Below are 144,179 nucleotides of genomic sequence, written 5' to 3'. Positions count from 1 at the left end.
ATAGTGCGATTGGCATCATCTAAAAAACATACATATACATCGCCAAATACAATAATAAAGTGCTTAGTGCAAAACATATATAAGAGCGTGTGCCGCATAAAACAGTGTTTAAAATACGTGTGTCACTTCTAACATGTATGCATGGTGTGTATAGCTCAAACCCACAAATAGACAGACTAACATACATCTATTCTATCTCATACTTTCCCACTTTAATTTACAGGTATTTATTCACTTTTATTGTTATAAGCAATTGTCTTCTGCACCTTGATAAAAGAGCTGCAATAGCTCAGAAACGTTGGTGACATCGTTGTCTCTGCCTATTTAGTCCGAGTGCCGCCACACCACAACCTGTACATATACTCAGACAGTGCCACTGTCTGCTGTCTGGAGGGCACCGGGTGTTTCATCTGTATCAAGTCGACATTGGAGTGCCGCGTCCACACATCCCTATATATATATATATACTTGTTTGGCGGCCTGGCACTCGCCCAACGGGGTGCAGTTGCCTGGGTGCCTTCCGGACGCAGTGAATAACAAGAAAATGACTCACAACAGCGGCACTCTTCAGGAACTTTTCTATGTGTATTTCAAAAACCAAAAACAAATGTTTCGGGGCCCGTGGTGCCCCTTTGTTACCCACACCTTGACAAAGGAGCACCACGGGCCCCGAATCGTTGGTTTTTGTTTTTTGAAATACACGTTGAAAAGTTCCTGAAGAGTGCCGCTGTTGTGAGTCATTTTCTTGTTTTATATATATATATATATATATATATATATATATATATACACTGCTCAAGAAAATAAAGGGAACACTAACATAACACATTCTAGATCAGAATGAATGAAATATTCTTATTAAATACTTTGTTCTTTACATAGTTGAATGTGCTGACAACATCACACAAAAACTATCAACGAAAATCACATTTATTAACCCATGGAGGCCTGGATTTGGAGTCACACTCAAAATTAAAGTGGAAAAACACACTACAGGCTGATCCAACTTTGATGTTATGTCCTTAAAACAAGTCAAAATGAGGCTCAGTAGTGTATGTGGCCTCCACGTGCCTGTATGACCTCCCTACAATGCCTGCGCATGCTCCTGATGAGGTGGTGGATGGTCTCCTGAGGGATCTCCTTCCAGACCTGGACTAAAGCATCCACCAACTCTTGGACAGTCTGTTGGTGGATGGAGCGAGACATGATGTCCCAGATGTAGTCCATAGCATCAATGCATTCGTCTTGCAAGAACTGCTGACACACTCCAGCCACATGAGGACTAGCATTGTCTTGCATTAGGAGGATCCCAGGGCCAACTGCACCAGCATATGGTCTAACAAGGGATCTGAGGATCTCATCTCGGTACCTAATGGCAGTCAGCTACCTCTGGCAAGCACATGGAGGGCTGTGCTGCCCCCAAAGAAATGCCACCCCACACCATTACTGACCCACTGCCAAACCGGTCATTCTGGAGGATGTTGCAGGTAGCAGAATGCTCTCCTTGACATCTCCAGACTCTGTCACGTCTGTTACGTGTTCAGTGTGAACCTGCTTTCATCTGTGAAGAGCACAGGGCGCCAGTGGCGAATATGCCAATCTTGGTGTTCTCTGGCAAATGCCAAATGTCCTGCACTGTGTTGGGATGTAAGCACAACCCCCAGCTGTGGATGTCAGGCCCTCATACCACCCTCATGGAGTCAGCTTTTACCATTTGAGTAGACACATGCACATTTTGTGGCCTGCTGGTGGTCATTTTGCAGGGCTCTGGCAGTGCTCCTCCTGTTCCTCCTTGCACAAAGGTGGAGGTAGCGTTCCTGATGCTGGGTTATTGCCCTGCTACGTCATCCTCCACATCTCCTGATGTACTGGCCTGTCTCCTGGTAGCACCTCCATGCTCTGGACATTACGCTGACAGACACAGCAAACCTTCTTGCCACAGCTCGCATTGATGCGCCATCCTGGATGAGCTGCACTACCTGAGCCACTTGTGTGGGTTGTAGACTCCGTTTCATGCTACCACTAGAGTGACACCACTGCCATCTTACAAAAGTGACCCAAATATCAGCCAGAAAGCATAGGAGCTGAAAAATGGTCTGTGGTCACCACCTGCAGAACAACTCCTTTATAGGTGGTGTCTTGCTAATTGCCTATAATTTCCACCTGTTGTCTATTCCATTTGCACAACATCATGCAAAATCGATTGCCAATCAGTGTTGCTTCCTACAGTAAGTGGACAGTTTGATTTCACAGAAGTGTGATTGACTTGGAGTTACATTGTGTTGTAAAAGTGTTCCCTTTATTTTTTTGAGCAGTATATATATATATATATATATATATATATATATATATATATATATATATAAGTTAGTGGTACTAGCGCTGTTACTCCTCCCCGTGGTTCGTAATATATATATATATGAGAGTTCAAACTTCCACTATATTTAATTCCATTGTAGACACATAGGAGTCTCTGTAACAGATTGGGGCATAAAGGGCCCATGGGGGGGGGGGGGGATGTGCAGTGGATATATTTATTAAGAAGTGAAAATACTTATTCTGACTATCTCATAAAAATATTTCATGCCAGATCACAATCACAGATGTCTGCTTGTGTCAATAAACTAATTACATATAGTGGAAGAATGAAGGCACCTTTCTTGGGTTTAAATTGGCTTTTGGATTAAGCGGCACAGTACATTGGACATATCATGGACTATATATACTATATATATACTGTATGTGCAGCACTAAATTTACATGGGGCACACACCAATAAAATAAAAAAGGTGATTTTATTATGTCAACATTCATGATCTATGTTTCGGCCTCGAAGGGTCTTTGTCAAGACAATTCAAATTAGTACATCTGTTCAGTAATCAATTGCTTACAATGAGCTACATTTTATTTAGAGTATTAATTAATGCGTTTTATTCCCTCATTATACTGTATAAGTGTGTTGATATTATTTCAGCCAAAACAGACTGCTTTATGTATACAATAGATAAGCACAGTATGAATAATATTGTCTATTGACGCACTATATGCCCAGTGGTGAACATACTGCACCCATTTTTATAGTTAACCTCGGAAGTCCAGCAGCGGCAGCAGTAGCGCTGCCGAAAACAATGAAAAAATGGCCCGGCGACCATTTTTCTGGTGATCTGAGCATGAGCAGTGAAGTCTGAGTGCTCTAGTGCTCAATTTTCAAAAACCCTGATGGCAGCAGCAGTGATACGAAAATTGCCAGAAAAATGGCTGCTGCACCATTTTTATGGAGATTTGAGCATGTGCAGTAGGGTCTGAGTGCTCTAATGCTCACACTACACAGTGTGACTCCCAGCAGAGAGGAGAGGGGGTGGCTGGAGGAGGTTGATATGAAGAATATATTCATAAATATCTATTTGCTTTCTGAACAACCTCCAAAACTTGGAAATACAGTAAAGTGCACATCCCATCAAACGCAAACTAAAGCGGCAGATTAAAGCTTTGCAGAAATACATATGGTATACCCTTGAGAGGGATAAAATGAAACATCACAGAGAAGCTATCTGTTATGATCCAGACAACTGTAAACCCCTTACAGGTCTCTTTGGCAAAGACTACATTTAGTCAAGTACGGTGCCTGTGCTGTGCAATGTTTTTCATTCTCCTGGCAATTGTTTGCAAGTGCATTTGTTCTGATAACAATAAAATATCATAAGAAAAAGTTCAACAAAGTGATGTAGAACATTAAAGTACACCTACACTTAATTATTTTGGTACTTATGTAATATCTGGACTCCCGTTTTTCTTATGAGACCGCGTCCCCTCGCGGGGCTCGCTGCGCTCACCACGCTTCGGGCACGGTGGCTCGCTGCGCTCGCCACACTATATAAAATCAACTCCATGCGTAGTTGGATAGTAGGGGTATGAAAAAATGGGGTGCATTTAACATGGGAGTCCAGATAATACATAAGTACCATTATTTTTTATTAGTATGTTTCTCTAAATGGTTATCATTTTATTCTACTCAAATTGTTTTAGGGCTTTTAAAATATTGAATTATAAATATAAGTAATCATTTGTTACTCTGACATTACTGTATTAATATTTTTTGTATTATTTGTTTTAACTGAGGAAGTGGAGTGCGGTATGTGAAATGTGTCATTTTTAACAACCACAAAGTGAGTTTAATATTATTTCAAATTGTTATTTATTTGATATGTTGTTTATCATTCAATTACTATTTTAATATTACTATATATAAGGTTTTAGTGTATGCTATTTTGATCTTTTGAAACTGATTATTTGTACGACAGGTTGCGTTTCCCTTATTCAGATATCTGTTATGTAAATTATTGCGAAAACCATAGTTTCCAGAATGTACCATTTTTTTTTTGCTAAAAACACTACTGAGGACATCTGTAACTGGCACTACTGAGGACATCTGTAACTGGCACTACTGGAGACATCTGTCACTGGCACTACTGGGGAAATTATACAGTATGTAACTGTCACTAAATATGTGCAAAAAATAATTGCTTAGCATTCAAATTCAGTGCCTGAGATAGTACACAAACTTTTTTTATGTTTTGTAACCTTGGCTTAGATGTATTAAGCAGTAATAAGGGAGAAGTGAGCCAGAAAGAAGTGGCCCATGGCAACCAATCAGCTGCTCTTTATAATTTTATGTTATACAAATTATAGATGTTACTTCAGTGCTGATTGGTTGCCACGAGCCACTTCTCCTCTTGCTCACTTCTCCCTTATCACTGCTTCATACATCTACCCCAAGGTTTCATGCTCAAATAAAACATATTTGTGTGTATTTCATGTGTTTGATTTGTTAATACAACATACATATAAGATACCTCAATGAAATATAAAAATATTCTAAAATACTAAAACATCCAAAATAATTCTGGTCCCGAGCATTTTGGATGAGGGATACTCAACCTGTAACAACTTATAACTGGATTTTAGGAGCACGTTGCTACAGGGTCCATCATGTATATATTTTATGAATTGTTTATTTTAAACATAGTTACATAGTTACATAGTAGGTAAGGTTGAAAAAAGACTTGCGTCCATCAAGTTCAACCTAGGTTTTTTTTTAATAGCTTATCCCTTGCTGTATAGTTGTTACAGACAGTTTATGATTAATAATTGTACCCATGGATGTTATTAACCAATAAATGTTTATCCAACCTTAATTTGAATGTATTTATTGTCTGTGCTGATACCACCTCCCCAGGAAGATCGTTCTAAAGTTTGACTGCTCTGACCGAAAATAATTTTTTTCTACTAAGGGAACAAAATCTTTTTTCTTCTAATCATGCCCTTGTGTCCTAGATCCCTTTCTAGCAGTAAAAAGGGTGTTGACAATTCCTTATATTGTCCCCTGATATATTTGTACATGTTAAGCATGTCCCCCCTTAAACGTCTCTTCTCTAGTGTAACTAGTCCAAAATTTCTCAATCTCTGCTCGTAGCTTAAATTCTCTATTCCCCTAATTAGTTTTGTCGCTCTTCTTTGTATTTTTTCCAATTCTATTATGTCCTTTTTATAGTGTGGGGCCCAGAATTGTACTCCGTATTCAAGGTGAGGTCTAAACAATGCTTTGTACAGTGGCATAATTACTTTTGAGTCTCTAGTTTCCATGCCCCTTTTAATACGTGCCAGAATTCTGTTGCCCTTTTTCCAGTACGTCTGGCTGCTTAGGTTATAACTAGCACACCGGTTATGTCTCCCAAGGTGCATAACCTTGCATTTATCTACATTGAACCTCATCTTCCACATTTTTGCTCACTCAACTAGGGTGTCAAGATCATTTTGAAGCGCAGCGACATACTCGGGTAATTTGATAACTCAATTTTTTTTGTCTGCAAAGATGGATACATTGCTGAGTAACCCCGTCCCAATATCGTTAATAAAAATGTTAAACAAGATGGTCCCAAGGACCGAATCCTGTGGCACCCCACTTAATACTGGGATCATATTTGATTCAGCGCTGTTAACAACCACTCTTTGTTCTCTATTACACAGTCAATTCCCTACCCATCTACATATATTTGCCCCCAATCTTAAGTCCTCCACTTTTTTTATCAACCTCCTGTGTGGTACTGTATCAAAGGCTTTAGAAAAATCTAGGAAGATCACATCTACGGCGTTTCCGTTATCAAGGTTTTTGCTAACGTCCTCATAGAAGCTTAGTAAAATTGTCTGGCATGAGCGGTTTTTCACGAACCCATGTGTCACAACTAAAGGGCTGGATGAAGTCGTGTGGTGTGTAGCAACTGGAGACGGACCAGAGGATGAAGGATTAAATTGTGCAGGTTTAATAATAGAATTCATAAATGGAAACAATACACACTTTAATACTTTCTTAAAGTGGCAGTTAGTGAGAAACAATACTTGAGCCAGCAAAGCACTTTAGAAGAAGAAAGTTCATTTGAATAATGACAGTTCAAATAGCATAGGACGGCAGGCTGGGGTCTTGAAGAATAAGAGGATCCGGAAAGAGAATGTACTTGATGGTAAATGAAGGATCCTTGAAGACTGGAAGAAGATGAATGATGAATGAAGATTGAAGAATTGCTTGGAAGCAGGAGACTTGAAGGGCTAGGCCAGGAAGCTCAGGGATACAGGCAGAGACCAGACTGTGGAGAGAACTGGCAGCGATGGGGTTAAGCAGTAACCTAGACCAACACAGAGCACGAGCAAGGCACCAAGGTCAGGGGAGGGGAGTCAGAGAGCCGGAGTCAGCTGGGAGCTGTGAACGCCTCTGGAGACTCTTTGCACTGACGCTGAACAGCCCTAGGCAGATTCCCTATATCCCAAGAGGGCGGCTGCCATTGGCTGTCAGGTCAGTATGGGAGGAAACCTCAGCCCTGGGCCAATCTGCTATTTTGCCCTTAACCAAGATGGCGGCACCGGCCTCCCGGCACCATTACAGCACATACTGCTACACCTGTCGGCGTCCCACGCTGCCTGCTGCCCACCAGACTGCCGCTGCCCGCTGCCGCTGACCCAGAGACCACTACACGCTAGCCGACGGCGGGCGCGGACGGGTGAGTAATATGCCCGCCGCGTACCGCCGCGGCTGAGTGTGACAGTACCCCCCCTTTTCTGGGTGACCCCAGGGCACCTACGCACCTTATGTGGGTTCCTTTGAAAGAATTGCCTCACCAGACGGGGAGCATGGAGATCTGCAGCATCAACCCAGGAGTTCTCCTCAGGACCGAATCCAAGCCACTCCACCAGATACTGCAGATGGGCATTGCGACAACGTGAGTCGATGATGCGTCTCACTTCGAACTCAGTCTCTCTTTCAGAACCAATCTTGGGCGGTTTGGGCACCTTCTTTTGATATAAGTTCAATCTCAAGGGCTTTAGAAGAGACACATGAAAAGAATTTGAGATCTTCAGGGAAAAAGGAAGCTGTAGTCTGTATGCAACAGGATTAATAACTTGCGTGATTGGGAACGGTCCGATGAATCGGGGAGCCAGCTTCATGGATGGTAACCGAAGGCGTATGTGGCGGGTAGACAGCCACACTCGATCTCCAACCTTCAATTTGGGAGCCGCTCTTCTTTTCCTGTCCGCCATCCTTTTGTATCGAGCGGATGCTTTGAGGAGAGCGGTATGAACATCTGACCAGATTTTCGCAAACCGTTGTAAAGAAGCAGCAGCTGCAGGAACATCGGATGAAGATAAGTCTGAGAAATCTGGAGATCGGGGATGTTTGCCAAAAACAGTAAAAAAGGGAGTGGTGCCGGAGGATGAATGATAAGAATTATTGTGCGCATATTCCGCCCAAGGCAGAAGTTCCACCCAGTCGTCTTGAGAAGAAGAGATGAATAAACGAATGAAGGCTTCCAAGTCTTGGTTGACCCGTTCCGTCTGCCCGTTGGTTTGTGGGTGGAATGCAGTGGAGAACTTGAGTTTGACTTGTACAGCGGAGCAGAGAGCCCTCCAAAACTTTGCAACGAATTGCACTCCACGGTCAGATATAATCTCTTTGGGCAACCCATGAAGTTTGAAGATTGTGGAGATGAAGAGCTGAGCCAGAACTGGAGCGGATGGAAGACCTTTCAATGGGAAGAAGTGCGCCATTTTTGAGAACCGGTCAACCACCACCCAGATTACCGTATGCCCTTTGGAGGGAGGAAGTTCACAGATAAAGTCCATAGACAAGTGGGACCATGGTTCTGTAGGAATGGCTAGAGGTAGAAGAGGACCGGCAGGAGATGTTCTGGAGGACTTATGCTGGGCGCACTTTACACAGGAAGCGACAAAGCTGGTTACATCTTGACGAATGGTGGGCCACCAATATGAACATAACAGGAACATTAGGGTCTTCTGTGCACCAGTATGTCCTGCAAAACGGGAAGCGTGTGCCCAGGACAGCACTCTTTTGCGAAGATTGAGGGGAACAAAGGTTTTGCCCGGAGGAGGTGAAGGTTGGACCGTAACTTGAGCAAAAACCAGAGGGTCGAGGATTGGTCGAGGAGGAGTCTCTAGGTCGGCCGGAGTCTCGAAGGAGCGTGAAAGGGCATCGGCCTTGGCATTCATCGACCCGGGTCTGAATCTGATCTGGAAATCAAATCGTTCGAAGAACATGGCCCAGCGGGCTTGACGAGCAGTAAGACATTGGGCATGCTTGAGAAATGAGAGATTCTTATGGTCAGAGTATACCGTGATCTTATGTCGTGCCCCCTCCAGGAGGTACCGCCACTCCTCCAACGCTAACTTGACTGCTAGTAACTCTTGCTCCCCAATGGGGTAATTTTTCTCCGCTGGAAGAAACTTCTTAGAGTAGAAAGCACAGGGGTGAAGTTCCTGGTCCTCTCCTTTCTGTGACAAGATTGCCCCGACTCCCTCTGAGGATGCGTCCACCTCGATAATGAAGGGTTTGTCGAGGTTCGGCTGAAGAAGAATTGGAGCAGAGACGAATGCATTCTTTAGTTGTTGGAAAGCTAGCGAGGCTACGGGTGGCCACTGACTTGGATCTACTCCCTTGCGTGTTAGAGCTGTAAGGGGTGCAGCAAGGGTGGAGAAGTCCCGGATGAAGCGACGATAATAATTTGAGAAACCCAGGAACCTCTGGATACCTTTGAGCGTGGTAGGCGCTGTCCAGTCTTGGATGGCTCTTACTTTCTCTGGGTCCATCTCTATCCCAGTGCTGGTGAGGATGTGGCCAAGAAATGGAATGGAAGTGACCTCGAAGACACATTTGTCTAGCTTGCAGAACAATTGATTTTGGCGTAGACGGCGCAGGACTTCAGATACAGTTTGAAGATGGAGATGAAGGTTAGGAGAGAATATGAGGATATCATCGAGATACACCACGACGGAATGATACAGTAAGTCCCAAAATATGTCGTTTACAAACTGTTGGAAGACGGCCGGGGCATTGCAAAGGCCAAATGGCATCACCAGGTATTCGTAGTGGCCATCCCGGGTGTTGAAAGCCGTCTTCCACTCGTCACCGGAACGGATTCGGATCAAGTTGTACGCCCCTCTCAGATCCAGTTTGGTAAAAATAGACGCCCCTCTGATCTTATCGAAGAGTTCGGTGATGAGGGGTAATGGGTAGCGGTTCTTGATTGTGATATCGTTGAGACCCCTATAGTCGATACATGGCGGAGAGTCCCATCTTTTTTTTTAACGAAGAAAAACCCCGCTCCAGCTGGCGAGGTGGATGGACGGATGAAGCCTTTATTCAAGTTTTCACGAATGTATTCAGACATAGCCTTGGTCTCGGGTAGAGATAAGGGGTAGATACGACCCCGCGGTGGAAATTTCCCGGGTACCAACTCTATCGGACAGTCCCAAGGACGATGAGGGGGCAGAGAATCGGCACCTCCCTTGCTGAAGACATCAGAAAAAGAATGGTATGGTGTGGGTATAGACAAGGGTGAAGCTGGTGAAGACGGAAGACTGGAACCTCCCTCTTCTTGAGGGTTCATTTGATTGAGTGGAATGATACGAGTCATGCAAGTGGTTAAACAGTTCGTACCCCAGGCCTTGATCTCCATGCTGGTCCAATCAATATGAGGATTGTGTTTAGCGAGCCATGGTAGACCCAGGACCACCTGGTGTGATGACTGAGGAAGAACTAAGAACTCTAGAGTCTCTTGATGTAGAGCACCCACTAGCACTGTCACTGGAGTGGTTTGAAGGGTGATTTGCCCACTACAGATACGACTCCCATCCACTGCAGTGAGAACCAGGGGATGGGTCAAGGGTTGTACTGCCAGGGAGTGTTGAAAGACGAAAGATGAAGAAAGAAAGTTTCCTGCCGCTCCGGAATCCAATAGGGCCTGGACTTTAGTTTCCCCTTGAGGGCACACAATGGTTATTGGAATGGTGGAAACAGTTGAGGAGGGAGATGAAAGCAAGACTCCTAACCGGGCCTCCCTCGGGGAGGTTAGGAGCGGCCGTTTCCCGGACGCAATGGACAGGAGGACAGCAAGTGGGCAGAAGACCCGCAGTACATGCAGAGATTCTCCCGTCGTCTACGGGACTTTTCTTCCAGTGAGAGCCGAGAACGATTGATCTGCATAGGTTCATCAGGTGGTGTAGTTGTGGAAGGACTTGGTCTAGGAACGGTAACAGCATTTGGGGTGAAGCGAGGGTGAAGGCGATCAGAGCGATTTCTCTCTAGTTGGCGTTCCTGCATCCGTAGATCTACTTTGTTGCACAGAGAGATGAGCTCGACCAAGGTAGTCGGGAAGTCACGAGTAGCTAATTCATCCTTGATACGACCTGCCAGCCCATTCCAGAAGGCGGAGAGGAGAGCCTCTTCGTTCCATTTTAATTCTGAGGCCAGGGTCTGGAACTGCACAACATACTGTCCCACCGATCGGCTACCCTGGCGAATCCTCAGGATTTCAGTGGCGGCAGAGGACACTCTGCCAGGGTCATCGAAGATGCGACGAAAAGAGGTAATAAAAGCTTCATAGTCATTGAGCAGGGGGTCAGAGCGTTCCCAGAGAGGGGACACCCATTCCAGAGCTGACCCTGCCAGGAGAGATACAATATAGGCCACCTTTGCCTTGGAGGTTGGGAAGTGAGATGACTGCAAGGTGAAGTGGACATCACATTGGTTTAGGAACCCACGGCATGCCTTTGGCGAACCATCATACTTGCTGGGAGTAGGGAGTTGCATGTGATGAGGAACTACGGATCCTGGTGTGGAAACAGGAACTGGAATCTCTGGTGCTGGAGCCACCGACACTGAGGGAGCCGCCTGGGGCGGGGACAAGGCCTGAAGAAATTGAGCCACTTGGCGTTGGGTAGTTTCCACTTGTTCAAGACGAGCCACGATACCTTGAAAGACGTCCGCCATGGAAGCCTGTACTTCACCCGACTCCATCGGGTCAGTGCAAACTGTCACAACTGAAGGGCTGGATGAAGTCGTGTGGTGTGTAGCAACTGGAGACGGACCAGAGGATGAAGGATTAAATCGTGCAGGTTTAATAATAGAATTCATAAATGGAAACAATACACACTTTAATACTTTCTTAAAGTGGCAGTTAGTGAGAAACAATACTTGAGCCAGCAAGGCACTTTAGAAGAAGAAAGTTCATTTGAATAATGACAGTTCAAATAGCATAGGACGGCAGGCTGGGGTCTTGAAGAATAAGAGGATCCGGAAAGAGAATGTACTTGATGGTAAATGAAGGATCCTTGAAGACTGGAAGAAGATGAATGATGAATGAAGATTGAAGAATTGCTTGGAAGCAGGAGACTTGAAGGGCTAGGCCAGGAAGCTCAGGGATACAGGCAGAGACCAGACTGTGGAGAGAACTGGCAGCGATGGGGTTAAGCAGTAACCTAGACCAACACAGTGCACGAGCAAGGCACCAAGGTCAGGGGAGGTGAGTCAGGGAGCCGGAGTCAGCTGGGAGCTGTGAACGCCTCTGGAGACTCTTTGCACTGACGCTGAACAGCCCTAGGCAGATTCCCTATATCCAAAGAGGGCGGCTGCCATTGGCTGTCAGGTCAGTATGGGAGGAAACCTCAGCCCTGGGCCAATCTGCTATTTTGCCCTTAACCAAGATGGCGGCGCCGGCCTCCCGGCACCATTACAGCACATACTGCTACACCTGTCGGCATCCCACGCTGCCTGCTGCCCACCAGACTGCCGCTGCCCGCTGCCGCTGACCCGGAGACCACTACACGCTAGCCGACGGCGGGCGCGGACGGGTGAGTAATATGCCCGCCGCGCACCGCCGCGGCTGAGTGTGACACCATGCTGGTTAGTGCTGAGCAAACTATGAAGGTCTAAATATTCCAGGATACCATCCTTTAAGAATCCTTCAAATATTTTACCCACTGTTGATGTTGAGCTCACCGGCCTGTAATTTGCTGGGTCGTCCCTTTTTCCTTTTTTGAATATTGGCACTACCTCAGCTATTCTCCAGTCCTTTGGTACCTTTCCTGATGATAGTGAGTTATCAAAAATGTAATATAGAGGGGTCGCTAGTTCCATCCTTAATTCCATTAGTACCCTAGGATGAATCCCATCTGGCCCTGGTGATTTGTTTGTTTTGATTTTGCTGAGCCTCAATATTATCTCCTCAATCGTGAAATCAATATTGAGATCCGGCTTGTTTGTCTCGCTTGAGATACATGTGCGTTCCACTGCCTGCTCTCCCCTAGTAAACACTGATGAGAAGAACCCATATAACAGTTCTGCTTTTCCCTTATCCTCCGTAAAACTTTTACCATTGATATTGGTTAGTGGGCTATGTTCTCTTTTATTATTCGCTTACTATTTATATACTTGAAAAACTTCTTGGGGTTGGTTTTGCTTTCAGTGGCTATACGTTCCCTTTTAGCTGCTTTGATTACCCTTTTTTCATTTTCCCTTTTAGCTGCTTTGATTACCCTTTTACAAATTTTGGTTGAATCTTTGTACTTGTTGAACGCCTCCTCATTTACATTATTTTTTAGAATTTAAATGCTCTTGTTTTTATTGTTGATTGTTGTCCTAACTTTTTTGTCTAACCATGATGGCTTTTTTTTTTTATTGAATTTACCCTTATTAACTTTTGGTATGAATTTGTTAGTTAAAGATTACAGCACATTTTTTAGTGTATCCCACATCAACTCTGCATTTTTTCCCTAAAATCCCTCTTTCCACACAACTTTATTTAGCGCTTCCCTGAATAACTCGAAGTTAACTTTTCTGAAGTTAAGTATTTTAGCCGGTCCTTTATGATGTAGTTTACAGAAGTTGATTTCTAGTGAAACCATGTTGTGGTCACTGTTCCCTAGATGTTCAATTACTTTGGTGTTTGAAACTAAGTCTATGTTATTTGTTAATATTAAATCCAATACTGCCTCGTTGCGAGTTGGAGCTTCTACTGTTTGTGCGAAAAATTGATCTTTGAGCAACCTTAGGAAGCCACTGCTTTTTGCTGTTGCACATGTCTCATTTTTCCAGTCAATATCGGGCAAATTAAAGTCACCCATAATTAATACCTTCCCCTGTTCTGAAGATTGCTTGATTTGTTTTAATAGTAGTAACTCGTCCCTATCGTTCATGTTCGGTGGTCTATAGCATACCCCTATTAGAATTTTATCAGTGGGTTGTTGTTATTGATACCATCTTTCCTTTGTACTGGAGTATTAACATTCCAAATTTAGGATATTAATATATTTATCATTAAAAAAAGTGAACATTTAGTTAGTTCATGACTTGCCATTTATTAAACATTTTAAACAGTGGTATGGTTACTTTGCTACTTGCGTTAATGCCTTATAGTAAACGAATACTCATAACTTTAATTTTGAATAAATTATTCCCATATAGTTTAAGATATTTGGAGTCAATAGAGGTGATTATGAGAGATGCAATTTTGTCAGAGCCGGCCCTAGGCATAGGCAATCCGATCGGGCAGCCCTACATGCAGCATGACTACCTGAGCTGGGTTGGAAGGGGACAGGGTAGAATCTGCCCTGTGTGCGACTTACATCTTTTACATCTTCAGCCACACACTGCATTTCTAGCCTGGTGGCTGGGAGACAGAAGAAGCTGCACGGCCGATCTGCTTGTACTATTAAGAGTGCAGCATTTTTCTCTACACTAGGGTCAGGTTGCAGGGCCAACCCTCCCAAGCAGCAGTGCTTCCCGGCTCCCTGTATTTTTGATCATCAAGTTCCGCTATTCTGGGGTGTGGCTTGTGGGTGCTGGAGGGGTACACTGAGTTATAAACCTATCCTGGTCCTGCAGCACTCCCTCTGCTCTAGCCTCTGCTGTCCAACTCCTCAGATACTAGCCTTAGCACTTTATCTCTTGTGCCCAGTGCCTAGACTGCAGCTATCATGGGCACCTTCGTGGGACTCTGTATCACTAGTAATTCCCTGCATTGTGGCTGCCACTGTGAAAGGTTACTCTATGTCTGGGGTAGCCAACCCTAGACCTCGAGAGCTAACAACAGTGCATGTTTTGCAGGTCTCCTCACAGAATCACAAGTGAGCTAATTAGCTCCATCTGTGTATCTTTTAAAATGTGTCAGTGATTAATGAGTGCAGCTGTGCAGCAGCTAGGTTGTCTTGAAATTGTGAACTGTTGGTAGCTCTCGAGGGCTAGGGGTGGCTACCACTGCTCTATGTGATATATATTTATAGACACAGTCCTCAGCCATAAATATCTGTATACACAGCCCTCACTGCTCCTATATCTTATATATTGTGTCCTACAGTATGTCCTAATTATCTGTATACTGCTTAGGCATATGCAAACCCTTGTGAATGTATAGGGGCATGCATTCCAGCCCCCTATGCCGGCTCGAGAGTGCACAGTGGCAGGACTGGGACAATGCTGGTGACTCTGCTGTGGCTGTTTTACCCCAAGGCCGGATTATAGATAAGGCAGTGGGGGCACCTATGCATGGGTAAGGGTATTACGGCCAGCGGCTTAACTATTGTTGGTGCAGGAAATGCCAGCGCTTGTATCCCAACTAGCAGCCAGAAAAGCTGCTCCAGAATCCTGACATCACTGGTGATACTGACACCGAAATTTCGACTGATGGCATCCTGATAATATGTATGCGGGTTAGCACAGTGGCGTAACTTAGGTACCGCAGCCCTCGCGGTGGCGGGGGGCAGCAGTGACACCGGAATGCAGGGTTACGTTGCTCTCATTGAGGCTGCCAGTCTGTGTGAGGATGCTCAGTGACCCGCCCCCGGGGTTTACAAGGTTACAAGGTAATGAGGTACTACTGTGTGAATAAGGGACACTATCCTCTATTGTAATCAAAATGAGATTGCATTATGTGGCATATCTGATTTAGGTGCACTGTTGTATGACCACACACCTTCCCAGCAAACTCACACCAGTTTTTTGGATCTATTTACAACATGGCAGTAGGGGCACCAGTGCTCTTGATAGTATAGTGCATTAACAGCCCTGTGGATGATATTTGCTATGGGCAAGGGGTAATGGGTGTTGCTGGCTGCTGCTGTGATCCATGCTGCTCGGGATGGTTGCTGTACTGGGAGAGGGCTGCTTGGTTGGAAGTGGAACAAGTGGTGGGGCTAGGGGGCACTTCTTCTTGCACAATCTTGCCTAGGGCATCAAATTGGTTACCGACAGCTCTGATTTTTTTTATGTATTATTGAAAATAAATTGATAACTCAATATCAGCATTATCAATAAATGCATCATTTAAAGTGAGGAAGTAATTTTCAAACTGGATCTTGTCAGTGCAAATGTAATAAATTTAGACTTAAATGAAGTATTTAATATTTTTAAGTACAATAATCTAGCTCATGAGATTAGATAATAGGCTCTAAATCTAGGAGAAAAAGAATGCAAAGAGAATTTTGACGAGATAGAAGACAAAAGGTAGTAAAAATTAAATTTATACAGACTGACCCAATTTTTTTTTGTGGAGTAGCATAAGGATCAATAATGGGCCTATATATACAATTTATGTAGGTAAAATGTTATGCCCCTTGTCCACCTATTGTCAATGTTGACACTCTGACTGCATCCTGTGCCACTGCACTGACCTAAGATTTTTAATATACTAAGGTGAATCTGTTTGTTGACTGTTATCATGATGATACAGTATATTAATATTTGCGTAACAAGCTATTGTATTGTATTGTTTAATAAAAAACGGTATATATTTGTATTTATGGCCATTTTGTGGTCTCGAGTACTCTACCTATGAGATAGGAGTCTAACTTGTGTAAACTTCATACTCTTTATATTTAATCTTCCTGGACCTGCAGATCTACTTGTCTGCACTTGTCAAGCCTGCTTCCATCAAAAATGTCCCTCCCAAAATGGGCAGCACGTCCTCTAGCACAATTTATAACTGTCTGTTGTGAAGTGGTACCCATTCTGGGATGAACATTCTCAACAGGAGCAGGCACAACAGGACCACAGACAAGCAGATCTGTGGGTCAAGGTAGCAGTGCAGCAAGAGAGCCCCCCCCCCCCCCCACCTCAGCACCCACACGTACTCATCACCTTGCTTGCTTTGCCACTGGCTGGGCCCTTTAATTGTTTACAGAATAATAAAAGTGTTTCCTTAGCAATTGTTGCTGAAGCCAAAAAACAAAAGATGTCTGCTTGTAATGCATTAGCATAGAAACAAAAGGGTTAAAAGATGTTTTTTTTTCAGATATTGGGGTATTTTTCTGTTTCACAATTATAGTTGTGAAAGGTTTTATCAGCAATAAGAAAATAATATGTAAATGTACATACAGGTTGAGTATCCTTTATCCAAATATCCATTATCCAAAGTATTCTGAAAACCATACATTCCAGAAAGCGGAAAAAAATAAAAATCTAAAAACCTATTTGGGACATCTGTAACAGCACTACTGGGGACATGATATGTAACTGGCACTACTGGGGACAACTGTAACTGGCACTACTGTGGACATGATATGTAACTGGCACTACTGGGGACATCTGTAACTGGCACTACTGGGGACATGATATGTAACTGGCACTACTGGGGACATCTGTAACTGGCACTACTGAGGACATGATATGTAACTGGCACTACTGGGGACATCTCTAACTGGCACTACTGGGGACATGATATGTAACTGGCACTACTGGGGACATCTGTAACTGGCACTACTGGGGACATGATATGTAACTGCCACTAAATATCTGCAAGAAAATGATTGCTTGGCATTTACATTCAGTATCTCATAGTACACAAACTTTGTTTCATGTGTTTATACAACATACAAGATACCTCAAAATACATCATTGAAATTGAAAATATTCTGAAATACGGAATAATCCATTATTCAAAATTCTTCTGGTCCCGAGCATTTTGGATAAGGGATACTCAACGGGTACTAGAAATTTGATACTAAAAAGTACATTTGGGATGTTCGGTTTAACAGTAACTATAGCAGCTTGATAATAGCAGCAGTATTTAATCCTAAATCATACATAAACATCAAAAAAATACATATAATTAACTTTAGTGTTCATATATTTAATCAAGCTGTAGTGCATAAGACAACAAAAAGGATTTTATAATGTCCAAAATGAAAGGTAAGACAAGATATGGATATTTAATAGCCTATCTGATGCATGCATCATCAGGATTCAGGTGCATCTGCCAGTTTATTTAAAGCAACAATAATTTAATAAGCAAAGTCACCCTGACACTAATGCTGGAGCTCCATTTTATAGAAACATAAAGGGATACATTTTCTAAGATGGGGGTTCTATTGAAGATGGGATGTTTCCCAGAGCAAACAATCAGATTCTATCTATTATCTTCTAGAACATTCTAAATAAAGAAGTATTCTTCCTATCTTCACTAGAACTCCCATTTTAGTAAATAAGCCCCCTAGTCTCTACCACTTCTCTACCTTATAGAAGATAAAAGATAACTATGGGGCAGATTTATTAAGCTTGGAGAAGAGATAAACTGGAGATAAAGCGGAGAAAAGGTAAAAGGAGATAAAGCACCAGCCAATCAGCTCCCAACTGTCTTTTTCAAACACAGCTGATTGGCTGGTGCTTTATCTCCTTTTACCTTTTCTCCGCTTTATCTCCAGTTTATCTCTTCTCCAAGCTTAACCCCTTCCCGACATTTGACGTACATTTACGTCATGGTCGGGAAGTACTTCCCGACACATGGCGTAAATGTACGTCATGGCATTTAACTGTCACCGCGTCTATAGACGCGGTGACAGTTTCAACATGTCTGCTGTCCCTGACAGCAGCCATGTCCGTGCATGCCCAGGGGGGGCTGCGATGCCGCCCCCCCGTCGGCGATCGCTGTGATTGGCTGTTCAGTGTGAACAGCCAATTACAGCGTTTTCCTGTGTCACCGGCGAATAACGTTCGCCGGTGACACGGGATCAGAGGTGATTGGTGCTGTAAAGTACAGCACCAATCACCGCGGGGTGTGAGGGTGACACTGGTGTCACCCCACCGCACCCCGCCCGCCCCCAAAGGCCGTGATTGGTTCGTCGGACCGACGGACCAATCACAGCCAAGGAGGGGGATTTAAACTAACGGTGACTGCACTGCAGACGCCATTCCGGTCTGGAATAGCGTGCAGTGCGGTCACCGTACCTCCCTGCCGCCATACTGACCAGAACCTTGCTCCATAGCTTGCTCCATACTTACCTGATCGCTGCTTCATCACTGCTTCCTGGATCCTGTTACTACTTGTGCCTTCCTGTGAAATTGTGCTGCTGCAGTGTACTAGCTAGATAGATAGAGAGATAGAGAGATAGAGAGAGATAGAGAGAGATAGAGAGAGATAGAGAGAGATAGAGAGAGAGATAGTGTCAGAGAGTGCTGATCGCTGCTTCATCACTGCTTCCTGGATCCTGTTGCTACTTGTGCCTTCCTGTGAAATTGTGCTGCTGCAGTGTACTAGCTAGATAGAGAGATAGATAGAGAGATAGAGAGAGATAGAGAGAGAGAGATAGATAGAGAGGCCTAGTGACAGAGTGCTATATTTTGTGCTGCTGCAGTGTGATAGTTATAGAGAGATAGAGAGAGATAGAGAGAGATAGTGTCAGAGAGTGCTATATTTTGTGCTGCTGCAGTGTGATATAGTTATAGATAGAGAGAGATAGAGAGAGAGAGATAGATAGAGAGGCCTAGTGACAGAGTGCTATATTTTGTGCTGCTGCAGTGTGATAGTTATAGAGAGATAGAGAGAGAGAGATAGAGAGAGATAGTGACAGATTGTGCTATATATTTTTGATATAACTGACTGCTGCCCCCTCCTTTTGTGCTGATCAGTATAAATTAACTGATCAGCAACTTTTTGGGGGCGCAGGTTTTTTTTTATATATAGATATACCTGTCAGTGCTGCTGCTGCAGTGTCATAGAGTGATAGATAGTGAGAGATAGAGAGATAGAGAGAGATAGTGACAGAGAGTGATAGAGAGTGCTAAATTTTTTGTCTGCTGCCCCCGCCTTTTGTGCTGATCACTATATCTGAGGTGATCAGCAACTTTTTTGGGGGTACAGAGGTTTTTTTTTTTTTATATATACCTGTCAGTTGCACCAAAGGTTGTGCACCTGCTGCACCTCACTGGTAATCAGTGTCGCATCACTGATCACCTTTTTTTTTTTTGTGTGTGTGCTGTGGGGTCTTTTTTTAATTTTTTTTTTACACACACTGTGATTTTGTGGGTGTCCTGTGGCCGCTGTGCGCTGATCAGTGACGTACATCACTGATCATCTTTTTCGGTACAGGGTTGATCTATATTTTTTTTTTTTTGATCAAATTCCTGTTGCCTTTGAGCGCTGTTCAGTGACAGACGTTACTGACCAACATCTGTGCTCAATTTTTGGCGCAGGACCTTTTTTTTTTTTTAACCCCTTAAATTTTTTATTTTTAACCCCTTCATTTTTTTTTTTTTTATTGGTATAAAGTATTTTTTTTTTTTCTGCACCACATACACACTACACACTACATACCCCCCGGATTGAAATAAAGTTTGTACCCCCCCCTACACTATACACGTGTTGAAACATTTCACTACCAGTAACACAAAAATAAAAATGGCATCCCAAATGTCCTCCCAAATGTCCTCCCAAATGTCCTCCCAAATGTCCTCCCAGTCATCCAGGAGAATGTATTCAGCGGAGGAGGCATATGCCCTGCTTGCTTCTGACTCTGACACAGCCAGTGATGCAAGCGGGGAATTTGAAGGATTCGCCTTAAGCTCCTCTTCCTCCTCTGGTGATGAGGGACCCCCTCAAAGACGCCCCCGTAGAGCAGCTGAGACCCCCCCCCCCAATAATTGATCTCGTATGGACCCCACCACCAGACAATTTTGAGCCCCAGGTTCCTGAGTTTTTGGCCATGCCAGGAATCCAATTTGATTCCACAGGTCTCAGAGAAATTGACTTTTTCAAATTATTTTTCTCTGATGATTTTATAAATTTAATGGTGGACCAAACTAATTTATATGCCCAGCAGTTTATTGCTCAAAACCCCACGTCATCATTTGCTAGGTGGACCCCTGTAGATGCAGTAGAGATGATGACGTTTTGGGGTCTGGTGTTTCATATGGGCATAGTAAAAAAGCCAGAAATTAGGCAATATTGGAGTACAGATGTTCTGTACAGTACTCCATTTTACCGTATGGCCATGCCCCGGACTCGATTTGAGACAATTCTTAAATTTATACATTACACCGATAATGCACAGTGCCCACCCAGAGATGATCCCACCTTTGACCGGCTATTCAAAGTCAGGCCGGTCATTGATCATTTCAGTGCCAAATTTGAAGAGGTGTACATCCCTGAAAAATTTATTTGTATCGACGAGTCCCTTATACATTTTAAAGGAAGGGTTAAATTCCGCCAGTACCTTCCCAGTAAGAGGGCAAGGTATGGCATAAAAATGTACAAACTGTGTGAAAGCACCTCAGGGTACACCCACAGGTTTAGGGTTTATGAAGGGAAGGATTCAAGAATTGAACCGCCAGAATGCCCCCCCTCCCTCATAGGTGTTAGTGGGAAAATTGTCTGGGATTTAGTGCACCCCTTCCTGGATAAAGGTTATCACCTCTATGTGGATAACTTTTACACCAGCATCCCCCTGTTTAAGGCCCTTGGTTCAAGAGGTACAGCAGCTTGCGGTACTGTGCGCAAGAACCAAAGAGGCCTCCCAAAAACGCACATTGCCCAAGTAATGAGAAGGGGTGAAAGCAGGGGAATATGCACCGAAAATATGTTGTTGGTCAAATATAAGGACAAGAGGGATGTCCTTATACTGACAACAATTCACGGAGACAGTACCACCTCCGTCCCTGTACGAGGTACCAGTACCCACACCTCCAAACCTAATTGTATCCTGGATTACAATAGGTACATGGGCGGAGTGGATCTTTCAGATCAGGTACTGAAGCCGTACAGTGCCCTGCGGAAAACAAAAATCTGGTACAAGAAGGTGGCCGTGTATATCATCCAGATGGCACTGTATAACGCTTACGTGCTATTCCGTTCTACCGGCCAGAGGGGGACATTTATGCACTTTCAAGAGGAAGTCATAAAGGGCCTAATATTTGGGAACCAGCAGGCAGAGGGCCCCAGTACTTCTAGTACTGGCCCCCGTATTGTACCAGGGCAGCATTTTCCTGATGAAATCCCCTCCACTGGAAAAAAGGGCAGGACACAAAAAAGGTGCAAAGTTTGCTATAAAAAGGGAATAATAATAATAATAATAATGATATTTATATAGCACTTTTCTCCCAATAGGACTCAAAGTGCTTCACACATTGTCTTTACAGCTCAAAATACAAAACAAGCTTAACAGTAGATGTCAGTGAAATGCTGAGTAAATAAGTATGTCTTTAGTCTATTTTTAAAGGATTCTATAGTGGGCGCTTCTCGCACTGTGCGAGGAAGAGAGTTCCACAGAGTTGGAGCAGCAAAGTTGAAAGCTCGACCCCCAGATGAATTCAGGGAGATTCTGGGTACTGTTAGTAGTCCTTCTTCAGTGGATCGTAGTAATCGAGTAGGACAGTAAGGGATCAGCAGCTGTTGCAGGTACCTTGGGCCCTGGTCATGTAGGGCCTTGAAAGTGAGTAAGCCAATCTTGAAAACGATTCGCCATTTTACAGGTAGCCAGTGAAGGGCGTAGAGAATGGGAGTTATGTGGCAGGAGCGGGGCTGGTTAGTTAATAGTCTGGCGGCTGCATTTTGTACCAGCTGCAAGCGGTGCAATTCTTTTGCTGGAAGACCCAGGTAGAGAGCATTGCAGTAGTCTAGTCGTGATGATATAAATGCATGTATGACTTTAGGAAGGTCTTCTGGGGGAATTAAATGCTTGATTCTGGCTATGTTTCTCAGATGAAAGAATGAGGATTTGATTGTGGCTGACACCTGATGTTTAAGTGTCAGGCCATTATCCAGGACAACACCAAGATTCCGCACATGATCAGAGTTTTTTAGTGCTGTGCCCCCCAGCTTAAGACCTGTCAGTTGGCTATGCTGCCGTCTTGTCCTGTGATTTATCATCAGGACTTCTGTTTTATCTGGGTTCAGTCTCAGCCAACTGGCACTCATCCACTCCTGGAGCTCAGCTAGGCAGCCATTTAAGGTTGTTATTGTGTTATCGGTGCCTGGAGCAAAGGACAGGTACAGTTGGGTATCATCTGCATAGCAGTGGTAGACCAGGCCGTGACGTCTGATTATGTCACCAAGTGGAAGCATGTATACTGCAAAAAGCATGGGAGATAGTATAGAGCCCTGTGGGGCAAACTATTTTCCAGTGTGACACTTGCCCCGACAAACCCGGCCTATGTATAAAGGAGTGTTTTAAAATATACCACACATCTATGGAATATTAGGTTCATAATTTCACCGTGCTTCGGGGGTCTTGCTAATGCCACATAGCACCCACCATTCATTCCACCAGAATCTGAGCCGCAAAATCCAAAAATCACTCCTTCCCTTCTGAGTCCTGCCATGCACCCAACTGGTATTTTTTGGTCACATGTGAGGCATTGCCGTACTCGGGAGAAATTGGGGCACATATTTTGGGGTGCTTTGTCTCCTTCATTCCTTGTGAAAATGAAAAATTTTGAGCCAGAACTGCATTTTTGTGTAAAAAAATGTAATTTTTCATGTTCACTGCCCACTTGTATCAAAATTGGTGAAACCCCTGGGGGTTTGAAATGTACACTATACCCCTAGATGAATTCCCTGAGGGGTGTAGTTTGCAAAATGGGGTCACTTGTGGGGGGGTTCCACTGTATTGGTGCTTTGGGGGTCTTGCTAATGCGACATAGCACCCACCATCATTCCACCAGAATTTGTGCTGCAAAATCCAAATATCACTCCTTCCCTTCTGAGTCCTGCCACTTTTTGGTCACACATGAGGCATTGCCGTACTCGGGAGAAATTGGGGCACAGATTTTGGGGTGCTTTGTCTCCTTCATTCCTTCTGAAAATGAAAAATTTTGAGCCAGAACTGCATTTTTGTGTAAAAAAATGTAATTTTTCATTTTCACTGCCCACTTGTATCAAAATTGGTGAAACCCCTGGGGGTTTTAAATGTACACTATACCCCTAGATGAATTCCCTGAGGGGTGTAGTTTGCAAAATGGGGTGACTTGTGGGGGGTTCCACTGTATTGGTGCAACATAGCACCCACCATTCATTCCACCAGAATATGTGCTGCAAAATCCAAAAATCACTCCTTCCCTTCTGAGTCCTGCCATGCACCCAACTGGTATTTTTTGGTCACATGTGAGGCATTGCCGTACTCGGGAGAAATTGGGGCACAGATTTTGGGGTGCTTTTTCTCCTTCATACCTTCTGAAAATGAAAAATTTTGAGCCAGAACTGCATTTTTGTGTAAAAAAATGTAATTTTTCATTTTCACTGCCCACTTGTATCAAAATTGGTGAAACCCCTGGGGGTTTGAAATGTACACTATACCCCTAGATGAATTCCCTGAGGGGTGTAGTTTGCAAAATGGGGTCACTTGTGGGGGGGTTCCACTGTATTGGTGCTTGGGGGGTCTTGCTAATGCGACATAGCACCCACCAAAATTCCACCAGAATCTGAGCTGCAAAATCCAAAAATCACTCCTTCCCTTTTGAGTCCTGCCATGCACCCAACTGGTATTTTTTGGTCACATGTGAGGCATTGCCGTACTCGGGAGAAATTGGGGCACATATTTTGGGGTGCTTTTTCTCCTTCATACCTTCTGAAAATGAAAAATTTTGAGCCAGAACTGCATTTTTGTGTAAAAAATGTAATTTTTCATGTTCACTGCCCACTTGTATCAAAATTGGTGAAACCCCTGGGGGTTTGAAATGTACACTATACCCCTAGATGAATTCCCTGAGGGGTGTAGTTTTCAAAATGGGGTGACTTGTGGGGGGGTTCCACTGTATTGGTGCTTGGGGGGTCTTGCTAATGCGACATAGCACCCACCAAAATTCCACCAGAATCTGAGCCGCAAAATCCAAAAATCACTCCTTCCGTTCTGAGTCCTGCCATGCACCCAACTGGTATTTTTTGGTCACATGTGAGGCATTGCCGTACTCGGGAGAAATTGGGGCACATATTTTGGGGTGCTTTTTCTCCTTCATACCTTCTGAAAATGAAAAATTTTGAGCCAGAACTGCATTTTTGTGTAAAAAATGTAATTTTTCATTTTCACTGCCCACTTGTATCAAAATTGGTGAAACCCCTGGGGGTTTGAAATGTACACTATACCCCTAGATGAATTCCCTGAGGGGTGTAGTTTTCAAAATGGGGTGACTTGTGGGGGGGTTCCACTGTATTGGTGCTTGGGGGGTCTTGCTAATGCGACATAGCACCCACCAAAATTCCACCAGAATCTGAGCTGCAAAATCCAAAAATCACTCCTTCCCTTTTGAGTCCTGCCATGCACCCAACTGGTATTTTTTGGTCACATGTGAGGCATTGCCGTACTCGGGAGAAATTGGGGCACAGATTTTGGGGTGCTTTTTCTCCTTCATACCTTCTGAAAATGAAAAATTTTGAGCCAGAACTGCATTTTTGTGTAAAAAATGTAATTTTTCATGTTCACTGCCCACTTGTATCAAAATTGGTGAAACCCCTGGGGGTTTGAAATGTACACTATACCCCTAGATGAATTCCCTGAGGGGTGTAGTTTTCAAAATGGGGTGACTTGTGGGGGGGTTCCACTGTATTGGTGCTTGGGGGGTCTTGCTAATGCGACATAGCACCCACCAAAATTCCACCAGAATCTGAGCCGCAAAATCCAAAAATCACTCCTTCCGTTCTGAGTCCTGCCATGCACCCAACTGGTATTTTTTGGTCACATGTGAGGCATTGCCGTACTCGGGAGAAATTGGGGCACATATTTTGGGGTGCTTTTTCTCCTTCATACCTTCTGAAAATGAAAAATTTTGAGCCAGAACTGCATTTTTGTGTAAAAAAATGTAATTTTTCATTTTCACTGCCCACTTGTATCAAAATTGGTGAAACCCCTGGGGGTTTGAAATGTACACTATACCCCTAGATGAATTCCCTGAGGGGTGTACTTTGCAAAATGGGGTGACTTGTGGGGGGGTTCCACTGTATTGGTGCAACATAGCACCCACCATTCATTCCACCAGAATCTGTGCTGCAAAATCCAAAAATCACTCCTTCCCTTCTGAGTCCTGCCATGCACCCAACTGGTATTTTTTGGTCACATGTGAGGCATTGCCGTACTCGGGAGAAATTGGGGCACAGATTTTGGGGTGCTTTTTCTCCTTCATACCTTCTGAAAATGAAAAATTTTGAGCCAGAACTGCATTTTTGTGTAAAAAAATGTAATTTTTCATTTTCACTGCCCACTTGTATCAAAATTGGTGAAACCCCTGGGGGTTTGAAATGTACACTATACCCCTAGATGAATTCCCTGAGGGGTGTAGTTTTCAAAATGGGGTGACTTGTGGGGGGGTTCCACTGTATTGGTGCTTGGGGGGTCTTGCTAATGCGACATAGCACCCACCAAAATTCCACCAGAATCTGAGCTGCAAAATCCAAAAATCACTCCTTCCCTTCTGAGTCCTGCCATGCACCCAACTGGTATTTTTTGGTCACATGTGAGGCATTGCCGTACTCGGGAGAAATTGGGGCACAGATTTTGGGGTGCTTTGTCTCCTTCATACCTTCTGAAAATGACAAATTTGGAGCCAGAACTGCATTTTTGTGTAAAAAAAATAATTTTTCATTTTCACTGCCCAGTTGTACCACAATTGGTGAAACCCCTGGGGGTTTGAAATGTACACTATACCCCTAGATGAATTCCCTGAGGGGTGTAGTTTGCAAAATGGGGTCACTTGTGGGGGGGTTCCTAACTTTTAGCATCTTATGGTGCCTTGAAACCTACATGGTGCCTAAAAAATAATCTCATAAAAAGGAGGCTCCAAAATCAAGTAGGTGCTCCTTCTATTATGAAGCCTGTGGTTTGGTCACCGTGCACACTAGGGCCACATATAGGATATTTATGAAAACAAAAGAATTGGGGGAATCAATTTTTAGTCACATTTCTCTAGTAAAATGTACTGTGTTCCTTATAAAAATGTATTAAAATTGCAAATCTGCAAAAAAAAAGAAATTTTGAAATTTCACCTGCACTTTGTTTTAATTCCTGTGAAACACCTAAAGGGTTAACAAACTTCCAAAATGCTGTTTTGAATACTGTGAGGGGTGCAGTTTTTGAAATGGCATCATTTATGGGGGTGTCTCACATACAAGTCCCTCAAAGTTACATCAGAACTGAACTGGTCCCTAAAAAAATCAGTGTTTGAAATTTTCTTGAAAATTTGAGAATTTGCTATTCATATTGTAAGCCTCCTAGTGTCCCAAAAAATTAAAAGGAAGTTGAAATAATGATGTCAACATAAAGTAGACATATGGCCTATGTTAGTTATTCACTATTTTGAGTGGTAAGATTATTTGTCTCACAAGCAGAAAATTTAACATTTTGCAAATCGCTAAATTTTCCATTTTTTCACGATATTTTGGTATTTTTCACAAAAAAACACAGACTGTATCGACCCAAATTTACCACTAATTTGAAGTACAATGTGTCACGAGAAAACAATCTCAAAATCACTGGGATAAGTAAAAGCAAAAAAAAGTTATACCCACTTAAGTGAGACATGTCAGATTTGAAAAAAAGGGCTCTGTCAGGAACGCAAAAACTGGCTCTGTCAGGAAGGGGTTAATAAATCTGCCCCATAGGGAGAGATGCACTATAATCCGCCATCCCCCTCCGCCGGCTAACGCAATGATACTAATTGCATATGCTCTAACATATGCAATTAGTATTGCAAAGGGCAGCTCTTGCTATAAGAGCTGCCCTTTGTAAAGCAGTCAGCAGGGTCAACGGGTCCCCTGTGACTTTCCCCCCTCCTCCACTCCAGCAGCCCCCTGCTCAGATGGCTGCAGGGACTGCCAGGCTCCGCCTCCTCCTCCCTGCACCCGGATGAGGTGCAGGGAGGAGGAGGTCACTGGTCCGGGCAGTACAGCAGGAGGCTGCCTGGACACAAGTGAGGGGGTGGGGGGGGGGCAGTGCAGGGAGGTCAAGAAGGCCATAGCTTTCTTTTGGGTATGGCCAGGTTTTTGCTGGCCATACCCCCTGCAGCGGAAATCCAGTGTGTGGGTTTTTCTGCATCCCAAAATACCAATGATTTTTACAGCAAACGTCGCTTTTTTATATACTTTTCCAAATTTGTTCTGTATTAGCGGTTAGAATATATACAGAAATGTAAAAATAAGAATACAGTTAAATGTAAACTGTATCAAGTAAAGCATTTATCATATTAAATTAAAAAATCTATGAATGATAGCTTTGTGCACAACGCTGATGCAGTGCTGGCTTCCTGCTGCTGTATATCACTGTGAATAATGAATGTGCAAATGTGAGAACATCAAACATTTTGACTTCTATCTGGTAAACGAATAAAGATTTTCTTAAGAACAGCACTTGGGGATTTCTTCTGTGAGTGAAACAGACATGAATATCATCATTTTAAGACAAGAAAATAATTCCTATAAATAAATTTGTTGATATTTTTTCAGCTACAATATTTTTCCACATGTATTATCTGAAAATGCAAGGGTCTTTTTTATTTGCACACTAAAAACATAATTAAAAGTTTTATTTCATACATGTTTATTTAAAGTTTTCATGGAGAGAATACAAGAATACATGCATAAGTACACATAATAGTAGCAAACACATGAAAATACACAAAAGCACATAAGGGCAATTTACATATTAAAAATAACCTTGATCACCATGTATTATCATATACTGTGCACTAATCAGTCTCTCTTTGGGCCAGATGTATCAAGCTTCAAAAGGTGAAAAAGTGGAGAGTGAAGCAGCTAATCAGCTCCTACCTGTTATTTTTCAAACCCAGCATGGGACATGGCAGGTAGGAGCTTATTGGCTGGCTGTTTATCACTCTCCATTTTATCACTTTTGAAGCTTGATACATTTTTTGTTAACAAATTTCTGTGTGATGAAGAGATAAACACATCCTCCAGCAAAAGAGTCTCTAAAGAACCAACTAGCCCAGTGGTGGCCAACCTGTGGCTCTTGAGCCTCATGCGGCTCTCCCCCTTGTAAAGTGCGGCTCCTGCTCCCACTGCTGCTCACCGCCCACCATCTGTCCCAGTCCCTCCTGCTGCCGGTTCCCTGAATCCCTTCTCCTTCTGAGGGGAGGAGAGCGCGCATCGCGCATCTCTCCTACCCCTTACTGTGCATCCTTGTGACTGGGCCGTCCGCCAATCAGAGCTCGTGGGCCAGCAGCCAATCAGGAGCCGGCCAGCGAGCTTTGATTGGTGGGCGGCCCAGTCACAGGGAAGTGAGGGGGGAGGAGACGCGCGGTGTGCTGTGCTCTCCTTCCATCGGTGACATGACAGGAGGACTGCAGGGGGACACCAGACTGTCCTCTCCCCGCCTGGCAGCAGCAGCAACAACGGTGAGTGCTGCTGCTGGGAAATTTGCACTGTGGGGGCATAGCAGTTTGTGGCACTGTGGGGGCATAGCAGTTTGTGGCACTGTGGGGGCATAGCAGTTTGTGGCACTGTGGGGGCATACCAGCTTTTTGGCACTGTGGGGGCATACCCGGCACCGTGTGGTGCATACCTGGCACTGTGGGGGGCATATGTGTATCTGGCACTATTGGGGGCATATGTATATATGGCACTGCACTATTGGAGGCATATTTGTATCACACCCACCCAAGGGGTCAAAATAGACTACGCCCCTTTTTTTGGCGCATGCGCCTTTGTCGCGTGCATGATGTCGGCTATTAAGCTTGACTACCGATATTTTTCAGCTCTTTACCTCTGACCGGTTGGCCACCCCTGAACTAGCCAGAAAATACTCTTTTCATTAGTGCCCCCCATCCCCCCATTGGCTGAACATGCAGGTCTATTTTGGTTATATAGCCAATGACCCACATGTTTAGCAGGTCCCAGTGACATCACTGAATTATATTGTTCACCAATATAGTTCAGTGTGTATGCTCAATTAGCTCACCTGCGGCTGTGGCCTATAACGTTAACGATATTGTCTGCAGTTCGGGTCCTCTACTGTATATAGGGCAGAACACCACTGTCTATATTGTACTAATTATTACATTCACCTCAGCAGGAAAAATGATATGGATGCACACGTCTTTGGTCACGAAGAATATCAGAGTTCCTATTGTTTAAACAAAGCATGTCTCTGTAGTTATTATATGTACAAGAGGCACTGTGTGTCTCTATTTATTTTATGTATTTACAGTTTCTTATATAGCGCAGTATATTCCATTGCGCTTTACAATTGGAATCAACAGTGATAAGACAAACTGGGTGATTTCAGATAGACATAGAGGTAGGAGGGCCTTGATCGCAAGCTTACAATCTATAGGGAAATAGGAAGGATTCACAAGGATAGGCACTATCTATAGTATAGCAGTCCCAGCAGATTACCAAGAATAGTTTTGATTGGATGGAATTGGAATGAAAGCTTTTGAAGGTTATGTGGGCGGTACAGGAGTTTGACAGGCATGCCTGAAGAGGTGAGTTTACAGAGAACACTTGAACGTTTGGAGGAGGTACCCCACCAACGCGTTTCAACCTGCTGGTCTTTTTCAAGACTTTTTCACGCGTTGGTGGGGTACCTCCTCTTGTGTTTTTAAAGTTGTTCCTACCCAATGCCTTTGTTCTTGAACTGGTGAGACACCACGGGTTTCCAACATACACTCCCAGAGACAGACAAGGTGCAAAGGAGGACCTCTTTTTTAATTCTTTTTGTAATTGTGGTAGCTGTGTGAAATAAAAAGCCTTTCTGCACCACTGGATGGAAGCTTCTTTTGTCATTTGGGCACCAAGGAAACCATTATGAGAGGATCACCTGTTTTATCCAAGTAAGCATACATGTGAGCACCCTTCAGAGACTTTCCTGTCACATGGGCGTGCATTTACAGTAAAGACACCTTGATAGGTTTATCACACATTTTATTTATGTAAGCTTAATGTAAGTTTATACCTTCTTGGAATGCACGCGGTGAACCCATAAGCTGATACGAAAGGAGCACCGGGCTAAAAAGGAGGAAATCTTAACATCCCTTTTTGACACTTTTTCCAGATATAATACTATATTTGGTTGAATGTGGGACTAATTGTTGTTTATTGTGTATTTTGCTTTTTATGTCAACTGAGCATTGGAGATTCATGGACATTCCACACTACTGGATGGTATGAAGTATAAGATTTAAAATTCATCCCAACATTGAGGCGCTTCACTATCTTTGAACTTACTGTGTTTCCAATTGTGACCTGGTCGGTAATACCAGGTTTTAGTGTCAAGCTGACCAAGTTTTGCGCCTTGACAATATAATCTCTTTTTTTGCAGAGGTAATGAGTTAAATCACCTTTACAGGAGCACTTAAAGCCATGGTGGCGCCCCTTATTCATGTTATGCTAGGAAGTAATTCCCACAATAATAGTGCCCATTACACATAATGCCCACAGTAGCAGTGCCGCTTATAAACATAATGTCCCACAGTAGTATCCTTTCACAAAATACACACATGTGCATAGCAAGAAGAGGCAGCTGCTGGCGTGGGCTTTTCTGTTGGAATTACTGTGCAGGGCCGTGGTAAAGGTGGTACTAGTTCCAACTACCATTACAGGTAGTGTAACTCAGTTCCAACCTGTTCCCCCCCACACACAATTTTTCCCCAAATCCCATTATTGTTCACCTAGCTCATAATTGGGTGGCTGCAAGCAACGGTTAGCTGGATCCGGGGGACTTCCCCAACTGGTTTGTCGGCCTGGACTCCTGTAGTGCCCCACAAATTTCAGGAGCATCCCAGTCATTTTGGAAGAGAAGGCAACTGTGACTTACTGTAAGTGAAATTCTGCTGTTAGTTCTGCTGTAGATTTTCTGGCATATTTCTATAGACAGACATCCAAATATGGGAGTTGATTTTTGCATTGCATAAAAGGTGAATGTTTTAAATCTCAAGCTTAGAATCTAGCTAGGGGAATGAATTTATAATGGGTTTACTTCAAAAGAAATGAGAGTCCCGACAATGTGGAAGGTAACTCAAAGTTAATCCACTAAAGTTGAATTTAATGGTTGCTTTAATTTTTGTCTTGATAGGTATTTAATACACGACTAAGCATGAAGTCTCAGCATCACCTGCAGGCAGATGATACTGTTTCTGGCAGAATACTTTTTCTCATTCATTTAGGTATGTCATTTTAAAGTGTCACACTCTCTTGTCTATAATGATTTGTAGGGATTTTGCAAGCCGATAGAATTAGCAATGCTTCAATGTAATGGGCATCTAATGCCAGATTTTTTCTACTGCACTGCTCACTTCCATTCAGAATTAATGACACCCAATTCTTTTTTTGACATACATGTTCCTCAAGAGGGGATTCAGTTCACATGGGATAACATAAGAATGTTAATGAACATATTTAATTGCAAATAAAGGGTAATAGATGGATTGGAATATTTTATACCATAAACAAAATTATGGAAATGTAAAAACAATTCGGCAGTATTTATTCCTTTGTTGAAGTATACAACATCTTTGAGGGGGTATCCAGTCCCTGGGTCGACAATGTCTAGGTTGACAGTCACTAGGTCGACCACTAATGGTAAACAGTGACTAGGTTGACATCTAAAAATGATGGACATATCAAGTTTTGACAAATTTTTTGGTGTAGACCAACTTGGTTCATACATTATTATACAAGTTGGCATAGAGAGAAAATATAATAGCATGGTGTAGTGAGCGCAGTGAGCTACGTGAGGCGATGCGGTACACTTTTATGACATAGGACAACATAGGGGAGCCGCAGCAGGGGGCCGCAGCGCTGCAACAGGGGTGCCTTGGCCAATGTCCCTTGAGAGGCAGTCTGGCTGCCGCATGTAATTTATTTGTTGCCCACAGTTCGAGCAGGTGGTCAGCGCCGGGAGGGGAAGGTGGGGGGAAAGGAGAAGCGTAGGTGCCTGATGGATGCAGGGCACTGAGGCGCTGGCCAGTAGAGGCGCTCACCCTGCTCTGCGTCCACGCTGCTGTCTGCTCTGCAGGGCCGCCATCAGGGTGGTACTAGGGGTACTATAGTCCTGGGCCCCAGGCTCAGAGAGGGCCCCACAGAGTGCAGAGGCTTCTACCTGCAAAAAGACATGAAGCAGTTTGCTGCTGAAGTAAGTAATGCTGTGGGCTGGGGGAGGCGCAATAATGGTGAGATTCAGCTTCCTGCTGCTGCTGTGTGGGCTGGAGCACATTATTCCCTGCCTAGGGATGGACATCGGAAGCCAACCATCAAATGATGGCAGTACTTCCACCATTGAAACTTTCGATGCGATGGTAATTAACCATCGCATCAAAAGTATTCGATGGTGAAAACTAGTTATATGACTAGCGCATGCGCAAAAGCCTGTATTGCCATTTGTAAGGTAGTAATTGGGTTTGGTGACAGGGCCCAGGCTCTGAGCAACATATTACTTTATCACTGGACATTGTGTGTATAATATACATATATAATATTCACACAATGCCCAATGATGAAGTAGTATATTAATTGTTTATACATTATTAACACTTTAACAGCAAGTAATTAAAATGTAATAAAAATAGATAAATTGTAAACTAACTCGCTTTAGGTTTCACTATTTTTCCAGATAGGAAAATGTCTATTTATTAAGGCAAGTGTAACTACACACACACACAAATAATGGAGATGACGGTACAGTGGTCATCACATCATTAATATGGTGAGATAAATATTGCAAAGAGCAGGGCCAGCTCTACTATTAGGCAGCTGCCTAGGGTGCCAGGATCTGTGGGGGCACCACTAATAATGCTACACACTAGGCGATTCTAGCTTCCATCGTCAGCTATATGGTCGCTCAGTGACCATATTGCCGGTGATACCTAGCGACCTTCACCGTGTGTGCGCTCCCACCGCAGCCCATCGGTCGCTGGTCGCAGGAACTTGCTAGAATCGCTGGTCACCAGTAAAATACTGATAACCAGCAATTCAGTCGCTGAGCGACCAATCGCTAGCGACCAGGTCACGTAATATAAAAAATAGTTCACTATATATAAAAAAAGTTAAGGTGCCCCTACACTGAGGCGATTTGGTCCGATTGTGGCCAATTGCGACCAATCGACCCGTTAAATCGGACCAAATCGCCTCTCACTGACATGCCGTTGGGTCCCGTGCGCATCGGACCCGACCAGGTGGTCGGACCGGCAGGCCGTCCACCCGTTCCTCCTGGCGGTGAGGCGGGCCGGAAGTAGGGACGCATGCATCCATCACAACGGATCGCATGCGTCCGTGCTTCCGAGAAGGTCCTGGCAGCTTGCAGGCTGTCGGGTGTCCGTACACTGCTGCGAGGCCTCGCAGCAGTGTATGGGCACCTTTAGCTTGGTCCATTCCACTGGTACCCCAGGACTGTGTATATTGTTCCTCACTATATTGACAGAAACAGACAATCTCTGACCAACACTTCACTGATGATCATATAGTGGTTGCTGTCTGGTAATACTAATGTAGCTTATTAATGAGTGTTGTATGTGACTGACATTCACAGATATCTGTAGTAGAGATGTGTCGTTCGCGAACGATCCGGTTCTTTTGAACGGATCCATCAAAAGAACGAGCGAGCCGCCGATCCCAAAATGGTGATCCGGATCGGTTTCGCTTAGCATTACATACAATACAATGCACATTGCATTGCTTGAGCTCAGCACTGCCCCCTTTGGCAGCTGAGATATTTTCTTCTAATTGGCTGCTTGTGCTGCTGCTGCTGCTGCTGCTGCTGCTGCTGTGTCACGTGCAGATCTAGATTCTTCTGAATCTGGAAGCCCTGAGGGAGGTCTGGTGACTACACATCAACAGCAGACTAAGCAGAGCAGAGGCATTGGCACTGGCAGGCATTTCAAGATTGCTTCACCTGAGTTCACCAGTAGTATCACAGAAAGGTGTGTAGTAGAAGTATGAACACACAGACACACAGACATAAATTAGGCAGTGCACATGTGTTTTTTTTTTTTTACTAGATCTCTGTTTGCTGGGCTGTGTAGTACATTTAACTTTAATTTGGAGGGGGATGGGGCCTTCTTTTAACTTTCATTTGGGGGGGGGGGGAGGGGGGGCTCGGCAATGAGCAAATTTAGTCTCCCTTGGCAACGAGCAAATTAATACCCCTTTTACACCGCTGCAAAACCCGGGGTCTTCAGCGGGTCAGACCCCTGTCAGCGGCAGTGTAAATGGGACACGCCGTGTCCCTTTACACGGGACTTCTACCCAGGTCCTGGGAACTGGATTGTTCGTCAGACAAGCGTTGGTCAGACAGTCACTAGGTCGACATGCAGAAAGGTCGACATGGGAAAAGGTTGACATGGGAAAAGGTAGACATGGACGTTAGGATGACATGAGGAAGGTCATAAGGTCGACATGGGGTTTTCGCTGTTTTTTGACCCGAATGTCAACACAGTTGACATGGACACAGTTGGAAGTGAGAATCGGACCCTCGCATCGCTCGCAATGCTTTGGGCACAGTGTCTCACTTCGCTCGCCACACTATTATAATCTCACTCCATGCCCTAGTGGAAGGTAGGGCATGAAATACCGCCTGTCGGCACATGTCGGCTCAAAAAACAGTGAAAATCCCCATGTCGACCTTATGACCTGTCGACCTTCCTCATGTTGACCTATAACCATGTCGATCTTGTTCCACGTCGACCTTTCAGCATGTCGATCTAGTGTTGTTGACCTAATGTCGACCTAGATCAGTCGACCAAACGACTATCTATGTTAAGTGCACCACCTAGGTCAGGGTTAGAGAACCTTTGGCCCCAGCTGTTGTTGGACTACACATCCCAGCATTCCCTGCAACAGTGTTATCATGGCCAAATAGCAAATTGTAGCAGGGCATGCTGGGATGTGTAGTCCAACAACAGCTGGAGGGCCAAAGGTTCCCCATCTCTGACCTACGACTTTGCTCTGTTTCTGGACTTCCCTCTTAACGAATGATTGCTATTACCTGTTCTAAACAGGTAAATGGATAAGAAAGGTGTTTCCACACAGGTAATAACAATCAAACATTAAGAGGGAAGTCCAGAAACAGAGCATTGTGTCCCTCCTGGAAAGGGTCATGTTGGGAGGTATGGTACACTAACTCAAACCATAAATAACTGTCTTTTTTACACAAACTGAGTCGCAGAGCCGCCCAAAGGATCTAGATCTTTTCACTGACCGACCCAGGTCGACCCGGGTCCGCGAAAAGATCCGTTTTGCCCATCTCTAATCTGTAGCTAGTTGTATTGTGTACTTATTATTATTGTAGCTTGCCTGAGCTGGTATAACATTCAGTGACGTCTCCTCCTCTGAATCCTCCAGAGCTCAGTGTGTCTGTGAAATTTGCTGCTGTTTGAGTGACTGGTGCTGCAGGGTGAGGTTTGTGCTCTGATTGGCTCTCTGAGTCAGTGAGAGCCAATCAGAACTAGCAGTGGGCCCTGTTGCCTAGCAGCTACAGCAACCATAGAGAGGGAGAGGGAGGGAAGCAGAGAGAAAGTCAGACAGCCTCCAACGAACCTAGGAAGTTTCCCTGACACAGACACAGCAGCCAGGGGAGGCATATCTTTTGGGAATTACAAAAAATATGCCACTATCGGTACACCATCGAATGATTAGCATTCGATGGTGACAAACATCGGAAGGTCACCATTAAATGGCAAAAACACTAACATCGAAAGAAAACCATCGATGTTTCCGAAACATCGACCATCGATGTCCATCCCTATCCCTGCCCCAAGCAGACTGAGCAGAGTGACACACCACTAGGGAGAGCAGCAGGCAGCAGCAGATTAAAGAGGGAGGAGAGAGCACTCCCGGACAATCTCAGCTGCCTCACCCCATTCTTTCTCCATAACGGCAGTGACTGTGTGTGACCCCACCTCCTGCTGCAATGCACTACTGGGAAGGTAAAGCTCTCTGCGTGCCTGCAGGCTGCTTCTTGGTATGTTTACAGCAGGAGGAGCCCCCTCACGGTTTTAGTTATGCCCCTGTTATTACCCTAATCCTAATTCATTCTTGTCCATTTGCATGTGTGAAACTCCCAGGTGAATAAATCTCATATCTGCCCCTCTGTAGTTATAGGGTACACTGATGGCCCAGATCACCCACTGCCCCTGAATGCTGTGATTTTAGGACTATTTTCCTACCATGTGCCCCTAAGTCCAGGCTTTCCTGCCCTGTGCCCTCTAGCCCTGCCTTCCCTACCCTCTACCCTTCTCCCTCTAAGCCAGACTTTCCTGTCCTGTGCCTCCCTAGCCCTGCCTTCCCTAGCATGTGCCCCTTAAGTCCAGGCTTTCCTGCCCTGTGCCCATATCCCCCTCTCATGTAGATTAAAATGGGAAATAATATGTAATAATATGCTTTTCAATGTAAACAGAATTTATTTCTCCATCATTGTTTCCTTACAGGAACACAATGTAAAGCCCCATACACACTAGAAAAAAAAAATGTCTAGTGTGTACACTCAATATAAGTAATGATGCTTGCTTCCGTGCATTGTTAATGACACCCCCCACCCGGCTCAACATGAGGTAAATTTTGGGTATATAGCAAAAGACCTTAATGTTTAGCTAGTCCCGGTGATGTAACTGAATGATATTGTTTACTGCTATTGTTAAGTGTGTATGCTTAATTCATCTACCTGCAGCTAATATTGTTTACTATAACGGCTGCGGTGCAGGTCATCTTGTCTATGCAGGTCATTTTATTGTGCTGGATGGGGAGAAAGGAGGCCCTGCCTATGTCATCTGTCCCGCATGAGTGGCAGCAATGGCAGGGCCTTGATAGAAGGTGGAGCTACTTGGGATGAAGGGTGGCGCTACACTGAAGGAAAAGGGGGGAGCTACACGGGAGCAGGGCTGATGGAAGGAGAAGATGAACTTCCAGACAAAATTGAAGGTAAATAAAGTGTGAGAGTTTTATACTGTCAGCAACTGGTCTGGGTGTTACACAGCACTACTATTGTCAGCAACTGGTCTGGGTGTTATGCAGCGCTACTACTGTCAGCAACTGGTGTGGCCATTATTCAGCACTACTACTGTCGTCAACTTGTGCAGGAGTTATGCAGAGCTACTCCTGTCGGCAACTCGTGCGGGTCTTACGCAGTTCTACTGCTGTCGGCAACTGGTCTGGGCATTACGCAGTGCTGCTCCTGTCGGCAACTTGTGCAGGTGTTATGCAGCGCTACCACTGTTGGCAACTGGAGCAGGCTTTATGCAGCGCTACTACTGTCGGCAACTGGTGTGGGCGTTACACAGCGCTACTCCTGTCGGCAACTTGTGCGGGTGTTATGCCGTGCTACTACTGCAAGCAACTGGTGTAGGCTTTATGCAGTGCAACTACTATCGGCAACTTGTACAGGTATTACGCAGTGTTACTACTGTCAGCAACAGGTGTGGGCGTTAAGCAGCGCTAATACAGTAAGCAAATGGTGTGAGCTTTTCGAATCGCTGCTACTATCGGCAACTAGTGTTGGCTTTACCCAGCGCTGCTACTGTAGGCAACTGGTATGGTCATTACACAGAGCTACTACTGCTGGCATCAGGAATTGGCATTACACAACGCTATTACTTTAAAACCTCTTTTTTTTGTGTGCACTGTCCCTTTGTAAAGTTTGCAGGAGGCGCCGAGCACCCTAGCACCGGCCCTACTGGCAAACAATCTAGCACAAGTGAGGTGCTGTATAATAGGGACCTACAGGGGTATGGGAGGTGACATCCGGATTTTACCTCTGCATTGAATAATAGATGCCAGATGCATTCTGTCAAAATAATTTTGGAATGGATCTGGCATCAATTGAATAAACCCCTTAATATATAACACCATACAAATTCATTTTAAATATGTAGAACGTTGCAGATGAAGCAGCAACACTTTGTATACAGATTCAGAAAAATATAAGAGTTGTCTCTCAGAGAGCGTAATATTAAATATCAAATGGTTTATTACAAATATGAAATAAAACAGCACAATTCATAAAGGACCATAAAAATACACAATTAATATAAAAATAAAAAAGGCCACTAATTTCCACCAAATATTTTGTGCAGGGTATCACCATTGACCTCCTGGACTCACCATTACCTGCCACCCTTTCCACCAGATTGAGGGCCAGATTCTCTAAGCTTCAAAAGTGATAAAATGGAGAGTGATAAACAGCCAGCAAATCAGCTCCTACCTGCTATGTCACAGACTGTGTTTGAAAAATGTCAGACAGGAGCTGATTGGCTGGCTGTTTATCACTCTCCATTTTATCACTTTTGAAGCTTAGAGAATCTGGCACTGAGGCCGATATACCCTGCAGAAAAGATCCACCACCAGGACTCCATTCACGTTCACTCCTAAAGACGCCCAGCGCAGTGGACAATCCACGGGCAGAATATCGGGAACAGACCGCCCGTTCATGCAGCCCTTGAATGATTGACAGACACTAGCAAACCAACTGCGGCTGCAGCGGATTGAGAGCACCGGGTGAATCACAGCTGTGGGTTCTGCACACTATTGACATTGGTGCCGGTGCGCACTTGAGTCCCTCGGGCTGCTGTTCACTGTCCGTGCCCCCCTGATGCCCTGTGGTTTACTCAGAGAGAGACAGCGTCTCACCTACATCAGCGTTTTCAATCAGTACCTGCTTCACTGTGAGTGATCCCTGACTTGAATTGTATTGAACCAATTTGGTGGTTTCTGATGCCCTAATACAATGATGACTTGTTCCCCTCTTTGATTATATTCAGAATGCAATTTTTATTAGGGATGTGCACCTGCCACTTTTCGTGTTTTGGGTTTTGGGTTCTGATTACCTTGAGGTTTTGTTTCTAATGGGTTTTGCCAAAACACCCCCTAAACGTTTTGTGTTTGGATTTTTTCGGTTTTGGGTTCAGATTTTTTTTTAAAAGCATAAAAACTGCTAAAATCACATAATTTGGTGTTTTTGTTTGCTCCTACGCTATATTAACCTCAGTAACATTCATTTCCATTCATTTCCAGTCTATTCTGAACACCTCACAATATTGTTTTTAGGGCAAAAGGTTGCACCGAGATAGCTGGATAACTATGCTAAGCCACACAAGTGTGCGGCACAAACACGTGGCTCATGTAAGAGTGGCACTGCAGCGGAAGATACGGCAGTACTAGGTACCAGACAGGTAGATACGGCAGTACTAGGCACCAGACAGGTAGATAAGACAGTACTAGGCACAAGACAGGTAGATACGTCAGCAATACTAGTATTGTGCACCAACAGAATTTATAAGAATTTATTTTATTATTAGGTACTGCTTGGCAGTGGCACTCAGTGGCACACGTCAGTGCACCAGCAGCATGGAATTATTTTTTACAGTCCCACACAGCACAAGTATTATTTTTTTATTAAATTAGATATAGCAGCCTAGTATGTAGTTGTACTACTAGGTAGGTACACTTAGGCAGTAACACTGCCAGTGGCAACAGTGGACTGAGTAAATAATACTGGCAACCTCTATTCACAGTATTCAGTGCAGGAAGCACCAGTGGACTATATATAATTGAATTAATTAAGTATTAAAAATATAGCAGCCTAGTAGGTAGAGAAAATAAACGGGTTGGGATCATTTGGTCTATTGCATTATGGTAGAAAGTCATTAGGTCGAATCCATTAGGTCGACATGATTCTAGGTCGACATGGGAAAAGGTCGACATGATTCTAGGTCGAAAGGTCATTAGTTCGACATGTCATTAGTTCGACAAGGTCATTAGTTCGACATTGTCTATGTCGACATTCACAAGGTCAACATGGGGTTTTTCACTGTTTTTTTTACCTGAATGTCAACACAGTCGACATGGACACAGTTTAAAGTGCACTGCATCCCCTCGCATCGCTCGCTGCGCTCGCGATGCGTCGGGCACGGTGCCTCGCTACGCTCGGCACACTATTTTATTCTCCCACCACGCCCTAGTGGATGGTAGGGCATGAAATACCGCCTGTCGGCACATGTTGGCTCAAAAAACATTGAAAAACTCCATGTCGACCTTGTGAATGTCGACATAGACAATGTCGAACTAATGACCTTGTCGAACTAACGACCTGTCGAACTAATGACCTTTCGAACTAGAATCATGTCGACCTTTTCCCATGTCGACCTAGAGTCATGTCGACCTTTTAGCATGTCGACCTAATGGATTCGACCTAATGACTTTCTACCATAATGCAGTAGACCAAATGACCGCATCCCAAATAAACTACTAGGTAGGTAGGCAGTAGCACTGCCAGTGGTCAACACAAAAGGTAGTTACACATCACCAGTAGCTTTATGCAATGCACCAGCAGAATTTATAATAATAATTATTTTTATTATTAGGTACTGCTTGGCAGTGGCACTCAGTGGCACACCTCAGTGCACCAGCAGCATGGAATTATTTTTTACAGTCACACGCAGCACAAGTATTATTTTTTAACTACATTAGATATAGCAGCCTAGTATGTACTAGGTAGGTACACTAGGCAGGGCCGGTGCAAGCCCTGTCAGCGCCCCGGCCGAGCAGTTTCAGCAGATTCAGTGCAGGCAGCACCAGTGGACTATATATATATATATATATATATATATATATATATATATATATATATATATATATATATATATATATATATATATATATATATATAATATAATTAATTATTCATATAATATATATTCCAGCACAGCACCAGAGGTAGGTCCCAGCACAGAGAAGACAGTAGTTTGAAGAAACTCAGGGAGCCCGAGGTGTGCTCCCACCACCACCAGTGACGTGACTAAACGCGTGCACAGGGGGCAGCCGTACGAACGTGTGGGCCCTCTCCCAAAGGAGAAAGGCCCCATGGTTCCCCTGACCCCCCTCAACCATAAGGCCGAGGAAGGGAAAAAAGGGATCGGTGGGTCCTCTTCGCCGAAGCTCAGAGGGACCCGCGTTTCCTCCACCCCCGGAAGGGTTTCGGACGGTGGGTCCTCCGCAGCCCGTGCTTTGGAGAGACCCGACTTAGGCTTCCCTCCGCCTTGCGGCTCGGGGTTGCCCTCGAGGGAACCGGGACTCTCCCCAAAAGGTGAAGAGTCCCAGTCACGTTTGGGGAACGGAAGGCCTGTTAGGGACAGCCGCACTACCCAAATGAAAAAACGTGACAAACTAACGAAAAACGTGAAGTGCAAAACGTGCAAATCATAAAAAGAAAAGAATAAGGCCCTAGTAGTACTACAGGTACACAGTTAGACTGTCCTCCTTGCTAGGGAGAGCCCATCCTAAGCATAGAGGAGAACAGAGTACACAGCAGCACTGAGGGAGACAGCCCCAGCGGATAAAATAATTACAGCACAGCACACCAGAGGTAGACCGCACAGAGAAGACAGTAGTACTACAAGTACATAGTTAGACTACACAGCAGCACTGAGAGACAGCCCCAGCGAATAAAAAATATTGCGTTCAAGGTCAAGCTTAAGCTCAAGTTTAAGTTTAAGCACCAGCAGCAGCACCAACACACCCTCTCTCAACCCACTACTAGACTGGAGTGAAGATGGCGGGCGCAGCAGCCGCTTTTAAAGCCTCGCGAAATCCGGCGTCGGGAGATGACGTTCTGACCACGTGGACGGACCCGAGTCAGGCGGGAATCTCCGAGCGCTCCTCGGAACCGGGCTCGGAATGATGACGTCTGTGGGGGCTCGGATCTCTGGAATCCGAGTCTGCACATCTCTAATTTTTATCCCACATTATTATTAAGTGCTGGCCAGCCATTAACCAAAGGGATCTTTAGGCCATTTCTTTAACTTTAAGAGGACTATTGTTCATTTCTGGTGGAAATTAGTGGCCGTATTTATTTTTATTTTTATATTAATTGTGTATTTTTATGATCCTTTATGAATTGTGCTGTTTTATTTCATATTTGTAATAAATCATTTGATATTTAATATTGCGCTCTCTGAGAGACAACTCTTGTATTTTTCCTCTTCTTAAAATCTTTGGTAATAATCCAGATTACCAATGGGAGCTGCACATGTACTTTAATTAATTAGATGGTCAGTATATTTTACATTTTTAAACTGCCTTAATCTTTGTGCCTGATTTGTTTCTATTATTGATTTGCACACAGATGTATTTGCATATATAATTAACCAGTGCCATCTTGTGACGCGGTTTTGTTGCATTGCCACAAGACATATTTAAGTGAAAAGGATGCACAAAATTTGCTGACCAAAAGCCAAGATGCGCAGGAACTGGCAACAGAAAGTGTTTCTAGAGAAAAAGTTGAACTAATTACCAGGTTTTCAAAGAGCAGCTCTGTAATGTAATGTCTGTTCTTGTACTGGCCTCCATGTTCCTTTGTTGGCCAAAGCATTCTTATTTAAGCTTGTTTTTTCTTCAAAAGAAATCTGAATGGAATGTGGACATGGGTATGCAGTCATTAAGTTGAGAGTATCTAGGTCAACAGTCAATAAGTCGACAACTATTGGTTGACACACATTAGGTTGATACATGAAAAAGGTTGATATGCTTTAGGTTGACATTGACAAAAAGTCAACACATGCTAAAAAGTCGACATGGAAAATGTTGACATGAGTTTTTTATGATTTTTTTTTTAAAACCAACTTGCTCATTCTTTACCACCCCCCTGGGCATAGAGTGAGAATATAATAGTGCACTGAGCGCAGTGAGGCACCCTGCCCAAAACATGGCACGCATATAGCGCCATGGTAGACGACGCCATACACTTATACAGTATCCATGTTTACATAGAGACCAAAAACCTAAACAACTTGGGTCGACTTTTTCCCATGTCGACCATTTACATGCCAACCTTTTGCTTTCATTAACCTTTTGTTCTTGTCAAACTAAACCATGTTGACCTTTTGTCTGTCAACCTGTTGACTGTTGAACTAGACACTGTTGAACTAATGACCCATACCCCCTACAATGGACCTACAGTATGTTTTCTAATTTAAATATACATCATTACTCATTTAATGGCTGATGTTTCTTATGGGTCTTTGTATTGAGGCATACATACAGCCTTTAGTACTTAAAATTGCTACTCTAATAAGTGAGAATGTATTACAATTTGCATTATACATTTCATGTAAATAAGAAATGTTCTTATTTGCTACCAGCTCTAAATTACTGTCTGACAGTCACAGATGTCACTCTGTATTTTGTGGAATAAATTACCATATAGCAAAAAAAAAAAAAAGATTTGGAAAAGATTCAAGTATGATACTATGAGATCAATGACAGTAACGACTCAATCTCTTCAAATAACACAGCATCACACTTAGATTAATAAAGGCATAGCTCTGGTCTGATTCACAGTCATTTAACTGTCTCCTAGAGTTTCCAGTGTGCTGTTAGTATCCCCAAAGAGAATAGTCCACTGCAAAAGAAAAGGGAATAAAAACAATTATAAGAACATGATTTTTGACATTTAAAATACTTATTAATGATATTACTAAAATATTTATTCTTGCAATACCTTGCACATCATTTTAGATAAGTTCTTAATTATTTAAGAAAACATTAGTCTGTATATGAACTAAATCAATATCATAAAATGCATATGTAATCTAAGCTGGAAGAATGTGAATGAGTAATCGCAGTTAAAATACTCATGGGCTTGCACATCTTGGTGTATATTAGATACTAGATCCCAGAAGATCCAAACTTCCCACCACAGGCATTTTTTATATTTTCCAAATGAGATCTTTCCTAAATCCACTGCCCAAATGAAATCATTTTAGAAGCCTAACACCCTTCGAAATGATTTGTTACTATTCTCCCCATCGTTGGGACATCATTTCTATCCTATATTCAGTGCTCCTTTCTTTGGATCCAGACTCTGTCTTGCCACATGAAAGTCACTGGGAAAGGGACCTAGGACCCAATTCAGTCCTGCACGCTATGTACGTATATATTTGGTGCCTAGCAAGCTGAATGCACAGCTGCCCTGCGAGCTGGATCCCCTAGCTATGCTGTGAGTGGTTACTCACCATCAAATGATTTTTCCTCTGTTCGCTATAAAAAGCCAGGACTTACTTTTTAGTTGAACGGCGATGGGTGAATTCAAGGAGGTCACTGACATCATGTGATGTCATCCATCAGCCCCCAGAAGGCAGGGACATGCCTACGTTTTCTGGGATCCACCCAGTGTTCCTATCGGCACGCCCACCATTTTTGTGGGCACAGCCATGAAACGCAGAGTGCCCACCCCAAATGCCCCCTGCCTGTCAATCAGGCAGTGAGTGAAGGCACTCACTGCAGGCATTTGCATATGTGCATTATCACCTATGCACATATGGACAGGGACGGATTTGGACCTGTGCGAGCAGGTAGATGAACCTTGGCAGATTATAAGGTGAGACACTGCTCAATCATCTATTTCCTCTCTTATTAAGGAAATTTCAAATAAAATATATACGAAAAGGTATCTGGTACCATCTAAACTTCATAAAATATACCCAAAGTCATCACCTCTGTGTTGGCGTGGTTGTGGTTTCACTGGACATTTCGTTCATATTAAATCTCTTTTTTTACAGAGATTTTTCAGTCCCAGAGTCCATCGACAGCTTTGCTTCGACTCCCGAGAGCAAGATTTAGCTGGTGAGAGCTGGCAAATCCATTGCCAGCCCTCGCAAAGCTGACTGGCGCTACATCTGTAATTAAACAAAAATGTTTTCAATAGGTAAACTTGGATTCTCTATAAATACGCCCCTGTAGCCATCCATGTGACTATTTTGGTGTCTATGGGGGAGATTCTCTAAGCTAAAAATGTGGTAAAAACCCCGTTTATCTGGGTTTTTACCGCATTTTGGGATGCTGTAAGCATCCCCCGCCGGGTTACCGCGGCGGTGGGCATCGCCAGAAAAATCTGGTGATGCCCCAAAGAAGCCTATGGGCTTCTACCGCAACCCTCAGCCGCCTTGCACCGACCCACTTCCGCCCCGAATCGCCCCCCCCCCCCCCCCCTCTCACCTGTGTCCGGGCAGCACAGAGCTGTGCTGCCTGGACCTGTGACCTCCTCCTCCCTGCACTGATCCCCTTCTGGGTGCAGGGAGGAGGAGAGCCTGGCGCAGCAGCAGCGCCAGGTAAGGGAGGGAGGGGAGAGCCGCCGGGTCCCCATGGGACCCGCTGACTCTATCGCAAAGGACAGCTCTTAACGCAAGAGCTGTCCTTTGCCATAATTATCGCATATGTTAGTGCATATGCGATAATTATGAATGCGAAGTGCGGCGATAGGGGGCGGAGCTGGGGTGCGGATGTTAGAGCATCCCACCCTATATACAGTACAGTATGTCTAAAGACCCACAGTCTAATATTACATGTTGATTAATTAAATTGCCATGATAATAAAAACAAATAAATATTTCATGTAAAGGTGTAATTTCAGTTTTACAAGTGTAAGTTAATAAATCATCATATAAAAATAACAGAATTTACAGCAAATAAGAACCACTTTTCCTATCTATTTGACCCTAAATTCTTTGTAAGGATATTCTTATGCCTATGCCAAGCATGTTTAACTTGCTCTAATGTACTAGCCTCTACTTCCTCTGATCGGAGGCTATCCCATTTGTTCACTATCCTTTCTGTGAAGAAAGTGTTCGTCAAATTTTACTATGCAAGTCTCCGAGGGCGCTCACATTGAAGGCCTGCGCAGGCAGAAAACATTGGTACCAGTTGTGACCCTGGGGTACTCCACTGCTGATCCTCCTGTGAAGGCACTCTATTTTCTGCAACATCATTTTGTATCCTACTTCCAAGATGTACCCATGTTAGAATCCAATGTAAAGCTTTTAAGTTTATTTAGCAGTCTGTGATATGTGTTAGTTTAAAAAGCCTCTCTAAAGTGTATATAAGCTACATCAATGCCGGCCACCTTGAAATATTATTTTAGTCGCTTATTCAAAAAAGTAAGTAAGATTTTGGTTGAGATGCCCTTCTCCCAGGTAAACATGGAGATGAAGGCTACACATGAAAGACTTGGTGCCCTACGTTAAATATGTTAAAGTGCAGGTACTTGTTTCCTAGCACGGCCACAATCGCGGGCATCGGGTGTAATTTTTAGTGGTCTGCGACGCGACCAACGCGATGCCCTCGATTTCCCATTGAAATGCATTTAAAAAAGTCTAAATCGCGTCGGTCGCGTCACAGGCGGCTAAAAAAGGCTTAAATGGTCCAGACGCGATGCCCCCGATTTCCCATAGGAAACAATGTTAAATGCCTCAATTTACCCGCAATGCCCCCGATTTCCCATAGGAAACAATGTTAAATGCCTCAATTTACCCAAATCATCATAGGGAACAATGGTAAATGGGCCAGAAACCCCCCAAAACACCCCTGAACAGTGAAATGTCCCCCCAAAAGTAGTTTACGCCACCCCACGAACAACGTGAACCCGAAGCGTGGCGAGCGCAGCGAGCCCGCGAGGGGCGGCGGTACGCGTCCTCCGACCTTTTCATACCCCCACTATCCACGTTGGCGTGGAGTTGAGAATACAATAGTGTGGTGAGCGCAGCGAGCCACCGAGCCCGAAGCGTGGCGAGCGGACGCGGATACCTTCACAGGTAAACGCGTCCCTTCGCGGGCTTCACAGGTATCCGTGTCCGCTCGCCACGCTTCGGGCTCGGTGGCTCGCTGCGCTCGCCACACTATTCCATTCTCAACTCCACGCCGACGTGGATAGTGGGGGTATGAAAAGGTCGGAGGACGCGTACCGCTGCCTTGTTCCCTATGATGATTTGGGTAAATTGAGGCATTTAACATTGTTTCCTATGGGAAATCGGGGGCATCGCGGGTAAATTGAGGCATTTAACATTGTTTCCTATGGGAAATCGCGGGCATCGCGTCGGTACCATCGCACCCGATTTTTACTAACGATGCCCACGATCATGATCGGTGTGGCCGTGCTAGGAAACAAGTACCAAAGTGCATTATGCTGTAATAAGTGTAATAAGTATTGCTGATCAATCCTGCCTAGAAATGAACACAGTGGTTGGCATATGTACTGCTGGACACCACATTTATAGAATGATTAACTTGTTATTTTTGAATCAATGTTCTTGATTTTATTTTTCTAAACATTAGATGTATTTGTTTATTACAGCATAATGCACTTCAACATATTTAACTGTTAATATATTGGCTTTTCTTTGCATAACGATATGCTGTAATGCAGACCTTTCATGTTCCCAGCATAGGGGATGTTTTTCAGCCCAATTCATGTTTAAAATAAACTGCCACAAGTAAAGACAATGAACAGAAGAGTTTTAAATACTGCACCTAAAGAACAGAGTGTAATGCATTTTTACTGAACTTACTGGAGCATTCAGTAAAGAGTTTGTTGGACATTAGAAGACACAAAGGTGCACTTTTCTATTAAGGGCAAACAAAAGGGATTTACTTTGTTTTTTTTCACCAAGTTTCTATTGGTGATCACATCAATTTCAGAGCATCCTCTCCCACAAAAAAAAAAAAAAGAAAACACCATATTCAGAATTGAAACCATTAAAATGGGTTAATTATCAGGGTTTTTTTCACCCGCCAAAGTCAGTCACTTTGCACTAGGACAAGCTCGTACTCTCTTTTACTAAGCTAAAGTATATTAATAAACCACTCTAAGACATCCTAACATAATTTAAACTAGATCGGAGCATCTTCATAGTTTTCGTCTTTTTCACCAAAAAAGTGAAACTTCAGGCCTCTTGCCAGAACAGAAGATGTTGACTCAGATCAAAAAGATTTTGCACGTTTCCTATTCAGGTCAAGTCACAACTGTCCCACACTAGCTGATTTTTAATTTCTCAATTTAGTTTTTTTCACTCCGCCCTAATCCACGTAGCACTAATAGAATACAATAGAAGAATAGAATAGAATCAACTTTATTGGCCATGTGTGCTTGCGCACACTAGGAATTTTTTGTGGATTACAGTGCAGCATCAAGCAGGGATGAAATGGGGGGAGGGGGGAAGACACATTACATGCATTCCATTGAGACATTATACACCTTTTTATTGAGACATTATACACATTACATTGAGAGCATTTAGACATCACTTTCCGGGATCACATGCCCGCCGAGCTGCACAGCGCTTAGGCAGCCATCAGCGGCGCCACTGGTCGTTGCGGCAGCCAGGTAGGTAGTTATATAAGCAGGAACAGTACAGTTATCACACCGGGAACATATACCCGCCGAGCTGCACAGCGCCTAGGCAACCATCAGGGGCACCACTGGTCATTGCAGCAGCCAGGTAGGTAGCAATATAAGCAGGGACAGTACAGTTATCACACAGGAAACATGTACCCGCCGAGCTGCACAACGCCTAGGCAGCCATCAAAGGCGACACTGGTCGTTGCAGCACCGAGGTAGGTAGCAATATAAGCAGGGACAGTACAGTTAAACAGGGACAGTACAGATAAGCAGGGACAGTACAGTTAACACATGATACATATGCACAGTTCCTAGGCAGCCATTTGCGGCGCCATCTTGAATCTTCCTGTGGGAGAGCAGCAGGTGGTGGTGGTGGTGATGGGGGGGGGTGTAGAGTTAGTGAGGCCGGGGGAGAGTCAGTGGAGGGGGCGGAGGATCCAGGTCTCAATTTTCTGGAGGCCACAGTCAGCTCGGTGGGCGAATCGGAGTGCTCGGTGGGTCCCGGGGGGAGGCGGAGGGGTGAGTGGTGCCTGTGAGATGATCACACATCCACCTAGTGAAGATGAACTATGGCGGCCACGCGGTCAGCTTTCTCCCAGCTCTGGCCGCATCATCCTCAGCTTGCGGCGCACGCTTCCTCCCCTTCCACCACTGCCTGCCCGCCTCCTCTGCCTGTCTTCGTCCCCTCCACCGCACGCTGCTCCTGAGGCCGGGATGGGGGACGGAGGATGGAGCTCCACGTGCATGCGACCATCCCCGGCCTCTTCCAGAAGTTGACCACAGAAAGAGTCCACAGAAAGCCTCTATTGTTGGGTTGCATAGTCTGTCACATCCAATATTGCTGCATTTAATCTCTTGATGTGTTGCTAGACAATTAATAAGCATTTAGTTGTATTACTACTAGATATTATTTGTCATCACACACAGTCTCATGCAGAAGATGAAAGTAATGCTAGTTCCCTCACTGCAATTCATTAAATAGTATGATATACATGTTAGTCCAAAAACATTCCATTCATGAGTCATTTCAAGTGCACTTGAAAGCTTTTTAGATTTTCAACATTGTGACAATAATGTTCTAAATCCATTCATCTGGCACAGACTTCTTCATCACAGCCCTTTTTAAGAGATCATGAATAATATATATAGGACTTCTGCTGCTAAATATAAATCTGGAACATAGAACCAGCGGAAGAAAATATTTAGCAAGTTGTATCTGTCCCCCGTAATCCAGACAGCTATAAGACATGAGTTGGAAGTGAGCTGAAATTTTTTATTCCTACATAAAAAGTTTACATTTAATGAACAGTTTAGTTCAGATGCTAAAGAACATTCAAACCCATCTTCACACATGAAACAAAGCAACATAATATTTAATTGCAGTTATGAACCACTTTGCCCATCTGGTCTTCCCATGTACTTACACACTAGGGTTAATATTTTTTGTTGAGAGCTAATTAACCTACCAGTATAATGTATGTTTGCATTGTTGGAGGAAACCAGAGTATCCAAAGAAAACTGTGCAATACAGGGAGAAAATATAAATTTCAATCAGGAAGGTTCATGATGGGAATCGAACCCATGACCTCAGTCCCATGTTCTACCTGTTACAGTTCCTCATAAAAGACACCATAATAAAATCTGTATATTTGGACCATCAATGCTGTTGTGAGAAATCTGCATCCTATTATTATGACTCTTATGACCCCTCCCCCATAAATCATACAATGGGCCTGATTCTGGTTGACTTGGTAAGCTTTGAAGCCCAAAGTGCCCACCCAGCCAAAAGCACATGTGCCCGCAACAGAATAAATCATTCAATGGTCAAAATTTCAATCATTCAATGGTCGAAAAATTTCTCCCGGGCTCACAAATATGTCAGTGCAGACTGAATTATATTTGCCAGCTCTGGGATGAAGACAGGGCAGGCAGCTGACGTCATGTGACATCAGCCACCTGCCCCCAGCACACTGCATCACAGCCGCATTGACATGGGTATGCCCAGCATTTGCATGATGCCCAATAAACGCTGTCCGTTCCCATGTCGGAGCGCCACCACTGCCTCTCATCCACCCCCTGTGTGAGCACCACGCTGAGAGTGCAGGGCAACCAAGGCACCCGCACAGAAGCCCTGCGCATGTGAGAATATGCGCAGGGCAGAATCATCGTCCCCCATGCAAACATGCGGGGGACCGAAGCCACTAGAATCAGGGCCAAACTACTAATCCCTTGATGCTACCCAATTCTCCAACGGGGCGTTGGAGAATTGGGTATACAAACATGTTTAAAAATGACAATCAGTGAATCTGGTCCACAGATCAGATGCTGGCAGGTTTAAAATAAAAGCCTATACAACGGGAACGGTAATTTCATTATTTTGTCCATAATTTCTTATATTACATATTTAAATTTAATTATACAAAATAAACCATAAACAGGAAAGTCCATTTTGTATTAAGAATTGAGCCATGAGTTACAAAGATTACCTATGTAGTTTATCTTCTGGAACAAAAAAGGTTAAGAAGTGATGCAGATGTCCCTTTGTTATTTATTTCTGTATTGATATGATTCCTATATTAGTCATGTTTATGACAGTGTCCCTGACCTTCTGGTTTGTTTCTGATTTATTAACCTTTGTTTGAGTACTTGGCCATATGATTTGTTTATGAGTCATTGGGGCTTGGTGTCTTGATGATATGAAATAGCTATAACTAGAGATATCCAAACTGTTTAAATGAAAATTGTCCTCAATTTAGCAATGTAAAAGACCTACATGATATCATACCGACAGGCCCTGAATTTTTGCTCGAAGATTCCAACCAGTGTTTATAAAAAATCTGCTTTACTTCACCTTAGATATGCAGCCAGAGTGGTTATTTCTATACATTGGAAATCCTCCACTCTCACTGAGTGGTACCATCGACAGGAGAGCCATCAAGAGGTCTGGCGGTACTTGAGTCCCGGGCCCATACAGAAATGGGGGTGAACAAAAAAAGAGGTGAACAACAAATGAGGTGGTGCCGTGCAGCCTCAGAAGAGAGTCCTCCTGGGTGACACCAGCACCCTGGATAATGTGCTAAGTGAAGAAGGGTTTGGAATAGACTCTTCAGGAGGCGCACAAATTCAAAAGATTCAAAAAATTGCAAATCAATTTGATCAAAAACAATTAGTGAGTCGAAATATGTCCTTTCTGGTTAAGGGAGCTCCGTGTTGTGGTGATTTCTCAGTGGTAAGGTGATCAGTGATGCACATAAAGTGAAAAATAAAGAATAAATTGTGTGGGCGTACCCAACTCACTCTGGAGGCGTGTATTTTCAAACCTGTAATGGTTTCTTTGTCCACCTTCGAGAGGACAAAGAAACCATTACAGGTTTGAAAATACACGCCTCCAGAGTGAGTTGGGTACGCCCACCACCTTACCAATTTTTGCACTATTAACTTTATACTTTTACATGGTCATCTAATCACAAATTTATTCTTTATTTTTCACTTTATGTGCATCACTGATCACCTTACCACTGAGAAATCACCACAACATGGAGCTCCCTTAACCAGAAAGGACATATTTCGACTCACTAATTGTTTTTGATCAAATTGATTTTCAATTTTTTTGAATCTTTTGAATTGTGCGCCTCCTGAAGAGTCTCTTCCAAACCCTTCTTCCCATACAGAAATGAGGCCTGGGTGGCAGCATGTCAGAGATGCTGACAGAGCTGGGGCAGACGCTGTGAAACAAGCCCCAGCTCCCTGCTTGTCAGTGAGGAGGAAAACACAGCTGTGCGGCTGTGAAAGGTGGATCCCGGACAGAGCGTGAAGCTGCGCCTTCTGAGTCTGTCTCTCGTCTGCATTCTGCACCGCTAAACGTGCCCGCAGTTCCCAGCCCTCAGTGATCCTCAGCAGGCAGTCTGGTTTGAGAAAAGGAGGGGGCCCAGCAGAGTGTCAGCGATAGTGGCCAATCATAGCTGTGCCCGCCTCCTCTTCAAGTGATTTGTACGTGGTGATTGGTCCCTTCTCCAGGACCAGCCACCTTTGTGCTCCTGCAGAAAAGTGTTCCCATCCTCTTACTGAGCCCTCCACTCCTTGAGCTGAGACATGTTGCTTAATGTAATCTCATATGGAGAGAGGCACTATAATATATTTCTTTTAGTGTGGGGACAGGGTTACATAGTGTAGTTATTTAGTGTAGTGTAGCATATAGGGTTGTGTAGTGTACATCATTAATGTAGTTCAGTGTATAGCATATAGCAGCGTGTTGTGCAGTGATGTAGTGCAGCATATAGGGGTGTGTGGTATAATGATGTAGTGCAGCGCATAAGAGCCATATACAGTAGCATAGTAAAGTAGTGTCATGATGAACTGCAATGTATGTATTTGAGGAGCACAGGGAGCATGTGGGGAGCATGTGGCAGATGCTTAGGGCATTTGGGGTACACAGAGGGATGTTTGAGAATCTGATCTCCGACTTCCGCTGTAGCTCCACCTACATTTCAACAGCTCCGCCTACCTATATGCCCTGCCTTTCCTCTATGGGGGCCCTGTCCATTTTGTCAATCCCGGGCCCCACAATATGTGATGGCAGCCCTGACCGTCGGACCATCTATTACATGCCTATGAAACGTCTTGTTCTTTCTAATGTGGAGAAATTCACTGAATACTGTGCAAGCTGGTTGGGAAGTTTGGAATTTAAGAAGCCAGACTTTTATAAACATCTTGTCATGAACTATTATCCATGTGCTGATGGTCCTTAATTGATGATATTCATTTACTTGAGTATAGTGGTGCATAATGATAATCGCCCTTATTCAGATCTGATTGCAGTACAAATTTGTTCTCAAAATGGGCAAAACCATGTGCACTGTAGGTGGGGCAGATGTAACATGTGCAGAGAGAGTTAAATTTGGGTGGGGTGTGTTGAAACTGAAATCTAAATTGCAGTGTAAAAATAATGCAGCCAGTATTTACCCTGCACAGAAACAAAATAAGTCAACCAAATCTAATGCTCTCTGCACATGTTACATCTGCCCTACCTGCAGTGCACATGGTTTTGCCCATTTTGAGAACAAATCTGTACTGCGATCAGATCTGAATAAGGGCCAATATTTGCTGTCCTTATACACTCTTGTTAGATCTCTCTCCCAGATCACACTACATACCCACTCAATATCCACCCCCTACCCTACTTTCCATTGGTCCCTTTGTACCACAACATTTTAAATATGACTTTGTAGTACATATCATGGGAATCTCTTGCACTTTTGTTTGCCATTATTTTCTTGCTAATGATGTTCTCATAACTTGATGTGTTGTCGTAGCATTTTCCTATTGCATGTCCCTTTCAATCAAATAGTTTACAGTGAAAAAAGTAAAACATTTTTAATTGACCACTTTAATTAAATTAATTCAATATAGTAATAAGAACAGTAACACCTTCAATTACTGTATAAAATAAGCATGTTCCTCATCTTTACAGATAACTTTCCATACTATGAAATGTATTGTATGACCATCTAGGACAGTGATAGAGAACTTTAGCCCTCCAGCTGTTGTTGATCTACACATCCCAGCAAGCCCCGCAACAGTTTTGCTATTTGGCCATGCTAAAACTGCTGTGTATTTGAACAAAAGTTGGAGTGCCAAGGGTCATGGGACAAAGAGATTGGAGAAATGAAGCATCTGGACAGCCGAGTCCTTCCTCATCAAAGCTCCTGCCACCTATACAATCCTATTTACTAACCTATGTTCTGTTTGAACCATTTTTCTGTGGATTCACAGAGTTAACTATACAAGCATTACAATATATGATTAAGTGCCTGTTTCTGAATTTGGAGTTAAGCAAAAACAAGAGCAAGCAACTGTGCACCAGGAGGATCCATGTTGCGAGTACATTTTATTTGGCATACATGACACAATACTAGCCGCTTTTGCTTGTAGCCCACGAATATGGTGCAGTTTATTTTGACACTACAATTTACACAAGTGCCTTCTTATACTATTCCCACTGGATGCAGTGTACCAAGACACTGCTGTGATGCATACCTCCCTCAGTGTTCAGCTTCCCCATTGCAAGCTAAAGTAGTGAGGAACATGCATAGGCACGCTCCTAGAATAGAATAGAATCAACTTTATTGGCCATGTGTGCTTGCGCACACTAGGAATTTTTTGTGGATTACAGTGCAGCATCAAGCAGGGATGAAAAGGGGGGAGACATTACATATATTACATAAAGACATTACAAGCATTTAATTTCTAGCTACGACTATGGTGGTCAGGTCGCCAAGTAGGGACACGTTGTTTGGCTGTTGATATTGGGATTGCATTCGCTTTGATTGGATTGTTCAGGTGATGGACGGCTAACGGAAAGAAGCTTCTTGCGGATCTGGACGTTTTGACGGGTTTGGACCTGAACCGTCTTCTGGATGGTAGGATGTCGAACAGGTTGTGACTAGGATGCAGCTTGTCGTTTGCGATCTTCTCAGCACGTTTCCTTACCGTGCTGAGAAGATCGCAAACGACAAGCTGCATCCTGGTCACAACCTGTTCGATATCCTACCATCTAGAAGACGGTTCAGGTCCATCCCCATCAAAACGTCCAGATCCGCAAGAAGCTTCTTTCCGTTAGCCGTATATCACCTGAACAATCCTGATACTGCAATCAGCTGCAAGATAAAACCTAAGGGGTAGTGTCAACATGGCTTCCCATTACCCCTGCTGGTGATTGTTCCATGGCTCCCTCATGCAATTGTGGGTAGCGGGAGAATTGATCCCTGCTACCTCTCCTGGCTTTCACATGCTGTTCTGTGACATTTCGCCTACAATAATGTAAGCGGACACATCTGAAGATTGGAGTCTCTCTTCACATTTTAAGTTTGTCTGACCTGCAGTGCAACATGGTTTTGACAAAGGTACAAAGTTTCTTGATTGTTTCTGCTTTACTCCCACCTCAGAATCAGGCCAAGTGTCCACATTATCAGCAACAACAGGAAATAATGGGAGGAGAACTTATTAAATTCTAACCACTGCTGCTAGGTCATGATAAATGTGCATATTAGTATGGGCATGACAGTTATATATTTTAAATCTATGTTCTGATACATATTCTGGGCTATTACTTTTTCCTGCTTAGAGTTCTCAATGCACAGACATTGCCACTTTCACAGTCGTATTTATTATCAAGGAACTTGTCAGGTTCTGTAACCTGGAATCTGGTCCCACAGGAATGGCCCTCCCATAATCTTGGTTTGATAAAGCCTAACTTGCTGCAGAAAATTGAACCTCTTTGAGAAGTCCGACTAAATGTGGAGAGGGGAAACATGATTTGAATCCACATCAGTGAGCACCAGCTCCATGTAACTGTGGGTAGTGACAAACCAGGCTGGCCAAATTGAATTCTCTTAACTATAAAGTGTTCCTAACACTGGTCATAATGTGGAACTGATTCAGACTTGTTTGCTCGCCATGAGCAATTGTCAGACGACCGTGCATGTGCACAGTATGCTGTGGGCATGCCCGAGCTGGCCCTACGAAGCCTTCGCTGAGTGCTCACAGAGTGATTGACTCCCTGAAGCCATGTGGGAGCAGTAACCATGCCTTTTCTGGTAGTGCGCCAGGAAAAGCAGACATTTTCCAGCCGTTGGGAGGCATTCCCCACGGCCTTCGCAGCACTAAGTAAGTCTAGACATACTTGGCGTGTGTGAGGGGGGAATCCATCCGATGGTGACTGATTCTGAATGGATTTCCCCCTGTGTGCATTACTGCAAACACGTGGACAGGATTTCACTCAGGCGGGGCAGCATGGGACAGCCTTTACCTGCTCGCTCGGCTCCGAAAGCTCACAGCCCAGCTAGCAGGTTTGAATCAACCACTAATGGGACTATTCTGGTTGACTCACAAGGCTGCGAATTTGCAGCCTTGTGAGTCCACCAAACCCCGCCCGCCGAATGCTTGCCCGCCGCCCCCCATCGCAGTGTGGGTTCACCCGCACTGACTGCGCATGGATGTCTAACATAAACATACTTGCCCATCTCCCTGAAGCAGAGACAGCCAGGGAAATCACTCCCCAGCACTGCGTCGGCGGGGATGCGCGTGTGTGTGAGACGCTTGTGTGTCCCCAGCAGATAGAGCATGTCTCCACCGGCAATCACCATCTAAGGAAATCTGGCGATTCCCAGCGCTGGCAGAGAGATGCTCCATCTGTAATGCGGGTTCATTATCATAGCTAATAGCAAATAGTTTACATAAATCTATGAACTCTATGAAATTTTGATTTGTTGACACTAATGGAATGATTCTTTCTAATCAAGAAATTAGATTAAATTGAATTAATAAATTATATAGGGAATAGGTAATTACTTTCTAGTTTTCTGTAAGTGCTAATATGATTTTCAGATACTATCATGGCTTCTGTCCTAGGGATAGACATGAACAAGCTCTCATCGTTAATCTTAGTTCAAATTAATATTCCAGTTCAGAGGTAATGACTACATATTGTAATCCTACTTTAACCGTACAAACTAGGACTGTAATCGTCTACATAAAAAAACATTCACTGACACTACATTTAACTTACTTTTATATATATTATTTATTTTGAAACCTGATTTCTTCATTTCTTTTACTTGCACAGTAGAAGGTTAATATTCATACACATGCTTTATATGTGCCAACCTCACTGATGTCATCGAATTTAATCAGCCTTCAAAGAGACAGCTCTCTGAAATGTGCAAAACAACACGAATGTTTTTGTGTTAAGAAAAGTAACCCTGAGCCAAATATATTCCAAACATGTCACCCACACAGTAGACATATTAATAATTAGAAGTATGAGTATTATAGAATTATTTTTCAGTTTAAGGGCTAGATGCACTAAGCTTCAAAATGTGATAAAATGAAGAGTGATAAACAACCAACCAATCAGCTCCTGCATGACATTTTTCAAACACAGTCTGTGACATGGCAGGTAGGAGCTGATTGGCTGGCTGTTACTCCTGCATGACTGGCTGTTACTGCTGCATTACATTTTTCAGCTCCTGCATGACATTTTTCAAACACAGTCTGTGACATGGCAGGTAGGAGCTGATTGGCTGGCTGTCACTCTCCATTTTATCACTTTTTAAAGCATAGTACATCTGGCCCTAAATTTTTAATAATTCTTGCAATAGCATTAAAATGAGTGACATGGCCATAGGTGAAAATAAGGGGTGGTCTGGGTGTGCCCCAGACCACCCATTAGTATTGCAGTCACTGCTTTTAAAAAAAAGACCTTCTCCAGTAACGTGTTTGGAGGCAGCATAGAGTAGCAGTTCCCCTTATATTCAGACTACTCAGCGGGCATTTTTCGCTGACCATGCATGCAAGAATGGTGAGTGCTGTGAGGTGATCCTGTGGGTCCCTATGGGTTCCTCTCTCAGCACTATTTACAGATTGTACACTATAGGCTACAATAGCTAATGCCATCTGAAGATGCTGGAGGGCTGAAGGGCCATAGTTTGGACATGCCTGGCATATACAATATATACCTATCTATTGCATTTATGCAATTATATTATATCAGTGACTGCTCCATTGCTAGAATATATATTATCTATTATGGATGTTATTTTTAAAAAAAATTTTATCTTATAATCTTTTATTGTTTTTCGCAGTTACATATATGAAAAGAAACATACAATCATACATACATTCACAAACAGTTAACAGTATGAGCACCTATTACAATGTCACGAACATGGTAAAAAGGGAACACCGTGTATCGCTCCACATTACATACATACAGCAGTGTACATTTCATTCCACATTTTCTGCTTTTTTACTGATCTGTAGCTATGGCGGGGTACCTGACAGTATTGTCTCTTAGCCACGCTGATGACTTTTGACGGTCTAGGTGGGCGGGTCCGTTGTTTTCTGCCTTCCACTTTGGAGGCGTGCTATCTCCTTTATTTCAGCATCGGTATATTTAAGTACTACATCATGCATCACTTGTGTCTTTAATCCTTTATTGGTTACCTAACCTTAATGTGCTATTTTCGTGTTTTTAGTGGTAATATACGTTGTGTCTACTATGTTGTGGTTTTGTGGAACTTTCACTTCTTAAGTTTACGTGTTTTCTATTATTTCAATTATAGCATGCATGGTATAGTTTCAGGGGAAATCTTTAGTGCTGTAATTTAATTCACTTTCACTTTTGAAAATAAGGTTGCCAGAAATCAGTTTAAATCAGCTTACATAGCCCAAACTGATCTGTCAGCCTACAGTTCACAGATCAGTTCATTGTCAAGCCCCCTCTTCACACTAGGCAGTTGAGCCTGAGGCATAGGTAGTACTTGTTTACATTTCAGGATATTTCTTAAAAACTAAAAACAATTGAAAAAATATTTTATTTGTTAAATTATAAGTAAACCGTTAAAAAAAATCCAAACCATTTAATAAATTCCAATTTAAATGAACCAGTTTTCTGATATTACAAGCATAAAACATACAATGTATCTACAGTCTGGAAGAGATTATTCGTCCTATCGAGAAAGGCAATGAAATAGCAAAAAGCCTATTTATGATAAAGATTAACAGACGTGGGTAAATGTCTGGAAAGCTTACATATTTTATACTAAAATGATTATCACTTTGCGCTCTAAACACTTTATGGCTGCTCACTGAAAGGTATTTAGATGACAGGCTTTTTATGTATGACAGATGAAATTGTACTTTATAGCGAAAGATTGTTAACTGACACCTTTGAACGTGAAATGAATTGTTAAAAAAAAAAAGTTTATTTGAATGCACAGCAGTTCCAATCTGCTTTTAGCATTGATATGGTGTGTATAAAGTAAGATACACCTTAAAAGCACAATGCATATTGTAGATGAATTGCTCTCCTACATATAATTCTGTGTTGTAGCAGCCCAAACATTCATTTTTAAGTTGAAAGGTTCAGACTTCTTGTTTGATCCATTTCAAAAGAAGCCCTGGCACTGTGTCTGTTAATGCCATGGAATAAAAAGGAACCTATTTTAGTGATGATATCTGCTGTGCTGCTTTCAATGTTAGGTTGTATAATGGCAATCATTTTGTTATATGTATACAGGCATTTTGAAGCTCAGTATTAATGTTCTTATAAATAAATACTATATTTATAGCATGCTTGTATAAATTTGGGAGCTCCTGTAGATCTACAAACAAAAACACATAGGAAATCCTTCATAATATGTGAAGTAAAGATACTGTACAGTTTGTCTCTCCTATATAAGTGGCATAAATTAGTACAATGGTATACTGGTACTTGTTTCCTAGAACGGCGCCCACGATTCCATCGTACGGCATCGTAGTGAAATCTCATCGCATCGCATCCCCCGCAATATTGCGGAATGTGATACGATGCAATGCGTGGCGAGCGCAGAGAGCCCCGCGAGGGGACGCATAATACGAGCCCGAAGCGTGGCGAGCGGACACGGATTACTTTACATGTATTCTCCCCTCCACTTTGTCATAAAACTAGCAGCTGGGAAAGTCTGCAATACACGGCATGCAGCCATCTTCCATTCATAGCTTTTGTCCCCATGCCAGGTGGACCAGGTATTAAGTTGGTCCTTGTGACTAGTTTCACTTTAAGAGGCTTCTGGGGGATCCTAAGACTTATAATACTGCAGTGATTTCTGACTTCAGGATGCACTTATCCAGCTTACATAATGATTTCATTACAATTAAGGGGACAGTGAAACATAAAGGGCTGAATTGACAATATGAAATGCTGCTGTAGTGGCATGGGAAGGCTGGAGTAACACAATGGGCTGCTTAAATGACACATGAGGTTGGTCTGTGCAGACGCTCCCACCACATCGGCACAGTGGACTCTACTCGTGCCTGGATCTAGCCATCGTCCGGGCACTTCACGTCACCTGGCCAGACAAAGCCACAGTGCGATTGGGGATCGGCGATACCAGCGCTACAAACAGGAGAGACGCTTGCCACACCATCTTCAAATTCAGAGACGTAAGAGACACACAGGGCCTTATTCTAGTTCACTCTTTCTGACAAAATCTTTCCTAGATGGACAAAACCATGTGCACTGCAGGTGGGGCAGATGTTACTTGTGCAGAGAGAATTAGATTTGGGTGGGGTTTTACTTCAAAGTGAGATATATATTGCAGTGTAAAATTAAAGCAGTCAGTATTTTCCTTGCACAGAAACAAAATAACTCACCCAAATCTAATTCTCTCTGCACATTTGACATCTGCCCCCCTGCAGTGCACATGGTTTTGTCCATCTAAGAAGGATTTTGTCAGAAAGAGTGAACTAGAATAAGGCCCACAGTGCGGCTGGAGATTGGTGACACCAGCATCCCCACAGGAAAGTACTATCACCTTTTTTACCTGCTAGCCCTAAAAACTTGTGGAACTGCACGGCTAATATATTGTATGCATCTCAGCATAGGTAACAATGACACTTACTTCCAACTAGGACCCAGACAGGTGCAATACTAATTGTCCATTCAGTGCCATTATCGATCACAGCGCACGGGATTTGTGCACCGGCTGGTGGGAAAACTTATATAGCAGGATCCAGGCTGTTTATAGTTCTTTATCTGCAGGCTATAAATCAATGGGATAATACTGTACATATCCCTACAAAAGGGATCATTGGAAAAATATACAGCTTAATAGACAATATATAATACCAGCAATCTTTCTCTATATATTTTTATTCTATTTTCGGTACTTCTTTACTTTCACGGCGCCAGCATGGCGCAGCGCTACTTCCGGGTTACGCTCGCCACAAACTAAGTAAAATAAACAAAGTTAACGCCATGCCAACATGGATAGTTCATACCTCCACTATCCATGTTGGCATGGAGTTGATTTTAATTAGCGTGGCGAGCGTAGCGAGCCACCGAGCCCGCAGCGTGGGCGAGCGAAGCGAGCCCCGCAAGGGGACTCTGACGCGCGGCGCCATGCTGGCGCCGTGAAAGTAAAGAAGTACCCTATTTTCTCATTTATAAGGTGCAGATTGTTTCTGTAACAAAATGCATGTTTTAATATGTATCAGTAATGTATATATATATATATATATATATATATATATATATATATATGTATACTTGAATTAGAGAATTGTTTTGTTTTAAATAAACAATATAATTACTGTAAATATTTTTATACAGTCCACCTGTTTTGAGTGCAGCACTTCATCTTCTTCTCTTTTGTATTGTTCTCACCATAAGGGACAGCACTCCTTTTCACTTGAAGCTCCAGCCCTCACAAAGTGGACAGTATATGAAAATCTGATGATTCATTTATTTTACTATATACACATTTCAGCTAGTGCCATCACATTTGTTTTTATTTCCTATTGAGTTTATTATGTGAGTCTGCCTTTTTCGATGTGTTTTATGTTGGATTTGGCCTTTTGTCACTTGTGTAGTTTCACGGCGCCAGCATGGCGCCGTGCGTCTGGGGCCCCTTGTGGGGCTCGCTTCACTCGCCCACGCTGCGGGCTAGGTGGCTCGCTACGCTCGCCATGCTATCTAAAAATCAACTCCATGCCAACATGGATAGTGGGGGTATGTGGGGGTATGCTGGCGCGGTGAATCTACACAAGTACCGGCCTTTAAAATGTATATTATACTAGGAACATGAACTAATGAACAAAAAGCCATGCCAAATTTCTGGCACACTAATGATTTTGGCTCTTGAGCATCCTTAAAAATATTTTTTGTCTCTTTGTCTCTGTTTCTTATGGGGAAATTCACCCAAAAAATAATAGCTAGATACAATTACAGTACAGTATATATGTATACAACATCTGGAAGTACTACTGTGTAGTAATAATACCTAAACATCTTAAATATTTGCCCAGTAAGATCTCCTTTAGCATTAATTTCCAATTCCAATATATTGAAGACCCACATACACCTATTTATTTCCACTTACAAAAAAATTATAAATCACTTATGACTCCACCAGGATGACCTAAACTTTCTGGCACTAATTCACTTACCTCCAACCTTTCATTTTATGTGGATTAATTTTTACAGCTCCATGTCTCATTCCTCAGATCTTACATTAAGGATATCACTAATTTCTTCAATTATACACAATATTGAATGGAAGGAGACGTACAGTATGCCTTCCTTACATTAGATGTACAAAGCCTAGACATCAAGATTTCTCATGAATTAGGGGGAGAGACGTCCCTTCCACCATATTACAAAAATTTGAGGACAGTGGAATGGTGCGATGAGCAGCTCTGAAATATTCACAAGTATAAAATGTGACCCCTCACATTTCCACATACAATACAATACCTAAAAAAGAACCTTGGTATATCTCTGAGCGCTGGTTCCTCCACCTCGTCCTCCAATAATGATTCCACAGAGCCCTGAGCAGCAGGTGATTTTTTTAGAGGTTGGCCCCACACGCCCAACTCGACAACCAAGAGAAAGGGACGCAGACCCCACCCGAGGAAAGGCAACTACAGGCTGCAAAGCAAAAACCAGGGGGGAGACCTAGTCTTTAACCTGTCTGACACACCACTGGAACCTGCCATGGTCCGATTGTTGTCCAGGGGACTTTCCTTTGTTCCCACCGTCCCACATGATTCCTTTGACACCTCCGTTGACTTATTCAAGTTTGGCCATAAGATTCGCTTACTCAAACATTTTGGAGATTCCAAAGACCTTGGGGCAATCCCCAAACTGAAAAGACCCTCAACATTCGACCCCACCTCCTCCAATGCCAGTCTGAAGACATTCACACTCGTCTAGTCGAGAGAGACTTAAAAGAGACCAACACCATGCGCAAACATGACAATCTGACACGTGCCGAAAAGGCATCCCTTAAATCTTTACAACACAACACCAATCTGGTGATCAGGCCCACCGATGAGGGTGGAGCCATGGTTGTACAGAATTTGGCAGATTACCACTCTGAGATTGTCAATAAGCTGAGTGATTAGATATCTGTTAGTCCCCAACAACCCCATCCCCTCCTTCAAAAGAAGGGTTGATGAAACAATTCGGATGGCACTCTCTGCGGGTTGGATTGACAAAGACACTCTTGATTATCTCACTGTTGACCACCCTGTCTGCCCCATCTTATGCACTCTCCCTAAAGTCCACAAATCGTGCACTCGCCCACCAAGTAGACCGATCATTTCAGCTAGAAACTTGCTACTACAGCCACTGGCAATATACGTGGACAAACACCTCCAACCACTAGTTACCAAGGGAGGGACACTTTGGACTTTATGGACAAATTATTCACACTGGACATTTCAGGAGTACAAGAAATTATGTTGGCAACAATGGACATCCATTAGCTTTACACGATGATCCCACATGAAGATGGCTTATGGACACTCTCCTCTGCTCTGGACACACGTCAATCACCATCACCTCCAACATCCTTCCTAACCAAACTTGCCCGATTGGTCCTATCTTGAAATCATTTTTTATATCACAACCAGTATTATATACAAACAGCCGGGACTGCAATGGGGTCTAATCTAGCCCCCTCTTATGCTGGCCTGTACATGACAGACTATGAACTATCATACACCCTTCCAAAATACCATCAGCACATCATGTTGTATAAAAGATACATCAACAATGTTTTTCTCCTATGCAAGGGTTCAAAAACCTAGTTTGAGGCAATGGTTCAGGACCTTAATCAGATGGACCATCCAGTCAAATTTACATACCAAGTGTATGCTCAATCCATAAACTTTTTGGACATTAATGTCAGTTTCTCTGACGGGAAGCTACATACATGCCTAAATAATAAGGAAACCGACAGGAACACTCTTCTTCTACACTCCAGCCAATATCCTTCAAAGCTTAAAGAAAATCTCCCTGTGTCCCAGTTCATGCGAGTAATACGCAACAATACCAACCCTGATCTGATGGAAACACAGCTTGAGACAATGGAACAAAAATTCAAACATCGTGGTTACAACAAAGATGTCATCAAACATTGCTTACACAAAGCAAGGGTGAATACTTCTAGAAGAAACACCAGCGGTGACCAACCACCCCGACGGACCACCAAGAAAGATTGCATGATATTCATTAATTCATATGACTACACCTACCATGCGGTACAAAGAAGCTTGAGGAAACACTGGTCAATCTTGGCATCGGTCAATAACCTTAAACTCCAACATCATGGTCCCCCCATGATGGCGTACAAAAGAGGTCCAAACCTGAAGCAGATCCTAATGGGCCCGAACAGACCGACACCTCCTGGTTACACAGTAGGAAACTAGGTTGCTACCACTGCATGGGATGCACGACATGCAACAGCATGATAGCAGGATCCACATTCCCTCATCCCCACACAGGAAAACCCATCAAAATAAAATACAGATTACATTGTCAACTGGACCACGTTATATATACGTTCTCCACTGTCCCTGTGGGCTAGCATATGTGGGTATGACCACAAGGAAGTTCAGGGAGAGGATGGCCAACCACAGATATGCCGTCTGTACCGCCATAGAGACAAAGAAGGCAGAACAACTTTTTACAAGCCGGCCATCAAGCTCCCACACTTAGATGTCGCCTGATAGACTGGATTCCTCAGGGGCAAACGCAGGATTTTCAGAAGGGGGGTTCCAGAGGGGCGGAGCAAAGCCGGGTCAGTTAAAGTATTATAGATAGATCAAATGTATATAAATAATAATAATAATAATAATAATAATAAATATATATAGTGGAGTGGGCTTTTTATTCATAATTTTCTGGGGGGAGGATAGCTTGCTTGACTGCAGATATCTCCAGTTCCCGAAAATAGATTTCTTAGATTTTAATGGAATTAAAAACTAGAGAATCCCACCTACCAAATGGTATTGGGGACTAGGGGATCAGAGTTCAGGAGGCAGAGCAATCTGCCAACGAGAATATAAAACTACATACCAGGTGAGTGGAGCTGGAGCAGTAACCAGCTGCTGGAAGGCCAATATCTCTGGTTCTGGGAACAGTAGAGACAAGCTACTAGTGTCCCTCAAAGGGAGAGAGTCCCAGCTTTTGGAATATACCCTCAGAAAAACTCTATGTTAGACAGAACCTGAAATATCTGACTGGGAAAAGCAATTAACAATCTTGGATGGGGACCACTGCTTTGAAGTCAGATATCTCCGGTTTCCAAGGGCCGATTTTTAAAATTCTTGTACCCATGGAAAGAGGGGACCCTCAGCTTTCAGTCTAGGGCCCTTAGACTCATGGGGGGGTTTCTGGGTACTCAGAAAACCCCCCTGTGTGCGCTACTGTTCCTCCCCGCCCAGAGGAGGCGATCGAGCTCTACAACTGAAGAAATGTGAGAGCAGATGGATTCATCGTCTGGACACCATCTCCCCCAGTGGCATAAACACACATAACCCGTTATCCATTTTATTGAAATTATTGAAATCTGACTGTTATCTGATCTCGATTCAGACCCTAACATTGAGACTTTTTTTGGACACTGTTTCCACCATCTTTTCTTCTGAATATTGTTATTGTTCTAAACATAGTCTTTCACGATTTTTTAAATTTTTTAATTTTTCATTTTTGGACTGTCATAAATTTTTAGTGTCAATAGATATGTGTTTTTTTCCAGTCCCGTTATTACCCACGCTTTCTATAGAAATATATTAACATAAATTGTTCATACCTGCAGATCAACCTTAGCTAGGTGTAACCACATGGTAGTACTCAGTTAACTTCCACGGGTTTGTTCTTTATTCTCCTGGATCAGATGGTGTACTGTGGTTCCCCTTGGCTATGATATCTCTTAAAAACATGCATGCGTCTCCCTATGACGCTTCTGCCGCTTTAAATCACACTAACACCTTCATCTATCTCTTTTTCATGAACCACAATAAACACCATGCTCACAGTAGGTTGCAACACTGACCCAGCAACAGGTTGTACCATGCAAATTGTTCCCGAGCCACATCCCCGCTTCCCTCCTGTCTAACAGAGCTGCTGCCGCATCTCTGTACTGAAGTCCGGTAACCTTGGTTACCGCATGCGTGTCACCGACCAGAAGTCGGGTGGCGCCTTGCGTTCCAGGGACCGGATGTCCCGTTCTTTGTTGAACACCAGCTTCAACACACGCAGTGAGGTCTCAGGGGAGGTTCCTGATGTGGCGCTCACTTTATGGGTATTTAAACCTGGGACTGGGCGGTGAGACATTAGGTCTCTGACTCTTGTAGCAGCTAGACCAATGCAGTGATAAACTATCATAAAAAAATTATATATACATAAAAAATAATAATACACAAAAAATATATACAAAAAAAAAGAAAACATAAAGGGCTGCTCAGACCATCATACTTAATATTCAAAATTAGATAAAGACAGATAAGGAATTATTCTCATTAAGGCCCCTAGGGGCCTCTGTATCCAGCTTATGGATCCACTGCACCTCTTTCCTTAATAGTATTAACCCCCGATCTCCTCTCACCAACGGGGGAACCCAATCGATCATCATACAGCTTAGTGAAGAAATCTACTGCTTAAACTTCAGAAAGTGCACAGCAACAGGTTTATCCGTGGTTTGATGTACATAAGCAAGCCGGATAGATGACTAATGCTGGTTCATCCTTTCTCAAAAGGTACGAACGGTCTTGCCCATGTAGAATAGGCCACAAGGGCACCACAAGAAGTATACTACGTGGTTTAGCATACACGTCAGATGATGCTGAATGACGACCTTCTTGCCTGTGTGCAGGTAATGGAATGAAGGACCACTAGGCTTCGACATGTGGTGCAGCTTGGGCATTTAAAACAGCTAATCTTGGCCACAAGCCACCTCTTATCCGTCGTGGGGCTGGGGTGACATCTCATGTACCTGGGTGCAGAAGAAGCTTGAATTGCCGCGGCTTTTCGGTGGAAGGGGCGGTGCTAAATATGCAAATTGGTATGTTTAGCTCCGCCCCCTTATTGGAGACCCGCATTTTGCGTGATTTGCAAAACTGGGGGCAGGGACTGATGATGTCTCCATCAGGCGCCGCCCCCAGAAGTGATGCTGATAGTCTCCTCTCCGGGGTTCTCCCAGAGAGGAGAATGTAAAAGTCGGCAACCCTGCTTTATTGAACACTGGACACTGGCTCCCAGAATACGCCAGTTGTCCTTCATGGTCCTCTCCATCACTTTAAGGGCCTTATTCTGGTTGGTGCGGCCGGCCCGTACGCGTACGTTCCGGGGTTTTTAATGACCTGCGCATGCGTACCATCTCCAATGCGCAGGCGCGAACACTCCACAACGCTTACGGACGGGTCTCTCCGTGCGAAAAAACCTGTACGCGAGAGTACGGGCATTGGGGGCGGCATAGGGGCGTGATGAGGGGAGCGGCCGAAATAATGAGGGAAAATGGGCGTAAATATGGGCGTACACGGGGGTGTGCACCAAAAATGAACGGTGCTACTACCGCACGATCGGCTAAAGCACCGTTCATTTCGGACACAAAACAGGCGGCCGCCAACCGCCACCTCAGACCACCCCTACAGATACCGCATGCCAGCGTGCGCCTGGGTTTGCTAATTTACGCTGATTACTACTCAAACACATACACCTGAATGTAATAAGCAATGCTGCAGTCTATTAAGTCCAAACCATGATTTCACTACCTGCAAGCCTACACACAGCACTCAAACACATTGGAAGCTTATCTTTCTATACTTCTCGACATTTAAAGGTTTGTTTAATTTAAGGTAAGAATCTTTTTAAGACCTGCTTATATATGCTAAGGTAGGTATTTGTTAAACAGTTATACACATTCACTACGTGCTTTCATAGACTTTACACAGTAGCACACTCAATCTACACAAGTCGACATGTGTCAACTTGTTCACTCTAATACAAACATATGTTTTGTATTTATGATACAATAACATATACCACATCTAACACCTACAAAGGATGTTTCAGCAATGTTTTAAGCCCATGCCCACTATTTTGCACACAATCTTGTATAGTACCCAAAATACAGACCTGTACCACTATCTGATCTGCTATGAATTGGATTTTACTACACTCTGGATGTAAGATGCCACCAATCACATTATTGCACTCACATCTCTCTAACAAAGGATTCCTACATCTGCTTATGACACTGTAAAATCATATATATGTACAAAGTTAAACATGTTTGTCCACAAGCAATTTTATCATGTTTGGCCGATTCACACATCTTTTTTTAGGGAGGACACATATGCATTCCTACACAAATGTCCCTTTTGACCCTTGTTTGTCTACCTCACCCACTCCATGAGGAAAGCATTGTTCTGGACCTGCTTTTACCTACTAATGTAGGAGTTACCTCACCTGCACACAAACTGCTTTCTCACCTATTAAGTTGCTCTGCACATGTGCTGACACAAACTAATTAGCAGGGAAAAGTTGGATAGGAACATGTGAATGGCCATGGAGAGGGTTACACATGGGAAACTTCTACCACACTTCAACAAATGCTCAAAAATACCCTGGTCAGTAAGTACACATAAATGTAGTATTTGTTTCACACAAGAAATTACACATACAACAATTGTGTTTTAATTGGTAAAATAAATTTATTTGCTGTTCAGCATCACAGCTTATTTGACACTTTAATGTCATAAATCAAATCAACAAATAAAATATACACAAAAATAAAAAAACAGCCAGAACAAGAGGTTGCATATCTCCAAACATGTGTTACCCTGCAAATGCAATGGTGAAAGAAATGGGGACACCAGAATACGTACTGCAACAACTTTCCAAATACAATGCATTACTGTGACTTACCATCAAAAGCAGCAGCAAAGACCTCCACCGGGAGCTCACTATCCATATTGGATATCCCCCTGACCTCGGCCACATCAATGACATCCAAGGCATCCTGCTCCAGGGGGGTATATTCCAAGGTGTCTGGCATAGGCCCCCTCCCGGTGGACATGCTGTGGTTGTACCGGTCAGTCATCTTCCTCTTCAGTGTCGTTTTGAAGTCTGTCCACCTACAAGTTTAAAAATACAAATATCACCATGAGATATGTGCACCACTGTGCTAGTGAACATCATGACTACGTTACATTTCCTAGTGTGGGTGATCTTATGTTTTTTAGCCATATGTGTCCCACACACACATTAATGTCTCCATTAGGAGGCATTTCAGTGTCTCATCTCATTCATTAGGCCACTAAATGCACATACATAGATCACTATGCAGAAATGACATCATCCATGGCCAAATTATGCACCTCCACCTGTTGTGAAACTACACATTCCACCATAGCTTGACAGTGTGGTTATTATGGAGTAATTTAACTATGGGATGGCATACTGGGATGTGTAGTTTCTCACCAGCTACATGTGCACAGTTTGGTCATTCTTGTTTCAGTAGCATCATATGGAACATGTTACAACAACTCTTTCAAAAACACACTTTCTCTTGTCCCATCACATACTTCACATGAGCAGAACTGTGCCCATAACCTCACATCACACCAATGGTGCATGTTTCATATATAAATGTGGGTTATTAGACATGGTTGTGTTCACATGTGACATTGAAGTGTAGCACTATCTACAAACACACCTTTCTATTATTCTCAAAACATACATGTAACATATGTACACACATATGACATTATCAGGGGGACAAACACACTTGCCTTTTCTTCACCGCTAGCCAATCTCTGACCACTGGTGACACCTGGTTCACTTCCTCTGTGATCTTGTCCCAAAGGTTTCTCCTTGCACTGGCACCCGGCTTCCTGGTTGGCAATTCTATCCATTCGCGTGCCCTGGGCACTAAAATTCGCAATTCTGCCTCTACAAATGCAGGGTTTCTCTTTTTGGTGGTGGTATCCTGCTCAGTCCTCACCCTAGATGTTGCAGCACGTTTTCTGGTGGCCCCAGTTCTCTCACCATGCACCTGCTGGGTCACACCTGTTTGGAGAGATGCAACCTCTTGTTCTGGCTGGTTGCTTGGCCCTTGTGGAGCTGGTGCAGTTTGAACAGGGCCTGTTAGTGAGGGGCCCGCTTGGTCTTGCAGGCTACTTCTCTCTTGGGCCCTCCTTCTCCGCTCCTGTTCCCTCTTCTGCAAAGCTTCAAGCAGGGATTCTGCTGTAGCTCTCTGTAGAGCGTCCTCAGCTGCGGAATCATCTGAGCTAGACATGTTTGCAGCAATTCTGGCCTGCATCTGACTGAATATTTATATGGTAATCTCCCGCCATGAACAAGGGGGCGTATATTTTTCCCCGCAATGTAGTTGCTAATTTACGCCGATATTTCCCGGCGATAATTCCCGCTTAAATTACGCAGGTCTCAACGCACCTGATCATTCACCTGTATATGCACATACACAGGTTGTGGAGCATTGTGTGCTACATGGTGACATGTGTGCACCTGTCATTCCAATGATGAGTGTTGTCAGCTGGTATCTGTTGGAGTTCGTGTATGCTTTCTGAGTCACATTTCAAAACATCACGTTATAATGCTTTCCATACATATGTAATGAGTATGAAATTGTCATACACCAACATGTTGCATTGTGCCTTTTTTAGCAGCGTATTTATTAGTAGACGGTTGCGTGTATTATTTTCAGCACACTGTATATACAGTACGTCTCTCCATGGAAATCGGTGTATTGTGCCCTTTTAGCAGCGTATTTATTAGTAGACGGTTGCATGTATTATTTTCAGCACACTGTATATACAGTACGTCTCTCCATGGAAATCGGTGTATTGTGCCCTTTTAGCAGCGTATTTATTAGTAGACGGTTGCGTGTATTATTTTCAGCACACTGTATATACAGTACGTCTCTCCATGGAAATCAGTGTATTGTGCCCTTTTAGCAGCGTATTTATTAGTAGACGGTTGCGTGTATTATTTTCAGCACACTGTATATACAGTTCGTCTCTCTATACATTGAAAGCATGCTGTTGGTTATGGTGTGTGTGTATCGGAACGGTCCGCGTAAGTTTCTATTCGCATCCAGTTTGTTAATGTAAGAAGGATTAATAAAGTTAATACTAAACAAACAATTTTTTAGACCAATCAGCAAGCACCAAAAGTGATATATGTACCTGCAATTAATAACTGCGCCATTGCCAATATGACTTCAACCAGGGCTAGCGCGTTTTCTACCCAGGAGCTGGTGGCCTTGGTTGAGGTCATGGACCGGCGGCTGGGGCCCAGGGGCCCATATGTGTCCAACATGGACAAGCGGCGGGCATATAATGCTGCCCGCCGGCTAATATACGCCCGGACCGGCGTACAGAGAAGCCTGGCCCAAGTCGAGCGGCGCTGGTCTGACCTGCGCCGGCGCCAGCCAGTGATGCTGAGTTCCATTCGCCGCCATATTGCCCGATGTAAGTTTTTATTAACTAGTATGTCTGCGTTTTTTTTCAATGATTTCTGTACTTTTTATAAATATGTTCATGAGTATGTGGGTGTATAGGGGGTGTATATGGGGTGTATATGGGGTGTATATGGGTGTATAGGGGGTGTATATGGGGTGTATATGGGTGTATAGGGGGAGTATATGGGGTGTATATGGGTGTATAGGGGGTGTATATGGGTGTATAGGGGGTGTATAGGGGGGGTATAAGTAGTCGCTCTGTTTTTGGGTGTAGCATATCAATTAGTTTGCATGATAAATGTCTGAAATATAACAGCAATGATAATTTGTAAGGTTATGAGCATGACTAATGTGAATTTTTCTTTCCCCCATTTTTATGAAACCCAACCTTCGATTTCTATGCCATCAACATGAACATTTCAGCACGGGCAAGGGCACGCATGGAAGCCTGGGAGGAGGCAGCCCGGGAGCAGGCAGCCCGGGAGCAGGCAGCCCAGGAGGAGGAAGAGGAGGAGGAAGAGGAGGAGGAAGAGGAGGAGACATTGGCACCTGCTGGTGACCACCCCATTTCGACATCCCCTTCCACCAGCCACACCCCTACCCCCACCCCCTCCCCTACCCCCACCCACACCCCTACCCCCACCCACACCCCTACCCCCACCCCCTCCCCTACCCCCACCCACACCCCTACCCCCACCCCCTCCCCTACCCCCACCCCCTCCCCACCCCATTTCCAACCCCCCTACACCTCTCCACCACCCACCCCCAAACCTCTCCAATCCCCACTCCAACCCACTACCTGTATCCCAAGTCCTATCCCATCCCCCTTGCTCCTGACCCCCCCAACCACCGGACACCCAACCAGCGGCGAGCAGGATGGCTCAACTAGCCGTAAGTAAATAATGTGTCTAATGTTTACCTACACATTTCTACACATAAACAATCACAACAACCACATATGTGTATCCAACATCAACATTAGTTGCAACATATCACTGCAGGGCGACCATGAGGTGTGGCCTGTCCTTCTCCAGGAACAAGGGTCCCCTTGGTGGTTTTTTGGAGTGTGGCCATGGCTCACCCCTTGAATAATTGATATAACAGTACATCCAATGAGATATCCGACATTAGTGGTGTTGTAGTTATGTGGGTCCAGGTGTTGGGTAACTCCACTTCCCAGCATGATGTGCAACATTAATTTATAGATTGTTTTGTTCATAGTGTGTGAGGCCATGCGGATGCATGCTTTACAAACATAGCTTTAGGCCTATAATTTGTACAGCAATGTCCTAAATTTACAATAGTAAGGAGTGCTTAAGCCGCAACAATGTCATAACCCTTAAATAGCACAGCCTAATTGTGAGGTTAGAGGTGAGTCCCCCAAAACCAAACTACCAATTGGGATACAGCATACATTCATCCAATAAGGAGTAATTTTTATATTTTTATGTAATATGTACAGTATGTGTGTGTCAAAAGAATAGTATTTTGGACCATGTTTACAGCATACCCATCTTCAATGTAGTGGAAAAATGTATGTGGCCTTCACACTTAACTCACAAATTCATATTATGTTACAATGCAATAAACATTTATGTATATGATATATTAATTATAATGTGTTTTTCCCCTTCACTACAGACACTGAACAGCACCAGGAGGAGGTGGACAACATTTTGCGGGAGATATTCCTGACGTTATTTTATTTGAATATTCTTTTTTTACGTTTGGAGGCCCTCATTTAATTTATTTTTATTCCCCCCCCCCCCCCTTATTATGTTTGTACTAAATAAAAGTTTTTGTTGAGTTAGAAGTTGGCTGTGTTTTTAATCATAAATATGTTATAGGGTTTGTAAGGGTAAGTAAGTAAGTAAGTTTTATTTATATAGCGCACTTTCTCCAACAGGACTCAAGGCGCTTTACAGACAATAAAAATAACAATGCACATACTGCAATACAAAGGGTTATCAGTACAAGGAACAGGCAACAATGGCAGTACAAATGTACATCACACATACAGATATGCACAAGACGCATTCTAATAAGGGACACGGACATGGGGAACATATTTACCGAGCTGTGCAGTACCCAGGCAGCCATTCAGCGGCGCCACATGGTGATTGCACAGCCAGTAACAGTACTGATATATATAAACTAGATGTACTCTAATGAGGAGCACAGACATGGGGACCATATAATTACTGAGCTGTGCAGCACCCAGTCAGCCAATCAGCGGCGCCACATGGTGATTGCACAGCCAGCTAGGTAGCCAGTAACAGTACTGATATATATACTAGATGTACTCTAATGAGGGTCACAGACATGGGGAACATATCATTACTGAGCTGTGCAGCACCCAGGCAGCCAATCAGCGGCGCCACATGGTGATTGCACCAGCCAGTACTGTACATATAGAACACAAAAGAACAGTACAGGGTACACAGAACTAGTCATAACACAATTAAAGCACAATTCTTAGTACACAATACAGCTGAGATATAAGGAAGTGAATGAGAATAGATGCAGGTATAGATTGTAGATGAGTAAGAGAGCTGTAGTTGAAATACAAGAAGAGTGCAGTGAGAACAGGAGGGAGGAGGGTAGGTACATACAGATGTGTAATGTAAGTTATATTTGTAATTTGAGGTGAAGGGTAACGATTGCTGTGTGAATGTGTTTGTTTTTGAGTTAAATAACACATAGTGAAAATGCATGAATGTTCGATTAAAACATCACACATAACATCAGGGTAGGTATACATGTTAAAAATATCAGATCAAACTAATTAGGGACATAATTTAGTACATACACACAAACACCAACATAAATTTATTTACAAGTAAAAGCAATGTGGGGACACATAGATAGTGATTAAAATGCCACATTAGAACATAACAAATATACATGTAATGAGGGTTAAAATGTTGTTTTATTAGGGTCTTTATTAAGGTAGACAATTGAGTTAATAGAAAACAATAATTGAATAACAATTAGAATAATTAATTAATTGTCTGAATTATAGTTGAAAGGCAAGATTTGCAGGTCCATACATGTGAAGGGTATGCCAGCGTACACGGACGTACGCTCACTCTCACGAGCGGTGACATAAGCTGAGTTTTCCATTGAAAACAATAGCGACCCGTCCGTGCAAGCTGGCGTACGCTCAGATTTCCGCAAGAAGTCGGCGGGAAGACAGACGAGAGACGTCCGTAAACGGTGGCGTACGCTCTGTTGTACGCCAGTTGTCGGAGTCTAAGGGCTGATCCGTCCATGTACGTTGGCGTACGCTCAATTGTACGCCACTCCCCTTAGACGTTGTTTCTGGCCGTACGTATGCGGCTGTTTCGTGGGTGGACTTAACCCCAACGGCCGCGTACGGAGAGTGTACGTTAATATGGAACGTACGCACGTTTGGCCGCACCGATCAGAATAACCTCCTTCTGGTATCACATTTCATAACCACTGTCATGCGTTCTATATTGCATTTTTTTGCGGGTATAAGAGACCAGCACACCACCATTTGAAAAAACTTTGTTGTATTAGAAAAAGAAAAATAATATTCAACAAATAATCCCCAAATGCAGAATTAAATAAATCATCATATACTGATGCAACTTATCCCCCTCAAGCCCCATATATATCATTAAAATAGCTGAATGCAATGTTTAACCCCTTACCACCGCAGCCTGTTTTTCCCTTCCTGACAGAGCCCTTTTTTTCAAATCTGACATGTATCACTTAAGTGGGGATAACTTTTTTTGCTTTTACTTATCCCAGTGATTTTGAGATTGTTTTCTCGTGACACATTGTACTTCAAGTTAGTGGTAAATTTTGGTCGTTACAGTCTGTGTTTTTTTGTGAAAAATACCAAAATGTCGTAAAAAAATTGAAAATGTTGCAATTTGTAAAATGTTAAATTTTCTGCTTGTGAGACAAATAATCATACCACTCAAAATAGTTAATAACTAACATAAACCATATGTATACTTTATGTTTCCATCATTATTTCAACCTCCTTTTAATTTTTTTGGACACTAGCAGGCTTAAAATATGAATAGAAAAATTCTCAAATTTTTAAGAAAATTTCAAACACTGATTTTTTTAGGGACCAGTTCAGTTCTGATGTGACTTTGAGGGACTTGTATGTGAGACACCCCCATAAATGATGCTATTTCAAAAACTGAACCCCTCACAGTATTCAAAACAGCATTTTGGAAGTTTGTTAACCCTTTAGGTGTTTCACAGGAATTAAAACAAAGTGTAGGTGAAATTTAAAAATTTCATTTTTTTTGCAGATTTTCAAATTTAATACATTTTTCTAAGGAACACAGTAGATTTTACTAGAGAAATGTGACTAAAAATTGATTCCCCCAATTCTTTTGTTTTCATAAATATCCTATATGTGGCCCTAGTGTGCACGTTGACCAAACCACAGGCTTCATAATAGAAGGAGCACCTACTTGATTTTGGAGCCTCCTTTTTATGAGATTATTTTTTAGGCACCATGTAGGTTTCTAGGCACCATAAGATGCTAAAAGTTAGGAACCCCCCCACAAGTGACCCTATTTTGCAAACTACACCCCTCAGGGAATTCATCTAGGGGTATAGTGTACATTTCAAACCCCCAGGGGTTTCACCAATTTTGGTACAACTGGGCTGTGAAAATGAAAATTACATTTTTTTACACAAAAATGGTGTTCTGGCTCAAAATTTTTCATTTTCACAAGGAATGAAGGAGACAAAGCACCCCAAAATCTGTGCCGCAATTTCTCCCGAGTACGGCAATGCCTCATGTGACCAAAAAATGGCAGGACTCAGAAGGGAAGGAGTGATATTTGGATTTTGCAGCACAGATTCTGGTGGAATGAATGGTGGGTGCTATGTCGCATTAGCAAGACCCCCGAAGCACCAATACAGTGGAACCCCCCCACAAGTGACCCCATTTTGCAAACTACACCCCTCAGGGAATTTATCTAGGGGTATAGTGTACATTTCAAACCCCCAGGGGTTTCACCAATTGTGGTACAACTGGGCTGTGAAAATGAAAAATTACATTTTTTACACAAAAATGCAGTTCTGGCTCAAAATTTTTCATTTTCACAAGGAATGAAGGAGACAAAGCACCCCAAAATCTGTGCCCCAATTTCTCCCGAGTACGGCAATGCCTCATATGTGACCAAAAAATACCATTTGGGTGCATGGCAGGACTCAGAAGGGAAGGAGTGATATTTGGATTTTGCAGCACAGATTCTGGTGGAATGAATGGTGGGTGCTATGTCGCATTAGCAAGACCCCCGAAGCATGGTGAAATGATGAACCTAATAATCCATAGATGTGTGGTATATTTTAAAGCACTCCTTCATACATAGGCCGGGTTTGTCGGGGCAAGTTTCACAGTGGAAAATAGTTTGCTTTCGTATTCACTTTTTATAGCAAACTTTGCACCTTTTTTGTGTCCTGCCCTTTTTTCCAGTGGAGGGGATTTCGTTAGGAAAATGCTGCCCTGATACAATACGGGGGCCAGTACTAGAAGTACTGGGGCCAGTACTAGAAGTACTGGGGCCCTCTGCCTGCTGGTTCCCAAATATTAGGCCCTTTATGACTTCCTCTTGAAAGTGCATAAATGTCCCCGTCTGGCTGGTAGAACGGAATAGTACGTAAGCGTTATACAGTGCCATCTGGATGATATACACGGCCAGCTTCTTATACCATATTTTTGTTTTCCGCAGGGCACTGTACGGCTTCAGTACCTGATCTGAAAGATCCACTCCGCCCATGTACTTATTGTAATCTAGGATACAAATAGGTTTTGAGGTGTGGGTACTGGTACCTCGTACAGGGACGGAGGTGGTACTGTCTCCGTGAATTGTTGTCAGTATAAGGACATCCCTCTTGTCCTTATATTTGACCAACAACATATTTTCGGTGCATATTGCCCTGCTTTCACCCTTTCTCAGTAATTGGGCAACGTGCGTTTTTGGGAGGCCTCTTTGGTTCTTGCGCACAGTACCGCAAGCTGCTGTACCTCTTGAACCAAGGGCCTTAAACAGGGGGATGCTGGTGTAAAAGTTATCCACATAGAGGTGATAACCCTTATCCAGGATGGGGTGCAATAAATCCCAGACAATCTTTCCACTAACACCTACGAGGGAGGGGGGGCATTCTGGCGGTTCAATTCTTGTGTCCTTCCCTTCATATACCCTAAACCTGTGGGTGTACCCTGAGGTACTTTCGCACAGCTTATACATTTTTATGCCATACCTTGCCCTCTTATTGGGAAGGTACTGGCGGAATTTAACCCTTCCTTTAAAATGTATAAGTGACTCGTCTACACAAATTAATTTTTGGGGGATGTGCATCTCAGCAAATTTGGCGCTGAAATGATCAATGACCGGCCTGACTTTGAATAGCCGGTCAAAGGTGGGATCATCTCTGGGTGGGTACTGTGCATTATCGTTGTAATGCAAAAATTTAAGGATCGTCTCAAAACGAGTCCGGGTCATGGCCATACGATGAAGTGGGGTGCTGTACAGAACATCTGTACTCCAATATTGCCTAATTTCTGGCTTTTTAACTATGCCCATATGTAACACCAGACCCCAAAACGTCATCATCTCTACTGCATCTACAGGGGTCCACCTAGCAAATGATGACGTGGGGTTTTGGGCAATAAACTGCTGGGCATATAAATTACTTTGGTCCACCATTAAATTTATAAAATCATCAGAGAAAAGGACTTTGAAAAAGTCAATTTCTTTGAGGCCTGTAGTATCAAATTGGATTCCTGGGTTGGCCAAAAACTCAGGAACCTGGGGCTCAAAATTGTCTGGTGGTGGGGTCCATACGAGATCAATCATTGGGGGGGAGTCTCAGCTGCTCTATCACTAGAGGAGGAAGAGGAGCTTAAGACGAATGCAAATTCATCGCTTACTTCACTGGCTGTGTCAGTGTCAGAGGCAATAAGGGCATATGCCTCCTCCGCTGAAAACAGTCTTTGCGATGATTGGGACATTTTTATTATTTTTAAGTGTAGTGTTTCAACACGTGTATAGTGTAGGGGGGGGGTACAAACTTTATTTCAACACGGGGGGTATGTAGTGTGTATGTAGTGCTTTAACACGTGTAAGTTAAAAGAAAAAAAGCTCCTGCGCCAAAAATTGAGCACAGATGTTGGTCAGTAACGTCCGTCACTGATCAGCGCTCAGCGGGCACAGGACACCCACAAAAGCACCGTGGGTGTAAAAAAAATTAAAAAAAAACCCCCACAGCACCCTCAAAAAAAAAACTGCTGATCAGTGATGCAACACTGATTAGCAGTGAGGGGCAGCAGGCACACAAATTTGGGTGCAACCTGACAGGGTATATATAAAAAAAAAAACCTGCACCCCAAAAAAGTTGCTGATCAGTTAGTTTATACTGATCAGCACAAAAGGGGGGCAGCAGGGGGCAGCAGATACAAAATTATATCACACAATATATATCTCTGACACAATGACGCTGCAGCAGCAGCAGCACAAGCAGCCAGGAAGCAAAAGCAACCACAGCAACCAGGAAGCACCAGCAGCTGTCAGCACGGATGCCACCAACGCTGATCAGGTCAGTATAAGGGCACAGATGGGCACGGAGACCGCTCTGCACGCTGTTCCTGACCGGAATGGCGGCTGCAGGGCTGTCTCCGTTATTTTCTGTGTGGTGTAATGGCTGTGATTGGTCCGTCGGTCCGACGGACCAATCACAGCCTTTGGGGGCAGGTGGGGTGAGGTGGGGTGACCACCAGTGACACCTTTACACCCGGTGGTGATTGGTGCTGTACTTAACAGCACCAATCACCACCGATCCCTGTGTCACCGAGCGACGTTATTCGCCGGTACACAGAAAACGCTGTAATTGGCTGTTCACATTGAACAGCCAATCACAGCGATCGCCGATGGGTGGGGGCATCGCTGCCCCCCCCTGGGCAATGAGGGAAGATGTCTGCTGTCAGGGACAGCAGACATCGTCCCTCTGTCACCGCGTCTATAGACGCGGTGACAGTTTAATGGCATGACGTACATTTATGCCATGTGTCGGGAAGTACATCCCGACCATGACGTAAATGTACGTCAAATGTCGGGAAGGGGTTAATGTCCTTATTAATAATAATAATAATAATAATAATAATAATACCAGTACATATATAACATAAATATAATATTGACATTAAAATGAAATCGATATATTTTAAGTCAAATTATATATATATTTTACCATATTTTTTAAAATTCAGATAACATAATATTAAAACTAGTTTTTTTTTACATTAATTTTAAGATATGACATGATAATCAATGACATATAATAATATACTGTACTCATCTAGGGCTCCATTTATCTCTCTAATAATTAATTCAAACTCTTAATAAGAGAGAATTTAAATAATTCTTTAAAACATCTTGAGCCAGTAATGCAAAGAATATGTTATGTGTTATAAGTTGAAAGTTGAATAAAGTTATATGTTGAATAATTTTGAAAATAAACCTAATGTTTTTAATGCTTTTTATTACCTTTTTTTATCATTAATACAAATAAAATATGTCCATGTCAACCAAAAAAATGACATAATAATTGCAAATAAAATAACAGAATTTCAGTTGTCAAGGGAGCTTTCTTTATTTTTGATGTTCCATAGATAATTAAATCCTACTTAAATGCAATATCTAGGAGAGAAACAGTTGTTGGCAAGGAAATGTTATATATACAGTATATTGCAATCATTCCTTCCTATTGCTAGTTTATTGGAAAAATGAAGGAGTCTACAGCATTAGATGAATTCATATAAAAAAAAAATACATATGCTTAACATAAATTGAATGTTGCAGGCAAATAATTAGCAACAAAATGCACATTAATGTAGACTCATAAAAACACATTCATACAAAATAGTATCTTTAAAATGTTAACAATCAGTGTAACAAAATGTGTAAAAATGTGTAATTTGAAATGGGGTACTATTCTGTAACCATGCCCCTTCCTTGTGAGACCAAACATCATTCTTTCAGTGCGCGCTGTGCCGTTTTAAAGTATGGGAGAGCGCAAATGTATAGTTTGCAGGGGGGTGCTGAACACCCTAGCACTGGGGGGTATGTGGTGTGCAATTAACAGCGGACGGCACAAGGTTGTCACTCCATTGTAAATAAAAAATAGAAAACAAGTGTGTGCCAGCACTGGCTGATAACGGTATACAAGATGGTTCATAAAATTAAAACATATTTACTAACTATAAATAAGTAAAATGGATAAACCGATATAATACTAATAAAAATAATGTTTAAAACCAAACATTAATGAGTGGTATATAAGCACCGGCCCTGGCAGTAGCACTTCTTATACATAACGCCCACACCAGTTGCCGACAGTAGTAATGCTGCTTATACAGTACATAACATCCACACCAGTTGCCAACAGTAGTAGTGCTGCTTATATATAACACCCACACCAGTTGCTGACAGCAGTAATGCTGTTTATACATAATGCCCACACCAGTTCCCGACAGTAGTAGCAATGCTTATACATAATGCCCACACCAGTTACAGACAGTAGTAGCAATGCTTATACATAACGCCCACCCCAGTTGCCAACAGTAGTAGTAATGCTTATACATAACGCCCACACCAGTGGCCGACAGTTGTAAAGTATGGGAGGGCCCAAATTTATAGTAGTAGTGCAGCCTATACTGTACATAACGCCCACATCAGTTGCCGACAGTAGTAATGCTTCTTATACATAACACCCACACCAGTTGACGACAGTAGTAGCGATACTTATACATAACACCCACACCAGTGGCCGACAGTTGTGCATTGTGCCTTTGTAAAGTATGGGAGGGTGCAAATATAGTTTGAGGGGGGGCGCTGAACACCCTAGAACTGGCCCTGGCAGTGTAGATGCAGGAGTGTGATTATTTTATTTCTTATTACCAAAAAGTGAAATGAGACTTTATTTAGAAAAAAATGAAAGCAAATATACAGACTTTCTACACATAAAAGTAGATTGGAGTTTTTACCCTGTACAGTTACAAGCAAACTTTGAACAGACCAAACTAGGAGGTCTGTGTAATAAGTCTTGAACATAGATAAAGTGTACAAATATAAAGTACCAGCTGACCAACTGGCAACATGTAACTGCCATGATCCAAGCTGTGTTTGAAAAATGACAGGAACTGGTTGCCCGGTATATTATATTTCTCCACTTTATCTCTCTACAATTCTTTGTACACAGACCCCTAGGTACAGATTGAATTATGAAAGTGTTCCAGTAAAAATTAGTGTGTGTGCCTTTATAATTGTTGGAGAAGCAAACATAAAGAAGTTCAGGTCTAAATATCATCATTTTGTGTGCGTGGCGAGGCCAGTAAAATATGCTGGCCTGTGTAGTTTTGATGTGTCAGCCATTCTGGGAAACCTGGTGTTACTAAGATGGTCGATATATATTCAGATGATTATATTTCTATTTACACAAAATGCCTCTTGCCTCCTTGTATAATGCTGCACAGCTACTTTGTACCAATCTTGCAAGGTGCTTGGAACTGTGTTAGATAAATGAAAAGTGTAAGCTGATTAGTTGCAATGTACAATCTTCACTTAATGGCCCTGATTCAGAGGTAGAAGCTATTTTCACCAGCAACTGCAGATTATTTAAATGATGTGTTAGTCATTTGTTAAATATAATTTAGTAGTTCAAATATTCACCAATAGATGGTGCGACTGTTATTTATTTGCAAAAATTGTACAAATAAAACCTAATTGGTGTTCCAGCACATGCCAATATTAGTTCATTATCTGAACATCATGCACACTGTACTGCAGGGGTGGGGAACCTCAGGCCCTGGGGCCATATGCGGCCCCCGTAGCCGGTTTGAGTGGCCCTCCCACCCTTTGCCAGGAGTCAAGTACAGGGGAATTCTCGCAAGAAGTTGGTATTTCTTGCGAGATTCCTCTTAATTAACAGCAGCCGGAGACTGTCAGTCCTATTCAGTGGCAGCTGCCAGAACGTGAAACGGCTGCAGCAGGACAATTTGTAAGAGAAATTTTTACATATGGCCCCCGAAGGATTTTTTTCCCCATACAAACGGCCCTTGGCACAAAAAAGGTTCCTCACCCCTGCTGTACTGCAAGAAAAAGCTGGTAAAACATTTCTCCTAAACATAGCGCCACCTTTTGGTGAATTTAAGAATTTTTTAACAAATGACTTGCGCATCATTTGAATTATTTTTAGTTTCAATTTTGTCTCATTCAGAGTAGTAGAATGCACTCCAGAGCCCTCCCAAGTGGGCAACTTATTTCTCACTAACCCTGAACATCATGGAAGGCCTTTGTTGTTGAATTCACATAAAGACATAAGATCAGCTCAGAATCAGACACTATGGGACTTACTCTGGTCCACACGCAATGCTGCAACATTTGCAGCATTGCATGTGGATGAAACACCACCTGCTGCTCACACAACTGCCCCCCCCCTTCTCTTCAAATTCCCCCGCACGCCAAATCATTCAATGGTCGCTAATCATGGAATGATTTGGAAGGTGGATGCAAAACTGATCATGAAACGCTGGGTATTCCCATGGGCGCAGCTGGTCACCGCCTCCCCCTGCCCGCATTGGTAGGTGAACTAGCAGTTGGCCATGCCAGTTTGCACCCAGCATCTGCACATGTGCAGAAATGCACATAATCACACAGAGAACATTGCTCCCCCGTGCAAACACGGGAGTGAGTGAATCATAATAAGGTCCTATATGTGCCGGTTAGCTATGTTGTTTTATTCAAACCTGTATTGTTGTTTTAATAGTTCATAGAAATATAACTCATTTACATTCAACGTTATCTGATGGAGACTCATATTTTGCTCCTAATATTTGTTTAATAAAGGCGGCTGTTTGAGAGCTGAATTATTATTGCTGCAGATATACAGTACAAATTGTACCTTGAATTCAAGTACAGGTTGAGTATCCTGTATCCGGACATCCATTATCCGAATTATTCTTTTTTTTTTTATTTCCCCCCCCCCCCTAAACCTCTTTTCATACTTACCAAGTCCCAGGGCGTCCACAGCAGGCCTCCGGCATCTTCTCCAGGGTCTCCAGCGGTCCCAGGAATGCATTGCGCGGGTGTTCGCGCGCGCTGGTGACGTCACCGGTGCGCGCGCACACCCGCGCAATGCATTCCTGGGACCGCTGGAGACCCAGAGAAGATGCCGGAGGCCTGCTGTGGATGCCCGAGGACTGCGTGGACGCCGAGGGACCACCGGACACCATCAGGGGACAGGTAAGTATGCCAAAAAAAAAATATTCCAAAAACCGAAAAATTCCCCTATCCGGAATGCTCGTGGTCCCGAGCATTTCGGATAGGGGATACTCAACCTGTATTAGTTAATCCTTCTTTACCCATAAGTGTAAAGGTACGACTCTAATCATACTTTGCCCAATGCGAACAAAAGCTTCAAATACAATTTAAGGTATAATTAGGCCAGATTAGGAAGTAGGGAAATGGAAATGTTTTATTAAAATAAAAAGGAAACTGAAAAGAGGTTATATTGGCAGATCCCATACTGATAATAAGGGCGGAATGAACTATGATCCAATGGGTACAAATGGTCATAGTCGTATTCATTTGATGTGAAATACATATTTCACACATTGGCAAATTTACGAAAGCGTATGATTCGTATTTTTGTCATTCGTATTTTTAGAATTTCTAAAAAATACAAAAATAAGTACACCATCGATAGCATACAGCCATTAAGGCATATTCTTTTTTAATGGGACTGACAAATTTACTGATGATGATTCGTACTGGAGAATATGAATATAAATCAATAATAAATGCATATTTCAAATAGAACATGTTTTTGGTCATACCGTATTTGAGAGAATTTCTGTATGGTACTAGAAGCCTTAACTTGGTAGCACCTCTCATTATGTTTAAAAATATGGTGTGCAGTCCAGTCCCCCCCTCTTTCTCCTATATTGGTGTATATATTGTACACTTGAAGGTAAGGCTCCTTCATTCTGGCTCTGCCACCCCTCCGATTTACCCTCAGGTGTTTTAAATAGCACAGGTTCCTACATTGCTGACTTCATGTTAGTATGGGCTCTATTTGAAGGTAAGATCTAGATAAATTTATATAATGTGTTAGTATTACAAGTGTTGGGGACCCATCTAATGAAGTTCACATGGACGCGGTGGATGGGCCCACATATTTGTGCAAATGTGTGCTAAGAACTTCAATTATACTCCATGTTACTTGTAAGAGGTTATCAAAATTATTGTTTACTATCAGTGTTCTTAGCACCTAGAGTGTGCATCAGTATTGTTCTCTTTTTTCCTGTATGGTACTAGAAGCCTTAACTTGGTAGCACCTCTCATTATGTTTAAAAATATGGTGTGCAGTCCAGTCTATTTAAATTAGTTCCCCCGGCCAAAGCATTCACCCCGTGGCTGGGCAGGCTGGGCAGGGACCCTGGGGGAGGGGGGAAACCCCCCCCCCCCCCGATGAAGGGCTCCCCCCCTCCAAGATCCTCATGCTCCACCTTAACCCTGGGGCTGTCCCCAGTGCCCCAGGATGGTGGGCACTGGGCTGATTGCAGTGTTAAAAAAAGTTCCAGCAAGCCTGCACTGCATGCTGGGAATTCGAGAACCACAAGTCGCAGCATGTGGGGCATTAAAGGGCCCGCTGGTATTTGTAGTTCTATAACGATGCAAAGAGTTAAAAAAAACACAGACACATAATAAAAGTTCAACTTTTAAATACTACAATGACACACACTATACACAGGGCCGGCGCCACCACTAGGCAAATCTAGGCATTTGCCTAGGGCGCCGGCCACTGGAGGGCGGCATTTCGCCCCCCCCCCTGCCGCGGGGGTACCTGTCCTGCGGCTGTGTATATCAAGCTTGCGGCGGCGGCGGCAGCGGGGGGTCCCTGCAGCCAAGAAATAATGAGCGCTATCCGCCTGGCTACGCGGAAGCGCTTCTGTTGTGAAAACACTGGCCGCACGGCGCACGCTGCTTGGCTGAATCTCAGCCAATCAGCGTGCGGCCAGTGTTTCCACAACAGAAGCGCTTCCGCGTAGCCAGGCGGATATCGCTCGTTATTTCTTGACTGCAGGGACCCCCCGCTGCCGCCGACGCAAGCTTGATATACACAGCCGCAGGACAGGTACACCCCCCCCCCTGGCACCGGGGCGCCCCCACCCCGACTCGCCTGGGGCGCTCCGGGTGCCTTGCACCGGCCCTGACTATACATACCTATAGGGTCCACTGCAGGTCGGTCCTCTTCTCCAGTAGCATCCATTTGGGTACCTGGGGAAGGAAATTATACTCAACAGGTTATCAGACGAAGATCCCATTCTCTTATTAGTCATATGCACACAGGAGACATCAGTGAGAATGTGTTTGTTTACATTCTCAGCTCCTCCACCTATCCTTGAGTTAGTCCTGCCCACCAGCCAATCAGGAGCGGCCCGCTCCTGATTGGCTGGGGGTGGGACTAGGAGGTACGTATAGTATGTGTCATTGTAGTATGTAATAAAGATGTACTTTTCTTCTGTATCTGTGTATTATTTCACTATTTGTAATGTTAGAATTACAAGTACCAGTAGGCCTGTTATTGCCCCACATGCTGGGACTTGTGATTATCCAAGTCCCTGTATGTGATACAGGTTTGCTTGGACTTGTAGTTCCACACAAAAGTTATTTCTATTTTTGAACACTTGCATCAGCCCAGTTCCCACCGCCCTGGGGCACCAGGTACAGCCCCGGGCTTCAGCCTAGGCAGGGGGTATCCTGGAGGGGGTAACCAGTCTGGGGTTAATGCTTTGGCCGGGGGAACCTACATAAAAAGTTTATCCGGCTGTTGCATTAGACTGCTGACTGTTTGGGCCCGGTGCTGGTTCTCAAAATCAGCCATTTTGTCCCCCCGTATTTTGGGAACCTGGACTGGCCCTTGAGCCTGGTTTTAGAAATTGCGGGGATCCCCCAACTTTTTTTGGACCCTGAATTTCTAAAACCAGGACCATTTCTTTGAGCCGGGGCTGGTTCTAGCCAAGCTGTTTTGTTTTTTTTTTCAATTATTTATTTATTCTTTTTTTACACTGAACAGCATTGCACGGATCACACTGATCCTTGCAGTGCTGCTACATCATACGGATTTGGCGGCCATATATGCGCCCGGCAAATACTTATACGACCAGTTACGAATATGAACTGGTACGAATGGCTATGACATCAGAGGATACGGATGAGAAGATTACAACAGATTTGTAAATTTGTCATATTCCTCATTTTTGCATTTTCAGGTTGGAAATGGCTGATCCCGTTCATACCTATTCGTACAGGGATCGGCCTTATTTGGCCAGGATTAATAAATGTGCCCCTAGGTACCAGTAGTTTGTGATATTTACGTTGAAAGCGGGCACAGAATAACACTGGGTAAATGCAAGAATGCAGCTGATACAGGAAGCACTGATATCTCTGGGAGTAACCCCTCAAATGTTATATTCCCCACCATGCTGGAACATGAACTGGATGAGCTCCCTCACCCTGTGGCCTGTGCTCTATCACACTGATGCACTACCTTACCCTGTGAACTGCAGTCTATCACACTGACACCCTCCCTCACCCTCCAGCCTGAGCTCTTTCACACTGATACCCTCGCTCACCCACGTCCTGAGCTCTATCATACTGATGGGATTCCTACACAACCCTACCCTGCAGCCTAATACTAACCTACCCAACATATATACACACACTCAGCACTCACGCTTAATTTAGAAATATCCGCAGATTGCAATCTCACTGGCTGGGTGGCCCTGCAGCAGCCTCTCTTTTCCCTCTTGCTCAGGCTCGGCAGCCTCTTGAGTCCCATGTAGCTCCACCACCTGCGAGTCCTGTGTAGCTCCCCCACCCCCACAGAATCCTGTGTAGCTCTGGCCATGAATGGGGGGGGGGGCACTGATCCTAACCTTGGCATCTGAGCAAAGGGGAAAGTAGGGGTGGAGCTGGACTGAAAATCGGGGGGGGGGGGGGGCTGAGCGGAGGGGTGGCCTTGGGGGAAATTCAGATCATCAGGACCCGGGATGGCTGTCCATTTTGAACGACCTGTCACCAGACCTGAGGTTGTATCTTGAGTGGTTCTGGGTCTTAGTGCAATGATTGAATATAGAGTCAGTGCACAGACCACTCTCTCTTTCCAAACCCCCCTTCACTCAAGGCTTTCTTTAATATTATAAACAATCCACATTTTGGATCCCTCACATGTAAAAAAAAAAAAAAACAGGGTGATGTAAAATAAAACAGAGCACAACATATAAAAATGTCAAATGTATTCCAGTATGCATTTTTATAAAACATAATTTGTAGGTGTGATGTCAGGCCTTTGGTTAACATGTCAGCAATATTTTTGCCACATAAACCACTCTGAGTAAAAGCACCATTTACCAGTTTTCTAATAAAATGTCAATATGCACCTTTGTTGTTACATGCAATGCTGATGGTGTCTAAGAAGTAACTCAAAGGTTGAAATTTAATTGGATGAGAGATTCAGAAAGTGAGAGATTTGGTTAGAAATCTCCAGTTTTTTTAAAAAGCGGCAATCATTTACACTGCAAAAACAAACTGGTTTTGCAGTGTAAATGATTGCCGCTTTTTAAAAAAAAACTGGAGATTTCTTACCAAATCTCTCACTTTCTGAATCTCTCATCTAATTAAATTTCACCCTTTGAGTTACTTCTTAGATACCATCAGTATTGCATGTAACAACAAAGGTGCATATTGTCATTGTATTAGAAAACTCCTTATCCTATTAAATTTCTCCCATAGGGTCAGATTCTCTAAGCTTTAAAAGTGATAAAATGGAGTGATAAACAGCCAGCCAATCAGCTCCTACCTGTCTTGTCATAGACTGTGTTTGAAAAATGACAGGCAGGAGCTGATTGGCTGGCTGTTTATCACTCTCCATTTCATCACTTTTTAGAGAATCTGGCCCATAGTCTTATTCATCCATAATGTCTCCTTAACTGTTTCTGTTGTATACTCCAACTTGGTAGTAGGCAACATTTGACTGCTTCCTTCTTGCCCAGCTGGTTACCCATTCCAAAGCAAATACTGTAGGTATCTGGCATGGGAAAGCCTGTTGTTTTTATGTGGTCCCCAACAGGCATAACAGAATGCATGGACAGAACTTCCAAATTTTCTGTTTTGTTCTCTTTCCTGATTAGCTTAAATGGCTGGTAGCATGTGTGATGTCTGGTCATGTGCCCATGCTCGCAAGGGCATTTTACTTTTAATTGCCACTGTAGATTAGTGATTCTTGAGATAGACAGCAGTTTGCATTGTTTATGCCCAGAAGGTCTTATCCAAACCCACATCACTAAACATAGTCCATGCTCTTTCAGTTATTGTTCTATTTGCCCCTTCGTTCTGGTGTGTACATACAGTTAGCTATTCCATAGTTCCATGGACTGGTTGGCGTCAAAAGCTGTTATCCAACAAAACTGTTTAGTTTTTACAATATACAGTTCTTGGCAATGTGTTGCTGTTTTGTTCAAAACACACTGTTTCTTTGGAAATTTGTCCTTATAACCCTACTTCTCCAGTTATGAGCGTAGTCAGCTGACTGCGATTCAGCCAGTGGGGTAGCTGGTCAAGTTCCTCAGGAAACTCCAGCCAATCAGCTCGCATCCGGCCCTATAAGAAGGCTGTAGTGGCAGACTGTAATTGTCAGTGCAACAAGTCACAACCCTGTGTAAGTTTCTTGTTACTACGCTCCACAGAGTTTTCTCTGTACACTGTGTTTGGCCTGTATTCCTATGCTAAAGCAAGCATGGAGCATGCTGCAGATTTCAAGCCTAATAGTGTTAGAACCGGTAATTTTCCTTTTCTTGTCTTGCAGGTCAGTGTAGATCTTCTGAGAAAGCACTGAATTAATAAAGGTACCAACGTTGGTCTTCATTTACAATTATACACATTTTCTCTGAAAATGTCTGCAGAAAAAAAATGTACACAAAAAAGAATTATAGAGGATGCAGAGTCACAGTTACAGGACTCCAGACTTGCAGGGGTATAGCAATGGAACAGGCATCGGAGCTCATGCTCTATGCTCCTGAAATGGCCAGAGGTACCATCAGAATTGCATTCTGCATTCTTTTTTACTGGCACCAATTACAGTGGATTATTTACCAATCCCAGACAGCAGACATCCCAGTTGGTGTCCTGATTTCACTGACTAACAGTCCTGTCCCTCCTACCTTCCTCTACATCCCATTGGCTCCACCCAACATTCACCCAGCTCTACAGTGTCCTACCTCCCCTGGCTCCATCACTGCTCCCTTTTTCTCTGTTCTGCCTTCTCTTGGCTCAGTCCCATAAGGAACTCTCTTCATTTTCTTCAAGTTGACTATTCCCTCCCATTAATAATCACCAGTGTCAGACGTGGGATTCATCAAGAACCTGCTATCCAGACATTATGACATAACAGCTGAACTTAAATGTCACCATTTCTAAATGAGCCGGAGCCCAGAGCTAGCACTGCTGCTCAGAATGAATTAGTCACACTGTGTGAGTAATGCTGGGTACACACCAGGACGACTAGGGCCCAATTTTGTCAATTTAGATCCAATTCCGACCGGTTGTATGCAGATTGTATGTACTTTTGTGCGTTTTTGTCATTTATTTGATCCGATTCCGATCCGATGCGCGTACACGCCACTCGTTTGGTCGCATCTTTGGTCCTACGTGCTGCAGGTAGGATCCGTCAATCCCAGGCCGACCGACCGTCAATCGCATGCAGATCGTGAGTGTTTTGCCGCCTCCGTCGGCCGGCCGTCGGTGCGTCCGTCGTTTGATCCAGCCTATTTGAGTGGCATTTCCTAAACACTCCCCCGGCGCCATGTTTTTCCACATAGCAAACAGTGCTGGCGCAGCAGTTGGACTCTCCTTCTTGTCTCATCTCCCAGAACAACAACCTGGTATGTTTGCACTCCCAATGCTCTCCTATGCATGCCCACTGTTGCCACCAATGTATATAGTGTGTATAGAGCACTGTTTTGGCAACCGTGCACCCGACCATGTCGCTGTTTGCTCGGGTGGGCCCCATGTGTGTGTGTATACATATAACCATTGTCCACCATTGCAGTATTCCATGCACTCCTCTCTGCTAGGCCCCATTCACCTGTGTGTGTGTTTGTGTATATATAGATATATACATATAGATATAACCATTGTCCACCATTGCAGTATTACATGCACTCCTCTCTGCTAGGCCCCATTCACCTGTGTGTGTGTTTGTGTATATATAGATATATACATATAGATATAACCATTGTCCAGCATTGCAGTATTCCATGCACTCCTCTCTGCTAGGCCCCATTCACCTGTGTGTGTGTGTGTGTGTGTGTGTGTGTGTGTGTGTGTGTGTGTGTGTGTGTGTGTGTGTGTGTGTGTGTTTGTGTATATATAGATATATACATATAACCATTGTCCACCATTGCAGTATTCCATGCACTCCCCTCTGCTAGGCCCCATTCACCTGTGTGTGTGTGTGTGTGTGTGTGTGTGTGTGTGTGTGTGTGTGTGTGTGTGTTTGTGTATATATAGATATATACATATAACCATTGTCCACCATTGCAGTATTCCATGCACTCCTCTCTGCTAGGCCCCATTCACCTGTGTGTGTTGAATAGCAATCTGCACAATAAAATGTATAGTGGTTTTCATAAAAGTTTATTAACATTTTAAATACTTAAAACATAAGGTAAACTGGTAACTATAACTATAAAAATTTAAATATGAAACAAAACATGGATATAACTATATAACAACTAAAATGGTTTTATCTTTTTACAGTCCCAATGTCCAACGCAAAAGAACAAGAATTTTTAGAAGGGTTTATCGAGAAGTATCGTTCCCATGAATGCCTGTGGCGAACAAAGTCAAAAGAGTATTCGAACAAAATGAAAAGAAACCAAGCCTTGGAGGACTTGTCTCGCTACAGTCTCCCATTTCATCCAGAGGCCAATGTAGAATGGGTGCGGAAACGCATCCAGAATCTGCGCACGGTTTTCTTGAAGGAACACAAGAAGGTGGAGGCTGCAAAGAAGTCTGGTGCTGGAGTCGACGAGATGTATCAAACATCGCTCTGGTACTACGACAGGTTGACGTTCACCCTCAGCCAGGAGTCGATGAGGACAGGAGTAGTCCTCATGGTCGAACACGAAAACCAAGAAGTCACGGCGCAGGAGGAGGAGAATTCGCAGTCTGCATCGGTGAGTCTATTTTTTGGGCTATCTAATTGATTCCTCCTGCCAATCCACAGCCCCCACCCCATTAAAGTAGGCCATATACTCTTCCCTCACCTGTTTGGCTCGTGCACTCCCTGTGAAGTGTTGTGTTGGGGTTTGCAAGGAGGATATCTGCACTACCTCCTCTGGCAGATCTTGGTCTTCTTGGAGTGCTGTGCCTGTAGCCCTTTGCTGTGTGGCTTTTTTGCGGAGCAAATTGTGCAGGACACAGCACGCCGTGACAACCCAGTCAATTTTGTCCACCCTCAGGTTAATGGCAGTGTGGAAAATGCGAAACCGGCTAGCCAGGATGCCAAAAGCATTTTCCACAACACGCCGTGCCCTGGATAGCCTGTAGTTAAAGATCCTTTTGTCATGGTTCAGGCCCCTTTGCGCATATGGCTTCATGACATTCTCGTGCAGGCCAAAAGCCTCGTCTGCCACAAACACAAAGTTAAGCCCCTGTTTAGTTTCCTGGACAGACGGCAAGTGAAGGGTGTTCGCTATGAGCCTTTCGTAGAACTTTGTGTCCTTGAAAGTGCCACCATCCGATGCACGGCTATTCCTTCCTACATCCAGGAAGATAAACTCATAGTTCGCATTCACCACAGCCATTAGTACAATGCTAAAATAGCCCTTGTAATTAAAGTAGTAGGAACCACTTTTGATAGGCTGGGCTATGCGGACATGTTTGCCATCAATGGCTCCACCGCAATTTGGATAGTTCCATCGCTGTTCAAACTCCTCTGCGATGACTTTCCATTCATTCACACTGGTAGGGAACTGAAATTAGAAGTAAATAGAATTGATTAATAAACATGTTCAATTTTTTTACAGCTTGGTGACTACCCACCTGCAACCCCAGACCTGTCTGTCCTATCAGATAATGCATGCACATCGAGCGAAGCTCCTTCTCCGGCACGCACTCCGCCACCCACCCTGGAACCCACTCCACCACTCCCCCGTGCCAAAAAAATGCATGGCAAAGGAAAAAAAGGAGAAGCAGCAGCACATGAAGAATGTATGATGCGGGCACAGCGAGTCCTGCAAAGAAACCCGGACAAACAGGACAACTACTTCATTTATGTGCCAGAGTGTGTTCGCAACATGGCTCCGGACCAGCAACTTACTTTTGAAAAGTTATGCATGGAGTTGGTGTATAATGGCAGGTTAGGGTATCTCAACAGTGGCACTAAAATAGTTGGCATGGGTAGTGCACCAGACACACCACTGTCATTAGAATCACCAGTGCCTACTCCGCCTGCCACTTTGCCACCTACCACCGTACCAGGCCAGTCGAGCACACTTCCAACACATACCCAGTCAACACCTACACAGCCTTCTCAACCCTCCCGGTACCGTCAATTCTACAGTTCTTTACTGATAGACGATCCGGAGTCTCCTGTTTTTGAGGATCTGTCTTAAAAAATAGGCTATTTTGAGACTTCCGGTTCCGGTCCCGATGTAGGCGGCTGCGGCTAACGAGACCTCCGCTACATCCCCGGCACCAACCGTCCCCCTGCTTCCCCCCAAGCACCAGAAAAAGCCCCCACCCGACTCCGGAGCCAGCCGAGAGGTCCCCGCCGCGTAGTGAACCGCACGATCGCGGCCGGCACCAGCATCACGAGACGCCGCGGCGAGCTGCGGCCTGCAGCGGGTCACTCCTCACTACAGCACCGGACACACAGCGTGCACCCGGAGCCAGCATCCAGGTAAATCCAACGCACGGAGCCCCTCGCCAGCATCCCTAGGCGGGCGGTGACAGACCCGCTGAGCACAGTGCCGCACAGCTGTACGAGATATTGCACACGCAGAGGACACGCTGCTCCACACCTGGTCAGCCATTTAGGCGCCAGACCCTCCCTACGCTATTAAGCTCTGCTAGCTACTTGCTAGAGTCATCTACTCATAAAAGGCTTATCAAGACTGTCAGATTTATTTGGTAGCAGGCACATTAATAGAAAGCCTTGATAGAAAACCCTGCAGATCTCTCCCATTAGGGACAGAGCACATATAACATTGGACCACTTCAGGGGACAGAGCCTGCTGGACAGGACATAATAGGCCACAAACCCAGGCCTACGCAACACAGCACCCATATACCCACCTCAGGCGGTGGATGGAGAGATTTCTCTCTCCACAGATGCCGAGGAGGTCACAAAAACCAGAAGAGAAGAGGGCCAAATCCAGCTCCAGATCACAGTCACTATCTGGATCTAAGATGGCCGCTGCACGCGACAAGACAGGGGACTCTAACTCACAGGTACTATTTTCCCAGGCCTCGGACACACTAGAGGGGCCCCCTGTCACCTACTCTGAAGTGGTGAAGGCTATACAAGAAACTATGGGTCCCCTGATGGAGGCACAGGCAGCCAAATTTAATATAGCTATTAAAGACGTTACAGCACAGTTGAAACAAGTAGCACAGACGCAACATGCCACCGAATGCAGAGTGGGGGAGCTTTTCAAGGATGTATCCACACTCAAAGAATCCTCTTCCAACCTCCAACAAACTTGTTATGACCTTCAGAATAAGATTGACGATCTTGAAAACAGATCGAGAAGGAACAACTTGAGGATTGTAGGGCTGGATGAGAGCATAAAGGGCCCTGACTTATATAAATTTCTACAAATTTCCCTGCCTGAGATGTTACAGTTATCAGACCAGTGCGGTGACATGGTGATCGAGAGGGCACATCGCCTGGGTCCGACACGCACCACAAGGGGAAATAGACCGGGGGTTGTGATATTTCGATGCCTGAATTACCTACATAAGGACGCTATATGGTCGGCATCCAGAAGACACCGGGACCTGACATGGAATGATTCAAAAATATTCATATTCCAGGACTATTCTGCGGAAGTTACTCGGGCCCGCAAGGAGTTCACCCCAATATGCACAAAACTATTCAACGCAAAGAGGAAATTTGCGCTTCTCTATCCAGCAAGACTGAGAATATTTGAAGGGGACAAGGTCAAAGATTTCACCTCAGCTGCTGACGCAGACCGCTACATCGCTGAACAGGATAATGCATCAGAGACTGATCCTGACACCCAGGGGGCATCCGCCTCTGGGAACTGAATAGGTTTGGTAGAATAGATACTCTAGAGGGCCGGTGAGGGGCATGTATGGTTAGTTAAGATCTGCTACAGCACACGGCAGACTCTCACATTTTGGGCCATCTTGCAGAATATAATGCGGATAGAATTGCAATACTGGCCTCTAAAGTTAATTTTACTTAAATAATATGTAAAAGTATAAGGTATGTTATAATATATGTTAGACAAGAGTATTTGTAAGGGAGAGGGGGAAGAAGGAGAAAAGGAAACTACCAGACACAATGCAAAATTATTTAGTACAAGCACTACTGGTTGCATACATATTTACTATAAAATCAGCTCAATTGATACAGTCAGAATAAGGTTCTAAGAATATATAACATTGTTAGATAAATTAGACTATTATGGGAGAGATTTATGGGGGGATTCAGGGGGGGATGGGAGAGGAAGGGGATTTCGTTAGGAGTTATCGTTAGTTTGGAGGGAGGTGAATAAGGAAGTTCTGATTAGAGTATTTTGTGACCCCCACGGGAGCAACTGCTTCATGATGGGAGGTCTTACTGTTTTTGTGTTTTTTGTGTTGTCTGTGATGTGTTTTTCCCTAGTTTGTCTCTTTCCCTCCGTGTGTCTCCCCCTGGTGCGTTTAGGGTATGAGGTACTGCGACAAAGGTATGTGTAAAGATCTGTGATGCTAATGCTTAAAATAGGCTCACTAAATGTGGGCGGATTCAATACCCCTGCTAAACGCAGGAAAATATTAACATACTTGAATAAAATGTCCTTGGATATTGCCTTCCTACAGGAAACCCACCTTATCCCAAGCGAGATTTTAAAACTTAATATGCTAAGATGGTCTGTGATGGCATCGGCATCATTTAATTCTAAATCACGGGGAGTGGTGATCCTTATCAGGAATGCTATTAACCATACAATAACGTCGACTGAGATTGATGAAAATGGTAGATATGTAATTGTGAATGTAACAGTGCAAGATGTACCATATACTCTGTGTAACATTTATGCCCCCAATACCAACCCCCGTGGGTTCTACGCATCCCTGATTGCCAAGCTTGAATCTATGCAAACTCACTCTCTGATCCTGGGGGGGGACTTCAATGTGGTGGCATCACAAACATTAGATAGGAATACACCCATGCCTAAACATAATCGTCATCCAGATAACACTATAGCTTCCCTATGTGATCAATTTCAACTGGTGGACTCTTGGCGTTCATGCAATCCACTGGAAAGAGACTACACATGTCTGTCTGCAGCCCATGGTACCCTTTCCAGAATAGATTACGTATTAATCCCTCGTCATATGTTTCCCAAGCTTGCTGACACAAAGATAGAAACAATTAACATCTCTGATCATGCTTTGTGCTGGGTCCAACTCGCCGCCCAGGTTGACAAAGGCCCGATACGCCAATGGCGCTTCCCAGCCTACCTGGCAAACTCCATACAATTCAGAGCCATGCTGGAGGCGGCGTGGATGGACTTCAAGCACAATCATGCGGACTTGGAAATTACGGATCCTTTATTATTCTGGCAAGCTTCGAAGGCTGTGTTAAGGGGTAATATTATGTCCTACTGCAGGAAAAGAGACAGAGACCTAGACAAAAACTACCTAGAAGCCCAATCCCAATTAACTCAGTCCTATTCTAATTTTAAAAACAACCCCACAGGGCCCAATAAAACACGCTATTATGAGGACAAAACAACATTTGACAATGTTCTGGCGGGCATAGAAAAGAAATTTAGTTTTCATAAAAACAGTAAATTTCACCGCTTTGGTAATAAGGCGGGGAAGCTGCTATCACATTTATTAGCAGGTAGACGCCCACCCACGATAGTGAAATCTATCAAAGACCCAATGGGAAATTTAAAAAAATCAAATGCCGATATATCTAAGGTGTTTTTTGATTTTTACTCCTCCCTTTATGCTGCCCCTACAATAGACATAGAGGCCAAGAACAATTTCTGGTCGAATCTCCAAATTCCCACCCTCTCACAGGCTCAAAAGGAATCCCTGGTGGCCCCCATATCAATAGAGGAAATACAATCGACAATAATGAAACTTAAGAACGGAAAATCCCCTGGACCAGATGGGTTCGCCAATGAATATTTTAAAATATTGGCCCCTAAAGTGTCCCCATCTCTGACAGCAATGTTTAATGAAATTATGGCAGGGAAAGCCCTCCCACTACATTTTAATTCGGCAGTAGTACGACTCCTCCCCAAACCAGGTAGAGATGCGGAAGACCCAAGTTCCTACCGACCTATATCATTGTTAAACAGTGATTACAAATTACTTACCAAGGTTATGGCAGACAGACTTAAGCTGATCCTTCCCCATTTGGTACATCCAGACCAGTCCGGATTTATTTGGGGGCGTCAATCGGTGGTGAACATTAGGAAATTACTAGCTGTAATGGAGTGGCTTCGAGTTCACCCATCCGGGGTACAGAACGTAGTCCTGTCCCTGGATGCGGAGAAAGCCTTCGACCTAGTTACATGGGACCATGTATTCGAAACACTCCATAGATTTGGAGCCCCCCCCAATTTATGACTCTGCTCAAAACTTTATATACAAACCCAGCCACGCAAATCCTTAATAACGGCTTTCTCTCACAACCATTTTATACAAAACGTGGCACCCGACAGGGATGCCCATTGTCCCCACTAATATTTGCCCTGGCCCTGGAGCCATTGGCCATAGCCCTTAGAGCATCCCCTGCATATACCGGTATTAAAGTCGGTGGAGAAGAGGCTAAATTGGCCCTCTTCGCCGACGACATGTTGGTTTTCCTATCAAACCCAAAGGAAACTGTCCCCGTAATAGTCCCCTTGATAGAGCAATTTGGATCATTTTCCGGTCTTAAGGTAAACTACAATAAATCTGAGGCGATGATCCTCTCTGGCCCCAAACCCTTGTCCGGCATAGACTCCCCATTGGCCCAATTTTCTATAGTAAAGAACACAATGAAGTACTTGGGCACCCGCATACCCCATTCTGTATCCGAAATATATTCGGCTAACTTTCGACCCGTGATAGCGGAAATTTCCGCACTGCTCCATAGATGGACCGCCCTTCCCCTCTCAACGATGGGAAGGGCGGCGGTCATCAAAAGCATAGCATTCCCTAAGTTAGCATACTTGTTACAAATGATACCACTTTCCCTTACCAAACAAGACTGCGCCATAGTCAAAACTGTGTTCTCTAAATTCTTATGGGCTGGCAAAAAGCCGAGCGTTTCTTACGCAAAACTGCAACTACCTAGGTCTGAGGGAGGACTCAATATCCCAGACCCGGCGACATTTATTAGGGCAGTTTCCTTTAGATATATAACAGATTGGAGCTGGCTACACTCAACCTTCACCAACCGAGCCATCGAGGAAGCATTATTTGCTCCATATTCACCAATAGCACTAATACATACACCTAGGAAAATGATTAGTCAAGACATAAAAGATAATATTTTATTTAAGGACACCTACAAGGCATGGATATACACGAACAAAGCATTGAAGAGATCCCCCCAGGTTTCAAGATTTATAACATTTTGGGGTAACCCCGGGTTTCCCCCCGGAATGGACAACCCCCAGTTTTTGGCTTGGAGGAAAGCTGGTTTGGCAGCAATCAGGGATGTGTACGACCCGGGAGGCCATCTTATGTCGTTCGCAGACCTAAAAGAAAAATATAAATTACAACAAAATCATTTCTTTATGTTTTTACAAATAAGGCACATGATTCAGTCCCTTCCCCCGGCTGGTCCGGAGGGAGCGGAGACTGACCCAGTTGCCACCATCATGACACTGGCTCATACGGGAACTTATAGGCTTAGATACTATTACGCAGTAGCAGAAGTCACAGATGGGGGTAAGAAATGGAATAAAACTTTAAATGCCTGGAAATTAGAGATTCCTTCGATCCCGGAATGTGGGGAGGTCATGAAACACTGCCAACAGACCATGAAATATTTACACTCAGCATCTCTCCAGGAGGTGCACTGGAAAATACTAAATAGGGCATATGTGGCCCCGATACAAAGAGCACATATGGTGCCTGACGCAACAGACTCTTGCACCAAGTGTGGTCAGAGACGGGCCACCTTTTTTCACAATCTTTGGCAGTGTGGCAAGATATCCACATATTGGAATAAACTGATAATGTTCATAAATAATACCTTCCAATTGAATGTAATTAAAAACCCTACGGCATGTCTTCTCTTAGTATTGAATGAATGGGATTGGGGAGGTCGGAAAAAATCCTTGTTGCCCGTGATAACAGTAATCTTGGGAATAGCAAAAAAATTAATTATGAAACACTGGATCAAGAGATCAGCACCCTCCATTCTTGAAACAAAGAACACAATAACAAATATCTTATACATGGAAAGGCAGGCTACACTACCGGACATAGAAACGGGCGTTATGAGGTTTTATCGTAAATGGGGACCCTATATCGAGACCTTACCCAGTGCCACACAATCACAAATTCTAAGCTTGTATGAAAACACGTCATGGTATTTGGTGCGACAACTGAGTCATACATGAACAACTCACCCAATCAATATAAATGGAATATGGTGGCTTGAAATATTAAAGCAAAGCATAGTATCATTTCTAGAAATATCTTTTAGAATCTAAATGCAGTAGCCTCACTCCCCACCCTCCCCCACACCTTCCCTTTGTCTTGTCTAGTTTGTCCAAGTTAGAATATTAGTTTTTATATTATATGGAATTGGATTTGAAGGCGAGCAACATATTTAGTACCGTTGAAAGTAAAGTCAATATGTATTGATAAAAATATACCTATTGTGGCTCTATATTCTTATATGCATAAGCCTGCACAATTCTGTATGTTTATATTTCTGTATGTTTGTAATATGTTGAAAGAGAAAATAATGAAAATGTGGTCACCCTGCGTGGTGTACTTATGTATAACAAGGAGTGATTTGTCGCCTTGATTTTTGACAAGTTTTACTATGTGACTTTCTCAATAAAATGTTTTTGATTTACCATCGACATGGTCTCAGCTGCAGGTATGTGATGGCCACTGCTCACATGGCGTATGGCGCACATCAATGGGGCCGGGACCATTGCATCTGCGCCATGCGCCATGTGGGCCGCAGCCTTTACATATCTGCAGCAGATATCCTCTGCCACACAGTACCTTATCCCTACTGTTGTAAGGGCCTGTTTCATAAGTTACCAGAGTGTCTTTTTTTTTCTACGTATATGCTGCTACCTGTACCTGCATTACCAGAGGGAGAACAGGATTCTCCTCAATCTGGAGAGCAAACTCCATTTATTGCCCTTTTGTCTTTGCCAATAGTATGGGGTACTGTGCGGCAGAGATGGTCTCAGCTGCAGGTATGTGATGGCCACTGCTCACATGGCGTATGGCGCACATCAATGGGGACGGGGCCATTGCATCTGCGCAATGCGCCATGTGGGCCGCAGCCTTTACATATCTGCGGCAGACATCCTCTGCCACACAGTAGCCCGTACTTATTGGGAAAGTTTAAACTGGGTCATACATACTTAAATGTTTATATATAGTGTGTGTTTTTGTACAATATCTTTTATATATGGTATTATAATATATTTGTGTTGACACAATAAATCTATTTACTATTTTACATGTTTTACATATGAAAGGCCTAAAAAACCTTTTTCTGTCCTAGGCCTAAATTATAAATAAAAATATTTTGTTTGCACAATAAAGTGTACGGTGTATTTTTCATCCTTACCTTGCAATACTGGTACTGCAGCACCTTCACAATGGCTTTGCAGGTCTCCGGTATGATGAGGCCCAAAGCTTGCGGGGAGATGAGGGATCCAAACTTCAGGTCAGCAAGAGACCGTCCAGTCGCCAGAAACCTCAGGGTCACCACCAGCTGTTCCTCAGCAGGGATAGCCACGCGATACTTGGTATCCTGCTTCTCGATGTGGGGAGTCACCAGACGCAGCAATTCCTGGAATGTGGCATCATCCATCCTCAAGAAGTTCCGGAAATCGTCTGGGTTATTTTCCCTGATGTCCCTGAGCAGTGGCATGTGCGAACGAGTCTGACGCTGCAGTAGCCACTGCTTTGTCCAGCATGATCTTTCTCTCCTGCGCTGGGCCCTCTGACGCCTGAGCTTCAGCACTGCATAATAGAGCAGGTAATGTTGCTGGTGACTACCCATCACTGCATTCTCCATAGTGCAGGGTTAAAAGACACTTTGTAATGGCAGGCAAAACAAAGTAATGTGTAAATAGCTATGTCCAGCGTTCAGCAGGTATAAACCAAGCCTCACTAGTAACAAAGCAGAAATACACTGGTTTAAAATGGCTACTGCTATTCCTATCCCCCTCTGCTAGTCCAGCCCCTTCATTCAAATTTCAAAGGCCAATCTGACGACGGTCGCATGTGTTCTTGCAACAACAAAAAAAAACAGCGATCCGACCGTCTTAACGACCATCACGGGCGCATCGGGATCAGATCGAGATCGTTCCGCAAAAAAAACTCATTTTTTGCTAATCGTTTGCAGGGGACTGCCTGGGAGCTCCCGGGAAGTCCAAGGGAAAACGTTCTATGGTCGTCTATCGGTCGTGGACGACGGTGGTCGTCCTGGTGTGTACCCTACATAAGTAATCCCTTCCCTGGGACTCAACTCTTTTTCTTCCAAAGTGATGAATAAAACATTATTCTATTTTAAAAATTAGAATGTATTGGCTTCTATTACATGTATATATTTCATAAGCAGTAAGTGCAAACAAATGCCCTACATGCTCATTGACCAGGTTGTAGGCAACTTGAATGGTGTGAGGATCTGTCATAGCTGGACTTTACTATTTATAGCACTGTGCTTATATTGTTCCATCTGTGGTTGAAACATGCACATTGTCATGGGAATAACCATGTCAGTGTGTCTAGATAGCAAATGCTGTACTGATGATGGACATCCATCTCTGGGGTTTTTTTTGTTTTTTGTTTTCAATTTAAGAAGTACCAAGTTATCAGACCCATTTATAGAACAATTTCCCAGAAGATGCTTGGTTGACCAGACTGCCTTGCTCAGCAAAGTCTTTATTATTTTATTTATTTATTAATAGTTTCTAATATAGCGCACACATATTCAGCAGCCGAGAATAGTTGAACATTCACATCAGTCCCATCCCCAGTGGAGCTTACAATCTATATTTCCTACCACATGTACATGCACACACAGACATTCTAGGGTTAGTTTTGTTAGGAGCCAATTAGCCTACCAGTATATTTTTGGATTGTGGGGGGAAACCGGAGTACCCGGAGTAAACCCACTCAAGTACGGGGAGAATATACAAACTCCACACAGTTAGGGCCATGGTGGGAATCGATCCCATGACCTCAGTGCTGTGAGGCAGTAATGCTAACTATTACACCCTCCGTACTTTATACTGAAGATAATAGGTTTGATAGTCTTGGGAGTAAAGTCCCATTAAAATACAACAATGAAAATAACATTTAGTGAAATTGAGGTTCTTAGCACAATTTTTAGCCAAAAGTGTAGGAACACCTAGCACGGCCAGGTAACCTCATCAGCTTATATACATTTATACAGGTCTAACCTATCACAGCACCCATTCTAATATGTATACTGCAAATAAAAGCACCTAAAGGCAAGCAGGTGGGGTGCAAGTTACATACTGTACATGATTACATTGTAAAAGGGGGAGGGCTGGACTAAACACACTAATTGCAAACATAAGAGGTGTTACTTTGCTGAGATGGTCTCAGCAAGTTACTGTAGCACCAAAAATAATTGTTCTTATTACCAGTGTTCTTAATGCATTTTTCTGTGTGGCATGGCACTACAAGTCTCAGCAAGGTTGCACTTTTTATGATTAAAATTAGGTGTTCATGGGTGTTCACATGAAAATGCTGGGTGTTCCCATGGAAATTAGGCAGTAACGTGGCTGCCAGGAGCGGGCATCTGACATCACCAGAGAGTGTCTTAGTTTTGCGTGTACCTTCCAAATCATTCGATGGTCGGCAACCAGTGAATGATTTGGCCCCTGCTCCCAAGGCTGCAAATGGATGTTTATGCAAAACATCCATTCACAGCCGTGCAGGGGACTCAGTGAGCAAGGAGAGGATGGAGACTGTGCAAGTGGCGGGTGGTGTTTAATCCACATGCAGTGCTACAAAATTTGCAGTGTCGCGCGTGAACCAGAATAAGGTCCAAAATCTCCTACTCTCTTCTTGGCAGATTCCATAAGGAGAGTAAATATATCTATTGTACATGGGTAGCATAGAATGTCTGCAGTGTGCGGGAATGACAAACCATTGACCATGGAGTAACACCCCATTATAAATAGTCTGCTCATTGTGCATTGGCATAAAAGTGATGGAGGCCCTGGGACAGTTGTCTTATGTGTAATTAAAGGGCCAACCATCCATCACAAACTTGCATAGATAGATGATAACACAGGCCAATATGGAGGGGAACCTCACAGATCTCATAAAGCCATTGGAAACGGACATCTATTTCAATAACATTCAGTTACTTATCAACAGCAGACATGTCAGACACTATGATAAAGGTACACAAATTGTCATTACCTACATTAAGGTCACAATGGTGACCGCGAAACACAAGTGATGCCATATAAATAAAATTTAATAATAATAATAATTTCAGCAATTATAAGGACAACCATGTGTAAAGGTGGTACTTCTTGTAAATACAAATGCCAAGAGCAATGTCTTATTTTTGTGCATGTTCTTAGTGAGAAATCTGAAGGCAAAAGTGATGGATCTATCTTGCTGCATGCATACATAGCCAGGATCCTGTTGAGAAGCCTTCACAGACATCAACAATCAAAGACAGGCAGCTCATGAGAATATCTTTTACAGTGGAAAACCCCACCTGAACCCTCTGGTACTTTCTCTTCATTTGAGCCCACAAAGAAAAAGAAGTATCCACACTCTTCTTATCCTCCTGCTCCACTACCTCTCCCCTCGATCCTATACCTGCTCAAGTCATTAAAACTCTATCTCCTGTGCTCATCCCAACCTTAACTAAAATCTTCTCTCTCTAACATGCAGTGATTACTCCCATTCTGAAAAAAACACAATTCTGATCCTCTCTCTCTCTACCATCCTATCTCTCAGCTCTCATGCCTCTCCAAGCTACTCGAGAGACTTTTCTACTCTTGCCTCACACACTTTCTTAACTCTCACATCCTATTAGACCCACTTCAGACAGGCTTTCGTTAACAACACTCCACTGAGACAGCACTGACTAAAATGGTGAATGATCTGGTAACTTACACGTCTAAAGGCCATTACTCACTACTTATTCTTCTAGACCTTTCTGCTGCATTTGACACTGTTGATCACACTCTTCTCATACAAACACTGAACTCCCTAGGTGTTAATGATACAGACCTTTCCTAGTTCTCATCTTACCTGATTGCTCTTTCAGTGTTCACTTCTCTGACTCTAAATCCTCTTCACTACCTCTGTCAGCTGGAGTTCCGCAAGGCTCAGTCTTAGGTCCTCTGCTTTTATCAATCTATACCTCATCTCTTGGCAAACTAATCAGCTCTTTCGAATTTCAGTATCACTTGTACGTGGACGATACTCAAATCTATCTATCAACCCCAGAGTTGTCACCAGTGGTCTAGGGACGAGTCTCTGAATGCCTCTCTGCCAGCTCTAGGGGTCATCCTTGACTCTGAACTGTCCTTTGTTCCCCACATCATGTTACATGCATCTAAAAAACATATCCAAAATATGACCCTATATCACACAAGACACTACTAAATCTCTTATCCATGCACTCATTATATCCCGTATTGATTATTGCAATAGTCTTCTAACTGGTCTTTTCAAGAACAGACTCTCGCCACTGCAATCCATTTTAAATGCTGCTGCTAGGCTGATCTTCCTAGCAAGATGCTCATCATCTGCTTATCCGCTCTGCCAATCCCTCCACTGGTTGCCTGTAGTTTACTGTATTCAATATAAAATACTTCTACTCGCATATAAAGCTATTAACCATACTGCACCAGCATATATCTCTTTACTTATCACAAAATATCTCCCATCTCGGCCCTCTTCAAGATTTGTGTCTCTCTTCTGCATGCATCACTAGCTCCCATTCACTATTACTGGACTTTCATTGGGCTGTTCCCACCCTATGGAATGCCCTTCCACGCACAATAAGACTCTAAACTAGCCTCCAAACTTTTAAGCGTCCCCTGAAAACTCACCTCTTTAGGCAAGCCTATCATATTTAAGTACCACATGTATAACCCTCTGAGGCACTTGTATGGCACGTGTATTATATAGCTTCCCTTCTGAACCTGCAACTTGGTATGCTATTACTGGTGCGTGTCCTTGTGTTTCCCTTCTATGTCCCTATAGATTGTAAGCTTGCAGCAGGGCCCTCCTACCTCCAAGTCTGTCTGTTGTTACCCTGTTTGTTTTATCACTGTCTACATTTGTAAAGCGCAACAGAATCTGCTGCGCTATATAAGAAACTGTAAATAAATAAATAAATAATAAAAATGTACCATGCAAAGCTGGAAAACTTACAAGTGCAAATCCCTTCAGGATTGTGAAGAAAGGTGTGGCTTCCTACTGGCATCATGAAAGTAGATATCATAGAAGGTTCCTTGTTTAAAGTAATCTGCCAAATCCCACATTTGGAACATATTGAAAACTTCGGTATTGGGCCTGTCAGCAGCAACCAGTTCAACTGTTTTTAAGGGATGACATGGAGACATAAAGGCTTTGTTTAGATGCACTGTGTAAATGCAAAGGCAAACTGGCTCATCTTTCTTCACAGCAGCCACCATTTGAGATACCCATGGGTGTCATAGCACAGCATTCATACACTTGAGTTTAGTAATTACTTCGTCAATCATTACCAGCAGTAACACCATGGGGCACAGACAGTAAGAGCAATAGTTTAATTCAGTAATTCAATTTTAACAATTTAAAGTTTTAGACTCTACCCATGGAAATTGCTATAGCAAAGTAATCAAATAGCTGGCAAATAAGGAGTACTAATATTCTGTACCATAATACTGTACCACATCAATGTGTTCATAATATAATTCAATTAGATGTGTAATAAAAGCTTACACAAAAAGATTCTACTCTGATAAAAAGTCCAAGAAAAACTATTTGACACTATTATTAATTCAGGATCCTGTTTAAAGGTATTTTATATGTATTGGTTTTCTTATTACAATATAGGAAGAAGTGTGTGCACTTTCACAAAGTTATTAGTTGTATACAGAAAAGTTTATCAGGTCAGATAAGCCCATAAGCAATGTGGTCTTTTTATGTTGTTCTTGAGTTTGACAAATAATCACATTGGATGTTATGTTCAGCTAGGTTTTGGTTTAATAGAAATTGACTATTTACCCTTCAAAAACCTACCTTCTTACCTGAGGGTCCTTAGACTAAACCCTGGTCTCTCACGAGCTGGGACAACTTGTCTTCACTAAAACAAGGTTATTCTGGAGACACAGAACCAGGCTGACAAGCAAGTGCGTCATCACAGTAGGCATCGCGTGCAATTCACCAGTCATAAAATACGATCTCAATGTGATTCCCTTCAAATTTATAGGCATAAGGGGGAAATAACTTGATTTTGAGATATACTGCATAATTCCAATTTATTTAAAAAATACCACATATAGAAGTGGAAGTGCATTATATTACATAGAGATATATTACATTAGCCAAACCATCAGCCTATTCATCGTACTGAAGTATGTGGTGGTGCATGCTGTGCATCTGTAATGATGGGCAACATATGATTACTAATTTCGGGTACCTACTGTACTTATCTTTGGGGTGAAATATCACAGGATGCGATTTTGGGCACAGTTGAATCAAGTTGAATTTACACGTAATAGAGTGGGAATGGTTATAAAATTATAAAAAAAATTATAAAAAAAATCGGACATTTATAAATCGCATCCAGATGTTTTCTCATAGAAAACATCAAAATCACAAATGTAATAGGATGCACATTTTCAATCTGCACCCTTACATTTACCAAAAAGTGCAAAACAAATAGACCAGGTACAGCCTAGCGAGTTTGTCAGAACCATGCACAGATAAGTGAGATCTGGCTCCCCAAATATGGGGGGGGGATGATGGGGATCCCCCTGTATTTTGGAACCAGCACCATGTTCCAACAGCCAATGTGTCATGCCACAGCCAGGGACACTTTTTTAAAAAAATATTACATTTTTATTGCAAGAATTTTGGCCAAAGGACATTTTGGGGGGTACAGTAAGGAAAAAGGGGGAGGGAGGGGAATATATAAAAAAAAAAAAAAAAAAACGTTAACCTTGGGTCTGAGTAAAACTTTCTTTGCTATCTTGGGTCTGGCTCCTTTCCAGATATATTTAGCTAAGAGTTGGTTACATTTTTGAAGAATGGGCCGGGGGGGGGGCTTGGAATAGATCTGAATAAGTACATTAGTTTTGGCAGAAGGACCATTTTGGCCACCGCATCATCCAGTCTCCAGTTAATTCCGAGAAGACCCTTAACAGGGGGTTATAATTACATTAAATGATGTGTTTTTCGGGAGCTAATTGAATTCCTAAGTATTTTAGGGAACAGGTCTGCCAAGAGTAGTAGTATGTTTCTCTGAGTTTAGTGACCGTGTCATGTGGGAGGCCTAGTGGATGGGCTTCTGTTTTGCTAGTGTTTAGTTTACTCAGGCTTCTGAGTATTCCTGCAATACCCTGTGCAGAGCAGGAAAGGAATTTATAGGGTCTAAAATGCATAATAGGACCCAGGGACACTTTTTATGCAAGGGCCAAACCATGATCACCCTGACTGGTCAGCCCTGGACAGGGTACCTGGAAGAGTGGGGACCCCCCCTCCCCAATTAATGAGTTCTCCTTAGGCTTCACCCTTCCTGGGCTGATGCCCGGGGCTGTCCCCGCAACACCTGGGCTGTGGATGGTGGGCTGCTTATTTTGTGTAAAATGAAGATTAATCAACTAAACTTGGGTTGTGCTATGGAACTATAGCTCCCAGCAAGCCTCCTCTGCATGCAGAGACTTGGCAAACCAGCATGTGGTTCATTAAAGGGTCAGCTTGGATTTGTACTTCCACAGCATGACCAAGATTACAATAAAGACACACACACACCATGTACAACTTTATTTCATCCATCCATACATGCATTCATGCACCCACACATACATACTTACCTACCTTATCACAGGCCGCTCTCATCTGCTGCTGCCACTGCTGCTAGGGACATAGGAGGGAAACCCAAGGACAGGCACCAGTAATAGCATAGCAGTCCCACCAATTTGCAAGTCCAGAAGAAAAGCTATATAATTCATAATTGCCTCAGAGGGTTATGCGTGTGGAACTTAAATATGATAGGCTTGTCTGAAGAGGTGAGTTTTCACAGAACACTTGAAAGTTTGGAGGCTAGTGGATAGTCCTATTGTGCATGGAAGGGCATTCCATAGGATGGGAACAGCCCGATGAAAGTCCTGGAATAGTGAATGGGAGCTAGTGATGCATGCAAAAGAGAGAAGCAAAATTTGCGCAGAGAGGAGTGGCAAAATCATTCGAAGCCCACTCAAAAGTTCTTCAATATGATACTGTTCTCATGTAAATGGGTCAGTTGGTTCCGAAGATATAGCTGGTAAAACTATATAGCTGGCTAAAGGGTGGGGGGGTGTTCTCTCCCCCTCACACCAGAAAATGCAGGGACTAGGCTGGTGTATTCTGCCCCCAGTTACCGCAAGCATGTATTCCCCCTTGACAATGAGCATGGAACCCCTGTCAATGAGCATAGAACCCTTGGCAATGAGCATGTAGGTAAGCAGCACTTATGCGGCATAATTTTTAATAGGTATTATGGTGTTTGGCATAATACGTAATGGACATTATGATGGGTGGATTAACATGTAATGGACATTACAGTGACAATTTTGAATGCTCGCCTTTGGTGCGCATTGTCCCTGTTTATGAAGCATTATGTGAATTTTGGCTCAATCCATGTGGCATTATGTAAAGTTTGGCTAATTCCATTTGGCATCATGTTTAAGGGGCAAGTATAATGGGGTCTAGTATTTTGTTGCATAATGTGTAGAAGTTGTATATGGTGTGGTACACTACACTCAAGGACATTCCTCCTTTTGAATGGCCACACCCCCTTTCCGGAGCACGCACAACTACCTCCTTCACTTTTGTCGCCAAGGTGGGCCTGTGTACTTTAAACGCCAGGGTCTATTTTTAATCCCATTCCCACCCTCTCTCTGCTCTTTTCTCTCTCGCCGCGCTCTTAGCATGTACACTGGCACCACTAACACCCCTTCCCAAACCCTATCCTATCATGGTGCCCGCCTTTGTAATTTTCTCCTGGATCCGCCCCTGAATATTACTATAGCCTTTATGCTGACAGTTTTAAATTGTACACTTTACTGTAAATGTTATATTATTTACTGTATTATTAATGTGGGGACTTCACTGCAAAAGGCCCAAATTACAGTTGTCTCTATACAGTAAGAAAACTGTTAAGTTTTAACTGGACAATTGAAATTTAATTGCTGTATTATGTGGTTTGATTGTTGTGGTTATAGGTGTTTTGATCACCATAGTGATGCCTTAGTATCCTAATATATGGACACTCAGGCATGACTGGGAGAGAGGTTGTGTAATGAAAGGAATACAAATAACTGTTTATAAAATAATATACTACTTAAAGTGTGTTTTAGAGAAACAGAAATGAAACCACAAGAGTCCAAATAGAAAACAGCATTTACAGTAACTGTGGAAAATATGGGTCATGGCTTTATTTAAGCATATAATTATAACTATAATTTGTATCACACAAAGCATACTGTAATTTTGTACATTATGGTTATTTAAAAGTAAAACATTTTGAAATAAATGAAAGTGAACTGATAACACAAAGTAGTGCAATAATAAGTATAATAATAATAAGTATAATAATAAGTATAATAATAATATGATATAAGTATAATAATAAGTATAATATAAGTATAATAATAATAACATAATAATAAGGACAAAAGACACACAATGCAGTACCATTGGGAGATTTTCCCTCCATCCGGGACTGCCAGTCCCTGCCACAATAGCAGAAAGCAGGCTTCCTATAGGAAGTCACTCACTGCCTGATCACACAGCCCATTACAGCTTCTAAGGGCAGAAGTCAGTGCAGTCCATAGATGCCAGATCTATTCAGGACGTGCTAGGAACCAGGTTGCTGACAGTCAACTCTTCACCCAGGGAGTAGCGGCAGCCCTCCTGGGGACACATGTAATTAGCAGCTGGTGCTGGCAGAGAATAATATAATGCAATGTAAAGGACAAGTCTATTTAAGTGCAAGATAGAGTTTTAAGTGCAGTGGAAGACGCTGTATTACAATTCAGTGATGTAATCTTCTGTATTTGTATCATCATAAAACACCATGCCACACTATAGGTTTGATTTAGCTCGGGTTGTAGTTTTGCAACCGTAGTTTCCAAGCATGCAAGCATGCGCAGATCTGCAATACATTGCAAGCATGCGCAGATCTGCAATACATTGCAAGCATGGGCAGATCTGCAATAAATTGCAATCTGGTTTTCAGCTCTGAGCATGAACTTGAACCAGGCACTGTATTTGCAAATTTACATTTTGTGAAAAATGGAGTGTATTCTCAAGGTATGTACTGTGGTTAAGTTGTCAACAGATGAAATACTAATTGACAGTATCCCCACAACCAAATGCGATGTACAAAATATTGACAGGTACAGAACATCAAAAATCAAATACCAACAACATCAAAACACCGACAGATACAAAAACTGACTTGTTAATACTTTACCATGCCAGTGGGCAAAGAGGGAGAATATAGTAGTGTGTGTTGCACAGCGATGCACTGTGCCCGACGCATGGCAAGTGCAGCAAGTCATGTGAGAGGATGCGGTACACTAATACGCTGTCCATGTCAACATTGCAAATGTGTCTGCATTTTAACATGTTCGAGAATATGGTCAAGTCGGTATATGGTGTGTCCGCATTTCAACTGTTTGGTATTATGTACCTGTTGGGGTATGGACCATCGGTATTTACACCCTATGGGGATAACAGTGTCAGACACATGATTATCGGTATTTCAATTTTCAGTAAAATTGTATCGAAGATGGGATGTTGTCCATAGCAACCTCAGATCCCAAAGTCTTGTTTTTGGGACTCCGGTGGTCTGGAAGATGATGTCTGCACCTGGCGAGTCATGTGGTTGCAGTCAGGGCCGGCAACAGAAATCTAGGGACCCCATATACTGTTATCTCTGGGGGCCCCCCACCCTCATTAAACGCTATCAACCCCCTTCCATGCTGGAACAAACTGGATGCACTGCCTCACCCTGTGGCCTGTACTATATCACACAGTCCCACTCCCCCACCCTGCGGCTTGCGCTCTATCATACCAAGGCACTCCCCCACCTGTGTCCTGCGCTCTATTACACTGATGCGCTCCCTCGCCCCGCTGCCTGAGCTCTTTCACACTAATGTGCACTGTATCACACCAATGCACTTCCTCATCCTGCAGCCTTCGCTCTACAACACTGACGCACTCCCTCACCCTGCAGCCTGGGCTCTATCACACCGTGCGCTCTATCACAACGATGCGCACCCTTACCCTGTGGCCTGTGCTCTATCACAAAGATGTGCACCCTCGCCATGCACTCTATCACAACAATGCGCACCTTACCCTGCAGTCTGCGCTCTATCACAATGATGCGCACCCTTATCCTGTGATCTGTGCTCCCTCACCCTGCAGCCTGCACTCTAATGCTGATGCACTTCATATCCCTCCATCAAGACCCTCCCGGAGGCTAGTTCTGACCCTCTCCACTAGTGCTTAACCCTCATATCCTGTGACCTAACCCTAACACCCCCTCATGCTCAAGAAACAACAGCAGCTGTGTCCACCGGTAGCTCCGCCCCCGGCTGGGTCCCTTTTAGCTCCAACCGGCTGGGTCCCTTTTAGCTCCACCCCCACTGGGTCCCATGTAGCCCCACCCACCGAGTGGAGCTGAGCTGTTGGCTATGCATCTGAGGGGGGGAGAGTTGTGAGCTGAGCCTGAGCTGATGACTAAGTTGGTGGGGGGCCTGTTTTGCGCCCTTCAGATTGGTGGGCCTGGGTCAACAGTCCCCCTTGACCCCTCTGTCACGGGGCTGGTTGCAGTACCGACTTCTACACCGTGACAGGAGCCGGGTGATGAACCATAACATTACATGTGTGCAGTACCTGGCTCTTGTAACTGTGTAAGAGCCGGCACTGCAGCCACATCACTCCCCAGACAGCCAGCATTTCCCAGACCACCGAAGTGCCAAAAACAGGGGTTTAGGATGTAAGGCCATGCCTGCTCCTGTAAGTAGGAGCTAGCATTTTATCGTCACCCCTCAGCCAGAGGACACAAGCTGCGGGCGACCCCTTGTGATGCCAATGTTTGGGCCAGTGACATTCCTGTAGCTGCAAGCATATGAGGCAGCATCTTTGGACAATAACCTTGTCAGCAATAAGGTACTAAAAGTAAACAACAATAAAAACACTTGTATAATTTTACAACAACAATAATAATAATTATAATAATAATAAAAATCATAAGAATGTATACAGGCTAAAGACCTGATTTAAAGCTAAACATTAAAAAATAAAAAGTTTGGGCATACTTTACACACAAAAATGATTCTGTACAATTAAGTTTCTATAGATGTATTATATTTTGAGTTACACATAAGATATGTTCAACTGTAAATATCCTTTATTATTAAGAGATTAAAAAAAACCTCGGCTGCGGCCAATATAATTAGCCACAGAACAGAATCGGCTGCCGATACCATTTAGTGAAGTCACCGCAACTAGCTGGTCATGCCGGTCTTTTTCTATATTGCCAAATTGACCAGCATGTTCAGTTTATATCACTCATAGTTAACGAGGAATGGGAGCATGCATCGTTAACAATATAGATTGTCCACGCTAGATAATGTTGTTAACAATATTGCCTAGTGTGTATGGGGCATGAGATAGTATAAACTGTACACACATTTTTGTTTTTTATTTATCTGTTGTGTGTTTGTATTCCTCTCATGATCTACTCTGCAAGGTGACTGTGTGTATTTTATATTCATATCACTGACCTCTTGCAACCTGCTATCATTTCTTTCCTTTCTACAATTCCAGTGGGAATCTGTAACACAGAGGAGTAAATGATCAATGCTTGTGAATGACACCTGAGATATATACTAGTGCACACGACATACATTCTGAGCACCTTAGTGGTTTCTGAGATTTTAAAAAGTTATTACTGAAGTCTCAAGTGTCTTGGACTGACATTAGTTTATAAACTGTACATGTCGTGACCTTTACTGTGTCTGTGTAAAAGGTTCTTTTGCTTTGCATACCGTAAGTAGGAGGCCATTAAGAATTTCCCAACACTATTATACTTCAAGTTCTGATGGTTTTTCTTCCTGAAATGTAATAATTTGATTTATTGTAACTACTAGTCCGTGTAATGGATAAAAGCTGGTAGCATCTGGGCAAATGAGACATGGAGAATATAATGTCATTCACCAAACAATGTCTTTTATCCAAATTAGAGTTGATGTTCTGGAGGAGAGGAATATGTGCTATATTAACTTTCACTGGATAATAGGAATAACTCAGTGCAGGATGGATTCCTGCTCATCATGAGTTTCAAAAGAAAATGCTGTTCTAGATTTGCTACTCTGGATACCTGTATGTGTACTAATATTCAGTATGGTCTATTGGATGCAATGACTCTTTAAGTTCCAGAGTGAAGCAGATGAAATCACTTTCAATTATACACAGAGGGGTCAATTTACGAAGATGGGAATTCTGTTTAAGATGGGATGTTACCCATCCCAACCAATCAGATTCTACCTATTATCTTCTAGAAGGTGCTAAATAAATAAGTAGAATCTGATTGGTTGCTATGAGCAACATACCATCTTCACTAGAACTCCCATCTTGGTAACTTTACCAGTCTTCAGCCTAGTGCAGTGGTCAGGGAAATCGGTCCTCATTACCCCACACAGTGCATGTTTTGCTGGTAACCCAGCAGGTGCACAGGTGCACTAATTACTCACAGACACATATTATAAGGTCCGCAGGTGGAGTTAATTATTTCACTTGTGATTCTGTGAGGAGACCTGGAAAACATGCACTGCATGGGGTAATGAGGACCGAGTTCCCTGACTACTGGCCTAGTGGGTGTGTTATTGATACTTTTAAATATTTCTATTAAAAGTATAAATTACTAGTAAGCCAGCTCAAAGCAAATGCTTCGAAAGCTAGATGTAGTTTCACTTGCTGCCAACAGATGGCAGTGTAAGCCCGTGCAAAGCAAATGCTTCGAAAGTTAGTAGATGTAGTTTAATTTGCTGCCAACAGTTGGCTGTGTTTCGGAGTCACACAGAAACGAGACATATATAAATTATTAGGATGTGCTGTAAATATACATAAATATAAATTCATTCTTCTCTGTTTTATACTGACATTTATACTAATATTATACTGTTGCTACAGAATAGCCTTTGTTCCAACTGATTTTTCTAATCAATTTTCATTAGCTGAATTAAGTGATTCTACCTAAGTATACTCTGTAAGTGATATTTGTTTGTACTTCTTTTTTATCTGGATGCCTATTGGTCTTGAAAATGTCTGTTTTGTGGACCAAACTATTGACTTCATGCTCTGTTTGTCTCCGCTTAAAGGCATTTGGAAATGCGGGGGGTCCAGTTGCCCAGAAACCTCCCTTCCCACAACTTTGCCGGTGGTGATTGCATGCAGTGCATAGGGCGAAATGGAGCTGCTCAGTGGCTGCAGATTTTCCTACCGATCTGATAAGTGGCTTACCATGATCATTGGGTTTAAAAACATAAAAGCATAGAATTTTCCGGCAGATAAGAACCATTCGGCCCATCTAGTCTGCTCCTTTTTAACCATATTGCTAATTTTAAACCCTATTTAACCCTTATTTCTTTGTAAGAATATACTTATGTCTATCCCATGCATGCTAACTTATTTTACTGTATTACTACCTCTGATAGGAGGCTAATCCACTTGTCCACTACCCTTTCTGTAAAGTCATTTTTCCTCAGATATCCCCTGAAACTACCTGCCTACTTTTTGAGTACATATTCTTGTGTTCTAATACTTCTCTTCATTTGTAGAATGTCTCCCTCATGGACTTTGTAAAAACACTTAATATATTTGAAAGTTTCTATCATCTCTCCCTTGCCCTTCTCTGCTCCAAACTATACATATTGAGATTTTCTTAGTCTTTTTGGGTAAGTTTTGTGATGTACAGTAGGCCATGAACTATTTTAGTACAGTCTTCTGTAGTACAGTCTCTTCTTTGTACAGTCTCTAATGTATTTATATCCTTCTGGAGATAAAGTTTGACCTCCAGAACTGGACACATTATTCTAGATGGCCGTACCAATGACTCTATACAGTGGCATTATTACTTCTTCCTTTCTGCTGCTGACTCTCCCTGTGTAACCAAGCATCTGACTCGCTTTCCTTATTGATTTGTTACATTATTTATATGCCTTTAGGTCACCTGAAATAGTGACTCCAAGATCCCTTTCCTACTTAGTAATTTCCAATCTAGTTCCATCAATACTATTTTTAGACTTTTATATTTTTGAGACCCAAGTTCATGATTTTACTTGAATTTGTATGAAAATTGAAAATAAAAAAGTTTTGTTCATATTAATAACCTGTAATGTTTACCTTATATAGGAAATATAATCTTTTTTATACAATATTTTTTATTTGAATTTATATAAAAAATGTCAGTGACACTGGTATTTTTAGCCGATATTTTAAACATCGCTGACAGAGATGTTGGCACTCAAAGGGTTAAACTGTAGTTGCCATGCTCTTGACCATTCCTCTACTCTACCTAGATCATCCACCATTTGTTTTACCCTTCCTGGTGTGTCTACCCTGTTGCATATCTTTGCATCAAGTGCATAAATTCATGCTTTCCCTTCAATACCATAAATTCACCATCGGTACTCTCATGCTTAAACCCTTAACACTTAACTATAACTTATCTACAAATAACGACACGGACACAAGTGCTGGCGTTTCAAATAACGAATGTCAAATTTATTTCGACAACTGACTAATGACTATAAATATTGGTGGCGGCACTAAAGAACGGTCAGATTAAAGAAAAAGGGGGTGGGGTAGGATCACCATACCATTCACACACCGCTGGTGACCAACTCTCCCAGCCAACCACCCGGGTCGGTGGTGGCAGCCATCTTCCGTGCATAGAAGTATGGCTCGTGACAATCGATGCCTGGAGAGCTCACCCACTAACCTACACACATTCCATCTACACAATTGACCGTTCTTTACCGCCGCCTAATGAAGAAAAATAGAGACAGAAGAATAGGGATGGGAGGGTGGGAAAATTCTCCAAGAGAGGCTGAACTCCCTGGTCACAAGACCCTTCTAACCCTCTACTCCTCCCCTTGCACCCATTGGCTGCCAGACGCAGCACACTGTCCCTTCATTAACTGTTTCCTATCCTGCAGCATGATAGCCCTTTGGTGATTTATGTCACCTCCTGCCTAATCAGCCATCGGTGTTACTTAAATTCACCATCGGTACTCTCATGCTTAAACCCTTAACACTTAACTATAACTTATCTACAAATAACGACACGGACACAAGTGCTGGCGTTTCAAATAACGAATGTCAAATTTATTTCGACAACTGACTAATGACTATAAATATTGGTGGCGGCACTAAAGAACGGTCAGATTAAAGAAAAAGGGGGTGGGGTAGGATCACCATACCATTCACACACCGCTGGTGACCAACTCTCCCAGCCAACCACCCGGGTCGGTGGTGGCAGCCATCTTCCGTGCATAGAAGTTTGGCTCGTGACAATCGATGCCTGGAGAGCTCACCCACTAACCTACACACATTCCATCTATACAATTGACCGTTCTTTACCGCCAAGCTAGGCCCTAAGCCGCAGCACCGCCACCAACCAAAAAATTCTAGCACCAGCACCTTAACCATAAAAATATATCGGCCAAAAACATTGCCACACCTTCCGGGCTTAAATGCACACCGTCTTCCCTGTAAAGCTCCTCCCTCCGGAAAATGATGCCATCATGGCGTATGACACCACCCCCATTTTCCAACATATATCTTTCCACGGCTGCATTCACCTTCTTGCGGGAGCTATCGACCCCTGGGCAAGATCGCGCTGACCTCCATACACGCCTGGGAATCATGGCGGACCAGACTAGTTTACAAAATGGCCAGGCCTGCGCCACAATATGCAGATCCCGGATGATAAGGGACCGCAACTCCAGTGTCGAAGACTGTCCGACATCATTGCCACCTAAATGTACTATCAGCACTCTGGGGGTGCCGAATCTCCGCATTGCCCCCGACAGTTGCTCCCGCAATGCACACCAACGCATCCCTCTCACACCTAGCCACCGCACCGTCCTTGCTTCCGGATACATGCACACGTCTGAGGCCAAGGGTGACATCGAGGCCCAATGGACGAACGAATGCCCCAAGACCCACACGCTCCTGACATCCTGCCGACCTGCAACAGGTTACAATGATCACGACCAATACCAACAAATACCACTCGAACAATCATACAAGGGAAAGAGAAAAGTTGTTTGGACCATGGCACCAGATCTTGAGGCACAAAACACACAAACCCCCGGAGTAATCTATCAAGTACGCCATGACAAATTAGAGATCAGCCGAATTGTGCCCCCGGGGGAAATGTGAACACACCTCAAGACCCCCACAGTAGGTTGACGAGTGCTTATGCATCCAGTGAACCATGATCCGGCAAAGTGACAGAGAGAGTTGGCCGAATGTACCTGCGAAAGACTGCGGAGCGCCATCGGCCCAGAGACTGAATCTCTGCGTCGGAGCGGCCCCCCGCAGCTGCAGACGTAGCAGCCCCGATCCGAAAGGAATGAGACCCAAACTCCTTTGGATCGAGGCCCAAGGCCCCCAGCGCCCGGCCCAGGACATGACAGAACTGGTATCTAGTAAGCGGGGACCCGTCTTCGTGCATCAACCATGCGCCCGGGCGGTCGGGGCGTACCGGTTGGAAGGCCAGGGCCAACTCCACCGGGCACGCCCCGTCCACTGCACATGGGAGCAGAGACAGCCACCGCCCCCTTCCAGCCTGATCGGTCTTGGACCGTCGCATATGACACAACACAGCATCCCCTTGGACCACCACATCGGTCACGTCCAAAGGCGACGGGGCAGACCTGGACGGTGCCACCAGCTCTCCTAACCTAAAGGCCCCGTGATATGCCATTGCGTATGCCAACCGGAACAGCAGCACCTCGTAACGAGGGTAGCATATTTCCCGGAGGGCACCCAGCAGCGGTGGGAGCAGTGCGATATCGATCGGACGCCTCCGGTCAGATACTGCCGGAGTGGCTCGCTGCCAGCCCCTCAATGCCCTAGAAACCAAAAATGACTTAGACGGGTCAGCACAACCATACAGCGAAGAAAAGAACGAGACCCCAGACAATATCCGCCTAACCGCGGCAACAGAAAAATTAAGAGAATACATGTGCCAGACAAAGGCCAACATAGCCGCCCCAGGCGTCTTACCTGCCTGCTCGGAGGATAGCCTGAATTCCTCCCACTCATGCCACCCTGCTTGGTAGCATCGCAGAGTCCTGGGCGCGATGGCCCGCATGGCTAAACCCTCCATGCCGGCCTGATCATCTGCCAAACATAAGGGGGACAGGGTTCACCAATCACACTCGCATTAGGGGCCAAGGTACGAAACCGGGCCCAATCCCCCCTAGAGAGCGCATCAGCAATGGAATTCTCAACCCCAGGTACATGCTTCGCAACAAACTGGATGTTCAGCAGCAAGCAACGCAAAACTAAACGCGAAAGCAAACGCAGCACTGGGATAGAGGACGAGCCCTGACGATTTATCGCCTGTACCACCCCTAGATTGTCACACCAGAAAACTATGCAGGAATCCTTCAGGCTATCCCCCCACAGTTCAAGAGCTACCACTATGGGGAATAACTCCAGCAGTAGCAGATTTTTCGTAAGGCCTTCAGTCGCCCAGTCCACGGGCCATGGGGCGGCGCACCATGACCCGTGGAGGTATGCTCCAAAACCCGCTCCGCCAGCAGCATCCGTGAACAGTTCCAATTGAGCACTGCTACGCCGAGGAGCCGGCCATATCAGTACCCCATTGAAGTGTTCCAAAAAGGAGCTCCAAATCCGGAGATCCCTTTTTAATTCCGCAGATAATCGCACAAAATGCAACGGATGTCGGATCCAGGCCATAGCGCGCTCGAGCTTTCTGCAGAAAACTCGTCCCATGGGGATCACCCTGCAAGCAAAGTGTAGTAATCCGAGCAGCGACTGCAGCTGGCGCAATCTAAGCTTGCCTGCGCACAAAGCCACCGAGACAGCCCCTTGTAGCTGTTCGAGCTTATCAAGGGGGAGCCTGCAGCAGCCGCATAACGTGTCGATCTCTATGCCCAGAAATGAAAGACAAGTAACCGGTCCTTCGGTCTTTTCGGCGGCTATGGGCACCCCGAAAAAACCAAACAGCCTCTGTAACACCCCAAGTAGCGCTGCGCAACGCGGGGAACCAGCCGATCCCACGCACAAAAAGTCGTCCAGATAATGCGCCAAACCCCGCTCACCCGACTCCCTCTGCGCGCACCAGGGCAAGAAAGTGCTAAATTGTTTGAAATAAGCGCAGGATATCGAACAGCCCATGGGCAAGCACCTATCCACGTAATAACCCGTGGGTAGCCGAAAGCCCATGAAACGGAACGAGTCCGGGTGCAGCGGCATCAGCCTAAATGCCGATTCTATATCAATCTTCGCCAGCAACGCCCCTGCGCCGAAACTTCGCACAATGGCCAAAGCCTGCTCGAATGACTGATAAGTGACCCGGCACAACTCCTCAGGAATTGCGTCGTTCACCGATGAGCCCGGAGGGTGGGATAAGTGCTGGATAAGCCGAAACTTACCCGCCTCCTTTTTCGGGACCACCCCCACCGGGGAGAGCACAAGCTCCCCGACAGGGGGAGCCGCGAAAGGTCCCACCATCCTCCCCAAACCTACTTCCTTGGACACTTTCTCGAGCACTACCAGGGGCATTTCCATAGCTGACTTTAAATTCCTGGGGGACGCCGTGTTCACCAAGCCTCTAATAGGGAGGCGGAAGCCAACACGGAATCCCTCCTCCAGGAAAATTGCGCTGGGTCTATCCGGGTACTTGCTCAACCATCCGGTCATGCGATCCACCCGAACTGGGGAGGGGGCCTTACTGAGGAGCGGCCCCGGCACCAGGCCTGGGGGGAGCCCCTCCCTGCCTACCGCGGTTGCAATCCTTGACGGGGTGTGGACCCCAACAGCGGGCGCAGGCGTGTTTAAATCTGCAGCGCATCCCCAAGTTACAGCCGACCCCGTTAAAACCAAAGCATCTACCCGCGGGTGCTCCACCCGCGCCTCCTCGAAAGGGGGGAGTGGCCCGTCTAGCCACCACACCAGCCGCTGGCGGCGGAGGTGTAGGTGCAGGAGGGGGGGGGGTATTGGGGCGGAGGACATGGGCCTTTTCCCCACCCACAATTCCACATCTTTACACCCGAAGTCCATGATGGCGGACCCCGACTGTTTATGACGGAAATCCTCATCATAGGACTTCCATGCTGTGCCGCCATCTGACATGAACATTTCATGTATCATGTGCATATAGCGCACCATGTTCATGTGCTCTTGCGGCCTGGTTTCAAGATAGCAGGCCGCAAACATGAACAGCCCTGACTGCCAGCGCTGATAAGTGCAATAAGCCGCCTCCCCTATGCCCCCTTTTCTCTTCGCCGCGCGATAGTCTTTCTCCGCCTGAGCAGTCATTGTGAAAAAACTCACGTATTTACCCTCGATGATCCGATCCCGCATGCTCTGCCGCAGACCCCTGCACACGGCTGTATAATCGCAGCGCACCACATTACCTTTGGGGTAAAGCGGGGAGCCAGAGCTCCCGCTGGTCGATCGCGAGTAGCGGCGTCGCCGCCTAGAATTTCTATGTCTACGCCGCGACCTACGACCCCCCTCCTCCCCCGACGTCACTGAATTGGACCCGGAAGAAGTGGATGTGTGTGACCTACGCCTGCGACGCTTAGCCTTACGTGCAGACCTACCTGATGGTTCTGCCACAGCGACCGCCAACGTCTGGGCCAACGGACTGGACGTGCCTCCGGAACCGACCTGCAGACCGGACGTCGATGCCTCTTCAGCCGTTGGGACTGCCGGTACTGCCGCCGACGGCCCAGGAACCACACCTTGATGGAATGACACACCGGGGAGCTGCGCAGAGGAGCTACTCGCTGGCGGGGAGCGCTGCGAAGGCTGACTTAGCAGGGGGACTAATACTGAGACCAGTTGTCTCCACCTATCGTCCGCCTGCATAGCCTCAACCGGTGGCTGCGCCGGCGTAGCCGACACCCCTGCCCCCGCAATGTTTGTGGGACCTGCCCCTCCCCCGAGCCTAGGCAGTAGCCTGGCCCTCCTCAGCCGCTGTCTTCTGGCCGCCTGCAAATGGGCCATAGCCCACGTGGTAGTAGGGGGTAGGGGGAAACCCCTGAGCTTCCCCTAATCCTGGGCCCCACTCCTGCAGCACGGCCAGCAGGTGGGGCATTGCCCCTGCTTCCTTGGCTTGTGGATCCTAACACCCCAGCTACACGCTTTGCCAGCAGGGGGATGCCAGAGGGGCGCCCTGCACCTCTCCCAGGCCCCCCCCAAGTGCCATGCCCCTGCAGGCCCGCCCCCTGCTGTTTGATTGGCTTGCAGCCTGGCCTGTCCTTATTACAGCCGCGGGCCTAGCGCCCGCTGCTGCACGACTCCCAGCGCTGCTAGCAGTACTATTTCCCCTGCTCCGCGCAGCACTGCTGCGAACCCCCCTCCCGCTACTTCCCCGCCTGGACGCCGTTGCCGGGGGCAAATCAGGAGACAGGCAGTAATGCGACTTACCAGTCCCCTAAAATTCTCCAAGAGAGGCTGAACTCCCTGGTCACAAGACCCTTCGGTACTCTTTACCTAGATGGGCGCCCGCGATTGAAATCGCGGGCGTCGGGGGTAAAAATCGCGGTCATCGCGGGTAAATCGCGGGTACATAAAAATCGGCTACCCGCGATGACCGCGATTTTCCCATAGGGAACAATGTTAAAAAGGCTGATTGAGCGCGATTTTCATGTAAAATGCCTCAATGCCCGCGATTTGGCCATAGGAATCAATGTTAAATGGGCCACAGAGCCCAAATAGGCACAATTAACCCTTAAAATGTCCCCCCAAATTTTTAACGCCACCCCACGATCCACGCCAACCCGAAGCGTGGCGAGCGCAGCGAGCCCTCGAGGGGCGGCGGTACGCGTCCTCCGACCTTTTCATGCCCTACTATCCACTAGGGCGTGGAGTGAGAATAGAATAGTGTGGCGAGCGCAGCGAGCCACCGAGCCCGAAGCGTGGCGAGCGCAGCGAGCCCCGCGAGGGGACGCGGATACCTTCACAGGTAAACGCGTCCCCTCGCGGGCTTCACAGGTGTCCGCGTCGCCACCGACACCTGTGAAGCCCGCGAGGGGACGCGTATAACTGTGAAGGTATCCGCGTCCCCTCGCCACGCTTCGGGCTCGGTGGCTCGCTGCGCTCGCCACACTATTCTATTCTCACTCCACGCCCTAGTGGATAGTAGGGCATGAAAAGGTCGGAGGACGCGTACCGCCGCCCCTCGCGGGCTCGCTGCGCTCGCCACGCTTCGGGTTGGCGTGGATCGTGATCGAAAATTTGGGGGGACATTTAAGGGTTAATTGTGCTTATTTGGGCTCTGTGGCCCATTTAACATTGATTCCTATGGCCAAATCGGGTCCATTGAGGCATTGAACAGTAAAATCGTGTCCATCGGGCCTTTTAACATTGATTCCTATGGCAAATCGGGAGCATCGCGTCGCGGGCATCGCGGGTACATTTATGGCCGGCCGCGACGCGACCGACGCGATTTCCATGTTTAACATGGGTTTCAATGGGAAATCGCGGGCATCGCGTCGGACGCGTCGCGGCCAGACATAAATGTACCCGCGATCACCACGACGGGCGCCCATCTAGGTAAAGAGTACCGACCCTTCTAACCCTCTACTCCTCCCCTTGCACCCATTGGCTGCCAGACGCAGCACACTGTCCCTTCATTAACTGTTTCCTAGCCTGCAGCATGATAGCCCTTCGGTGATTTATGTCACCTCCTGCCTAATCAGCCATCGGTGTTACTTTTGAAATGTCAGCAATAAATATATTAATAAGCACTGGTCCAAGTAGATCCCTGGGGCTTTGTCTGAAGTGCTGTATTACACCTTTTAGAGGCAGACATTAGCTTGTTAAATGCTTATTATACATCCTTCATGGGCTGGCGTCAATTGCTCTAATATCAAACATTTGGAATCTCCCCATGGCTGTCCAGAAATCCTGCTTTTGCCCCTGAAAGGAATTATTTAAAGAAATTTGGTAATTAGTTCCTTGCTTTCTTTTAATAATGTATTATATGTGCATAATAAATCAATCAGAGACAGGGCTAGTGGTAGGGTTTTTGACCCCCCCCCCCCCCCCCCACAAACGATTATGGGTACTTGTGTATTATCTGGGCGCCCATCGCATCGCATCGCATACCACTAATTAAGGGATGCGATGCGATGGGACCTGATTTCTAGGCACACAGACCCGCACTGTGCGATAAATATCGCATGCCATTACAAATGGCATGTGATGCGATTTAAAATTGTACAGGCACCCAGATGGGTGATTACTATGTTAAATGCACCCCCATTGTTAACGCCACCCCCACTATCAACGCCCACGATAGTAGAATTTTGCACATCACCCTGTTGAGGGGGCTTGTTATGATGCACCCATAGTTCATGTCTATCTAGTTATCTACTTTCTAGATTGTAAGCTCCTAAGAACAGGGCCCTCTTCCCTCATGTTGTCAAAGCCCTCTTCTCTTCACATTTCACTCACAGCTCTCCCATACTGAAACACTATCTTCGGCCGCATACTCATCTCCATCTTTGGCCCCTATTGGTACATTGACCAAGTTCTCACTACTTACATCTAAGCTGTAATGTGTATTGAATTGTGGCGCTCTTTTTATCTGTACTCTATTTTTGTTATTTATTTACTGTAATGTTACTGTAATGTAATGTTACTGTAATGTAACTGTAATGCGCTCGCCACGCTTCGGACTCGGTGGTTTGCTGTGCTCGCCACACTATCTAAAATCAACTCCACGCCAACGTGAATAGTGGGGGTATGAAAAGGTCGGAGGACGCGTACCGCCGCCCCTCGTGGGCTCGCTGGACTCGCCTCCTTCGGGTTGGCGTTGATAGTGGAGGTGGCGTTAACAATGGGGGTGCGTTTAACATAGTAATCACCCATCAGGGTGCCTGTACAATTAAAAATCGGGTCCAATTTGGTCACATCGCATGCAATCGGATCGCATGCGATTCGATGCATCTAAAACGATGTCGTGCGATGGAAATCTTGGGCGCCCAGATAATACACAAGTACCCTATTATGCTTCTCTGTTAGAATTCCTGTGCAGGGTGAAAGTGGAGGTTCCACCTCACCATTACAGTTCCATCCCATTCCCCTTCACTTTAACCCCTGACCATCAATCAATAAAAATGATTATAAAACACCAGCAAGTTACCGCAAACTGCGATTGTGGTGGCAGAAAATGATGTGAGGAGTAACAGATAAGTAGCGGATAATTCAACCGATATTACAGACTCCTTGATGCTACTGACTGAACTATTAGAGAAGTAATTAGCCTGACAGCCAGCAGAATGGAGTCGCAACCCCAGTCTGAGATGGCCAAAACCCAATGTGGGGTCAGGACCCACAGTTTGAGAACTGCTGGTCTAGATTGTGCTTAAGCATCATCCAGAAAAGCAAATGTGTCGAATCAACACTAGTAAAATAAATAAAGCAGAGAGTGAAAAAACTAACAATGGGAGCATTTTGAATAGGACATATTTTATAATATTCCCTTATTTTTGCCATATAAGTTTACTGTAACCCAATTCTAAATATAATCCTCACTTATTCGTTATGCTGAGTCCCACACACGTATCTCAGTAATAACTTCAATTTCACCAGCTGCCTTTTCACACAGAGACCCATACTGTGTGACCTTGTTCATTTGTTTCAATTCTATGCAGGTGACTCCAGGAGAATAAAAAATCTCAGAGATTTATGTGTTTCAAAGACTAATGTCACAGGTTTATGTGAACTGCTGCATACAGTACACTCCAGCTAATGTCAAAGTTGATATGTAGCATCATCTTTATTCAATGTTGTGTTACCTGTGGTTCTTTGTAATGTACAAAATTAGGATTTAAATAACATATAAAACCTATATGCATTTTTTACTGCATTTATGTGCAAATTATCAGATTATGCTTAATGACTTAATATATTTTAGTTATTGAATTAAAACAGACTGTGATCACCTCCCTGTGTATTCAGCAATCTAATAATTGTTATTTTATTTTTCGCTTAAGGCAGGCATGTCCAAAGTCAGGCCCGGGGGCCAATTGCGGCCCGTGCGGTCATTTTAAGCGGCCCGCAGCCTCCAGCTGGAAGCAGGCAGAGCATCAGATGTGGAAAGCACAGCACAGGACACTAAAGGTGGGGCCCCGGCGAGTGCACCTTTACCTTACTTTATACTGCAGTGAGGAGGTGCCGGCCGCCATAGTCAGATGTGTTTGGTGTCCTACCCCTGCTGCTGCAATCGTATATCTCCCTACTCCACAATCACAGTGACAGGAGTGTTTGGGGAGGGGGGCAGCAAGGGGGAAGCTTGCTCCCGTAACATGCAGAGTGGAGGAGGGCAGCAGCGGGAGCCCAAGCATCTCCTGTCCTTGCAGTGCCTGCTTTGCCTCTACTTCCTCTGGCTCACACAAGGGGCTGGGAAACATACAGAGAAGGGAGGGGGCAGAGCAACAGACAACACAAGCCACTCAACTGCCAATCACTTATATATGGAAGAGGAATATTCTAGAATAATCATAATCAATAAGTGAATAGTGAATATTGGCATCTCATCTAGAAAGTTCAGGTAGATTTTCATATGCATGCTTCATGGCAAAGTTCCCTACTAATTGTGGGTATTCTTAATCGCATCGCTTTTTTTTTTTTTTTTTGAGGGGGGTGTTTTGGCTATCCCTGCAGCACACACCCTATCCCATTTTGTATTTGTTGTCGGCACAATTGGGACCACTAGGCAAAGTTGGTGATGAGAAAGAACAAAAGAGGGATAGTTGCAGCGCTCTCAAATTTTAATGAGTGAATTAGATCTCAATAGTAAAATGAATAGACATACAGTACATATGAAAAATAAAAAAATATATTGAATAAAACAATGTATTGGTTAAAAGCAACAAGTGGACCAATTATTGTGTGGAAGATATAACCTGCTCTGGTGAATAACCACTGGATACGGGCGCTGGAGTCCAATTTGAGTCCCAATATGTAATCCCAAAGGTCGCTGGAGGTGTCCCTGGCCCAATGGGGCGAAGAATATTGCTTGTAGGGATACTCTCTAAAGTGCGGATATAATGCAGTTGGGGAATGGGTATGGTACTCCAATTGAAGCAAGCAAGCCGTGATCTTTTGCCCTAATCCGGATGAGTGTGGGGAGGCTGCCGTAGTAAAGTGCTCTGTGCTTGGGAGTAAGGAATGCTCCAAACAAATAAAGAGGTGGTTTTTAGAGTCCCAGAAGGATTTAGCAGGTGAAGTAAAAAGTCCACAAGGGGTCCCACTTGGTCACCGATGCGTTTCGCTGTCACTAGGGACAGCTTTATCAAGGTGACTGATGTTGGCTCACTGCCTGGTATATATACCATAGTCAATTAGTGAGGCTTGACCTCATGACATCACAGTGTTACAGGTCATGGTAAAAGATTGTACTCATATGATAACATATTGTTAGACAAGAAACTCTGAGACAGACTTTCATTAATAGGACCCTACAGATAATATAAAACAAAATGATTTTGACTATATAAAACAAGATTAGACCAAAAAAAAAAGTTGGTGATGAGAAGAACTGGCATGGTTGAAGCCACAATATATGCTCATATGATGCTTTTACTCATTGTCAGAAACCACAGAAGCAGTAAATCATTACAGATTCACCTCAGATAGAGAACAGTGATGAACTACCTAACTGTGGCTGAATGCTTCCACAACCTAGAACACTTGAAAATATAGGCTGCTTTAAGAATTGTGTTAAGAAAATGGTAAAGATACTCGAGGGCTTGCATAAGCCTGAGAGAATATAAGCACCTTGTTTTATTATGAGAACCTTCTAGAAGTTCAGGGTTAGCTTATTAGTGTTATTCATTGGCTTTATTTAATGACAGTTTAGGCCAGCCAATGAGAAGGTGTCTAGGGGAAGCCTTAGCTATGGTATATAGGTGTCTGAGGTGATCACTAATGGCTGCTGTATTTGATCCCAGGAACAGCCATCATTCACCTCAGTGTGCTTTACTTGTTTTCTCTGAAAATCTTCTTATATTATTATTATTATTATTATTATTATTATAATTTTATTTATAAGGCGTTTCGCAGCGCCGTACAAAGGAACAATACAGGGAGACAAAGCTTGGCATAACATTGAATAAATAACAAAAATACAGTACAAATAAAGAGCGCCACAGTTCAATACACATAACAGCTTAAATGTAAGTAGTGAGGACTCAATCAACATACAACTAGAGGCTTGATGCCAATGATGGAGATGAGTATGCGGACAAAGATGGTCACTGAATGTTGGAGTATAGGAGAGCTGTGAGTGAAATGTGAAGAGAAGTGGGCTTTGACAACAGGAGGGAAGAGGGTCGGAGTAGCTTACAATATAGTAGGAAGGGGAGACAGACAGATTACAAGAGGTGCAAGCGAGTGGGTGGTGGTTAGATAGCAGGATGTAAACAGGCAAGGGGTCGGAGAACCAGCTGGTTTATGCAGTGGACGGGTATGCTTTGATGAATAGGTGAGTTTTCAGTGCCCGTTTGAAGCTTTGCAAGGTCAGGGAGAGTCTAATGGAGCGAGGGAGTGCGTTCCACTGAAGGGGTGCAGCACGGGCAAAGTCCTGTACTCTAGCATGGGAAGCATTGATCAGGGTGGAGGAGAGACGACAGTCGTCAGCCGACCGTAGAGGGCGGGAGGGTGTATGAATGGAGATGAGGTTAGAGATATATGGAGCAATGGAATTAGAGATGGCCCTGGATGTGAGTGTGAGGTGTTTGAAGAGGATTCTGTAGGGGAATGGAAGCCAGTGCAGATTTTGTTGAAGGGGAGTGGCAGAATTAGAGCGGCGGGGGAGGAAGATAAGCCTGGCTGCAGCATTGAGGACAGATTGGAGAGGAGCCAGTTGGGATTGAGCGAGGCTGGTGAGGAGAACATTGCAGTAGTCAAGCCGTGAGATGACCAATGAGTGGATGATCAGCTTAGTTGCACTCTGTGAGAGAAAGGGCCTGATGCGAGCAATGTTGCGTAACTGGAACCGGCAAGAATGGGCCAGAGCTTGGATGTGGGGTGCAAAGGAGAGGGAGGAGTCAAGAGTGACACCCAGGCAGCGGAGTTGGGGAATGGGGGAGATGATGGTGTTGTTAACAGTGATAGAGATATTAGTAGGGGGCATAGCTTTGGGTGGGGGAAAGATAATAAGTTCGGTTTTGTCCATATTTTCCATTCTTTATTGCTATTGCTTTCCTTTCCTATTCTTGTGGTTGCTATTCTGTCTCTTTTCTTCCCCTTTTATTCTCCACCGATATTTTCCGCAAATGTTTGTACAGTAATTCCTCTTCATAATAGTCATTTGATTTGTCAAGTTCAGGTGGCAAGCAGCGTAAGCTTTTTCAATATTTTTTTTGCAGCAGTTTAAGGGTAAAAAGAAAAGCGTTATGAGATCTGGGAGTGTTGTGAGTTTCTTGCCAGATGCATCCAGGGACGCTGTGCATTGCGCTAATACTGCTGTTTTAAGGGGGGTTAGATAGAAAGTCAGGTAAAGGATTAGGAAAGACAAATTCGTAAACATGTTTGCAATAATTCACGAGGCTACGAAAGCCTTGAATAGGGCTAAGGCAGCTGGGCCAGTTGCAGAGGAGGCCAAAAGAAATGATCAGAACTGGATATCTGGGATATATGTTTTTTCTGCTTGCTATCTGGAAACCAGGCCCTCTGAGTACTTGAATGTCTTGTAGTATTTTTATATGATACTTAATATGTATATGTCAAGAAGGCATAATGTGTGGAGACAATATGACAAGGTGTTTAGGAAGAAGCAAGATAGTAAAAAGTTGATGAATTTTGGTTTTAAAGATGTTGAGGTTTGGTTAGAAGTGATACATCTGTCTAGGGTGCCAGCTGAGGTGCAGCCTCCTAGGAGGCAGTCATTTCAGTCAAGATGGGGCAGGTGCAGCAAGCAGGGGTAAGTGCTATGCATTCAACAACGCACAGTGTCAAAGAGGATCTTTCTGCAAGTATAGACATATTTGTATTGTATGTGGCTGTGGGCATCTCACCAAGGATTGCACACAGCAGTCAACTCAGCCTGCAGGTAGGGGTAAAGCTAGAGCAGCTCCTAGTCAAGGCAGGTTAGGTTGGAGCCTTTAGACTGTTGGCTCAATCATTATCCTCTCAGGGAGGATGTGGAGTTTTTGAAGTCAGGTTTCTCTGATGGTTTTATGTTACCCATTGTACTTCCAGTTATTGTAGTTGCTAAAAGGATTTGAAATCCGCTAGGAACTTTCCGGAGGTTGTTAGAGATAAGATTGAAGCTGAGGTGAAGTTAGGTCGCATGTGCGGACCTTTTGATCACCCTCCTTTGCCTGATTTGTGCGTGTCTCCTTTGGGGGTGGTCCCCAGAAAAGACCTGGGAAAGTTTAGGCTCATACAGCACCTCTCCTACCCGGAAGGTGGGTCTGTTTAACCCTGAGTCATTCAAGTTCATGGGCTTTAAGGTTGACAGCAGCTTTTTTATTGATAGGTGCCTATCTATGGGTTGTTCGTTTTGTTGTTCGTTCTTTGAGTGTTTTAGTTCCTTTCTTCATTGGTGCATTCAGGCAGGTTCAGGTCAGTCAGGCATAGCCCATTATTTGGGTGATTTTTTGTTGATGGTTCCAGCAGATAGCAACATTTGTAGTGATTTATTGTTTTCAGTTCAGGCTCTATTCTGTGTTCTTGGGGTTTCTATAGCCAAGGATAATACGGAGGACCTTGTTACACGTTTGTCTTATTTTTGTATTGAGATAGACACCAATTTAGGTCTGTGTAGGCTGCCAAAGGAGAAACTGTCTCAATTGAATGAGATGCTGAATACCTTTTTGAAGTCTAAGAAGGTGTCATTGAAGCAGCTGCAGGGTTAATCCGATGGGGAAACTTTTTTTGCAGTAATTTAGAAAGGACAATGGCAGGTGTTAAAAAGGCAAACCATTTGGTTAGAATTTCAGCAGAGATTAGGGAAGATTTGCAAATTTGGGTTGAATTTTTGAGAGCTTTTAACGGGGTTAGGATCTAGTTGTAGGATTCAGTTGTGAATGCAGAATTGCAGCTTTTTACAGATGCTTCAGGAGCTTAGGTTTCCGAGTACATCTGTATGGTGAATGGTGTCCTGAGAGCTGGCCCAATTTGTGGGAAGCTTTAGGTTTGACCCGGAACATGTTATTATTGGAACTTTTTCCCATAGTGGTGGTGGTGGAGCTGTGGTCTAGGAAATTGCAGGATAGGAAGATAGTATTTTGGTGTGGCAAGGAGTGGTGCAAGCTATAAAAAAAAAGCAAGATATCCTGTTAGTGGGGCAGAACAGTTTGAAATGAGATGGATAGGTGTTAGAGGGCTTAGGTGGCCTTTATTGTTAGATAAGCTTTGGGAATGTCAGAGCAAGTGGGCTAGACCTGATACCTTGATTTTACATGCAGGTGGTAAGGATTTGGGCACTTGCAAGGGGGTGGAGCTGATAAAGGCCATTATTAGAGACTTGCAGGTGTTAAAGGATAGTTGGCTGGAAGTGCACCTTTGATGAACCTTTGATAAAGCCATTTGACATGGTGAAACGCATTAGAGGTTTACCTTACAGAATCCTGGTATCTTTGTCATTGACTTTTCGCCTACATGGACCTATGCGAACCAGCCCTTCACCTCATTTACCAACCAGAGCACAGGAGCTTTTACACATCAAGCCCACACACCGCCAGCTATCCTTCATCGGTGGACTGGACCCTCTTGTGGACCAGCCAGAAAAACACCTGCCCAGGAGGCAAACAACAGTGCGGGACTGTGCCCTTATTTGGTGAATGGTAAAAAACATTTACTTACTTTTTGGAGTGATATATAGGGCATTATAGGAACGGACAGATACATACACCCCAATACTCATTTACCAGGAACTGAAATAGTTGCTTTTTAAGTCTAGTGCATTAGCATTTTAAAAAAATACGAATTTGTCTAAAACAATTTTTTTTTCCATATGATTCATGTATTGTTTACCTTGATTTATTAACATATTATGCATTGGTCACAATATGTTTATTAAAGTTTTTTTTATCTGTAAAACCAGTCCAATTGGTCCATAGCATAATTTCCTCAATATACTTAATGCTGCTTTTCCACTTTTTTTCCAGTTATGCCTTAGTTTGCAGGGGAATGACTATCCCCACTTAGCAGCAGCTTAGTGAAGTCCAACCGGCCAAGCGCCACTAACACGCCTTAGGGGCCGCTGTTGTTTTTTTTACACCCTGAGCTAAGCCCACAGAGCACACCAGCGAGTCTTCTTGCCTATAACAGCTCTGTTCTTTTAAGACTGGATGTGTCTACTGGTACTGGTATGCTGCCAGGACTTACATCAGCAGAAAACAGTGTAGGCTTAACCCCAGAAGATCCAGGCAACCTACCAGTGAGGGTTAAATGATGGGAAGACTATACTATGACTAAAGTACAAAGGGAAAGACCACTGAATAGGGTGAAAGGATTTGAGGACGGGAAGACTACAAGTAGGGCAGATACAGACTGGGGCATCACCAGTATACTGACATAGAAATAGAATAGGCTGAAAGGACAGGTGCATAACAAGCGAAAACGAGAAGACACACAAACTACGAGTGAACAGATAACACACAGAAAGTACAGGCTAAATACCTGCCGAGGGTGATGTGGCCTTCAACTGAGGCCTCTGCAAACACCCCCAGATGGGGAATGCAGCTACAGCATGGAGCACTGGCTACACTATATAGAAACACCAGACACTATATCTACCAGGATTTTAAATGATACAAAGAATAGGTGTTTTACTTGTGTTTTGCACAGTTTAGTATACCAGGCAGGAAATACTGTAGTACTGGAGGGAACCTTCCAGGGGTGAATAGCAACAGGACAGGATACAAATACAGAGCAGCAAAGGAGAACTCCAAACCAGACTCTATAACCGGTGTCTGAACAGCCCCACAGAATGAATTATAAAGAGAGCTGAGGCCAATCACCACCGAGGCCCAGCCCACAGAGAAATCAGGGGGCAGCTGTGTTTAATTCTTTCACCTTCCTGCCTAGGCAACCACTGCAGCAGTGGAGGAAGCGGAGGAGAGCGGCATCCCGGGTGCTTAGCAACGGCACCCGGAAGTTCGGGACCAGAAGTGCTGCGATGTCCCGGCTGCCTAGCAACCGCCGGGGCGCATGCACGGGGACCCCCTGATGGAGCGCGGATTCTAACATCTAGTAGCTAAGAGTTTTGTAAACACCTTAATGTCAGTATTGATCAGAGAGATTGGCCTATAATTGGCAGGTGGGACTTTGGAGGGTTTGGGTATAACTATAATTACAGATTTCAGGGTTGCTCGCCCACCAGAATCTTATGCTGCTTTCCCACTGCCTACATGGGTAATGACCCGTTTTTTTTAAACGGGTCTTTAAACGGGTAAGAGCCATAAAGACCCTTTCCCACCGCAGCTTTTAAACGGTAAATTACCGTTTAAAAGCTGTTTTTGTCACATTCACACTTACCCGTTTAAAAACCTGTTTAAGCAGTATAAAGATGGGGGGGGGGAGATTTAAAAAAAAATGGCGTGGGGTCCCCCCCACTGCCGTAACCAGCACCAGGCTGAAAGAGCCGGGGCTGGTAATAAAAAATCAGGAAACCCGGCAAATATGGGTTCCCTGATTTTTTAAAACCAGCCCCAGGCTCCAGGTCCGGGGCTGGTTCCCAAAATACGGGGGAAAAAATGAGTAGGGGTCCCCCGTATTTTAAGAACCAGCCTCAGGCCAAACCAGCCAGCAGGGTAATGCCACAGCCGGGGGACACTTATGATATAAGTTCCCGCGACCAAAGCATCACCCTACTGACCAGTCAGCCTGGCCAGGGGCCCTGGGGGAGTGGGGACCCCCCCAATGAAGGGGTCCCCCCTCCAGGACTTACCTGACCAGGCTGAAGCCTGGTGCTGTCCCCGATGCCCCTGTGCGGTGGGCATCGGGCTGATTAAAGTGTAAAAAAATAGAATAAACTATTGTCTAATACTGGGGAACTATGAGTCCCAGCAAGCCTCCCCCGCAAGCTGGGACTTGGAGAACCACAAGTCCCAGCCTGCGGGGCATTAAAGGGCCCGCTGGAACTTGTAGTTCCACAGTAAAAGAAATAGTACAATATTTTGGGAACCAGCCCCCGGACCCGGAGCCTGGGGCTGGTTGTAAAAAATCAGGGAACACCTATTTGTCGGGTATCCTGATTTTTTTTAATACCAGCCCCGGCTCCTTCAGCCTGGTGCTGGTTACGGCAGTGGGGGGGGGACCCCATGCCGGTTTTTTTTAACAGGTAAAAGGGCTACCCCTTTCCCACTGCCGAAAAAAACGGCTTTTAAGCGGGTAAAACACTGCTTTTTACCCGTTTAAAAAAACACGGTATTTTTAAACGGGTACAGCAACCTGGAGCTTTCCCACTGCAGCTGTACCCGATTAAAAAGCCTAAAAAATTGGCAAATTACCGTGTAAAGGCTGCAGTGGGAAAGGGGCATTATTGAGCATGGAAATTAGGTGTGGAGAAAGTAGGTGTGAAGAAACTGTTTTGTAGTATGCAGCAGGAAAACAATTAGGACATGGGGCTTTTGTTGTTTTTTGTGATTTCAAAGCATTCTCTAATTTGTCATCAATAATAAGTGAATTCAGTCCAGCAGTGGCTGTACTAGTTAGTTTAGAAAGGTTACAGGATTGTAAATAATTCTTAGCGAGCACTGAAGGGGGAGCAAAATCATGATGAGATTCTGGCAAATTATACAAGGAACTATAATAGTTCTAGAAAGAGTGGTGACAGCTATAGGGTCCTGGTGAAGAACACCTTGTTCAACCCTTAGGGCTGCAATAGATTAAGATGCTCCTTTAGCTTTCAGTTGCATTGCCAACAGATTTGTTACTTTTTTAAGAAAAAATATTTGAAGCTTATTCCTGATGCTCTGAAGCTGTTGCAATACTGATGGTGAATTGAAGGATTTATGGGAACATTCTAGTTATTTCAATTGAGTAGATAGTTCAGCGATGGTAGTCGGGTGTTTAATAAATTGCAGTACTACCAACGAATGCAATCAGAACATAAATACTTATTAACTAAATATTGCATACTGTAGCTAGTAGACAGAGGAGGCTGTAGGCAGTAACATATCCACAGGAAAAAAAAATTGTCTCTCAGCCTTAATCCCCATGCTGTGTCTCTCAGCCCTTTGTTTCAGCCACCCCATCCCCTGTGTGTCTCAATCTTCCCCTGTGTGTCCCATATGCTTCTCAGCTCCTCTATTGCCATGTATCTCTAAGTCTCCTCCTCCCTCTGGGGCTCAGCTTTCCCCTGTGTCAAGTCAACTTTACTGTGCCACCTACCAGCAGCCAGCTAGCAGTGGTTAGGCTTCTTCTGTTTCTGAAGCACAGTCCAAAATTCAGATAGGGGAACCCCACCAACTGCCACCCCAAACATGGGACTCACTGGCAGATGTGGCTCCCCTATTTCAATTTGCGACAGTGGTGCAGCCCCACCTCTGCAACTGCTGATGTCCAGGAGCAGAGTATTTTGTCCCTCCTGGAATGGGTCATGTTGGAAGGTATAAATTTTAGCATATCACACGGTCCCACAAGGAGCTCAGTACTACACATCTACAGCACAAAGCAGCACATTGGGGGTTATTTTGGTTCACTCTTTCTGTCAAGTTCCTTCTTAGATGGACAAAACCATGTGCACTGCAGGGGGGCAGATGTAACTTGTGAAGAGAAAATTAGATTTTCTCTTCACAAGGGGGGGGGGGTACTTCAAAGTGAGATCTATATTGCAGTTTAAAAATAAAGCAGTCAGTATTTTCCCTGCACAGAAACAAAATAACTCACCCAAATCCAATTCTCTCTGCCCCCCTGCAGTGCACATGGTTTTGTCCATCTAAGAAGGAATTTGTCAGAAAGAGTGAACCAAAATAACCCGTCGACCTGCATCCATGTCGACCTAGAACCTTGTCGACCTTGTTCTCTTACGACCCATTGGTGTCGACCTAAGTTGGGTCGACGATACGACCGTATCCCCTCTTGCTTTGGACCACATAATGTAGTACTGTAAATTACATCCTATGGGATTTACAGTAATACACGAAAGTTGTAAAGTTTTACAGTTTACAGCAGTTCCATGAGATAATTACAGCAATAACAGAGCAGGCTCAGGATATGTGTGAAAGAATTTTCAATTACAACTGTAGTGCTGCTTTGATATGTAGATTTGCAGATGCTGATAATACCACTTAGATCTGTTGCAGTCTAAAATATTTATAATATTTGTAAACCGGTATGTAGTTTAATATGCCCAAAATGAAGAAATTTGCAGTAGTTTAAAAAAATATGACCTGGGGATTTCAAGATATATGGTGTGTGTGGATGTAGGAGCATAATTAAAGCTGGAAAAACATATATAGGAAATGATTATTCAAGAAAATGTGCATTTACAGTATGTATCTTTATTTGAGGATGCCGGGGCGGATTGGGCAGGAAAACCAGCCCGGGAAATTTTTAGAAGCAGCCCTAATGGGGGTGGGGTATGGTAGTGGGTGGGGACTCATAAGGGGTGGGGCAGTCTTTCCTCAGATGAAAGAGCTTTTACAAAGCTGTAACTGCCAAGCTCTTTTATAGGGATTCAGCTCTGATGTGATCAAATTGGTCCAACCGGCAATGCGATAATTGATTACATTGGACAGATGAATCAGTTGTTGCATGCAGGGACAGAGCTTTTGACAAAGCCATGTCCCTGTAATATACTGGGTGTGAGGTGCACTATTATCAGCAGCTGGCTGTGGGGTTGTCAATCCCCTAATTATCAAAGAAAGAAAGTACAATGAGCCGGCGCTGGCTGAGTAATTAATTCAGACGGTAATAAAATCAAAAATGTATTAACTCTAATTATACAAAATGTTTAAATCAATAAAATAACTTAGAATAATGCATAAATCAATACATAAAAATGAAAATAAAGGATGGGGGATGTGTCACATGGGTGATATCAAATTGCAGATTGCAGGATTTAAAAGTCAAATGTCAAAAGATTTTGCCCAAAGCAAATATTCTATTACATATTACCAATTGGGAATCCGCTCCACTGATGTATGCTGGTTGATGGGGTAGTTGGAAATCCCCTCCAGTTGCAAATGAAAGAACAGCAATGATGAAATTCGTATGCTCTATTTCATTGAGAGCAATAAGGATCCTGATGGCAAACCACTCGTTTTCTGGTAAGTCTCTTCAGGGAACTGGCATGGTATCCCAAATGGTGTAGAAACTTGATCCAGGTTCAGGTGGTGCTCTATGATTTTCAGGAGTATCGATGAGTCATCAGTGGGTATGGGAGTCTCAAATAAAGGTACTCAACGCGTTTCCCCAGATAAGTGTACTTCCGGCTTCCTCTGGAGTGAGGAACCTGGAAGTAAAATTATCCAGGGAAACGCGTTGAGTACCTTTATTTGAGACCCCCATACCCACTGATGACTCATCGATATATATATATCTATATGTAAATGTATGTGCATAGATATATTTTTACTTTTTTGTGATCTGTACATATATTTAAGTTTCTCTAATATCTATCTATAGCTCCCTGTCACCCCAGCTCTGCTGCCTGCTTGCCACACCTGCCCGCCAGTCACCTAGGCCAGGTCACTATATATATATATATATAGGAGGAATAGAGGTATAGAGAGCGCTTTCAACCACCAAATGGAGATTCAACCAATAGTTTGTTAAAATACAAAACAGTACAAATCTTAATAAAACCAGTGTGCTTTTTATTGAATGATTTTTTCAGAGTCACATCTGGAAATGGTATCCTTTTCGGAAATGCAAGTAACCCGACGCGTTTCGTCTTGAAAAAGACTTCATCAGGGGTTTAGTACTGCAGATGGTGAAAACAATGGTGGTGGTACATTACATACTGATAATACATATACTAAAATATACACATTTTATACATACATATTTTATACATACATTTTATAAAATTAATATTATTAAAAACATGCAGACCTATTAGTCCTTAAAAATAAATGTCACTTAAGAGAACGAGCACAGAGAAAAGAATAAAGTGCATGATTGTATAGAGAGAGCACTAGATAGAAAATGTGGTTGAGGATAAATATAAGGGTATTGAACATACCATTGTAATATTAGAACGCTTATACCAGCGTGTATTTCTTCATATATGCGTATACGGTATAAAACTCCCTCGAAGGGGCGGACCTCAAAATCTGTAGGAGAACCATGTATTGAAAAGGATTTTATACATTATATGTTTAATGTTTAATGAAGTAAGTCGGTTAGGAGGATATAGGACGTACCAAAAGCAATTTAGCAGTGTTTCTACCAGCTTGTTAGGCTCCAAAATTACGTGGGTGGTGATAACCACCCTTAAAATTCAGATATCTAGGGGGCAAAAAAATCTTTTTGACATAAACGTATAGATTTTATACTCTATAAATGCATGATGAGGTTATAAAACGGAGACCTACCTAAAAGATTATTTCAATAGGCATACTAACATATAGATTCCATAGTGGTATGGTGGCTGTGATAACTTTCACTTCAAAAGGACGATTACCTAATAGTTGTAGGAGAATTAAGTAGTGAGTACTGTTATTAAACCCATTTTAGGCTGGAAGGAGTTTAAATAATTAACATACCCAGATTGTCTCTTTGTAGGGTCAACATAATCACGGAGAGTCCCCAATTTTTATGGGTCTTTAGGTTGTAGGTGGTGTTCAAATTAATATAAGTGGGACCATCCAATACAAAAGGGGTTATCCACCCGGTAAAATCAGTGTTTGGCCCAGTCCAGCGATTAGGCTCCACAATGTCTGAAACAATAAGCAATGAATATATGGCGGCCATAGTGAATGTATCCATACCCGTATGACTGTGGGATGTAATGAGACGTATACATACCTACTTATCCGATAGTAAATAAAACGTACGTAGAAGGCAGAACAGAAAATCCAGTTTCTGTGAATGATTATACCAAATTAGGTACGGGTAAGAGTCAATCAAGGGGAATATTAATACATCCATTCTTAATGCATATTTAAGTAATCAACAGGCTAATTGCCCTTTAACCCCTTCCTGACAGAGCCTGTTTTTGCCTTCCTGACAGAGCCCTTTTTTTCAATTCTGACATGTCTCACTTAAGTGGGGATAACTTTTTTTTGCTTTTACTTATCCCAGTGATTTTGAGATTGTTTTTTCGTGACACATTGTACTTCAAGTTAGTGGTAAATTTTCGTCGATACAGTCTGTGTTTTTTTGTGAAAAATACCAAAATATCGTGAAAAAATGGAAAATTTAGCGATTTGCAAAATGTTAAATTTTCTGCTTGTGAGACAAATAATCTTACCACTCAAAATAGTGAATAACTAACATAGACCATATGTCTACTTTATGTTGACATCATTATTTCAACTTCCTTTTAATTTTTTGGGACACTAGGAGGCTTACAATATGAATAGCAAATTCTCAAATTTTCAAGAAAATTTCAAACACTGATTTTTTTAGGGACCAGTTCAGTTCTGATGTGACTTTGAGGGACTTGTATGTGAGACACCCCCATAAATGATGCCATTTCAAAAACTGCACCCCTCACAGTATTCAAAACAGCATTTTGGAAGTTTGTTAACCCTTTAGGTGTTTCACAGGAATTAAAACAAAGTGTAGGTGAAATTTCAAAATTTCTTTTTTTTTGCAGATTTGCAATTTTAATACATTTTTCTAAGGAACACAGTACATTTTACTAGAGAAATGTGACTAAAAATTGATTCCCCCAATTCTTTTGTTTTCATAAATATCCTATATGTGGCCCTAGTGTGCACAGTGACCAAACCACAGGCTTCATAATAGAAGGAGCACCTACTTGATTTTGGAGCCTCCTTTTTATGAGATTATTTTTTAGGCACCATGTAGGTTTCTAGGCACCATAACATGCTAAAAGTTAGGAACCCCCCCACAAGTGACCCCATTTTGCAAACTACACCCCTCAGGGAATTCAGCTAGGGGTATAGTGTACATTTCAAACCCGCAGGGGTTTCACCAATTGTGGTACAACTGGGCAGTGAAAATGAAAAATTATTTTTTTTACACAAAAATGCAGTTCTGGCTCCAAATTTGTCATTTTCAGAAGGTATGAAGGAGAAAAAGCACCCCAAAATCTGTGCCCCAATTTCTCCCGAGTACGGCAATGCCTCACATGTGACCAAAAAATACCAGTTGGGTGCATGGCAGGACTCAGAAGGGAAGGAGTGATTTTTGGATTTTGCAGCACAGATTCTGGTGGAATGAATGGTGGGTGCTATGTTGCACCAATACAGTGGAACCCCCCCACAAGTCACCCCATTTTGCAAAGTACACCCCTCAGGGAATTCATCTAGGGGTATAGTGTACATTTCAAACCCCCAGGGGTTTCACCAATTTTGATACAAGTGGGCAGTGAAAATGAAAAATTACATTTTTTTACACAAAAATGCAGTTCTGGCTCACAATTTTTCATTTTCAGAAGGTATGAAGGAGAAAAAGCACCCCAAAATATGTGCCCCAATTTCTTCCGAGTACGGCAATGCCTCACATGTGACCAAAAAATACCAGTTGGGTGCATGGCAGGACTCAGAACGGAAGGAGTGATTTTTGGATTTTGCGGCTCAGATTCTGGTGGAATTTTGGTGGGTGCTATGTCGCATTAGCAAGACCCCCCAAGCACCAATACAGTGGAACCCCCCCACAAGTCACCCCATTTTGAAAACTACACCCCTCAGGGAATTCATCTAGGGGTATAGTGTACATTTAAAACCCCCAGGGGTTTCACCAATTTTGATACAAGTGGGCAGTGAAAAAGAAAAATTACATTTTTTACACAAAAATGCAGTTCTGGCTCAAAATTTTTCATTTTCAGAAGGTATGAAGGAGAAAAAGCACCCCAAAATCTGTGCCCCAATTTCTCCCGAGTACGGCAATGCCTCACATGTGACCAAAAAATACCAGTTGGGTGCATGGCAGGACTCAGAAGGGAAGGAGTGATTTTTGGATTTTGCAGCTCAGATTCTGGTGGAATTTTGGTGGGTGCTATGTCGCATTAGCAAGACCCCCCAAGCACCAATACAGTGGAACCCCCCCACAAGTCACCCCATTTTGAAAACTACACCCCTCAGGGAATTCATCTAGGGGTATAGTGTACATTTCAAACCCCCAGGGGTTTCACCAATTTTGATACAAGTGGGCAGTGAAAATGAAAAATTACATTTTTTTACACAAAAATGCAGTTCTGGCTCAAAATTTTTCATTTTCAGAAGGTATGAAGGAGAAAAAGCACCCCAAAATCTGTGCCCCAATATCTCCCGAGTACGGCAATGCCTCACATGTGACCAAAAAATACCAGTTGGGTGCATGGCAGGACTCAGAACGGAAGGAGTGATTTTTGGATTTTGCAGCACACATTCTGGTGGAATGAATGGTGGGTGCTATGTTGCACCAATACAGTGGAACCCCCCCACAAGTCACCCCATTTTGCAAAGTACACCCCTCAGGGAATTCATCTAGGGGTATAGTGTACATTTCAAACCCCCAGGGGTTTCACCAATTTTGATACAAGTGGGCAGTGAAAATGAAAAATTACATTTTTTTACACAAAAATGCAGTTCTGGCTCACAATTTTTCATTTTCAGAAGGTATGAAGGAGAAAAAGCACCCCAAAATATGTGCCCCAATTTCTTCCGAGTACGGCAATGCCTCACATGTGACCAAAAAATACCAGTTGGGTGCATGGCAGGACTCAGAACGGAAGGAGTGATTTTTGGATTTTGCGGCTCAGATTCTGGTGGAATTTTGGTGGGTGCTATGTCGCATTAGCAAGACCCCCCAAGCACCAATACAGTGGAACCCCCCCACAAGTCACCCCATTTTGCAAACTACACCCCTCAGGGAATTCATCTAGGGGTATAGTGTACATTTCAAACCCCCAGGGGTTTCACCAATTTTGATACAAGTGGGCAGTGAACATGAAAAATTACATTTTTTACACAAAAATGCAGTTCTGGCTCAAAATTTTTCATTTTCAGAAGATATGAAGGAGAAAAAGCACCCCAAAATCTGTGCCCCAATTTCTCCCGAGTACGGCAATGCCTCACATGTGACCAAAAAATACCAGTTGGGTGCATGGCAGGACTCAAAAGGGAAGGAGTGATTTTTGGATTTTGCAGCTCAGATTCTGGTGGAATTTTGGTGGGTGCTATGTCGCATTAGCAAGACCCCCCAAGCACCAATACAGTAGAACCCCCCCACAAGTGACCCCATTTTGCAAACTACACCCCTCAGGGAATTCATCTAGGGGTATAGTGTACATTTAAAACCCCCAGGGGTTTCACCAATTTTGATACAAGTGGGCAGTGAAAAAGAAAAATTACATTTTTTACACAAAAATGCAGTTCTGGCTCAAAATTTTTCATTTTCAGAAGGTATGAAGGAGAAAAAGCACCCCAAAATCTGTGCCCCAATTTCTCCCGAGTACGGCAATGCCTCACATGTGACCAAAAAATACCAGTTGGGTGCATGGCAGGACTCAAAAGGGAAGGAGTGATTTTTGGATTTTGCAGCTCAGATTCTGGTGGAATTTTGGTGGGTGCTATGTCGCATTAGCAAGACCCCCCAAGCACCAATACAGTAGAACCCCCCCACAAGTGACCCCATTTTGCAAACTACACCCCTCAGGGAATTCATCTAGGGGTATAGTGTACATTTAAAACCCCCAGGGGTTTCACCAATTTTGATACAAGTGGGCAGTGAAAAAGAAAAATTACATTTTTTACACAAAAATGCAGTTCTGGCTCAAAATTTTTCATTTTCAGAAGGTATGAAGGAGAAAAAGCACCCCAAAATCTGTGCCCCAATTTCTCCCGAGTACGGCAATGCCTCACATGTGACCAAAAAATACCAGTTGGGTGCATGGCAGGACTCAGAAGGGAAGGAGTGATTTTTGGATTTTGCAGCACAGATTCTGGTGGAATGAATGGTGGGTGCTATGTTGCACCAATACAGTGGAACCCCCCCACAAGTCACCCCATTTTGCAAACTACACCCCTCAGGGAATTCATCTAGGGGTATAGTGTACATTTCAAACCCCCAGGGGTTTCACCAATTTTGATACAAGTGGGCAGTGAAAATGAAAAATTACATTTTTTTACACAAAAATGCAGTTCTGGCTCAAAATATTTCATTTTCACAAGGAATGAAGGAGACAAAGCACCCCAAAATCTGTGCCCCAATTTCTCCCGAGTACGGCAATGCCTCATGTGTGACCAAAAAGTGGCAGGACTCAGAAGGGAAGGAGTGATATTTGGAGTTTGCAGCACAAATTCTGGTGGAATTTTGGTGGGTGCTATGTCGCATTAGCAAGACCCCCCAAGCACCAATACAGTGGAACCCCCCCACAAGTCACCCCATTTTGAAAACTACACCCCTCAGGGAATTCATCTAGGGGTATAGTGTACATTTAAAACCCCCAGGGGTTTCACCAATTTTGATACAAGTGGGCAGTGAAAAAGAAAAATTACATTTTTTACACAAAAATGCAGTTCTGGCTCAAAATTTTTCATTTTCAGAAGGTATGAAGGAGAAAAAGCACCCCAAAATCTGTGCCCCAATATCTCCCGAGTACGGCAATGCCTCACATGTGACCAAAAAATACCAGTTGGGTGCATGGCAGGACTCAGAAGGGAAGGAGTGATTTTTGGATTTTGCGGCTCAGATTCTGGTGGAATGAATGGTGGGTGCTATGTGGCATTAGCAAGACCCCCGAAGCACGGTGAAATTATGAACCTAATATTCCATAGATGTGTGGTATAATTTAAAACACTCCTTTATACATAGGCCGGGTTTGTCGGGGCAAGTGTCACACTGGAAAATAGTTTGCTTTCTTATTCCCTTTTTATAGCAAACTTTGCACCTTTTTTGTGTCCTGCCCTTTTTTCCAGTGGAGGGGATTTCATCAGGAAAATGCTGCCCTGGTACAATACGGGGGCCAGTACTAGAAGTACTGGGGCCCTCTGCCTGCTGGTTCCCAAATATTAGGCCCTTTATGACTTCCTCTTGAAAGTGCATAAAT

At 43.8% G+C, this 144,179-nt stretch overlaps 1 protein-coding gene and 1 long non-coding RNA gene across 2 annotated transcripts; one reads left to right on the top strand and one right to left on the bottom strand.

The window, feature by feature from the left end:
* The first annotated feature begins 36,336 nt into the window (after nt 1-36,336).
* LOC146058850 (uncharacterized) lies at nt 36,337-116,093 on the top strand. Its single transcript, XR_014470002.1, has 3 exons — nt 36,337-36,469; nt 37,243-37,460; nt 115,162-116,093. It is a non-coding gene; the product is annotated as an uncharacterized LOC146058850 (long non-coding RNA).
* A 1,332-nt stretch (nt 116,094-117,425) lies between these two features.
* LOC146060005 (uncharacterized) lies at nt 117,426-122,066 on the bottom strand. Its single transcript, XM_083172773.1, has 2 exons — nt 121,648-122,066; nt 117,426-119,194 (listed from the first exon to the last, which is right to left on the bottom strand). Exons 1-2 carry the CDS (start codon nt 122,051-122,053, stop codon nt 118,266-118,268), a joined length of 1,335 nt encoding a protein of 444 aa, XP_083028899.1. The 5' UTR covers nt 122,054-122,066; the 3' UTR covers nt 117,426-118,265.
* Nucleotides 122,067-144,179: the final 22,113 nt, after the last annotated feature.

This window comes from Crinia signifera, chromosome 2 (assembly GCF_055691185.1).
Source record: "Crinia signifera chromosome 2, ASM5569118v1, whole genome shotgun sequence".
Classification (NCBI taxonomy): Eukaryota; Metazoa; Chordata; class Amphibia; order Anura; family Myobatrachidae; genus Crinia; species Crinia signifera.
This window is presented reverse-complemented; position numbering and strand designations above follow the sequence as displayed.

Excerpts from the sequence above, each read along its gene's own strand:
- LOC146060005 (XM_083172773.1), bottom strand. The coding sequence starts at position 122,053 with ATGGCCCATTTGCAGGCGGCCAGAAGACAGCGGCTGAGGAGGGCCAGG. Across the intron at positions 119,195-121,647 it reads CGCTGTGGCAGAACCATCAG|ATGATCAGGCCGGCATGGAG; the intron begins GTAGGTCTGCAC and ends TATGTTTGGCAG.